General features: G+C 42.9%; 2 protein-coding genes across 5 annotated transcripts; one reads left to right on the forward strand and one right to left on the reverse strand.

The window, feature by feature from the left end:
- The first annotated feature begins 2,641 nt into the window (after nt 1–2,641).
- Nucleotides 2,642–18,542, forward strand: DEXI (Dexi homolog). 4 transcript variants are annotated; one of them, XM_074965462.1, is made up of 2 exons: nt 2,642–3,804; nt 17,188–18,542. In XM_074965462.1, the coding sequence occupies exon 1, from the start codon at nt 3,188–3,190 to the stop codon at nt 3,467–3,469; it is 282 nt and encodes a 93-aa protein (XP_074821563.1). In that variant the 5' UTR covers nt 2,642–3,187; the 3' UTR covers nt 3,470–3,804; nt 17,188–18,542. The 4 variants fall into 4 exon arrangements, with proteins under 4 accessions (XP_074821563.1, XP_074821562.1, XP_074821564.1 ...); XM_074965461.1 differs by having other exon boundaries at nt 2,642–3,986; nt 17,188–18,541; XM_074965463.1 differs by having other exon boundaries at nt 17,876–18,541.
- Nucleotides 18,543–23,131: 4,589 nt separating this feature from the next.
- Nucleotides 23,132–91,282, reverse strand: CIITA (class II major histocompatibility complex transactivator). The gene is made up of 22 exons (XM_074964640.1): nt 90,982–91,282; nt 55,796–55,942; nt 53,208–53,333; nt 50,105–50,164; nt 48,934–49,014; nt 47,889–47,948; nt 46,263–46,346; nt 44,568–44,714; nt 43,301–43,441; nt 43,104–43,163; nt 38,036–38,143; nt 37,339–37,410; nt 35,301–37,011; nt 35,023–35,196; nt 33,492–33,563; nt 31,750–31,830; nt 30,242–30,334; nt 29,491–29,574; nt 28,551–28,634; nt 27,234–27,317; nt 24,727–24,822; nt 23,132–23,145 (listed from the first exon to the last, which is right to left on the reverse strand). Exons 1-21 carry the CDS (start codon nt 91,280–91,282, stop codon nt 24,747–24,749), a joined length of 3,846 nt encoding a protein of 1,281 aa, XP_074820741.1. The 3' UTR covers nt 23,132–23,145; nt 24,727–24,746.
- Nucleotides 91,283–124,978: the final 33,696 nt, after the last annotated feature.

A 124,978-nucleotide genomic window follows, 5' to 3' on the forward strand; every position in this document is an offset into this window, starting at 1 on the left:
GTCCACCTTATAGTCCATTAGTCCAATCCATACTTTTTTAACTTGTTGGCAAGAATACTGTGGGAGACTGTATCAAAAGCTTTGCTAAAGTCAAGATATATCACATCCACTGCTTTCCCCATATCCACAGAGCCAGTTATCTCATCATAGAAGGCAATCAGGTTGGTCAGGCATATTTGCCCTTGCCATTTATTTTGATTTATTAGAAAACAAAAAATTTTTAACAGAAAGTTCTTCCTAAGGAACAACATTGTAATCTTTAATTCGTGCAACTTCTTTATGTACCAAGATCTTATCTGACAGTTTGGCCTGTTGCCATTACACCTCAGTGTGTTAGCCTTTCAAATGAAGCAGTGTCGGCCTCATTTTCGCTTGTCTTCAGGTGTCCATCTTATTGGTACTCTGGTGATGAAATCAGTTTCCATCCGAATTACATGACCAATCCATCTCCAACGCCTCCTGGCAATGATGGTGCTCATAGATCTTGGTTTGAGATTGTTCTGGGCCAAAAGATACAGAGGATTTTTCTGAGGCAGGTTGTATGGAATGAAGACAGTTTGGTCATGTCATACTTTCTCATTCCCCAGCATTCTGCACTATAAAGTAGTGCTGCAAGAACGCAGATCTGATAAATCTTCAGTTTGGTTTTGGTGTTGTATTTTGATGATTTCCAGACTGTATTTAAGCGCCTGAAGGTGTTCCTGACTTTATTGATTTTGTTCCAGATGTCCTGGCTTGTTCCACCATCCTGGCTGATGGTGCTGCTCCAGTTTGTGAATGTTTCTGCATTGGTGAGAACATAATCCTCTATCCATACTGGTGATGGTGAGGCAATTTTAAAGGTCATGATATCTGTCTTATTGCTGTTGATTTTCAGTCCAATTTGCTGGCTGAATGCATTGAGTTGTTTTTTCTTGTATATGGTGTTGGGTATGTGATAGGAGAGCGACATCATCTGCAAAGTCCAGGTCTTCAAAGGATGAGAATAATGTCCATTTAATGCCTCTTGGCATGTCTTCTGTTGTATGCCACACTACCCGGTCAATGACCATGTTGAAGAGGATTGCAGACATGACATACCCCTGACGTACTCCTGTTTTGACTTCAAAACTGAGCTCACTGTAATCAACACTGCATGTAAAGTTGAAATAGAAGCTTTTGATGACATTGATTATACGGAAAGAAATTCCATATGCCCGCAGAATGCGCCATAGGCTGGTCCTGTGAATGCTATCAAAAGCCTTCTCAAAGTCTATGAAATGTATGTAGAGTTACCGTTGCCATTCTAAGCACTGTCCTATTATGTTTCGTAGAGTGAAGATCTGGTCTGTGTATCCACGCCCTTCCAAAAACCAGCTTGCTCTTTTCTGAGAATACTATCAAAAAACAGAGTGGACACTCTTAATTCAGTTTAAACCTGTTTCATATTGATGTAGCTTAACTCAATAAGGAACTGAACTGAGTTAAATCAAAATAACCAGGTTTAAATTAAGCTAAGAGTTTCCACATAGGGGTTGGCATCGGTTTCACTAAATCAGTTTAAAATCACATCCTTAATTATGTTTTGAATATAGACAAGGACTTGGTCAGTATTATATAAATGCCCAGCATAATGTTAAGGGGCCTCTACTGCTATAGGTGCCATTGTCAGACATAATGTTAAAATAGAATTATTGACCACTACTGGTAATAAGATACCATAGCACTTTTCGCAAGTGTATGGGCCCTGGTTTACTGGCCAAATTCCAACTCAAGTAATTACATTTTACTTACCCAGTTGTTTCAGCCCTAAGCTGTTGTGCATTGTTGTGCGCTGTTAAACAGAAGCCAAATTCCTTCCCAGAGTGGCTGCTTTAGTCATGGGTATTTAATTCCTAAATATTCTTTACCTACCTCACAGTGAAATGTGCTATAAAAGTGCACCACAGTATTTTATTATTAAGGTCTTTGACATCAGGGGAACCAGCAGTTCTGATAATCACATAGCATTTAAATGACTCTCAGATTCCGATGCCAAGAGGTGATCAGATAAAGTAGAAGGAATTGGAATAACTCACTATAAATTAGCAATATAATATAAAAGCTCCTAACAATTTCTAATCTCTCTCTTTCTCCCCATCTCATCCTATTGACTAGTACTAGAGAAGAAGTGCTTGTGATAACTAGGAGCACAGAATGGCCTCAAGAACCAAATGTGTATATATATGTTCTTAAGGACAACGTTATAGTAAAGTTGCTGGAAAGGGAATCGTGTGGTTATTCCAAACAGGGAAGCAACATCTAAACAAATAAATATTGTTGCAACTTGCTGAGCCTTTACTGATGAAGCCGCCACCGGGTCAGAAAGCCAGCGAGACCGCAATCAGTACCCACCCCCCAGGTGAAACGGGATATGACTGTCAACAAACCAGCCCCCTGCTGTCAATCAGTGCCTCATTCAAGCCAATCAGCAAGACGGGGAGGCTGACTTGGGTGGGCGGTCTGCGCTGGAGACAGCAGTGCTGAAAGTGATGCTGGGGGACACACAGTGCACAAACAGCTGAGACGCAGCAGCATGCAGCGGAGACAGGAGGTGGGGGGGAAGGAGGAGGAGGAGGGGTAAGGGACGGGGGAGGGGGGTTCCTGCTGCGGAGGCTGGCGGCGGGTGGGATCGCTGACTACAGGCAAGTCCTAACAACAACAAGAGCGAGCCTGCACCTTTATTCCCCCAAAGTTTGCAGCCGGGAGGACGAGAGAGCAAGCGGCAGGACTGCAGCAGCCGCGGGGAAATGCCTCTGAAGAAGCTTCCTCCAAAGGCTGGGCTGCGGCAGTGCTTCTGAAGCCAAATCTGGCTACATTCTTGCACGGGAATTAGGTGGGAGTGGATCAAGCGGATCTCTTCGGGGATTTGCCGTTCCAGCTCCCCTTGCGGGCCGTGGAAGGACCCCCCCCCCTCTCGGTCTGGGGTTATTAGCACTCATTCCGTGTTTCTTATTTTTACCCTCTGTTTGAAGCTGCGTTGTGTACTGGCCCCCTGCACAGCTGGGCGCCCGCCGTCACGCAGCGCTTTCCGCTAATCTGCGCGACCACCCTCTGCTTGCTGGTTCTGCACAGCTGGGCGCCCGCGCCAGCTGTTTCTGCACCTCTGCACACCAGCAGCCAGCCCCGGCCTCTGGAGAGCCGAGGCAGTTCTACTCAGCACAGCTGTATGCCCGCCGCAGTTTCTGCACATCTGGATTCGCTGGAGTCTTGGGCCTTCCATGCGCTGCTGGTGCTGCCCTATATGTTTTACGTGGGCTTGTTCTTTGTCAATGTGCTGATTCTCTACTATGCCTTCCTGATGGAGTATATCGTCCTCAATGTAGGGATCGTGTTCCTGCCTGAAGACATGGACCAGGCTCTGGTGGATTTGGGGGTGCTCTCAGACCCTGGCTCGGTGCTCTATGACACGGACAGTGAGCTGGATGTGTTTGATGGGTATTTGGAATAACAAGCAAAAAGAGTGCAGAAAGTGACTATGGAATAACCCACACACACACACACACACACACACCCGGCAAGAATTGGAGGGCTTCTGTTGCTCTTGGTAGCCATGGCTAAGGGATCACCAGACCCCTGTGCTGTCCTTACATCTGATTTCACTCAGCGCGGCATCGTGTGCTCAAAATGGCCCCACCAGTGCAAGTGTCAGTGGGGGGCTGCTGCCTCTCGCTGAGGTGCCCAGGACCTGCCGCTGCTCATGGGATGGGAAGTGGAGGCTGCGGCGGAGGCCCCGGTGGGGAGCTGGAGACAGACACAGGGGGCACTGCCGGGCTCCAAAGCGCTGTAAGTCATTTCTTCCAGCTTGGTCAGTATCATCATCATCATCAGAACTTGCAGAACCGGAAGTTTAGGGGATCTGTCCCCAGCCCCCGTCACCCAGCGTACCATTCTGTTTAGAAGGAGGCTTAACCGAGTTCCGGAAACAGCCCCCTCCCCATAACCGCTGGCCTGGCACGTGTGGATAGGTATTGGCTAATTTTTTGCTCACGTTCATGTAAATACGCATTGGGCTGGGAGGAGGGCGCGATTTCGGGAGCGCAGTGTATATCTACTACTCAAGCACAGGTCTCCATTTGTTCCTGGTGCAAAGTCTGGCGTACACTGCAGCCTGCAGGGAGTCCGAAAGGAAGGACGAGTTGGCTCTGCGAGGAGTTTACACTCCGATTCGACTGGGAGCTGGACGTAGATCAGAAAACAGGGAGAGCGTTTTAAAATTAAATTCTGCATCCCATGTGTGAGCTGGTGGCCTTTCCACACTACATCGATATGGTAGAGTCTGTAACTGTGCACCACGCGTGGGGATGAGATACTGCCCTCATCTGCAAGCGTGTGCAACCAACCCTAATGACTTGAACTGAGGACAGAATTTGGCTCTGTCTAGATGGGTGATCTCTGTGTTGCTTCAAAACAGATCGTTTGACGCTAAACTCGGGGTAGTGGTTCACACTGAGCCGTCTGGCGTTCGTTTGGCAGCATGTCTTGTAATTGACATAATTCAAATACATATACACTCCTCTAATCAGATATCAGAATGCAGCATTTAATTGTTTGGTTCCTGGCTCTAGCCTCTTCCAGTTTAACAGAGCAGTTCCTTTAGTTCACTGGCAAGGGAATACAGAATTGCAAAAGCTGGTTCTAGTCTCAGTACTACTGTCCCCCACTGACTGGTATATATAGTATTGTCCTTAAAGGACTTATTTTTAGGTGCTGAACCCCTGAAGGGCCTATTGACTCAATTAGACTCAACAACTGTGATGATCAGGCCCCTAAAACTTCCTGGGCTCTGACCACAACTCTGGCCTAGAAAGGCCACAGCAGTCAGTTAAAAACTCAGAAATTCTAGTTGGGGTAGCACAAATATTTTGAATCAGTACCCTTCTTTTAAAAAGCCTATTTGTATTCATCCTGGATAAATGTGAAACCTACACAATTAACTGTTATTTGCAACTAATACATGATTTCATATTAGTCAGCCATGAAGCATTTTAGGGGAGGGAAATCATTTAGCCAACTTAATTTATTCTAGTACTTGTGATTTATTCTAAACAATTGAAAATTGTAAGGAGTAAAGACAATTATGAAAGGTGCAGCATTTTAAAAAATATTGAAAAGTGATTCATTAAGAAACTCCATCTTTTTAATCAGGAGTCCATGTGTGTAGTCAAATTAGCCAAACTTCTTATGTTAAAGAAAACAAACTTTAAAATGGAAACTTATTACCAAACGTACTAGCAGGATTTTGATCTAAACAATAGCATATGTAAATATATATATAAAAATGAGCATCTTTGCAGAAATATCAGTTGAGTTTCTTTAGCATTTACAAAGATGAAAAGGGGAAACTGCAACAGAATTTTTGAGGGGGAAAAGTTACATTCATAATAGCAGCCATGAAGGAATACTATACAAAATTCCCTATAAAACTAGTTTCAGAGTAGCAGCCATGTTAGTCTGTATTCGCAAAAAAAAAAAAAAGGGAGGACTTGTGACACCTTGGAGACTAACCAATTTATTTGAGCATAAGCTTTCGTGAGCTACAGCTCACTTCATCGGATGCAGCTCATGAAAGCTTATGCTCAAATAAATTGGTTAGTCTCTAAGGTGCCACTAGTACTCCTTTTCTTTCTATAAAACTAGGTGTCTCTAAACAATTTACAAATATTAAAAACTATCTTTCATTTTGTCTTTGTCTCTTACCAAAGAAGAAATTAATTTTGACTGGTGCAAGACTGAGCAATGAGTTCTGTATCATCTTCAGCAGTAATCTGATTACATTATGGAAGCAGAATTGGGCCTGATCAGGAGACTTACATGGAAAAGTGCAGGAAGTATTGTTAGTGGTTCAGTGGATAGCATGTTTTTTGCTGAGTCAGCACAGAACAAATCGTGCTAGTGGCCATCCATAATAATTAAGGGCTCAGTCCTGGTAAGTGCTCAGCTCTCTCTCCAACTTCCACAGATGTCAATAGGAGGCGATCCTAAAAAGATCCCACACATTTTATTTTTGCTAGTTGTATACTGACCCAGGCCCAGCTTGTGTAATTATATTTTGCCATTCTATATTCCCCCTGAAGTTTAAGGTGCAGAAATTGTTCTTCATTTCCTTTCCAAGAAGCTGTGCAGTGTTACAGGAGCTGACTTTCAGTCCCCATCATTGGCAGCATTTAAGTGATGGATGAGTAACCCTTTTGTACACAGGGTAAAATTATGTCCCCAGGTATTTGTACATAACTCCCACCAAAGCTAACAGTCTAGGAGGTGCGTTGGGATCTTCCAGGAGGATGGATACTATGTAAAATGAAAAATGGTGTTATATAATCATAGTGTACCCCTCTGGTTCCATAAACAGGGGTTTGCAAAACCTGGCTGAATGCACTATGGGGCATAAAAGGAAGAAAAGGTAACAAGCTCACTGTTGCTCCTGCAGAAACCCCTCTGCATGTACTCAGAGCATCACCTATGGGAATTCTGTACAAGATAGTGCTGCTCACCTTATCAGCATTATCTCTTACCATGCTGTGAAACAAAAACACGCATGCATGAGGCTGAAGGGTGATTTCCTAGGAGGGATGACACTGGGAATTCTAGCTCTACCTGGATCTTGAGTTACCTTGGGAGATCCATAGGTGTAGGGAGCCAGTCCTCCTGCCTTGCCCCAGAAGCATGTGGCACTGAACAATTCACAGAAAACTCAGCAAGGTGAGGCACAGAGTTGCTATCAGAATTGACTAGTACATAGGCATTACTTTTTCCATTAAACATAAAATTATAACATGGTCCCAATCCCAATCTCATTGATGTGCATGGGAGTTTAATCAAGGTTTTCTGTGGGGCCAGGAACAGGCCCCATTGTGATTAACATATTATATTCTGGTTTTACGTTTTCATCCTTCTGCATCTTGCAAAACCACCTTTAAGGATTTCCCCTATTTTCTTTTCAATCCAGTTCCACTGCTCAAGCCCTCAGGTCAGCAGCACCATCTTCCTATGCAAGGAAGACTTTGTCAGATTGCTGCTAAAGCCTATCACAATCATTGCTTAATTGTTCTTTGAGTTCAGCATGGAGGCACATGAAGAACACTGCTCTTCCTCACAGTTTAAACTCATTGCCTCTGTCGCAAATGTTCCAGTCCAGAGATTTTTCTTTTAATTAATGGGCTTTTTTTTTTAAACAGTTTGTCATCTTGCTTTTTTTCCTGCATTTTCCATATTATTATGTTTATAGAGAGGAAAAAGTAAGAGCTGTATTAGACGGACTAGTGGTAACAAAGTGCAGTGTATATATAAAGCTTGGCAGCCTTCCTTTCTTTCCATCATCATTCTGTTCTTGTACAGATAAAAAGGAACCAGTTAGTGGCCAGTACTCATTTAAAATGAGGTCTTACAGAAAGTCTAGTTTTCCGATTGTGTGTCCTTGTCTAGACAGGAGAAAAATCTCTGTATACAGCACTTGGTCAGGACACCTGCTTTCTAGGGATGTTTTAAGCTGAATTGCAGAGGATGATAAAGTGCTGCTTAATCAGAACATTGTTAGTATAAATCCTACTTAATGGAGATGAATTTAGCCTGTGCCAAGTGGTTAAATGGTGTTTAACATGGTGTGACATTCTAAATTCGGGTCATTTAATACAGAAGTATAAAATAGAGATATAAAATGAAGTAATTTAGCATTCTTTTAAAATCTGTAATATTTTATTTAATTTTAAGTGTTTCCAGATTTTGTTCTCCCTTGGGACAGTAGTCTTAGGGCTTCCCAGTTAAAGGCCTAATGCTGCAGCCAATATTCATGAAAAACTCCCATTAGCTTCAGAGGGAGTGTGATGGGATTCCGTCATCGCTCACGGTGCCTCTCCCTGGCCATTCTGGGGGTCAGCTCTGCCAAGTGCTTCACCCTCCTCAGCAGTCTCTACTCACCTTCTTCTCTGGAGCCTGTCTCTCCCTCTTGGAGTGGCAGCTTCCTGTTTGTGGCTTGGCCCTCCAGCCAGGTCACTAAGTTCCTCCCCTTCGGGTAAAGTCATAGTGCTTGGGGATCAGCTGTCCAGCTGACATCTCCAACTCTCTGTGTCAGGGGAACCCAAGCCCACCTTCTGCCCTGGGTTCTGGCCAAGGGACCCTATAACATGCAGCCAAGGCCTGTACTGTGCTAGCCTTTGCTGCTGTTTCCCTGGTCTTCTTCCTACATAACTGGCTCCCCTCTCTCTTTGGGTTTGCCAGCCCATTCGCCTTCCCCTCAGAGGGGCAACTATGGTCTCCTTGCTACTTGCGGCTCCTGGGCTTTTTACAGGCTCCTCTTGTTCCAGCTCAGCTGCGACTGCCTCTAATTAGTGGCCTCCTTGTAGCCTATAGCTCTCCCCTACTGGACACTTAATTGGTCAGTTAGGCTTCCCTGGCCTAATTTACCCTCTCAGGGGCTGATGTGGCAAATACACCCTATCACAGGAGTTACAGACTTTTATGGACTGCAGAAGTGGGGCCTTAGAGGAGTCTACTACACTTGATTTATTTGGAGAACTCTGACTTTTCTATATCCTCTCATGTAGGTGGCAGGGCTTGGGAGTTACAGCACTAAACACCTTGAAAAAGCTTCCTGTCCTATTTAAATAGAATGCGTATTTTAAGAATCCTGTCTACGTAAACTGAATTGCAACTGCAATTGCTCGGTGTCATCTGTTATTTTAGGTTGAGTGTTCTGAGCTCTGTGATGTACTTGAGGTCTACTGGAATGTGATTGTGTAACTGCTCTTCTCTTTGTACATCCCTGAAAATTAAATGTGACTCATCATGAGGTTATCAAAGTCAGCAAAAATATTTAATAGAAAAATAATGTATTTAATACTTTATATACAATAACAGCATAATAAAATTTTTTTAGTATCACTGGATTATTATTAATTCCTTTTTATGAGCAAAGTCTTGCATTCAAAAATCTGAAATGCAACATTTTAGTTGCATGCCAGTTTTTAAATCCCAAATCAGGGTCAAAGGAATAGCTCAGTTCGCTCGTACTTCAATTTAGGATTACAAATGTTAGCTCTCTTTAATCATTAGCACTAAATGTTACATTTATGAAAGCCAAGATATTTCTTATTATTTGTACACAGCTGTGTAAATTGAAAGCTTGTTATAATGTCATTAGTTTAATGTGAAGGATAAGACCTCTGGGTTCTGTTCCACATTCTCCCATGGACTCTGCCCTGTCTGTAAATGGGACTGCCTATGCAATTATTTTAAGATCCTTTAAATAGCAGTGCTATACACACACAAAGTGCCTACTAAAAATAAGTGCCCTGTTTATATGAGGCAATGTGGTTCAGTGGACAAGGCATTGGATAGGGAATTAGAAGAGCTAGGCTCTTGTCTCTGCCCCGACCTACTGTGTGAACACGGTCACTTCACTTACTTGGGCCTGAGTTTCCCCTAACTGTAAAACAGGCACAATAGGTGAGAAGGTGGGCAGGAGGGTGTAACCATTCCCACTGACAGCATCAAAACTCTTCTCTCTTTGGTTCCCGTCGATCAGCTCAGCAGCGCCAGTGGGGCCGAAGGAAGCCCTTCCTCTGCTTTCTGGCTTGTATCAGCTTCAGAGATTCCTTCATCTTTACACGTTTTAGCTTTATGTCATTCTACACCACGTCTGTCCAGTGGATTCTTGATCTTCCTCTCTTTCTAGTTCCTCACTCACTCTGGTATGTATAGCTGCGTGTGATATCCTTTCCAGGTCCATTCTTGACACGGGTCTGATCCATCACAGTCGTCTTTCCTGAAGCTCCCGTAACAGCATTATTTCTTGCCCTAGCCATTTTTTTGTCACTTCATTTTTTATTTTCTGCTGTCTTGAATCTCTCAATATTCCTATTAGCTAATTCACTTGTGCAGTCAATATCTTTAGTTCCTCGGCTTTCCTCATATGCCAGCATTCCAACCTGTATAGCTTTATCAGCATGGCAGTTCTCTCAAATATGCTGATTTTCATTTTAAGCAAAATGTCTTTAGCCTTCCAGAGCTTGCAGTTTTCTGAATGCTGCAGCACCTAATCTGAGTCTTCTTTTTATGTGATCTTCACAATTCTCATTCTTCCATACTAGTTCTCCAAGGTGCATGCATCTGCAGACACGGTGAATAGGTAACCAGCCAGACAATGGTCTCCTCTCAGGGCGAAGCTTCAAAAGGTTGGGTCTTTTTATGACCGGAGGTGGTAATTTGCATTCCCCTCCCCACAGGTATTTCCTAGGCATTCCACTTAACTTTGTTTGTCTGACACATTGTTTAAAAGAGTCCTGTGAAGATCATAACACTTCCCAAGGTTTACCTTTGCCCCCAGAGATTACATACAACCCCACACTTACACATAAACTTTGCATTTTTAATACAAAATGGACACCAAAGATACTTAAACTTAATTCAACAAGGTTTGTGCAGGATATTACAGAAAATTGCCATATCTGTCACACTCTAGTCTAATTGGCATTTCCTACCATCAGTGGTAACAGCAGGCTTTAAGAGCAATAGTTGAGAATTTTAGAGCCGTGTAAGTGATTTGGAGGCCCAATTCCCATTATAATTTATTATAATGAAAGGGAATTAGTGTTCAGATCCCTTAGCTTTGAAAATCTTAGCCAAAATATAGCCCATATAGAGATACTATTCAATTTCAGCTCAAGCTACTAGGAATTCTGCCCTAGGTAGAACCTGAAGACAAAGTCTTGGCTAACTGAACTGGATTGACCCCTCAAGGACAGTAGCTACAGCCCGTCAAACATCTCCATGCACTGGTTTGACACCTGGTCCCAAGACATTTTTTAGAACGAGCACATTCAGTTGCATATTGCAGGAATGGAGGCAAATGTTTTATGAGCTTTCCAAAAGTTACTGTTAATGTGAGTCAAAGGTAAATGAGGCAGAGGAAATAAATGAAGATTGAGTTTAGGATCAAAAATGCTTGAGCCCGGAGCGTTTTCATCTATTAAAAAGCACCAGAGCACAAGTGATTTTAAAAGCAAACTTATTTAAGGAATTTTCATATTTATTGTGTTAGAGTCCTTTGCTAAGCAAATACACTCTAAGTCACCAGCTCACTTTAATGAGAGGGGACAAGTGCCATTTAGCATGGTATAATAGCCATATTGTCAAAGGAATAAAGGAATGAATCCAATCTAATCCTTCACAGAAAAAGGCATCATTTCTTTAGGAGAAAGGACTATATTAATATTCCCTTTCAGATGGCAATCAGTAGTTCTAAACTTGAAGAAACAAGTCATGTGTTTACAGACGCTTAGCCTGTTGATTTGGGCAGCTTAGATCTCTTGCCTCTATTGCCACACACGCGTGTTGAAACTTCATAGCAATGGAGGGTTTATTTGGGAAACCCAGAGTCCCAGTCAAGCAAGCACTGCCCAGAGATGGCTACATTTTTCTGTTAATCTATGCTAATTATAAGCTCCCTTTCTCCTCACAGGCAAGGAAGTTTAGGTATGTTGCCTGCCACCTCCTCTAAAGAAAGTAGGTGAGAGTTTCCACTGTCTCCTTTGAGGCTATCCAGCTGTGTGCAATGGACAGTCTATTTCTCCTTTTCATTCTTACTGTTACGTAGAGTACTGTGTTAAACACTAAACAAGCAGTTTAAACAAACTAGCAGTTGTGTTAAGTCTGTAGAGAAACACAATTCAAGTTTTGGAAATCTGTGGAGAGCCTAATCTGGGAAGATCAATTTCTTTTTTCTCTGTCAGTATCAGCTAAAAACTGGTCAGAATTTAGCCTTTCAAATTTACAAACCATGCTCTTTTCATGTGGCCAGTTAAGTGCATTTTTCTCCTAAGGTTTTGTTAAGAGATTAACCATTCTGTCAAAGATCCCAAATAGATCTTAACAAATAAAAATCCTACCATCTGGTGGATGTTGAGAGGTTTAAAAATCTGACCTTACCAAACTGAAACTGCCAAACTGACAGGAAGAGGCTGCATGGTGGTCTGAACAGACAGGAAGAGGCTGCATGGTGGTATGCCCAATTCTAAGCTCTCCCTTTCTTTCAGGATTATATCAGGAATTAGAAGGAATACAGTGCTGGATACAAAATAAAGACACATCATTTCCTCTGCATTGTTATGACCTGGAAGGAACAGCAACTTCAAAGACAGAATTAGCAAAAAGAGCATGACTTATTTATTTTTAATATATTGGTGTTATGCTTTCGCAGCTGAACCATTATATGCTTGCTGGTGTTTTTATAGCAAGTAGGATGACTGCATTTATAACATCTCGACAAGATTTGCCCACTTTTGTTTTCCATCACTAAAGTTTAAGTTCAAATTACATTTGAAGGATAGATTATTTTTTAAACAATTGAATAGAGAGGCAAGACTCAAATATGCTGGTCAATTCTATCATTCACACACCATTTAATATCTGCTTCTATAAATTACTAACTTGGTCTAGCGGCCTATAGCTATATTTGAAACATTCGTTAGACAGCCCTCTTGTGTGCTTTGGTAGTCTAACTGCACAGGCTCAAATAAATTTTGCTCTGTTATGTCTAGGCCAACTCACTGGAATTGCACAAGAGTAAAAAAGAAGAGTTTGCTCCATATATAGCATGCTAAAAAAAAAAAATCCCTATATTCTCTATAAAAAGAAAAATGAGTACTTGTGGCACCTTAGAGACCAACAAATTTATTTGAGCATAAGCTTTCATGAGCTACAGCTCACTTCATCGGATGCATTCAGTGGAAGTGAGCTGTAGCTCAAGAAAGCTTATGCTCAAATAAATTGGTTAGTCTCTAAGGTGCCACAAGTCCTCCTTTTCTTTTTGCGAATACAGACTAACACGGCTGCTACTCTGAAACCTATATTCTCTATAGTGCAGCAAAAATGTTCAGTTCAGCCTGGAAAATATCACTAAACAGATAAACATTGACGAATTAAACACTTTATTAAAACTTATTCCATCTGTTCTTTGTCCTTGGTTTAAATAGCAAGGTTATAAAGAGTATTTGATGACTGTAATAGGACTTTATAGATCTCTTCAGTAAGGCTACGATTTTGTCACGTAGGTTGTGGAAATCACGGAATCCGTGACTTCCAGAGACCTCCATGACTTCAGCCCTGAAGCACTGCAGGCAGTGGGGGGACCCTGCAGCTCCCGGCCACTGTGGGCAGCGGGGGGGACACACTCTGATTGCAGCTCCTGGCTGCCGCGGGCAGTGTGCTCTGCAGGCAGCGGGCAGCCTGGGGACCCCTCAGCTGCCCGACTGCTGCAGGCAGTGGGGGACTTCAGAGCCCCAGCAGTGGTAGGTGCTGGAGCCTTCTCCCTCCCCATTTTGTCACGGACATTTTTAGTCATGGGCTTCTGTGAATTTTTCTTTATTACCTGTGACCTGTCCATGACTTTTACTAAAAATATCAGTGACAAAATCTTAGCCTTACTCTTCAGTAGTGTTTCTCTTTAACTCATTCCTATGGCAGACAAACTCAGTAGAGAAATACCACATTAGACAAAAGACATGCTTCCTAGTACTGCTTTTCCATCTCCTGTGAGTGTGAAATATAATTCCTTTTAATTGATGATCAGGTGGGTTAAGATTCCCTCACAAGGAAATCCTCTCTCCCAAACTCATCTGGCGATCTCCATGAAAGGAGAAGACTTGTCCCCTAGCAGGTTGCTCTACAGAGTCTATTCCAGCCTAATGGCTGACGTAGCTTCCAGAGTCCTAAAATCCCCCTCTCTGTTGGCAGAGGATCTGCCTAGCAGTGGATCCTTTAGCCCCATGCCTGACCTTCTATGCATCCATACACCTTGGCACACAGCCATACAAAGACTCCAATCCCCTATAGAGCTGGGCTCCATGCTATACCACCCCATACAGTTGGTTTTTTTAAAAAATCCTTCATCCATTACTATAGTATCAACTATAGTAGACCGACTCCTTGTATCACTTCCCAAAATCCTGCCTCCAACGGAATCATACCAGGTGAGGGCAGGATTAACCTCTAGCTATGGTACTGAATCCCCTTTGATAGTTTTCTCACACATTAGCCTAAAAAAGGCAGGTTAGGTCAGGTGGAATAAATTAGGAGAAGGTGAAGCAAGGTTGGTGCATGACTTACTGATGTATTTATTTTTGTCACCAAAACCAGGCAGCTTGTCCTGCAATATTACTGATCCCCATAACAGTTTCTTGGCAGGTCCAGCGATTCTAAAAAAAGAGAAAGACAAACTGAAGTTAGAGGTTATGTGAAATATAGGTAAATTGTAATTAAATCATTATAATACAGTCAATGATAATGATCAAATTAATTGTGTCTGTTTAATAACATTTACCCTAGACAGGAGATCAACATAAGTTCCTAAATAAAGAAAAGGAAGGTAATGAGATCATGCCTAATATGAGATGAACTGCCTTGTGTACCTCCTGGCTGGATCACCAGGCCCTTAGGGTCACTCCTTTGTAATGATGATCCATACTCCGTTCCAAATCACTTTTTAAACGTCCTTTGTCCCAAGTCCCTTCCCAGGCATTTTATTGTGGGGAGGAAGGCAGATGGAAGGGAACAAACAGGCTCTAGGTTTGGGTATGGTAACTGCTATGTTGGGTTTACCACTTTTGGGCATCTTGGAGAGATGGGACCTGTACTCTGACTGTCTAGAAGACAGAATCAGGAGCTGAGGTAACTGTGAGCACCCAGTTGCAGGCAGAGATATTCTGATTCCTTTCCCAAGCTTTTCTGGAAAGTTGTATGTAGAGGCCACTTGTGGGCACAGGGAAAGCCAAACACCAGAAGTACCAGGTTTGGTTACAGCCCCACTTACCAGAGCAGAGCTATTATCTCTGGGGACTCTTACTCCCTCAGTCTTGATCAAAGTTAAGCAAATGCATAGCAGCCAGAGAGAAAAATGAAAAGATGGGATTTTCAAAGAGTCATGCTTGAAAAGAGCTGCTCTCTGACAAAACCAACCTGCTCTTGCAAGGTAGACTTAATGGCCCATAAAAGAAAGGTACACACATGAATAGGTTTTTGCATGCAGTTGTGAGCAGGGACTTTTCCTAACGCACTGTACAAATAAAGTCCATATGTTATATGAAGTCCAGAATCATCCCCCACCCACCTCAGGAGGTTTGGTTTTATTAACAAAGAAACAGCAATAAGATAATAAATATTAGATCAAAGCCCCTCCATCCGCTTGGTGATCCTCTCTCAGTATTGTTTTTTCCACACTAGAGGCCCTCCCTTCCTAGCAAGCTACTTACCACCTCACTTATATCCAGATGATGGAAGTCACCTGCTTCGGTGAGTCAACAGAACTCATATAACGCTTTCCCATCAGGATCAACACCTGCTAACGGAATAGGGTTGTTTTAGATAAACATTGCCAGCCTGTTACAGCAATGCTACCAGTTACCAGTCTTGAGAGGTGAACATGAGGACAATATGTGTTTAGGTAACAGTCACTTATATACTAGTGAAACTACCAGTATGAGAAGTGGATATATTGTGTCAGATAAATGCTGGATTATCTCAATTTGATAATCTGCTTGCTTTCTCTATCTCATTGACATCACAAAATCAATACATTCTGCTAACGGAGCTTATGTTTGCAAATTGTGGAGCAATATCAAAGTCACTATAAATATATATAAAAGCTATAAATCCTATATAAAATCCTATATAAAAATATATAAAAGCTATAAATCCTTCTCTCAAGCTTTGAAAAATTGCCTTTCCAATCACAGTCTGAAGAGTTCAGGACAGCCATTCATGCATTTTGAATGGCTAATTCCTACATACATTACGATGTACAATATGTTGTATTAGAAACAGGGTTTGTGAATGTACGCTGTCATTTTCTTACACTCATGGACCCTGGAGTTTAAAACATGAGATTTTGAAGATGACAAAGGTAAGTTCATTTCTTTACCCACATCAGAAAAAAAAAAAATCCCAAATGTCTAGAAAAGAATGGTAAGCGTCCAGTTTCATTGTCCCTGTGCTCTTTCTCCAAAATGAGAAAAATACTAAGCAATTGCATCTTTTCACTTTCAGGTTCTTCCCACTGCACCTTTGGAGCTCTGAAAACAATTTATTGTAGCAGTTCTATTAGTCTGAAGTTTTATAGACGCTTGTTTTCATTTAATTTAAATTTTATTTGGGGGCCAAATTCAAGTTGATAGTGTTCATGAGGGCCTGACCCTGAAATCCCTTATTGCATGTGAGTAGCTCCTTGACGTCCATGGCATTATTTTGGTGTTGTAGGCTTAGGCCCTGAATTAGCATTGGTATGTAAAGTTATACAGCACCTCAATTTTGTTCTCCTCTGTTTACAATGAAAAGGGCATTTTCCTGTTATTATTACTATATTTTAAGGAGGCAGATATGTTTTGAGATCACTTAAAAATCATAGCTAAAGACAGTAGTTTATACATCTGCATTTCTAATGTACAGAATGCCTCATTTAGCATATTAGGAGAAAAGCTGCCACAAAAGTGCTGCAGTCATAGTTGTTAGGGTCAGGACAGTGTGTCGCCGCAGGATTACACAGCAATTCTCTGGAAAGAGATCCCGATAGCCTGCCAAATGTAGGGATTTCTTTTTAAAAAGGAAATCTGCTATGGAGGTCTGCAGTACTTAGCCATCCATTATGATGTGCTAATCTAAAAACAATCTGTTAGACACCCAGGATGAGACCTATGTGGGGAGTAGTTACCCCACATCTGCCGAATTTGGGGTTCTTTCGCTTTCCTCTGAAGCATCTGGCATAGGCTATTGTGAGACAGGATACTAGACTAGATGGATCTAGGGTCTAATCCATTCTGGCAATTCCTGGGTTCCTAATGTCTAGGACATTCCCAATCCCAGGACTTTACACATTTGGAGTCCTCTTCCAAATTAGGCAGAACAGGGATCCAAACCATATCAGCACTCTATCACCAGGTTATTGGCTATTCTGGGTAGTGTATGTGTGTCTCCCTTCCCCTCCCCCCTTGTTTTGATCAGAAATTCCATCCTGGATCTGAGAAACCTTCCCAACAAAAGGTAGGACAAATCTCACCTTTTCCCGTGAAATGTTTCGGTTTTGATGCATCAGCATTTTCCAGTGAAAAACCATTTAATCCAAAAATTCCCACCCCACTCTACTCCCTAACCCCTACTCCTTTGTAATCTTTCTGTGTCCAGGTATTACTGCTAAAGAATGATGGCTATTGAAGACGCAGGACAACTGTTAGCTATGATCAAACCCCAGCAACAATGAATTTTAATGCATAAAGGAAGTTTGATTACATGCATGTAACAAACACTTATGAAAGTTGTCAAAGAAAACTCTGGCTGCTTCAAACAGCAGTGAAAACTATGAACAGCACACAGATTTGGCCCACTTTTGCTCAAGCACTTTGGGGCAAGGACAGTCTGAACTTTGTGTATTATACTGTGGTGACCACATTGGCAGCAGCAAACTATTTTTGTCTAAAGAAAACTTTTGTTTGTGAATTTACATTGCGTCTCAGGAGAGATTTCCAAGTCAGTTTAAAATGAGAATAGCACTGTGCTTCTTTTCCGATGAATTTTGGACATGCATAAGTGTTAGATTTATCTGCAGGGCTAATCCAGCCCACTGTTGCATTGACTTCAGTGAAAGAGTGATTTCACACCTTTACTTGTCTTGGAATTTAACTGGCCTAGGCGTCACTACGAACAGTCTCAACCTTAAACACATATAAGTAGCATTGTCCTCAAAACTGTCTAGTTTGAAATTTTTGCATGCATTCTTCACCACTTAGTGCCTCTTTGGTTAAACAAAAACCACTGGGGAGTCAAGGACTAATGAGCTAGTGTTATTGTAATAATCTGGTTTTCTTTCAAATAGGTTTGTTGCACACTTGAAAATGTGCCAGGACTGGAATCGTGGAACACGAAACTGTGGCCTTGAATGTTCAAAACTAAAAGGAATGTACAGGAGACAAAACGGGTGAGACAATGTGAAGTGGCAGCATCAGAATGTTTCAGCTGTGACTTTTCCCCAGGATTGTTGGATCAGGGTTGTTACACTAATTGCAGTGATTCATATGCATCACCGGGCCTCCTTAGGACATGGCCTTCATGGACATTTTAGAAAGTGGTCTCTCCATACTTTAAACAAAGCTTTTACTCAGATTTGATAAACTTTTGAATAAATATGTTACCCAAATGGGCAATCTGTATTACTGTTTATGAAGTTCAAATCAGGTCATATGTTGAAAACTTTCCTGGCTGTTAGTTCAGAAGGTCAGTTCTGCTGTTGGAATAGAGCCTAAAATCACTGCAAATTAAATTTGGTTCAGAGCAGTATTACAGAAAGGGATTGTTTTGTAAGGTGTGGGTATTTTTTGTTTGTTTTGTTTTTAATTTTGTGAGTCTTGTATTAGGGCAGCAAGAGAGAATCCAGTATAAATCTGGAGGATTAATTAGCTAACAGGATACTTTGCACATTGTTTAAATTCAAGTTCTTATGTACACATGTAAAAGCAATACATTGAAGACTGACTTTGTTCAATTAAAAAGTATGCAAATCAGTTTGTCGGGGAGTCATTCTGGTTTCATTTACACAAAGGAATTTAGTGTACTTTCTAGAAATCAAATTTTCCTAAGCCACTTCCATGTTCTATATAGTCTTTAGCTACTAAAACCTAGATTTTATGGAAGAGAAAGGTACCTGAAATACAAATAGCATTTAGAGCTTTTGCATTAACAACTACTTTAAAAAACATACTTCCTGAACTGAAATCGCAGGAATGATGCAGATCCTGACTGAAATGCATTAGCAAAGCTGTGAGAGGAAGACTCTTTAGCAAAGGCATGTGTTATTCCTACATGGCCCTGCAGTTCGGACTACAGGGATGTGAACTGCAGTGTACACTAGCATGCTGTGCTGTAACTCCCCCATTTGGACACCGCTTGTGCAAACTAAAAGGGACATAGTTTGGGTTAATTTAGGGCTTGTCTACATGACCCTGCAGTGTGGACTACAGGGGCATGAGTTGCAGCGCACACCAAACTGTTGCATCGTAACTGCCCCATGCAAATCCTGCTAGTGCGAACTACAAGGTACCTAGTTCACGTTAACGTAATCCCCTTTCCAACAGGACCACCTTAATGTGAGCTAGCTAGCGCATGCTGCAGTTCACACCCCTGTAGTCCGAACTGCCGGGCCATGCAAACAAGCCCTTTTATTCTAATGAGGGCTGAAAGCTGAACAGTTTCATTTCCCCAAAATAAAACTGTGAGTAATAGCAAAATCAGCCCCTAAACCAGGTTGATGTACTGCAAGAGCATTGCTACTATAACAGAATTGACCTCTTTTTTTCAGACTTCCTATGTGCTATTGCTATTAGAAGTGATAATATTTCTTTCCTCAGCAGGCAGCCAAGTGTGCATTTTCTTTGCACCCATCTCAGCTTTTCAAAGCCAGTCAGGACCATGTAGGCTGGTACTACGGTTCCCCATGAACCAATCAGCATGCTTGTTGAAGGCCGGTTTTCCCCTGCCCTGGGCGCGCTTGCACTTCCATCACATATTTCAACTCTCCAGCAAAGTGAAGCAATAGGTCACTCCCAGTTCCCAATCTTCTGTGCTGTAAACAAAGCTTTCAAGGCTAGTGACTGAACCTGCAAGAGGCAGAGTAAGTCAGCCAAGCTGCTCAGCACTTCACAGGCGTGGGTCCTTGCTGGGGACAGGGTGACTGAGCGCTGAGAGCTGTGTTCTTTGCTAGACAGTCCCTGACTTGTCAGATCTCAGGCAAATCACTTCGGCCAAAATGTTCAACAGTGGAGACCTCGATTTAGGCAACTACTCCGTATGTAGGCACTGATATAAAGGGGGCCACATTTTAGAATTGCTGAGCTCTAGCTCAAATGTTCATTCAATGGCAGTCTAAACACAGAAAGTATTGAATCAGTTCAGTCTTTGGTCAGGTTTGAGAATGAGGTATCTGCTGCTTATGTACCTCCTACTTACCACAAAGAGGTTCCAGCAGTCACTAAAAGCCGATGGCCATACATCTAAGAAATGTATTTTCATGGAACACCCAAGACGGGTCCATGGTTCTTGACCCCATTCTTGGCAGATAACCCTGACACCACTTTAAGATGCAGTCTCTGGGTGAGTGTTTCATTGACGGTAAAGCCAGGGGAAAACCTATTAGCTTATCTCGTCCAGCCTTTTGCCAGTTCATGATTGTTCCCTACAGTGGATTTAGGCCCAGATCTTTAAAGGACTTTGCCATTGCTCAGCTTTCCATTGGCTGAGGCGATGGAAGTCCTGAGCCTGACATTACAACTGGGAATCAACAGATAATTGAGTAACTTTTAAACAGAACATCAAAACTATTTAGCAAATGAAAGAGTTACTGGAAAAAGAATGTGTAATTTTATTACATTTTAAAAAGTTTACAAACAAATCCTGAGTTTATACAAACTATACATTATCTTTACATGACTCAGACTCGTTAAAGGAACATACCAGTGCAGCTAAGAAACGTTTTATACAATCCAGTGTAAAAGCTCCATAACATTCAGTTATCTCACTAACTGTTGAGTAAGATCTTGCCATAACTTTCTGTGAGGAACAGTTGCAAAATATGGCCCTAAAATAGCATCCATTGTCCCATGCCACAACTTAGTTAAGAAAAGACAACTCATAGGGCTGCCACCAATGTGCAGTCCAGAACTTCTGTGTGTTAAATTCCCACCAATATACGCAGGAGTTGGCCCAAGACTATAAAACCATTCATGAAGATGAAATGGGGAAGGGCAGCAGGGATGGGTTTTGTTTTTTTCCCCCCCACAGAGAGTTTTTCCCCTGTCCTACCAGGTATTAAAAAGCCTGGCACAAAATGAAGAAATTGGCTCCTTTTCCAATCGCCTGGATTCCATCTCCCGCCAGTCCTGTCTCCCTCTCACCATTACCTCCATTTAGCTGGTCTTATCCCACCCTCCATCCCTTTTTTTTTTTAGGCTGGTTCAATCATCCCTTACCCCTTTTCTTTATTTGGTCCTCTCTTCATCCCCTCTGAAGAGATTCTGGAAGCAGAGAAATGTCAGCAGAAAGATATAAGTTGTTTGAAAGAACATGAAGGCTCATCTCAAGGTGGGCTGCCTTTAGGCAAAGGAATGAGAACATATGAGTGTGTTTCAGAAGTTGGCAGAGACCAGGGTTCTGTGGTTGCTCATGACCAGATGACCGTCTCACTAACCTTTCAAGTTCAACAGGAAGATGCATTGCCTCAAGTGTTTTGCACGTGGCTGGTATCAGCCAACCAACGTGTGACAGTGTGGGAAAGCTATTCCAATGAGAAACATTAGCCCCGATGGGTAACTATGTGCAGTCACCAGGACCTGTCCTAGAATTTAGGGTCTGCAAAGGGCTGGCCATCAGATTAAACTAGAGTAGGCTACCCCAGGCTGCCTTTGACCTCCAAGGGCTGTTCCAGCAGCCAGGAATAGCTGGAATGCAGCTGTACTTTGGTCCTTATACCCGAGGGAGATGGTGGAGTCTCTATGCCATTCTGGGTTTCCTCTTACCAAGGGGAAATTTTCAAGTAGTTGATGAAGCTAGTTTTCAGCAGCTGGTTGAGCTAGCTTTGAGCTACTTTGCAACACCAGAATGAGGTGCAAGAATCTAGCCTTACAATTTTTGGAGTATGTAAAGGCATCTCCAGCTTCTCCCATTTAATCTAATTTTTCCCATTTCCAGTCCCTCTTTGCGCAGGAAATCATTATGATTATTATCAACGGGAAATCAACATCTCGCCACTCAATTCAGTAGGATCAGAATTTTGATAACTAAATACAGAGGCTAGCAGCTAAACATGTGCTGATACACTGAAATTGACTTGTCTAGCACGCCTTGTTCTTTGAGACTCTGTAAATGTGGTCCATGAAACAATGTGAAGTTGTGATTTCATACTGAAGTTGTGATTGTTGAACAGTCTGTTTCTACTATCATGTTGGGAAGGGTAAGTGAGAGATCTCAGAACTCTGAATCCAATTCCTGAACATGAATAGGACAGAGAATACATATTTGTTTTCAAAATCAAAACTTTCAATTCCAAATCTTTTGCTTCACAAAAGCATTGTGTGTAGTTTGACCTGTATTTTGTGTTAATAATTTGGGCCCTCAGGTTTTTCTATAGCTTCCCCATAGTCAGTTCCATTCATTCAGATATGTCAGTTTTCAGATCTCATTCAAGACCAGTTAAAAATCTGTTTGCATATTTCCACAAGTCATTTTTCAGGATTTCTGTGCAGCAGATTGAACCTATTTAAATGTATGTGGATTTTTGTGAAGCTGTTTTGTTAAAAGTCATTCACATTTTCTACCTGTAATTTCACCTTTCCCTGTAATTTTTTTCCCTTCTGTCATCTTATTTAAAGGGCTCTTCATCAACAATAAGTGAACAACAGATTTGGGCGAAACACCATAAGAAAGCAACATTATCACTCCAGATGTGATTAGTGTAACAGCTGACAAAAACGCTGCCACCTGTAAATTCATAGGATTGGGTAAATATGCCGGGATTTTCATGCCCCTATGTCAGTATGCTTCCATCTGTAGGCTGAGCTATCTTGCTAATGTTCTAAACCCTAGTGTTTACGAGGTGAAAAACTCCAACACTGGACTTTGGTAGTTCAAACTCAGCATGCCAGCTGCAGTTTCAGATACAGTGGGCATCACAAAAAGAATCACCTTATCCACAGCTATAGTTCACCATTCCCATAGACTTAATTTCTTCACGCTGTGTGGGAAGTGTGGTTATTATACAGTTTTATATGATGGAAGCACCCCCTGTTTATTTTTTAAGGGTGATGGCTGTAGCGTGATCTTCTTTACACCCGTGAAGCTTCATCCTACATAACTCTTAATGGCTTGTTTAACGGGAGCAGAATCAGTCCATTTGAACAGCATTTGAATGGACCTGCTTAACTACAAGCATTTGGACCTCATTGTCTACTGTTTTCAATGGTCCTCAGAAGCTCCAATATAATTTTCCATTCTGTAGCTCTGAGGAAAGCTAGTGTAGTTGCTAGTTTTTTTCCTCATTCATAAAGCAGCAAATAAGATGGGAAAATTCAGTAATGCTTTTCCTCTTCTTAACATTACCTGTGAAAATAATGAAAGCACAATATTAGTTCTGTGCCCTTTAGCTTCATCACCAATTATCATCACCATGAAATCAAAGCTATCTTGCTCACACTGGTGTTAGTGACACTGCCGTCAGTAGGGTTATAATTCTGATTTAATTCAGTGTATGCGAGATTGGAATCAGGCTCACACAGTTTTAAAATGGCTTGCAAATTTATTGCCAGGGAACTGGGCAAACAAACTGTGGAATCAGAGTCTGCAAACTGCTTTACACTTCAGAGCCAGAGTCTTGATTTACAGTCTCTGAAAAAACTAAAAGACCCAGTATCTAATAATAAAATGCAGTGGAGAGAAAAGAGGGCCATTCAATGACCAGAATGCATAAAGATTTTGTGCTCTGAGCAGGTCTGGTAACTCAGGAGGGTGAGTGGAAGATGCTGAATATATCATGCTTGGCTAACAGTATATATGCTTCCTGCAGCATGATGTCGAGTAAAGCGTTAACTGTATGGAATAGTAGCACAGTATCAGAGATGCCCGCTGGATACTTTCATAGAAACCACCTAGGATTAAGATTTACAGCCTGAATCCATATTGCCTCCCAGCCACAAACTAAATGGAGAAGGGAAAAAGGGACTAGATATGATCTAACTAGATATGATCTAACTAGATATGATCAAGTCGTCTCTTGTCAAATCACTCCCCCGCCTCACTTTCCAAACTACTGTGCCTTCCCACTGTAGATCCTCTGCGTTTTTTACTAAGCATGAAAGGAAACAGTAGAAAATACTGTGAACATTTTTTCTAAACATGTTTGTAGAACTGGAAAATTTAGGCTGTCAATCTGTGGCGAAGCTCCCACTTTGTAAGGCAACATTTGAAAGAATACACTACACAGTGGGCTTAATCCTGAAATTCTCACCTCAAACCAAATGGAAGGAATCAGTGACGACTTTGCCTAAGAAGCAACTTTGCCTGTGTAAGGATTTGGGGAATACCCATTGTGTTTTTGGAGCAAATCCTGGGAGCGTGTGGGTTGGTGAAAACCTCTTGGTGGAGCAGAGCAGCAGGACAGTGCATGTGTTGCATGGTGTTCAGAAGATCTTCCAGAATCGCTAACTAGACCCCATCATGGAGGTGGGGCTTGGCGACCATGTGAGTGCTGATTTCAAATGTAGTCAATTTTTTCCCAAGGCATAACAGGAGATAGCTCAAATCTTTACATGTTGACAGACTCTTCTCTCAAACTTTGTAAGATCCATAGTGACTACCGGCCACTTACTGGCTTTCCTATCATTTGGTTTTTGTTTTTTTCCCCCCCACAGCAGGGCTTCCCTTGGGTTCACTGGAGAGAACAAGGATCTTGGCATTAAAGCTGATCCCTTTCCCCATGTCTCTAGGACTCCATGAAAACCAACAGTACTCCCTTAAAACATTGCCTTTTCCCACCCTCATCAAAAAGGACTCTTGCCCCTCAGGGCCCAAATTGTTGCAACCCAGCAATGTCCCTGTCCCCACACGAAGAGCCTCTTAATAACCAACTCCCCAGACAGAGTGTCCAGATCACAGGGTTTAAAAAAAATAAAATAGTTCAGCTACCTTCTCAGGATCAGCTGATTCTACAGCAAACTGATTCTAGAATCTAGCTGTTGAAGATGCTCAAGAACTCCATAGGGAATAGTAGGATTCCACATCCTAAGAGACAGTGAATTGAAAAGGAAAACAAAAGATTAGCAGAATTTTTAACTTGCAAACTTCCATTGCTATTTCTCTGCAACAGCTGCCTTTCATTTTCAAATATATTTGAAGTTGTTACATTTCATCCCTCCCTCCTTTTGTTTTAATGACCACAAATGGACTTACTGTATTCTTTTCGGTGGAAGAAAGAGAGGAAGGGAAAACCATGCACTTAGAGAGTCCTTTGTGGCTCAGGTCATAGAATGGGTTACATTCACCTCTTTGGGAGCAGTATTGAGTTCCCACCAAAAACCCTGACCCTGAGGGTTTGTCAGAAGTGACAGCTCCGCTCCCCCAGAGCATTGGTCAGCCACCAAAAGGGGTTGCCCATCTGCCTGCCTTTCAGAACTGGCAGCCTCACACGCCACAAAAAGTTGATGTCATGTGAAGTATTAACATATGCAAAGTTAGCTAGAACACAATGCAATGGGCAAGCCACAACCGGCTTACTTTCTAATTCTACCCCTTAGTTAACAGCTCCCCCCCACCATTGTTAGGGGAGAGGCGGGAGACTGCAGCCACTGAGAAGGAGCATACAGCGTGCCATAAAAGCACAGAAGAAGGTGAAAGGAAAAGGCTAGAGTACATCTGAAAATGGTAACTTTTCAACTGTTTGCTTCGAGTTCCTGGTTATAGAATTGACCAGACAACTACATCCCTGCTACAGAATTCTACCAAATGGTTTAGCGGAAAGTGCTTTCTATATTTGTACAGGAGTTTAGTACAATTTCTATAGAATCTGATTTCATCCCAAGTAAGAATTTTATAAATCCCCATTACATTCAAAAGCACTAGTCCAGAGGAGTTAATTGCTCCCTGTTCTGGTGAGCCTGTGGGGATCCTGAGCGGAGATAGGACATAGGGAGGAGGGCTCTAGAAATCCATCATAAAAAGGGCAGTGACAAGGCTATTGGGTCTCATAACTGTCTTGAGAGTTGTCCTATACTGTAGATCTTACATTAGAAAGCATGTATTTTTACTGTGAACAAACCTTAGCTTGAATGCTGTTATCAGAAATGGACCTGAGCCACAAAGTTCAGTTCCAGACATGGATTTCCCCAGATAGGAGTGTTTGGATCCAGGTTAATATCCCTTCTCTAGCTATTATAAGGGCAGATTTGTTTAAGATTAAATTAACGGTAAGTCCATTTGTTAGTGCTGTAGCAAAGGCCAGTTTAAAGTTAGTTATGTGACTACAATCCCTGATGCATCCGATGAAGTGAGCTGTAGCTCAAGAAAGCTTATGCTCAAATAAATTGGTTAGTCTCTAAGGTGCCACAAGTACTCCTTTTCTTTTTGTGGATACAGACTAAGACGACTGCTACTCTGAAACCTGATGTAGGATAGGTGCCCAAGTAAGTTAATTCCATAGCCCAACACCCTCGGCAGTGCCTTTTAAAATGCAGGCTTCGACTAGACATTTCAGCATCAGACACTGCACTTTTAAAAAAAGTTTCATTGCTTTGTTTTGTTTGCAGCCCCTAGAAGATGAAGGCTGTGTCAGACTGGCATTAGCACAGTTTTCTTGGGGCCTGTGAACTAAATGCTATTTGCAATGTTTTTTAAGCCTGGTATTTGAGCTCTGGAAGTGAGTACAGAAATGTAAATCCAGTCAGTGCCACACAAAGGAAAACGAAACTAAATGCCATTGTTTGACTTGATAGCAGAGTTCAAATAAAACATTTTAATAGTGAGGATTTCATATGAAGTGTAACAGGCTGTCGAGGGGAAGTGTGTGAGGACAGTAAACCTTTACTTTCCAACACCAGTGGCATGCAATTCCCAAATGGAAGAGTAAAGGTTTACTGTCCTCACACACTTCTCCTGACAGTTACACTTCATATGAAATCACCACTATCAAAATGTTTTAATTGACTATGCTGTCATTACCAAACAATGGTATTTAGCCTCTCAGATTATAGTGCTAATGCTCGCTGTTGGCTTTTTAAGGTACGTTCCCACGTACAGACACTGGGGGCCAGACTGTGACTGTGGAACATCAGCTTCCCCTTGCGTCCTTTTGGTTGGGAAGAACCCTAGAATGCAGAGTGGCCCCATTAGGCAGGAGGTGGGTCACATCTCCCCCCTCCCAGCCCACACAGCAGGCCAGGTACATTGTGGGGAGCAAGCTGCATGGTGGAAAGCTCTATGCAGGCTGTGTAAATGGCACAGCCTAGCCCTTGTTGTCACAGAAGGGGTTAGAACCAACCGAGTGCAGTGAAGACATTTCTGTCCAGTCAGTTGCTACTTTTGGATTAGTGATATTTTTGGTTCCTGTTGCAAATATGGTGAATCCACTGACCAGCATCAGAACAAATCACAACCCAGTTTATATATCTAAGCGACAACGACACAGTCCAGAGACTTACGCCACACTCTTGATGTGGGGGCATTTTCTGAGGCTATCAGTCAGCTTCTGGGCTCCGGCATCAGTTATCTTGTTACACTGAACACTGAAGGCAAAAACACATTTTCTGGCTGTTAGTCTAGGACACACTAACCATCACAGTAATCAAACATCATCCTTGAGATAAAAGGAGATATGGGGATTAATTAAAAAAAATACAATTAGTCCTCAAAGGAAAACTCAGGTTGCCATCTGGTCCTTGATTAAGACAGTTGATCTCCTGAGCAATCATCCCTTCGGCCCACCCAAGTTCTCCATACTCCTAATATTCCACCTTCCTCTACCACTTTTCTCCCATCCCAAACTCAATCTTCTACTCTGATAAATGTTCTCCCGTCCAAAGTTGAGTTGTGGGGCCTGGAAAATCCCACTCCCACCCCCACCTCCATTCCACCTCCACCCCACCAGCTTCCTTTCCTCCTGATTTTAGGAATCTAGTACTGGCAAGACTAACTGTGACACGCTGCACAGTTAATTATAAAGCATCTGAAGTGCTATAAAGTGCTAGAAGTTACCACAAATCCCTTCAGACTCTGTGTGGTTTAGTGGCTCCCAGACATACAGTTATATCTGGAACTGTCCCTAAAATCTTTCTAATTGCTGGTAACTACACCTGGACCCAGCACACACACATTTCTCCTGTCTGAGGAAACTGGGGAAGGAAACTGCTCTTTTTTTTTTTTTTAAATAAAACAAATGAGTCAGATAAGCCTGTAAGTGCCCTTAAGAATCTCACTGGTAGGGTGATCAGACAGCAAATGTGAAAAATCAGGACGGGGGTGGGGGTAATAGGAGCCTATATAAGAAAAAGACCCCAAAATGGGGACTGTTCCTATAAAATCGGGACATCTGGTCGCCCTACTCACTGGCCCTCTCAAAATCATGTGGCTATCACTGTTTGTAGTGGGTAAGAATTGTTTATGTTCTGAAAGGGGGAGCAGAATTGTCTTTCAGGCTTAACTATAAATACTAATGTTTTATTAGGCTCCATCTTGTAACCATCCCTCCAAGCTTATGTCGTATTCATTGCCCCCTGTGTTTCCTCTTCCTATCCCAACCTGTCACCACAAAGCTTTCCCCAGTTATTCCCCTCAAATTCTCTCCTTCCCCATTCTTCCCATTCCTATGAACACAGCGGTGCAAATTCCCAGTTTTCAAGCATTTGAAACTCCTCAGCTGAAGGTAACAGCAATAAAATATTAATCTTCAAGATAAGATTTTATAGTATCTAAGCAAGCTTTTGTCCCCCCTTTATCCTCTTTGAAGATTTCCTACTTACTGTAACACCCTTAAAGATGCCATTGCAGGAAGTATTCTTGCTATATTTTCCGCTCCAGCATCACAAATGTAGTTATTGTACAAACTGCAGAAAACACAGACAGCAGGATCACCATTAAATAAAGCAAAATGTTCACTAGTAGTTAAAGAAAAGAATTCCAGACATTAGGGTATGATTAATTCTTATTAATTTGCAACCATTCTGTAGATTGTGGTTTCAAGATATTTTAAATATCAAATTACAGTCCTATTGAGAGTCAGGTATTCCCCTTGTTCAGTTTACAAACACAAATCAAAAATAGGATTAGATATTAAATGGATAATGAGAACAACTTTGGCTATACTAGATATGATTTAAAAACCTGCAGAGGCTAAATCTTTATGCTTCAGGGCACAAGGGTTAGGAAGAAGCTTCCCTTAGAAGCAAGTTATTCCATAATTGAACTGTAGGGTTTATTGTGCTTTCCTCTGAAGCACTTAATTCTGGCCCATGTCAGGCAGGATACTGGGCTAAATGAACCATATACCCTGTGTCAAGTCCCAGCCTGTTGGGTGTAGTCTAGGCCTTGATTCTGCCGAGTAGACCCCTGCAAAGCTTGTCACAGGATTGGGGTCCTGGATAGCAGTTCCATGTGCGGAACTATTGTATCTCCATATCAGATTAAATTTTACATTTATCTTCTCCCAAATAAATAAGATCCGGTGCTGCTGGTGTATAGGAACTATCAAGACAGAGGCCTCAGTCCTGGAGCCCTTACTCAAAGGAGCAGTCCCACCACTTTCAGTGGGACTAATCATATGAATAAGGCCTGAAGCACCAAGCCCATAGTGAACTCATTACAGTATGCGGGCATTATTCATTCCAAGTATAGTCATTATCTTCCGAACTAAGGCACAGGGACACTTTATACAAAACAATAAAATAGAATACAAACACTCACCTAAGTGTCTTTAACGAGGATAAGGAAGGAAGAGCAGTAGCTAGTTGCTCTGCCCCCAGATCTGTTATCTTGTTCTGTGATAAGCTATTACAAATAAGATGTTCTTGTTAATAGAGTTTAATACAACCAGGACATCACAATGTTGGGTAATTTTTTTCCATGTTGCTCTATAAATTTGACACTGAGATGCAACATGAGAATGTGACCCTATAACCACCATTTTCCCATCCCAGAATCATTTAAGATAATGTTGTCCTTCCAGATTATCCCAGAGAAGACTGGGTCAATGTGGAGCAGTCCTGAGGGAAGTAACCAATATTTCTTTTGAAAGCAGATAAACCAGATAGAGGATTTAACCCTATTTGAAAAACAAAAGCCTGAAATCTCCTCTTGGTGACTTTCAGTGTCTAATGTATCTAAACGAACAAAATATATATATATTGCTCATTAGGCTAAACCCTGCCATCCATCCACACTCAAAGTCACCACTGACTCCAATGGGTATTTCACATCTGGAGCAATGGCAGGATCAGACATTAAGAAATTTCTCTTACTATTTACTTAACATTTTATATATTTCTCTGTAGTTCTTGTAAAAAAATTGATAAGGCAACCTTGGGAAAAATTAACTGCTTGCCTTGAAGCGGAATTAGGAAGCCCCAAAGCACAATCCCAACTCTGAGTGCCATAGGATTAAACTATTTCTCCTTCCTGGCTCCCAGAAGTTGGCACTGTTAACCTTGCAACTTACTTCAATGTTTCCAGTGATGTCAGCTCAGACAATACTTCACAGAGGCTTTTTGTTCCTTCATCTCCTATTTCATTTTCACTCAGAGCATCCAAGCTGCAGGACCACAAAGCAAGACATTACTAGGTTTCCTTTTAACTATTTTCTGTCCATTGACCATCTAAGATATCTGCTCATAAATTTGAGAGGCTATTTCTTTATAATGGACCCAGGCAATCAGGTAAGTGCAGGACTTAAATTCAGCCAGAGCTGTCTGGAGTGGAGGCCTGGTAAATATTTTCAAACCCTCTGGAGTTTTTATAGCATGTTGGGGGGAGGAGCACACTGCGGGAAATACTCTATAAGAATTTAAGCCCTGGGTAAGAGCAATCTTGCGTATTGGAGCTCTTCAAATAAGCAGCTCTCGTTGCTTTTCAAACTCTGAGCCTAAGAAGATTTTAAAGAGTAGAACTGCATGACCCACTTCCTTTGATATGCAAACAGCAGCACTTAATGCCCCACTTACACTACAAAATGAACGTTGTTAAACCAGTTATGAAATAGTTGCATCCCAACTGCATTTCCTCCCTACATGTACAGAAAAAAAAAGATGCGATAACAATCATCTCCACTGCTTCCCCTCCTGGATTAGGGAGGAGAAAAACTGAACATCTTCTCACTGCACTTCCCTCGGGTGGAAGGGATTTTAGGTAGGGTGACCATATGTCCCATTTTGGCCGTGACAGTCCCTTTTTTAAGTCCTGTCCCGGCCGTCCTGACCTTTTTGGCAAACGGGACAAATGCAGAGTTTTGCCAAAAAAGTGGTGGTGCGACCCCTAGCAGGAGGTGGAAGAACTTGCAGGGGGGGCACGTGGCAATGTCAGGCCAGCCCTATGCAGGAGGGAGGGCTCAAGAGCAACTCTGTCCTGGCCGGTCCCACATGGGTGGGCGGCAGGGGGTATTGGGTTGGCCCCATGCACCAGGGGTGGAGAAGGGGGCCTTGGGAGGGCCCCATGTGGGTGGGTGGCAGGGTAGGTTCAGGCTGGCCCCAGGTGCTGGGGGATGAGGGGACCTTGGGCTGGTCCTCGTGGGTGGGAAGCTCAGGGAAGGCTCAGGCTGACCCCATGAGTGGAGGGGAGTGGGAGGCCTTGGGCTGGCCCCGCACAGGCAGACAGCAGGGGGGCTCGGGCTGCCCCATATGCAGGGAGGAGAGAGTGGCTTTTGGCGGGCCCTGTGGGGTGTCCCATTTTCCCTTTGGGAAAATATGGCCACCCTAATTTTAGGAATCTGGATTTGAGGCCAATCTTAATCTCCTCCTAATCTTATAGGCCACACTGGGAGCCATGGAGCAGGAGCCCCTTTGAATTGTGCTGGCCTTTCCCTGAAGCATCAGAGATTGACCACTGATAAGGCAGGATCTGGGACATAATGGGATAATGAGCTGAGCCAGTAAGGCAGGATCCTGGAAGCTGTTTACTGTTAAGTTCCACCCACCACTTTCCATGGACAGTTGGGGAAAAAATATTACTCACTCTAAATGCTGAAGAGATGGGAATGCTGCAAGAATTTCAACAAGCTTTAAGAATCCCTGAAGGCCGCTGGCTGGACCCAGCCTGCAAGGAAAAAACTATGGTCATTTCACAGTACATAAACAGCACAACATGTGATTTTGGTTTTGTTACCAGCATCCATTTTTCCATACCACAGACAAGATTCTGCAATTGTATTTAAGCAAAACTCTTTACTGCCTCTTTAGCTCTGCTTTGGCAGCTGCATAATATGGCCCTACAACATTAGATCAAATATAGCAGAGGTTCACACAGGGGAAGTTTTGCACACATGTTCCTCTCCCTCATTTTTCTTTGCAACATGCTTTTCATTCATATCTGATCTCACCTTGCTGTGTATTTCCTGCTATTTCAGATTTCTCTCATTTTAAGTATTTAAAACCTGATCAAGGTTATTTTTGTCTCCCCTCTTCTTAAAAGAAAATTCTACCACTGGCTGCACTTAACTCCCATTTCAATCAACAGGTCACATGCCAGTTCATCTTACACCAGTGTAAACTGAGTAAATCCATTGACTTTAAATGTTCTTACTCCAGATTTACACCAACTTAACAACAGAATTGACCCTTGGTTTTTAATCAGTCCTTGTTCACACCAAACTCATTGATTTCAGTGGGAATTCAGTTGAGTAAGGACATCTAGATTTGGACCCAGAATACAGACAAGTTTGGGGAAAGAAAAGAAGAGGAAATGGGGAGAGAAAATACTGAGAATTCAGAGGTGGGGCCAAGCAAAGAGAAAGCTGCTAGACTTAACTTTAAATTCTATGTAGGCAGCAGGGAGTGGAGGATGTGGTCACATGTTCTCCATTATACTGGTACAATCCCCACTGAAGTAGTTTTTCTGCACTGGAGGCTATATTATCTACTACAGTAGTGTCACACTGGTGCAACTGAGAGGAGAAATCGGCCCCCAATTACATTAAAAACAAATATTTGGATGTAAGCGCCATGGAGCGAATGCCATAAGAGTGATTCACACTGGATGTTTAAGTGTGCATAAGTTAATCCTTCCTTCCAATTCAACATTATTTCTTCCTATTCCTTTCTCAGAAAGAGGGAAGCAAATAGTTTTTAGTCAGCAGATATACACTGACACCCAGTATTTGCTGTCACCTACATGACATAATCAGCTAGAACAGATGGCTTAGCACAGGCACTCATTCATGTCAAGAGACTTAGATGGGAAAGTAGAGCAGTTTCGTGCAGGAATCTTTTCCCAAGTGGTTGGATCATGGCCAAAACATGGTACAACACTAACATAGACACTGAGTAATGATGCAGCTCAGCTGGCTTAATGTGAATGGAAAGGGACCTCATTTGTTTGTCAGCCATTGGATTACATCATCGAAATTTAGCGTGAATGAGAAATGGAAAGTGACATTGCTAATAATGAGGGAAATATCTTCAGTGTATTTTACAGCTGAAGGAACAAGATCCTCAACTGCTGTATAACAGCATAGCTCTGTTAAAGTCAATGGAGATATGTTGATTTACAACAGTTGAGGGTATGGCACTAGGAGTTTCTGGGTTTTGCCCATAAATTAATAATTCTAGTTTAGATCAGCAAAATACAGATAAAATGGGGTTTACTTCATATTTTTACCATAAACTTACTGTAACAAACTTTAGATAACATAAATGATTATTTTTAGAGTCTTATAAACTTCAGAAGTATTTCAGCAAATGGGGAGGGGTGTTACTTACGCAAATTCTAGTTTTCTGAGGTTTTTGATAGCAGGAATTTCATTAATATTGCAGCCAAATGCATCTTCCATGCTAAATAAACCATAATGGAATAATTGTATCTATTAGAAACAGTTTTTAATAACTAAAAAAACCCCATTGTTTCACAAAGAATACTTTGTGCAGAGCCAGGTTATTTGCTGTAAGGGTTTATTAGAAATAGCATTTTCAAAACAAAGTATTGTTTGATCTTAACAGGAGGAAGAAAATAAAATATAGCAGAAAAAGTATTTTTAAAACTACAGTATAGATCAGGGATCGGCAACCTTTGGCACGTGGCCCGTCAGGAAAATCCGCTGGTGGGCTGGGCTGGTTTGTTTACCTGCACTGTCTGCAGGTTCAGCCGATTGCAGCTTCCACTGGCCGCAGTTCGCTGTTCTGGGCTAATGGGAGCTGCGGGAAGTGGCGTGGGCCGAGGGATGTGCTGGCTGCCGCTTCCAGCGGCCACCATTGGCCTGGAACAGTGGACCACAGCCAGTGGGAGCTGCAATCGGCCGAACCTGCGGATGCTGCAGGTAAACAAACAGTCCCGGCCTGCCAGCGATTTCCCTGACGGTCTGTGTGCCAAAGGTTGCCGATCCCTGGTATAGACAGTCTGTGTGCATAAAGGCTTAGATAGGCCTATCTTTCCCCTGACTGCTTTGCCTCAGGGGACTCGGGGTCCAGTGTGCTCTGCAGCAGTGTCTGCCTAAAGGTCTTAGTTCCAGTTTTTCTCACTTGGATCACTCTGGGGTTACAAAGTAGGACACCAAACCACCCACTCCTCCAGGGCCAAGCTAGGTGGTTGAGTTCAGCATAGCCAGAGGTAAAACTTCAAAGTGAGTAACATCTGCAGTGTCAGGAAGTTGGGACTATCTGGAGCTAATGTCCTCTCTCCTGCCTACGTGCAGCTAATCTCTGCTTGAATGAACCCCTGTAATCATATAACAAACAACAAACAGATGGAACACACAACATTCACAAAATACAAGATCAGAACAGTGACTTCCAGTAACTGCTTTGATTGTGCATGCTTGAAATTGTAATTAGCCCTCCGGCTGGATCATCTGAAGGGACTGAACCCAGGACCTCTGCTTCTGAAAGTACAAGCCTTTGCTGTCGGAGATAAAAGACTGGCTCTCTTAGCTGACAGCCAATAGCAGACTCTAGCCACTACAGGGCAGAGCCACACTGACAACGTGGGATATATAATTAAAAGGGATTAGAAGATAAGGGATTTAAAAATTATAGGTAAAAGGCCTGAACTAAAATAATCAAATTGCCAACCGTCTTCTTTGTGGGCATTTCAGTACAGAGATTGAGTGGGACCCTCACCCCCCACCTCCAAACTTTCACGATGTATTACAGCAGAAAAACATGGGTGGGGCAACAGAGCATTTCCTGCATTTCCAAATGGAGGACTTCACTCTCTTGGACTGTTACTAAACCAGGGCCTTTCATAATTTATAAGCACTGAAGTGTAAATACGTCATTAATTCTGATAGGATCTTACCAGTGGATCATTTTCTCTTGTACTCGTACAAGGTCAGAAAGGTCACTGATGTCCTTCATAGTTTCTGCCTTAAAGGGATCAATACCAAATTTCTCAACTGAAATCTTCAGCAGCTCATATTCCTTTGTTTGCTCTAAGGACTCCCACAGCCTGACTGTATCACTAAGGGAGGCCCTGTAAAGTGTCAAAACACAAGTTTATTGAGTCGCTGCCCTTGCATGAAAAGGTGTGTCCCACTATAATGCTCATGACACAATTACCAACAAGAAATAACTAACCTAAATGATGTCACACTCTTTAGGCCAACCAGGTGTTTCAGCCCTTGTAGGTTAATGCCGCTGTTCCTCAAATCCAAGGAAAACTCCTTTGGGGATCTTTTTAAAATAAAATGCAGCACATAGACATCAGGGGGTGTAAGAAGAGTGCCCAGAAAAGAAAGTTCAGCCTTGAGCCTTAAAGCCACATGCTGCAAAAGATAGCTGTCCTGTGTTTCATAAACACAGTGGAGCAGCTCAAGTAGTTTTTCTGGATAGAGATCACTTATCTGTATTTTTTTAATATATTTTAAGAGTGTCTTCTGCTTCTTGGTTATGATTTTCATTACATGCTCATCTGAAAGAGAACAGAGGTATGGATCATGCTGGAGATACAATAACCCAGGCAAGAATCGAGGCACCAAATCTAACCAATTATGAGGCTTTTTCTTCCTGGCTGGTAGTGAGAGGTACTTTGTGAGGCTTTTATCCTTGATCTCTTCTGTGAGCACCAGATGAAGCGCACTCAAAAAATTTTGGATAACAAAATCTGAGAACACACTCCCAAATTCTTCCTCCCTGTTTCCCGAATGTTTTGGGAACGTAAATGGCAGTACTAAGCCATATTTCAGAGCAAACTCCTTAACTTCTTTAGAGGGAAAAAGACTGCTCTTCAGGGCATTTTGATTCTTTTCTCCAAGATACCAGGCTAACTGAGCTAGCCTGGTAATGTGCTGTTGATTTCCTATGGCTGTCACATCTGTTTGTGTAGGTATCAGCTTTTGCTGAAGGTATTTTACAAAGAGGCTGGTAAGTGTTGAAGGCAGGTCTTTGTCTCCCATTTCAAACATCATTTCGCAGAGAAAACAAATGAATCTACACATGACAGGGCTGTAGCAGTGACTGAACAGATATTGACAATCTGTGATTAATTTCACTGCATCATCACTGTATGGTAGCCCTTCAAAATATCTGGCTATATATGATTCTACCTGTTGTGGAGAGAACCCTATCATTTCGATAATCTTGTCCACTTTGGATAAATACTGATTAAATTTGTCTTTGGGTCTTGCTGTTAGCAATAAAGTACAGCCACTGAGTATCTTCTTCTGGAAGAGCCCTGCAAATAGCTCTCTGATGCTGTACAGCTCCTTGTAAGACTGGCAGTCTGAGTAATGTGTAAAGCCATCATGATCCTGCAACTCTTCGAAACCATCAAAGATGAGGAGGACTTTATCGGGATTTTGCAGTATGTACTCGAAGACTTCGTCGCTTCCCTCTCGAGGTTTGACAAAGAGCTCAAGAAGCAGGTCCTTCAAGCTGTATTGCTTTTCAGGCAGGCTCAGCCGTCTACACTCAAACCAAAAGACAAATTCAAACTGAGAAAACTTTCCATTGGACCAGTCTTGGCAGATCTTTTGAACAAGAATGCTTTTACCCATTCCTGCCTTTCCCAACACCACAACGACTTTCGTCTCTAGTTCTTTCCCTCCCAGGACTTGAAATATTTGGCTTCTTTCTATAGCTGCTTTTTCCTTCTCTTCTAAATTGTATATTACCAGCTCCTTCTCCATCACCTTGATGATATTTTTCCCACTCTTTGTTTCAGTTTGACCTTGCATGAGAGCCCCATCAATGTAAAGGTGATCAAGGGTTACTTCACGGTCCATGGCCATGAACTTGCACACATCTTGGAAATAATCCTTAAGTGACGTGCAGAAAGCTTCTACTGGCTCTAGAAAAACAAAAGCACAAGTGAGCTGAAGAATCAAGTATTTGAAAGGAAATATGGACTCAACATAACATTTAGATGTTTTAAATATGTAAGTTATAATGCTCTTTAAATGCACCAACATTCTGGCCCCTGGCAGTTTTCAGAAAACATTTAGTTCCTAAAATATAGCAATGATTGAATTCCACTCAGAAAGTTTTGAACAGCTCCACAACTGTTGTACAAAACATTTTCCCCACAACAGACAACTTATTCTAGAGCAAAAACTGATCTTTTGGTTTTCCACAAAATTTGCAAAGCAATTTAAGGTTAAAGGGGATTGAAACTCACTTGGTCTTTTGAGAATTTGTTCAGAAGGAACAACAGGAATCTGTGATCTCTCATTGGACATTTCTTCTTCATCTGGAGGAAAACAAGTAATCAATTTGAGAAACAGACTCTTAAACATTCACTGATTGAACTTTTCCAATTTCAGCAATGTGACTAGTTAAATGGGGTAGAACCTTGCTACATAACAATTGATGTCCTAACTTAAGGTGGAAATATTTGTCTATTTCAGTGATAAAAATGCACACAAATCATGTTAACTTATGACAGACAAAAGGCAAGAAAACCCTGCAGATAAAGCAGACGCTTCAGTCAGTATTCATCATTTCGCAAGGTTAATTATTGTAGCTATTACAATGTTACAGAAGAACATGACTGTTCTGATACCCTACATGGAGCAATGCCATGGAGAAACATTACAGCTCTATTCATGAGACCCACTGTCCCTTTCAAATATTAGCATTTTGGCTTGATTCATGTTCACATTTAAGACTTATTTATGTAATCAAAAGGAATAGCTTCAGCGTAACCACACAATTTTAGTTAGAGCTGAGTAGCTAGGTACGTAGGGTGAGCATTATATAAGGTAACATCCCTGGGAAAACTCAGTTGGGGGATTCACTCTGCATTATGTCATACATACAAAGTATTATAATTGTAAAGTCGGCATATAGGGGTTTTTAAATAGGGTAGTATCTACCTGTATGATCAGTCACAGCTGCAGTCTCTGGCATATAATCAAATGGGCCCATGGAGGGGTTTTTGTCAGGAGACCCCAAAATGCTTTGGACAGCCAAGTCCACTTGAGCTGAAATAATGCATTTGACAAGTTATTTATACAGTTAATGAAATTGTTATCAGTATTATCTCTTAATGACAGCAAAGAGTTAGCAGGCAAAATACTAAGGAGGACTCTGTCCACAGCATAATTTTAGTTAAGTCAAAAATTCTGAGAAACTCTTTCAACATGATTAAACAAACTATCCATTCAGGGAGTCAAATGCTGCCTCTAAAGGCACACTGTAGCCTCCATTAAAACAGATGGAAATTCCAGGAGTACATCCAAGGACTGCAATACTTTCTTACAGTGTTTTCTGAGTTGTGATGTCACATTGAACACAGCTGAGTGGGACAGAAATTCCTCTCAAAAGAGTCAGTGTCTAGAAATAGCTTACATTTGGGAAAAGACAATCCCTAATAAAGACATGTAAAGGTTACATTTTAAAAGGATTTAAGAATATTCAGTAATTTCCTGTTCGATGGGACAGCTCAAGGGACCTTTTCCCACGGATCCCTTTTCAGTAGAGGTGTTATACAATATTGTAAGAAACATCTTCTCTGGAATACACATTAACCATGGGCTTTGGTAAAGGCTCAGAAGACCTTTTCATCTCAGTGTCAGAAGTTCTGCCCAGAGGTCATAAATAGACATCTAGGACAAACTCAGACCCAACGGGAAGTGGTGTCTTCCTACAGGAGCTAACGGAGTTGAACCCCGATATCAGTCTGAGTTGCCACAGTTACCAACTCATCTGCCAGACTCTTTTCTTTGACATCACCCTTAGGGCTTGTCTACACAAACATGTAATTTGTGGCATGCTGGGATATGACTCTAACCCGCAGAAGCCTGATGTGCACTAACTATCTGCATGGGCCCTGCTGACGCGCACAAACAGTTCATTAATGTGAGTCATGTGAGAGTGAGTCCTACCATCGCTTCTGAGGAGTAACCTCAATCTAATTACCTTAACAAAGAGACAGGGAAGGGGTTATTTGATCATAGTCTATAAGTACCTTCATGGAGAGCAGACATTTCATAACAGAGGGCTCTTCAATTTGGCAGACAAAGGTGTAACAAGATCCAATGGCTGACAATTGAAGCTAAACAAATTCAGACTGGAAATAAGGCACAAATTAACAATGAAGGTAATTAACCATTGGAACCACTTCTCCGTCACTGGCCATTTTAAAATCAAAACTGGATGGTTTTTTTTAAAAGATCTGCCCCAGTTCAAACAGGAATTAATTTAGGGAAGTCCTCTGGCCTGTGTTATACAGGATGTCAGACTAAATGACGACAATGGTCACTTCTGGTCTTATCATCTATGAGTCTTTGGAAAACTATACGAGGCTGCAGATCTTCTATTGGGAGTCAGGAACTCTAGCTGCATCATCTGGACAGTGGGGTAAACTAGCGGCTGCTCCTTTGGACTTTACAGAGTAGAAACCCTACCAGCACCTCCTGCAGTAGCCTATTAATGGGCTTTGCTTTCCAGGAGACAAGGAAGTATGGCAGCCGCACAAGGAAACACCTTCACTGCCTCCAGACAACTTCACTTAGCTCAATTTTCTGCAGGGGAATGGAGTTCACTGTTGAAGGGAGATGTGGTGGCTGACTAGGAAAGGGTAAAGCAGAAGATTGTAATCTTCTAATGTAGTGCCCATCTTTAAAAAAGGGAAGAAGGAGGATCCTGGGAACTACAGGCCAGTCAGCCTCACCAAGGTCCCTGGAGAAATCATGGAGCAGGTCCTCAAGGAATCAATTCTGAAGCACTTAGAGGAGAAGAAAGTGATCAGGAACAGTCAGCATGGATTCACCAAGGGCAAGTCATGCCTGACTAATCTAATTGCCTTCTATGATGAGATAACTGGCTCTGTGGATGAAGGGAAAGCAGTGGACGTGTTGTTCCTTGACTTTAGCAAAGCTTTTGACACGGTCTCCCACAGTATTCTTGCCAGCAAGTTAAAGAAGTATGGGCTGGATTAATGGACTAGAAGGTGGATAGAAAGCTGGCTAGATTGTTGGGCTCAATGGGTAGTGATCAATGGCTCCATGTCTAGTTGGCAGCTGGTATCAAGTGGAGTGCCCCAAGGGTCGGTCCTGGGGTTGGTTTTGTTCAATATCTTCATAAATGATCTGGAGGATGGTGTAGATTGCACCCTCAGCAAGTTTGCAGATGACACTAAACTGGGAGGAGAGGTAAATACGCTGGAGGGTAGGGATAGGATACAGAGGGACCTAGACAAATTGGAGGATTGGGCCAAAAGAAATCTGATGAAGTTCAACAAGGACAAGTGCAGAGTCCTGCACTTAGGACAGAAGAATCCAATGCACCGCTACAGACTAGGGACCGAATGGCTCAGCAGCAGTTCTGCAGAAAAGGACCTAGGGGTTACAGTGGACGAGAAGCTGGATATGAGTCAACAGTGTGCCCTTGTTGCCAAGAAGGCCAATGGCATTTTGGGATGTATAAGTAGGGGCATTGCCAGCAGATCGAGGGACGTGATCGTTCCCCTCTATTCGACACTGGTGAGGCCTCATCTGGAGTACTGTGTCCAGTTTTGGGCCCCACACTACAAGAAGGATGTGGAAAAATTGGAAAGAGTCCAGCGGGGGGTAACAAAAGTGATTAGGGGACTGGAACACATGAGTTATGAGGAGAGGCTGAGGGAACTGGGGATGTTTAGTCTACGGAAGAGAAAAATGAGGGGGGATTTGATAGCTGCTTTCAACTACCTGAAAGGGGGTTCCAAAGAGGATGGATCTAGACTGTTCTCAGTGGTAGCACATGACAGAACAAGGAGTAATGGTCTCAAGTTGCAGTGGGGGAGATTTAGGTTGGATATTAGGAAAAACTTTTTCACTAGGAGGGTGGTGAAACACTGGAATGCGTTACCTAGGGAGGTGGTGGAATCTCCTTCCTTAGAAGCTTTTAAGGTCAGGCTTGACAAAGCCCTGGCTGGGATGATTTAATTGGGCATCGGTCCTGCTTTGAGCAAGGGGTTGGACTAGATGACCTCCTGAGGTCCCTTCCAACCCTGATATTCTATGATTCTATGAAGATTAGGTGGTAAGTAGGGACTGAATGCAGGAATGGATTAAACACAATTATGGGAAAGGTTGGAAGGAGGCAGTGAGTGAATGGGAGGGGTTAGAGGACTGATCAGGAGTTAATAAATAAAAATGAGAGAATGGAAAATCAAAGGGAGTCTATAGCCAGGCAGATAGAGAAGGATTAAGTGGTAATAAGGCAAATAAGGCAAAAGTTAATAGCAAAATGGAAAATTGAGGGAAAGCAAATAAATAGTTGTCATGCTGCCTCCTTCTCTGCTCCTGGGTCTGCCTGTTTTCCAGTTGGACTGTAAGCTCAAGGCAAGGACTCATTTTAGGATGGAAAATGCCCGATGTATTTTGATGTGCTGTGTAAATTAACAAAAATGAGTGAGTGCAATTGGTGAGCCCGCAAAAATTTGTGTGTAACCTTTGCAATTACTCCTACAGAAACCTGAGGGTATTTAGGGATCCATCCACTGGGTCACCTTCAAAAATTTCACCTTTCTCTTCGGTGCTTTTAGCTGTATAAATAGCCACTAGGGGGCAACCACACCTACTGTAACTAAGCAGCAATAGCAGCAGTCAACAATGGAGATACCCTGTAGGCACCAAAGCCTGGAAGTAAACACACAACCCAAAACTTACAGCAGAGCTCCCTGCACTAGTAACTAACAATGAGGGCAGACTGCTACTGCAGCTGGGAACTGTTTGTAGCCTGAACAAGACTTTCTTTTGTTTATTATGAACCGATTTCTGTATGTGTTTGACTTTTACAATCAGACTTTGGAGAAGACTTTGGAGAAAACTTTTTAGTAAACGTTTAGGTTGGCTTTTCTGTGTTGTTGCTGTTGTTTCTGTTGGACCATGTTAACTGCCAGTTAAAAGCCCAGTAAAGCAGTTAGTATATAAAGCACCAACACAGTTCCTTATCTTGATGGTAATGGGATAAGCGTTAAAGCATGATTCTATAACTATTTTGGAAAGGTTAAAGTGCCAGACTCTGGGGGGTAATGCAAAGGATATGGCCACTTCTGGACACACATGACTCTGTAGCTCTAATGCTGCACTAAACAGACAGTTCTGCCTAGTGCCCTGGACTAGACTGAGCTGTTAGGGAAAGGACTGTCAGCAACATTAACAAGCTGATCGCCATATTTGGGGTCGGGAAGGAATTTTCCTCCAGGGCAGATTGGAAGAGGCCCTGGAGGTTTTTCGCCTTTCTCTGTAGCATGGGGCACAGGTCACTTGCTGGAGGATTCTCTGCTCCTTGAAGTCTTTAAACCATGACTTGAGGACTTCAATAGCTCAGACATAGGTGAGGTTTTTCGCAGGAGTGGGTGGGTGAGATTCGGTGGCCTGCGTTGTGCAGGAGGTCAGACTAGATGATCATAATGGTCCCTTCTGACCTTAGTATCTATGAATCTATGAACTGCAGGTAATTTGTTATAAGAAAAACATGAGCAAAATGTGCATCCTATGAAGTGAGCTGTAGCTCACGAAAGCTTATGCTCTAATAAATTTGTTAGTCTCTAAGGTGCCACAAGAACTCCTTTTCTTTTTGAGGATACAGACTAACACGGCTGCTACTCTGAAACAGGAAAAACTGGTGTCTGTGTACAGAGAAACAATCTACTGTCTATGTTCGCAAAAAGAAAAGGAGTACTTGTGGCACCTTAGAGACTAACCAATTTATTTGAGCATAAGCTTTCGTGAGCTACAGCTCACTTCATCGGATGCATACTGTGGATGCATCCGATGAAGTGAGCTGTAGCTCACGAAAGCTTATGCTCAAATAAATTGGTTAGTCTCTAAGATGCCACAAGTACTCCTTTTTTTTTTGCGAATACAGACTAACACGGCTGTTACTCTGAAACGGTCTATGCTGTTACCCTTTCAGAGATACTGGACAGAAGAAAAGCCATCCTGCACTTACCAGCCAGGGTTGTGGGGTAAACTGGTGATATCTGTAATGTTTCAGTGGGGGAGGAGGACACTAGAAATAAAACAAGCATGTTAATAGCTTTCTCTGTACATCTACAAACAAATGTGATGAAGATCTATGGTACTTTATTGATAGAAATTATTTTACTTTCTGTCTCTGAAAAATTGAAACACTACTGAATAACTCACCTGGATATATTATAATATTGGATGCACCATTCCCTACAGGCAAATTAATTATCTGCTGAGGATGAACTGCAAAGCCGGATATCACCTGGATCCCTTTAGCACCAACAAGCAGACAGTCTGGGTTGGAATTTCCAGAAGACACTGGAATTAAGAGTAATAGAGTTACTCAATTTTTAAGCACCTCGATTCCTAACCGTGGGCTACAGCCCTTCCTGCTCTCAGTGATGTTCTTTATGAACATTCTCAGCTGGAGCATTCAGAATGGCAAAAACCTATTGAAAATTCATAGGGTACTGTAAAGATTAAAGAGTTCATTGCCAAAGGCATCCCATAGAGAGACATACTATTTACAGTGTATATAAAATATTAAGGCTGATGCCGCTCTTGATGTGGCTTGTGACAGTGAAGGTTAATTTGCATAAGGCGACTGTAGGTAAATGAACGCATTGCGGAGTCTGAGGTGCTATGTTGCCCTCAAAGCGATTAGGAGACTCACGCATTATCACAGCCTTTCCATGTGATTATGCTCACACTGCACCGGCAGCAAGGAAGCATTACTCCTCTGGACAGAATCAGCCCAAGAATGTGTTCTGATGATGCACTGCTTGTAACTTGATCACCTGTCACAGCTCTGCAGCAGGTAGAGCTTCTGTAGAGCTGGTGCTGTGTTGACTAATATCAGCTACCTAAAGTCAGTTTCTCAGTTGCCTCCAGACTCAAAGCTGTAACTCCAAACACTCCCTGGCTCATTATATTTTGACAAATACAGCAGTTGTATAAATCATAGCAAAACTAACTGAGTCTACAAAGCCTTTCCCAGGGACGCTGCCAGAAAAACCAAAGTCAAAATGAATTATAAAAACATGTTGAAGCACTGCTCTTACAGTGACCTTTAATTTTACTAACCACCATGGAATGAATTAACCAACCAGTTTCTGAGTGCTGCATTCAAAGTGCTGCATTCACTTTCCCTTTGACTGAGCAGAGGAAGAGTAGTTTCTAATTAAGGAGGAGGGTAAGGAGAAATCCCTGCCTCTCCATCTTGTGGCACCTGCTATTAGCAAGGAATGAAGGGGAGCCAGTTTTACTGCCCCAAGCTGAGAGGAAACAGCAGCCCCTTGCAACTGTATGGGGTAGAGAGAAGCCCCACCACCATGTCCTGATGTGAAGGAGATGGATGCATGCTACAGTGAAGGGTTTGGGTGAAGAGTTTCACATGTTCTCTCTGTTGTGTAGGGGGAGAAAGCTGCAGTTATACCGTACATACCGGGCATCACGACATTTTTTCCAGTTGGATGTATACTGGTAACAGAAAACTGCATGTGCAGGTGAGACAAAGAGCTGGAGTTAGCTGGAGAGCTGTTCAGAGGCACCGCTACAAAAGTTCCATTCACTGTAGACCCAGGGGACTCCACTTTAGAAAGCAAACAGGGTTAAAGTATGTTAGTTTCTTACAAAAGTCAGACAGACCACAGAAAGAAAAGGAGTACTTGTGGCACCTTAGAGACTAACCAATTTATTTGAGCATAAGCTTTCGTGAGCTACAGCTCACTTCATCGGATGCATGCATGCATCCGATGAAGTGAGCTGTAGCTCACGAAAGCTTATGCTCAAATAAATTGGTTAGTCTCTAAGGTGCCACAAGTACTCCTTTTCTTTTTGCGAATATAGACTCACACGGCTGTTACTCTGAAACCTCTCCTTACAGTGTGCATGGTAACAGCCATTGTTTCATGTTCTCTGTGTATATAAATCTCCCCACTGTATTTTCCACTGAATGCATCTGATGAAGTGAGCTGTAGCTCACGAAAGCTTATGCTCAAATAAATTGGTTAGTCTCTAAGGTGCCACAAGTACTCCTTTTCTTTTTGCGAATACAGACTAACACGGCTGTTACTCTGAAACAGACCACAGAAGATCTCACAGCATAAGACATAAGTCACCTGATAGTCATCAAATCATTAAAGTGTTTAGAGCCGCCCAAAAATTGGTATCCAAACTCTGAAGTGACCTGACGTGTTTAGCAGAACTTCATGACGCAGCCAGCTAACATGGCCATAGGACTACAGTGTGTATGTCGAAAATTCTGCAGTGTCTTCACTAGTTTAAAAGAACACATTCAGTGTTCCTGGCCCGTCCTCCTCCTAAATAGCTTCAGGCACATAAATATTCAGACTCAGTGTAAATTATTACCAAGTATGAGGTAATGAGCTAATATGATAGCTTGTTGTGCTCAGTTTCCCAGACATTGTCCACTGCCTTATACAATGCAGTACAAGACCGAGGAAGCAGCATAAAGTAAGGACCCTCATCTTGGCTCTCTGCCTAGGTCTTACTGGGGAAGTAAGGATGGCCAGGCTTCCTTAGAAAAGTTTCACATAAACAATGACAAACTTTTTCTAGACAAATGAAACCACCTCTTATGCCTGCCTGATTATACAAACTTGATAACTTATAAGGGTTTGAAAAGGTGCATCCAGTATTTGGATCAGGACCTTTCTGTACATGGTACATAGTAAACAGTTTGATAGTCTGTATTGCTATGTGCACCACTGACTCATTAAAGCAATCAGAGAAATAGTTTTGAATGTAAGAAATATTTGTCCTTGTTTATTTTGAAATAACCTGCTCGTGATACAGATACAATACTGTACATTTTGGTTTTGCTGATCCCAACACTTCAATATGTTTGGGCAAGTCTCTAGTTCATGGTGAGGGTACCAATACAGTAGGATTTCCTTGGAGTAATCTCAGCTGTAAATAATAAATATATAAATAATAAGTAATAACAACAGGTGTTCCTATTTTATTTAGAACTTGGGTAAATATAACCCCCTCGTTCTTTGCTGGCATATTTATTGAATTTTCAAAGGACTGGTATGTTTGGCTTTACAGAGTTACACAGTTGTTCTCACTTTATCAAATGCAAAATGAAGTTACGAGGCATTTTCAAAGTGCTCACCTCTTTTCTGGCAACTAGTTCTTACATCCCCAACAGCTCTGCTGCCTTCTGTACATACTCCTTCCTTCACCCTCTTTGCTGCATCTGTGAAGATGGAGACAGTGACACTGTCTGAGCAACCTCCATAAATGCCACAAAACTATGTCCTACTTTGCAAAATTTAAGTCTTAGCTCTACAACTGTGCCTTAGCTTGCACATTCCTTCACAGGCTGTGAGCTCTCTGGACCCAGGGCCATCTTTTCATTCCGTGCATCTACAGCGTTTAGCACCCCAATCCTCAACGGAGATTGTGAGCATTACTGAAATACAAATACATCCTCAGAAATGCATGATATAAAAAAGAAATTGTGTGGGTGGTTTAAAGTCAATACTGTGGGTTAATCCGCACCAATCTTGGAGCTTCAGTACAAATAAGGAATGTGCTACCTGAATAAACCACAAATAGCAGGTAGGAATTCACCAAGGACTTTATTTAGTTTTTCAAGTCTACCAAGTGTATTTTCCACATTAGGGGTGGCACAATTCCCTTGCTTTGTTCACAAAACTCCAATTGACACTGTGATGGGCTACCTTATGTGTGGTTGGCCGTCCTGAGACCCTTTCCCAGTCTGAGTGCACCCTTTTCAAGTGACAGGCCCATGCCTCCTGCTGTGGGGATCCTGCAATCCTACCACTCTCTGACTGGGCTTCTGTGATATTTAGCAGGCCCTGGAGGCTTGGTACCTGCAAGAGTTTCCATTTGGGAGTCTGTGAGCATTGACAGTTTGCAGTGACACAGAAGCAAAACAATGTATGATTCTTCAAAACAACGTACAATTTATTTGCAAAAAGGCTCACAGCACTCAGAGCAATGAATTTTAAACCAAGTGACTTATCTACACCTGGCCATCCACACAAGCTTCTAGATAGACAGGCCTTAGCCTTTGTGTCTCCCATTCTCTTGTGGACCAAGTTATAGCCTGCTTACTGCAGATCCTGCCTTGGATCAGTCTGTGTTAGCCTAAAGCAACCAGTAACTCCCCCCACCTCTCCACAGCTGCAGGGCAGATCTTTTAAGTGATCTGTGTCTTCTGACCTCCAGGTTCTCTGCCTTGGCAGAAGAGCTGAGTAACCAGGATCGAGTGAGGAGTTGCCTCTTTGCAGGTAGTAACCTGGCTATTTTTGTGTTTGTTAGGATGTTCCTTATCTGGGCTATTGTTTTGGCCCTTTCTGCTTGGTTCCTCCCCTTCTCATTGGCGTTCTATTGCTAATTGCTAATGGAGTTCTCCTTTCACTCAAACAGTGGAGGCCTGTGCTTTTGGAACAGCAGGATCCAAGTTTTGCCCTGCCATGAGGCATTTCCAAGGTGTGCAGTATTATGACCACTGATATATCTAGGTGGTCATAGGTTTGTTACAATAACAATTAGATGTGGGTGTATGGATTAAGGGCAGAATAACCCAACCTGTGCTATTCTTTAGCATTAAGCCAGAGAAACCCACTGTCATGATACGTCACCATATTAGTGCATCCAACCTTTCTCAAGCATGCAGGAGCTACAGTCCTTCTGTTTAATACCTCGACAGTGGTATGAACATCAGAACAACAGACAAGGTACACTCAAAATCCTTCAGCCAATAACTCACCCGTTCTCCTGCATTTGAGCTTGGAAGCATCAGGGTAACTCTCTGCAGTGCTCACGAACGCTAAAAGTAAGAAAGTTTATAATCCTTGATGTAGGTTGAATCTAGTTTGATATTTTAAGGTTTCTGTTAGTGAAGTCTAATTTATGCATGTTAAATAAGATGAGGAGTTAGCAGAGGCATAACCAGAGTTCTGTGCACTGTATAGCCAACCAGATCTGCTTTCTGGGGCATAGTCTCCTAAAAGCTGCACCATTTCATTGTGGCAGACTAGAAATTCTGGTCCCTTAGAATATGTGCTAACTACTTATGCTTAATCTGTTCCACCTTGCATTTAGCGGTGATGCTCTGAGTACCTTTCCCAGACCTGAAGAGGAGCTCCGTGTGGCTCGAACGCTTGTCTCTCTCACCAACAAAAGTTGATCCAATAAAAGATATTACCTCACTTGCCTTGTCTCTAGAAATTCTGAGGCAGCTTCAATTACCTCAGAAGTAGAGGTTTTCAGCATATTAAATATGAAAGTGAGTAGGGTTATTTTACTCTGACCCTATATTTTTGAATAGGTGGCAGATTTTTGTAACGATAACCCTGAGTGTTTGGTTGATTGGTTTGGTTTTTTTTTTTTTAATAAAAAAGGAATAATACTTACTAAGCCAGAATTAATCAAAAACAAAATTAAAACATTGCCACATTGGTGCAAAGCAAAGCTAGGGGTTATAACAGCTAAAAACATGCTCACCGTGCCATGTTACATGCCAACAAATCATTGAAAATATAAGGAGCATTTTTTTCATTGATTCAAATGCACATCAGAGGAAGAGTGGACAAGTCACCACTGGTTTAACTGGGCACGGCTCCACTGAATTCAGAAGAGTTGCAGCTACTTATGCTAATGAAGAATTTAGCATGAGAGGAGCAACAATGTTCCTTTAAAAACAAATGTCCCTGCCATGCAGGTAGTTTATGATTGCATGGGAGGAGCTTTAAAAGACTCCAGCCTCCTAGGTGAATTGTTTCTGGCGATGCCACAAATGCTGTTTCACTTACATCGTTTCTGACATTTCTGCTTCTTCATCTCTGTAAAACCCTCTGTGGTTTCATTGGACATTTCATCCAAAATGAGTTTTCCTGTTAAACAAAAACAACTTACTGTCAAATCTGAATCAATTGGATCCCAAAGGTTACTGTTAAAAACGAATTTCAAGCACCAAATGCATAGTGTCTTGAAATCAGGATAAATTCTGTAAATAAAAGATGGGGAGTGTATGTGTACAGTAAAGCGTACATCCAAATCTGCAAAGGATGCAACATCCACAGAAATCGGATTTGGCCACCTTGGTGAACTTCCACAGTGCAGAAGATCATCACACACGTTAAATTTAAGTGGTTCCGAATGGTCTAGTGACTAGCAGAGGGGACTAGAAATCACAACTATAGGGTTCTCCCTTCATCTGAATCACAGACTTGCCATGTGACCATAGGCCAGTCATTTAATCTGTGCCTCAGTTTTATATCCCAAAGGATTAGTTCTCTTTTAAAACACATCACAGAGTCATACAGATTTTTTCAGTGAAATCATTTGTGTTATCAGAACTGACATGTTACCAGGTTCATTCTTTAATTTAAACAACAAATACTTCAGTCCAACCATTGGGCCCAATCTTGTTTCCACTGACGTCAACAGGAAGTTTGCCATTAACTAATAAAAGCAAAATCCAAGCCAAAAATGCACCAAAGCAGGATAAAAATAAGTCATGCAACTTTTTAAAGGTGTTAATAGGAAGCAAGTAAATATTGTCCCAATCATTTGGCTGCTGCTCCACACTGCCATGGATGGATAACCAGGATTCTACTCTTGGCTCTGCCACTGATTTAGACTCATAGACTTAACGGCCAGAAGGGGCTATCATAATCATCTAGTCTGAGCTCATCATACCTCCCCCCTCCATAAACATATCAAGCTCAATCTTGAAGCCAGATAGGCTTTTTGCCCCCACTGTTCCACTTGGAAGGCTGTTCTATAACTTCACTCCTCTGATGGTTAGAAACCTTTGTCTAATTTCAAGCCTAAACTTATTGATGGCCTCTTTATATCAATTTGTTCTGTGTCAACACTGGCACTTGACTTAAATAACTCTCCCTCCCTGGTATTTATTTCTCTGATGTATTTATAGAGAGCAGTCATATCTAAACTTTGCCCCATGTGTTAAAACCTTACCAAAAATGTCTTCCATCTGTCTCTCCTGCTGATCTTTGAGCACATATTCTGCTAATCCAGCTAACAAGAAGGGGGAAAAAAGAGCACAATGGTATGTTAAATGACACAATTAAGAACAAATTATTGTAGATTATTCTCATGTACAAAAGTCCAAGGTCTGAAAGGAGAGTAAGAAATGTCCATTAGTTTTACTTATTAAATAAATGTAGTGTTCAGGAAGTGCAGGGCACTAGAAATAGGAAGTTAACACAGCAAGTGTTGATCAGGAAAGTATAATTAATGGAGATTTTTTTCTCCGTGCCAACCAAAACATATCCAGCAGTCAAGGGTGACCATTTCGCTCATGAGATGTACAAACTGATTAAAATAACACTAGCTGGTATATTGTGTGTGTGAGGGGTGGGGTGGAGGGGGGAGTACAGACACCTCTTTTATTTCATAGAAGGACTGTTATTTAGTGTTGTTTAAAGCAACTTTCACTCCTGTGATTGGGAAGAAGTCACCTAAGAGCCAAGCAAAAGGATTTCACATGTACTTGTTAATAAAACTCAAACTGGAAAGACCCATTACTACTTTAGAAAAGCAGTAAGTTAGGGTTCCCAGCCATACACTCTGTGGGTCTGGTACCTACAGCTCTTATTCATACCAGCAAGCTTCACTCATATGAGTGACTACTCACTTCAGTGGTTTAGGTCCTGTGGGATCATTCTGCTCTTAGCAAGTCAATCGAAAACTCTTATTGCTTTCATTGAGAGCAGGAAATGGCCCTACTTACTTATATTTATCAAGACAGTTAATAATCATACATATATTCACATTACAATATATGTATCTAGCATCATTAATTCTAAAAGCGTGGGACACAGAATTGCCACTTTGATGTGGTACATCTTATGAAAGTGACTGTTAAACTAATTTATATTTTTTATATTTAAGAAATATAGCAATTTTGGGTGACCTAGGTGTTTTGAATATTTTTAAGGGAGTTATCAGGGTGGGCTTTATTGAAAAACATTAGCTCTTAATCATGTAATTGTTAAAATACTAACTATATTAGACAAAATGAGACTAAAGTTAGGCATTACTAATTTACTGTGATCAAATTATAACTTGTAAGGAACCAGTATACAGAGGAAGGAAAAAGTAACAATATTCATAGCTGATGTGCCACTTCCCCCCTATGATAATCAGGGTCCAGACACCCCAAACACAGAACAGGAAGTTTAAACCCCCCAAAAGAGAGGTTAAACCAACAGATTACATGCTGTATTATTGTACTCTCTCTCTCTCTTTCTATATATATATATATTGAGTAAAATCTTTTGTGAAAGCTTGTAATGTTCTGAATTTGATGGTCAAGATATGTATACAGACTGTGGTTATGAATCTGCTCAACCTCACCTCACAGCAGGGTGGTGAAGCAGCCAAGCAGGGAGGGTCACCTTCAAAGCCAGTTGTTTACAATGAAACCAGCTTCAAGTACTCACCCCATTTTCCAGCCCAAGAAAAGACTATGGTGGACCATTACAGTTAGGGTGACCAAATAGCAAGTGTGAAAAATTAGGACAGGAGGTGGGGGTAAGCGGCGGCTATATAAGAAAAAGCCCCAAAAAGCCCCTATAAAATTGGGACATCTGGTCACCCTAATTAAAGTTAATGGGAAGACAATGAGACTTTCCAGCTATCAAGTTAAGAGGGAATTGCTCCCTTTCAGAATGACCATTACTCACCATGACGGGGGGAGGGATAGCTCAGTGGTTTGAGCATTGGCCTGCTAAACCCAGGGTTGTGAGTGCAATCCTTGAGGGGGCCATTTAGGGATCTGGGGCAAAAATTGGGGAATTGGCCCCCCTTTTAACAGGGGTTGGACTAGATGACCTCCTGAGGTCCCTTAAAACTCTGATATTCTAGGATCCTATGGGGGAGGGGAGGAAAAGGAGGCTTGAAAGTGAGTTTTTCACCTGGAATCTCAGGGGGAGCCTCGAAGCAGGAAGCTGTCTGTGAAACACTGGACCCCTGCTTAGCTAGGGGGGTCGCTAGGAAACTGTTCAAAGTTGGGGTGGCTTATCAGCATAGGCAAGTGAGGCACAGCCAATCAAGAATTCCCACAAGCTACAGAATACATTTTGTATAGTCTTTTTTATTTATTTGATAAATATATACAAATTTAAGGATAAATTGTGATTTGATTTAAATATCACAACTCCCTCTATCCAGTAGTGAAGCCAGAGAGTTTGCAGAACATAGTGCTGTGTGAGGCTCAAACCCTGGTATAGCTAATTGTGCCTCATTAAGCTGACTTGTTGCCGTGGCAATATACCATTCTCAGATGTCACTTTATAAGGGTGTTGCTGTGGAAACTACTGCTTGGTGAAGCCACAGCAATATTCTAGCTGTTAAATCCCGGCTGCAGGGGTTTTGCAGGGGACAAAGATGCACCCTGTGCCTCCCCAGTCCTCTCCCACATGGGGCAGGCCCTATGCATGGGCACAAGGAGCCAACAGGGACAGCCCCAGCTCCATCTGCTTTTCCTTCACTGTAAATAAGATAAGCTGGTTTAATGGCAATAGGTAACTTATATTAGAAAAGGGATTTTATCTAATATGGAAGTGTAAAGCCTGAGGTTGCGTCTTTGTGTTTATTTTCTGTGACCTGTATGCGTTCGCTCCCCCTTACTAGTTCATCTTTGACTCTATGGTTTTTCTATTAAATAAACTGCCTGTTTATTTCTACCCCAAGCAGATCTCTGTTGCTCAACCTGTGTGGAGCTTGGGTGCCAGAATGAGCTGATCACTGGGGGGCTGGTTTCACGCATTCGGGGGTAATGAACTAGAGGGGAATGATCCATGTTTCTGGTAGGTAAGAACACCGAAAGGATAGATTTGGGGTGACTTTGGACCGGAAGGACTGTGGTGTTACCCTGCAAGGAGTAACTAGGCTGATGGAAGCCAAGGTAAGATTTTGTGCTTATGGCCATGCTACTGGTGTCAAGGGTCGGAAACAAAGTGGCACAGCATAAATGCATTCAGGGTTATACAGGGAAGAACCCCTTACTGGTCTAGTTATCTCCAAAACATCGCACACACCCCAAAAAATCTCATACCTATTCTAGAATAAGCTTCCCCTGTATTTGAAAAGAGAGATTCTTCCACACTTCCATTGCTTTCCATTGTATAAAAGACATCCAAATTGCTGAACTGATCATGGTTGATGGTATCAATTTCAGGGTCTAGAATAAAAAAAGAATAAAAAAAAGTTATAATTAGGTCAGTGAATGCCATGGCCAGGGTAAAGAAACCCAGGAGGCAGGACAAGTCAAAAAGGCAGAATTATTCATTCTCTCTCAAGCATTCATTCTGTGGTGGTTTTGTGATAGATGTTGGTTCACTAGGAACTGACTCAAGGCCAACTCATTGCACAGGAACGGAAATCACATTGGGCTAAGAAATCTAAGTAAACTGCTTAAAATTCTGGACCTGATTTTTCTGCTCACACTGGTGACAATCAGGAGTAAAGTAACTGATCAAATCAGTGATGCTTCACTGCTGTAACGAAGAGGACAACCAGATCTTTGCTCCTTAACTCATCCTGCTTTCCGACTTTGCTGCATAAGCAAGGCCCCATCTGCACAGACGAATTCCTGCAGGTGTCAATCGTAGTTGCCAGTTCAGAGGGCAAACGTGGGCCCCGATCTCAGACCAGCAATAATTAAGCATGAGATGACTCCAGATTCTGAAGTCTGATTCTCGACTGCTTTATACCATTCTGATTTGGTAACTGTCATAAATATAAAGGGAAGGGTAACCACCTTTCTGTATACAGTGCTATGAAATCCCTCCTGGCCAGAGGCAAAACCCTTTCACCTGTAAAGGGTTAAGAAGCTAAGATAACCTTGCTGGCACCTGACTCAAAATGACCAATGAGGGAACAAGATACTTTCAAAGCTAGAGGTGGGGAACAAAGGGTTTGTCTGTCTGTGTGATGCTTTTGCCGGGAACAGATCAGGAATGCAGCCTTACAACTCCTATAAAGTTAGTAAGTAATCTAGCTAGAAATGCATTAGATTTCCTTTTGTTTAATGGCTGGTAAAATAAGCTGTGCTGAATGGAATGTATATTCCTGTTTTTGTGTCTTTTTGTAACTTAAGGCTTTGCCTAGAGGGATTCTCTGTGTTTTGAATCTGATTACCCTGTAAGGTATTTACCATCCTGATTTTACAGAGGTGATTCTTTTACCTTTTCTTTAATTAAAATTCTTCTTTTAAGAACCTGATTGATTTTTCATTGTTCTTAAGATCCAAGGGTTTGGGTCTGTTTTCACCTGTACCAGTTGGTGAGGATTATTATCAAGCCTTCCCCAGGAAAGGGGGTGTAGGGCTTGGAGGGATATTTTGGGGGAAGACGTCTCCAAGTGGGCTCTTTTCCTGTTCTTTGTTTAAAACGTTTGGTGGTGGCAGCGTATGGTTCAAGGACAAGGCAAAGTTTGTACCTTGGGGAAGTTTCTAACCTAAGCTGGTAAGAATAAGCTTAGGGGGTCTTTCATGCAGGTCCCCACATCTGTACCATAGAGTTCAGAGTGGGGAAGGAACCTTGACAGTAACATTCTACACTCACTTGGCGCAGACATAAAGTGACTAGAAAGGTGAAGGCAAGGGAGAATCATGCTTCCCTCTGTTAAGAGCTGGGACTTTCTGTCCGTTTTAAAAAAGCTATTTAGCTACTGTCTAAGTACAAGGTACTGAATCAATTGATAGTAAATAGTGTTTAAAAGAACACCCGCCAGGCCTGAAGGCCTTTCTCCGGTGTCAACATTCAATATACCTTGAGTCTGGTGGAAATACTAAGACACCAAATTAACAGAGCTACATATGACCCCCTTCTGCCTGCCCCCAGAGAAACCCAGAGGAGGAGTACAGTGAGGGCAGGAAACTGCATGAGGTCAACAATTATGTAGCCCACTAGCCTACTACTGCAGATTTACCACTGCAATCACAATGACATCCTCAGGTAGGATTGGGTTTGAGGGTCAGGGAATGGACAGGAATCAGCCTCCAACCCAGCTGGTCCTGGGAATTGGGAAGGAAACCCCCAGATGCATAGAGAGACGGCCTCCTCCCAACCTTGTTTAAGAAATGATGCTGCAACTGGCCAAATTCCCCGCAGCTGCTAGTACACTGGTCATCTACCTCAAGATTTAAGGTCAAATCCTGGATCTTTGATCACCAGAGGAAATTAATTTGCTGTTTTTGTTTGTGGAGGTCTGTCCTCACTCAGTCTGGCTCAGCTAAAGTCTCTGTTTAGTAAAGGCACCAGCCTGAAATTGCAGAGGGGTTGCCAGTTGCTAGCCTGACCAGGACAGCAGAGGGAAGCTTTTACATAGCATTTAGTTATGCTGTATGAGATGCATGCCAAAGATATTAGCCTCTCATTATGCGCAACATGTAAAGAAGTGTGTTATAAACTACAAGCTGAACAGACAGAGTTGTAACTCAGGTTCACAAATTTAACACAGGATGGTATCTGGAACCAACTACTGTATCTGGATGTGGATTAGAGTCATCACATCAGAATTCCATGTCTACATTTAGATCAGCTCCACCATCGCAACAAAGTGCGCTTGTTAAGTAATGGCATCTTCTACTTTCATCCAATGTCCTGGCTAACCAGCAGGACAATTCACTGCATTACTAACCTGTTGAAAGTTCACTTTCTTCATCTTCATCAGATAACCTTGTGTCCAAGAGGCTGTATAGATGCAGTGGATCAATATTGCTGTGCAGCAAATCAAGAAAGCTATTTTCAGTCAAAACTGCCGAATCCATGGTTTGTCTTTTACTAGCTGAAATCAAAGCACAAAATGATGAACAGAATAAAGTAAAGGATGTTTATCAATAGTTTATAACTTTTATAATTTGTCATGGCATCTACCATCAAATCTACTCTAAAGCAGGCAGTGCTGAAATCTCAAACAGAATGCTGATTATTCAAACAAGGATGTTGTAGCGGTCTGTTTATATTTCACTTTCAAAAGCCAAATCCTAAAGGTATTGAACAGCTGCTACTTCTTCTGACTTCAAGCATGGAGTATTAAGATGGAAGGTACTATAGAACTGCCGCCCTACTCCAGCCATGTGGGTGTTGTGGGACCACAGGTTAACTCCTCAAGAGCATACGATAGGTGTAACACATAAAACACACAGAGATAGATTTTGCACAGGGTTCTAAAACACCATTGCTTTTTCTTTAAAAGAAAAAGAAATGTAGAGACCTGTGCAAAAACAATAGACCACGCACACATTTCCCTGCCTCAGATTACCACCACTCTGAAGCATTCTTTGGGCTGGGGTCTGTCCTCTGGGGGTGTTGTCTGGGATGCTTCTGCTGTAGCTCATGACTTGACTTCTGAAACATGGAGCATCTCCTCCTCCTTCTCTAAGTCAGCTTCTTTTCTCTGACCCTGGATGGTCTTCTAGCTAAATCCCTGCTACAAAACTATGCCCAACTGTTCCCCCTTCTCCTTCTATCCAAAGCTTCTTGAATTGCAACGTGAGGCCCTGGAGTTCATACATCCTGTCTCCACAACCGCCACCTAGTTCCTTTGTGCTGCTGCTGCTGCTGCTAATTTTCCCACTCTCCAAACCCAAGAAGCTAGAAATGGCTTCTCCCAGCTCCAGCCAACCTCCTATTGACTGGTTAGCATACCTATTGACTGGTCAGAGGACAATGGTTAAGGTTAACTATTCTCCATGGCAGCTAGTCAGACAGAGACCAGCTTACAGGCTTGTCAGCAATAATGGATACACAGAGGCATTCCATGACACAGCAGTTTTCCTAAAAACAACTTCCCAAATACCAACAAGAATTCATAAGCAGTACAGACATAGTCCCCAAATTGTCATAGTAGGATGTCCACCACCATTGTGCCCTTCCATCCTCCTATGGACTGAAAGTGCTGTGCAGGCTGCTGTGTCTTCAGGTCTGCCATGTTGCCCTCTGTGCATATGTTACAGGCAGCAGGTGCAGAGCACTGACCAGAGGAAACAGGTGTATAAGTTTTATTAGCAGTGCTCGCACACCTTTGATTTAAATGACTGCATGGTGGGACAGACCACGCTGCAGCTGAGAAGGGAGGAGTTTGGATGAGAGGAAAGAACAGAGGTCATGAGTAAGAAGGGAACAGACCAGGGAATACACAGAAAAGACCTAGAGGTTCAGTGAGGAGGAACAAAGTTGTGGAAGGATGTTAACTTCAGATGACAGGGTCACATTTCAGAGAACCTGTGTTTCTCCAATGCAGCAGGAGGGGGCTGAGACAATGATGAGAGATCTGGTGTTTGAGTATTGGGGAGGTTGGAGGGAGGAGTAGGGACTTCTCTAAGCACAGGATCTGCCCGGGTGGCTGGTTTTCAAGTAGGAGGTTTGAAGTGTGGGGAGGTAGGGGCGGAGAGAAATTCTGTGCAGCCTCCTGTCTCACTAAAACCTATGCACAGGCCAATCACAAGTGTTAAGTATAAACATTTCTTTGCAAAACTGCTCTAAAATGTAGGATTTGCTGTTCAGCAACTTTAAATCTGAACATTAAGTGCTAGTTTCATCACTACATTTTTTCTTTGAAAAAGAATCAACTGGAAACCTTAATTGCCGTAAAAAAAGCAATCCTAATTTACTTCACAGGCTAGCGTAAAATAGAGCAATTGGGTAGTATCCCTTTAAATCATTTGGGAGCCCACTAGTGAGCCTGCCTGCCTTGTATTGCAGAAGTCAACAAAACCTAACAGAGCAGCAGTGTATATATAGCTAGGCTTTGTGTGTTTGTACATACATGGTTAGCAAATGTGATCATCTGGGACCCAACTGTGTCTGCAAAGTTCTTGCATTCTTAATGTTGTCTAGAGATCAAACACAGATAGTGATGAATGTGGCTCTTTAGACCCTGTACAAACCTTTGAAACTAGTGCCTGACCTAACAAAGTGAAAGCAGAGTAGTTAACTCAGCTTTCATTGGAAACAAGAATGAAGTTAAGAAAATAAAATGTAGATTATAGTTTGTTGTGACAGTAAAACAAAAAAAACGAAAAAAAAAAAAGAGAGAGAGAGAGAGAGAAAAGAAAAAGCTGCATGCTATACAATTTCCTTTACTGAATTCATCTAGTGCTAAACACAATCTCCTGGAACCTCGTGAGGGGATATGGTTTTATAAACACAAACACGAGGCACTATTTCTTGAGTTTCACATGTAGAACAGGTTGAGTCAAAGAAAGGTGAAACATTCTCCTCTGCATTAGAGAGAGTGGATTGCACCCAAGAAAAAGGATATAAAGAGTGCATGTTTGGTCCCCAGGATCACATGGCCAGACTGTGATTCTACACAGAGACACACATCAAGGGGCCAGGAAACCTTTTTGAGAAGGAGGTTGCCTCATGGAAGAGACCAGGACTCTAGCCTACAAAAGGCAGCTTCCCCTTCCTTCAGATCCATGTGGATTCACAGAGTGTGAAGAACATGGGAGATAGCTGCATTTTGTTTTATGACTATTGCGTACCTCTGTTTGAGTGTTATGCTGTTTGCTAGACGGTTCAAAGGATTAATTCTTGCACAAGATTACTGCAGGTCTGCAGGAAGGCAGACAGTGGCTTTATATAACCCAGTCACTGGAACTTATCTGACGATACAGGTGTCAATGCTTTTGAACTATTCTCTTTGACCAATCTGCCTCAAACACCCTGACTGGGGTAGGAGGGACCTGAACACCTGACACAAAGAACTCTACATAAAAATCCAGAGTCTGGGGAAGAGACTGGGTTGTTAGGAAACTGCTCAAGGAGAGCTGACGGACACATGGAGACAGACTCTGCAGAATGGGTCTTAAAGAGCTGGGCCTCCCAAGGCTCTGAGGGAAATGCTAAGCTGTAGGTAAGCCATTTGCATGTAGGCCTTTTGTTGTTCCAACTCTATTCTCTGAATTCTATAAATAAATAATAAATACCTTGTTTTGAAGAAGCTGCTCTGGGTCACTGCATTTATCTACTGGTGACAGCTTCTGAAAGGAAGTTTCTTAACCGGTGTCAAACCCAGCTGGGGCTGCTGAGGAATCACGGTTGATGAACAAGGATGTTTATAGCTCAGGGACCTGGGTCTGTGAGGGGGAGAATCGAGGGCTTCCTCACTGGGAAGAGTGAAGGCATAGGCCCCAGCACTTAAAGGGGCACACTTGAGAGAGACCAGAAGAGGGGTCACAGGTGCAGTTAACACTGTAACCATGACGCAGAGCAATTAATGTGAGGCCGCGTGCCTTTACAACTCTGGGGCCATCTGCATCTCTACCTCTGCTTGCTGACAGTGCAGTCCTAATGGGACAGCATTGCAAAGAATGCTACAGCTGGCACCTATCTGTCCTATGTGGTTTCCCAACATGGAGAGGACTCTCCAGCAAAGATAATGCAGCCTCTCTTAACTTTCCGTGGGTATAACTGCTGGTATGGAGGGGAAGTGTGTTGGGTGTAGGGGAAACAAATGCTTATTCAGTTTAGACCCACACCTGCTTGTGTTTACACATCACCTCTGAATTTAGCTCCAAGTTGAAGGTAGTATAACACACTGAGGGTCCAGAAAAAGAAAGGCAGCAAGGCACTCAGGAGGGGTAGGTTACACCTTGTCAGGTAGCTGAAAATGTGAGGTAATGTAGCACATGTTGGGGGGCTGGAATAAGGTGTTTATGTCTTATTGTGACCCAAGGACCTGTTGGTGCCAACTGGCAGAGGGCATGGGGTGCATAATGGTTACAGGGTTCAGGCCTTGCTGGAGTCCTCGGCATAACTAACAGTGTGAACCACAGTAGGCCTGGCCTTGGTAAAATAACACAGCAGGTATTGGCTAACCAACCAAGCACATTCCTGACAGGAGAGGATGGTACAAAAACATCAAGAGTTCTCAAGTAACTGCGTAAACCAATTCTTAGGAGATGACACAGGAGCACACTGACCCCTGGTAAAATAAGCTGGTTTGACAGAATAATGAATAGGGATGTTTTGTTCGAGACATCAGGAGCAGGATACAAGGGGAGGCAACAAATAGATGTCAGGAACACATAATGTGGAACGTAAGTTGTTTATCTCAGTTGCTTGTCTCAGTCTATAAATGGTGGGTACCTCGCCTTAACCCTCTGTATGGCTGAGGGACAGCAAAGATTCCCGCTGCTGACTGAACTGCTCCTTGCCCCGGGGCAATTGTGTTAATGTAATTGTGCAAGCTGTGCGAGTCATTAGGACTGTGTCTTGAGGGCATTAAACCTGGCCAAGTGCCTTTGTCACTGAACTATACATGTGGCCTTTCCTTAGGAGTAACATCGAGTTTGCTGAATTAGCAGTCTGCTCTCTCTGCTTGTGCAACTAACATCGGAGCTCCAAGAACGGAATCACTGAGCAGCTGCAATAGCTTAGCAGCCTTGACAGAGCTGCTGCAGCGACAAGATTCCTCAGCACTTAACAACACAGGGATCCCTTCAGTCTGGTATTTACATTCTAATTCACCAAAGAGTGTCATGGAAGATTTTTTCTGAAAGCCTGTGTCACACTGGGCATCACAATCTTTGCAAATGTATGAGCGGATAACATATAAGAAGATGTGTGTGTATCTATCTATTGGAAAAATATGTTCTGAAGGCCTTGTAGTTAAAAGGTAGGTCATTCAGAGGTAGCGAGCGTGCCTTGAGAGAAACTTTTCCAGACAGACGATGGGAGACACTTATCTCCCTAGCTGACCACTATGTAGTCTACTAGCGCACTGAGTCAAATGTTAATGAAGAGCTTGCAAGGACTTCAGAAGGAAATTAATAGGAAGAGGTAAACAGGGGAGTGGGAGAGGACCCTGTTTTCAGATCAGGGTGGATAAAAATCAATGATAAAAACATCCATACAATTGTGGGTTTTTTTATTTAAATCGGATTTTTTTTTTTGGATGAAATGCTTTTTGAGGAAAATATCTATCTAAAAGTTTTAGTTTTAGTTTTAATTGAGATACATTATAACTCAAAGATATCTCATCATGGAATAGGGATTATAACTTCTAATTCTGTAGTATGAGACAATATATTAATGTAATGTTTAGGAAAAGTTGTAAATGAGTTCCAATAGTTCATGGATTAGGGATCCAATCTTATGGGTTTCCACAGACTTCTGTATAGATTATTTAGGTTAATCTTTCTATCTACCCAATGGAACTTAGTGCTCAGTCAAGAAGATACCATCAGAGATGCTTAGTTTTGCAGTTCTCAAACTGTGGATTTGTGTCTCCAGAGATAACATGCTTGTTAACAGCAAAAATGTTTTTAAATAAATAATATTGAGGTGAGAAATAACAGACCTCAACCCTATTGTCCCTCTGCAAATTTGTGTACACAGAGTCAACCCCTTACCTCTTTCTAAAAGTGCAAAGTTTCCAAAAGTTCAATGAATAGCTGATTGTTGGGGCCGGAATAGATCTGGACAAGGAGAAGAAGTCTGGAGATAAATGTGAGAAAGGAGGGACAGGCACTAGAAACAAAAGTGAAACTGTTTGAGCAGCATATTCCGGAAGTCTTGAGGTCTTTCTGAGTGTAGCCTTCATTGATTTGAGATCTACTGCACCATTCTCTCACTAGAAGGCAACACCTATAATGGCAGCAAGCTGTAAAAGAGACCCAGTTTGGGAATAAGAACCATTCAAGAAATATGTGTTTGCTGATGATGTTTTAAAGAAAGTCACACCAGTGAACTGGTGGAAGTCACTTAAGCACTTGGATTCGGAAACCGTTGGAGTGATAATCTCACTTTTAACAGCAGTAGCTTCTTCTGCCAGTGTAGAAAGAATGTTTTCGTCCTTTGGACTAATTCCAAACTGAGAAATCGTTCGGGACCTGAAAAAGCAGGAAAGCTTGTTTTTCTTTTCCAGATTATGAACAAACAGGAAAATGAAGGTGAAGACGACTGAGTTAGCTACAGAAGCCAATATTTTAAGTTTCTCATGTTGACCTGGCTGATTGATTTTTTTTTTTAATATTTCATTTAACTATTTTAGTTAAAAACAATTTTAATAAAACCAAACCTGATTTAAAAAAACTTGAATGTTTTTAGCTAAATTCAAAAATTCATATGCTTGTTTTGTTAAAATATTATATATTTGCTGTTGAGGAAAAAAAAATCCAGAATACATAATGTTGTTGTTTTAGTTTAAATAAAACAATTTAAATGTCTGTCCTCCTAATAAAGCACGGCAAGAAAATCCTCCAAATATTAATGATTAACCTATTGAATTGGAGATAGTTCACCTCCCATTGACTTCATAAATAGCTGCTTAAATTACCTTTGGTAAACGAAATAACCAATCATTCATTTTCTGATATAGCTGTAAAACTAATCTGAAAAGTTTTCAAAATAAATCACTTAACAATGTATAGTGTGTACCTTCTAAAAATGAAACCTACATCTATCTCTGAGTTGTGAAGAATATGTATTAAGGTTATAACAACCAACAAGAATGCACTTTTATGTAGAAATCCATGATTAAATCGAGTCTGCCTGATGAGTGATTTAAATCACGATTTAAATCAAATTGATTTAAATCAAATCCACCCTGTTTCAGATGAAGATCAAAGGTCTGAGCTGATGTATCTGGGGGTACAGAAAGACACCCTGCCATCCTTCATCAAGGGGAGACAAGTTGCCAGTGGGTTGGGGCTCATGAAAGAAGGGTCTCACCCAGCCTGGTTGAAAAATGCTGTAAGAAGGACTTTGGATAAGCAGTAAGGTTAGGATTCTGTCACGGGTATTTTTAGTAAAAGTCAAGACATGGGCAATAAAAATTCACAGAAGCCCACAACCTGTCCCTAACTTTTACTAAAAATACCCAGGGGGTGGGGAGAGGGAATGAACAGTGGGAGCACTGCCGACGGAGGGGGCATTGCTCCAGCCCCCGGGCTTGTTGCCGGCCGCTGTTCCAGCAGCCCAGGGACTACTGCTCCGGTGGCCCCGGGGCCAACCACCAGTCAGCTGCTGTGGCAGCACTGATGGGACGCTGCTCTGGCAGCCCTAGGGCTGACAGCTACTCCAGCCCTGCCACTGCAGAAGTCATGGAGGTCCCAGAAAGTCACGGACTCCATGACCTGTGTGACAGAATCGCACCCTTACTTATCAGACCAGAAGGCATTTTGTGAGTTGAGTTCAGACTCTAGAATGTGTGGCAGGATTTATTTTATATGTAGCCCTTTGTTTCCAGTATTTCTGTTTGTCGTCCTATGAATCTCTATTCTTTGTTAAATAAACTTATACTTGCTTTCTCTATAAACAAATCTACATGCTGGGTTAAGTGGAGCAGTGTTCTGAGGTGTAACTAGTAAGCTGTGGTGCACTACTCCTTTGAGAACAGCAGGCCTGGTAATGCTGTAAGGGTCCAGTGGCAAAGGGGCTAGACACTGCAGGGGGACACTTAGAGGACTCAGGTTTGGAATGTGTCTATCCCTAACCTGCACGAGGGACAGCAGAGCCTATGTGGGCTGAGGGGAGTGTTTGTGGTGCCTGTGGCTGGAGAGTCAGGGAGCTGACCCCTGGCCGGTGCAGACAAGGCTCCACTAAAGGAAGGTGGTAGTAAGGTGCCTCTGGGTACCCTTGGAGAGGGTAGAGGGGACTGTGACGTTGCCCTCTGGTGTTATCTGGACTGGTGATTTGCTAGGTTACTCCAATCCTCGACTCTGGGAGCCAGCCTTACCCTGCTCTGCCGTGAGAACCCCCACACCTGGGCTGTTCACACACAGCCTTTGGCATGTAAGCTCCTCCTTGGACTGTGCAACCGAATGACACTAGCCAAAATCTCCGGTCCCAGACACAACCCTAGGAACCTCCATCTTGAGGTGTCCAGTTATGCCTGCTGGATGCTGCAAGCTTATATAGGTTTATCAATTTAACAAATAAATTGATATGTACCAGTCTTGTTATCCCAAGGGGAGTTTCTGACACGCTTCAAACCAAACTCACTGCTTCAGGTAGAATAAGGAAACAGATTTATTAACTACGAAGGTACATTTTAAGTGATTATAAGTCAAAGCATAACAAGTTGGGTTTGGTCAAATGAAATAAAAACAAAATGCTTTCTAAGCTGATCTTAACACTTTCAGTGCCCTTACAAACGTAGATGCTTCTCACCACAGGCTGGCTAGTTGCTCTTCAGCCAGGCTCTCCCCTTTGATTAGCGCTTCAGTTGCATGGTGTGGTGTCTGTAGATGTAGGTGGAAGAGAGAGGAAGAGCATGGCAAACGTCTCTTCCTTTTATCATGTCCTTTCCTCCCTTTTGGCTGTACCCCCCCCCTTCAGAGTCAGGTGAGCATTACTAAGTCTCTCCAAGCAAGGTTGAGCAATTCCCCTTGTGTGGCCTCATGTAGGTGAGTCATTGCATTGTAACTCCCTTGCTAGACAATGGCTGTTGATGGGTTGTTTGACACCCCCACCCGGGCGTTGGTTACTTTCCTTGCTGTTGCCTCTGGGGAGCTAAAATCTGGCTGATTCCCCCAATTTACAACGTGTTTAGTGACAACCATACTACACAATTCTCATAACTTCATATGCATTAATGATATACATATATGAATAGAGAAATGACTTTCAGCAGATCATGACCTTTCCCCTGATACCTTACAAGGCATGCTTTATACGTAAGATCATGATTACATGAAAATGAGGAATATGGGGGTTATAGCTCGCTCCCCCAAGATATAGAATGTCACAGGGACTATCAGATTCATCTAATCTGACCTCCTGCATATTGCAGGCTACAGAACCTCACCCACCCACTACCCTGGCTGAGTTACTGAAATCCGCAAATCAAGTTACAGAGAATCCACCCTTTACACTAGTTTAAAGCTTCAAGTGACCCATGCTCCATGCTGCAGGTGAAGGCGAAAAAGCCCCCAGCATCTCTGCCAATCTTACCAGGAGGAAAATTCCTTCCTGATCCCATGTATGGTGATCAGTTAGCCCCTGATCAAATGGGCAAGACACACCAGCCAGACACCTGGGAAAGAATTCTCGGTAGTAACTCAGAGCCCTCCCCATCTAAGTGTCCCATCACCGGCCACTGGAGATATTTGCTGCTATAAGTTGCAGATTGCTTATGTGCCATTGTGGGCAACATGATCATATCATCCCCCCCATAAACTTATCAAAATCAGCCTTGAAGCCAGTTTTTGCCCCCACTGCTTCCCTTGGAAGGCTGTTCCAGAACTTCACTCCTCTGATGGTTAGAAACCTTTGCCTAATTTCAAGCCTAAACTTGTTGATGGCCAGTTTATAGCCATTTGTTCTTGTGTCCACATTGGCACATAACTTAAATAACTCCTCTCCCTCCCTGGTATTTATCCTTTTGATGCATTTATAGAGAGGAATCATATCTCCCCTCAACCTTCTTTTGTTAGGCTAAACAAGCCAAGCTCTTTTAGTCTCCTCTCATAAGGTAGGCTTTGCATTCCTTGGATCATTCTAATAGCCCTTCTCTGCACCTGTTGCAGTTTGAATTAATCTTTCTTAAACATGGAAGACCAGAATTGCACACAGTATTCTAGCTGAGGTCTCACCAGTGCTTTGTATAATGGTATTTTCACTTCCCTGTCTCTACTAGAAACACCTCACCTGATGCATCCTAGGACTGGATTAGCCTTTTTCACGGCTGCATCACATTGGCAGCTCATAGTCATCCTGTGATCTACCAATACACCCAGGTCTTTCTCCTCCTCTGTCTCTTCCAACTGATAAATCCACAGTTTACAGCAAAAATTCTTGTTGTTAGTCTGTAAGGTCATCCCATTCATAGGCGCCGACGCCGTGGGTGCTCCAGTAGCCAGCTCTCCCCATCCCCAGCTCTTCCCACCTGTCACGGATCAGCTGTTCCACGGCATGCAGGAGGCGCTGTGGGAGGGAGAGGGAGGAGTGGGGACAGGGCATGCTCGGGGGAGGGGCGGAACTGGGTGGCAAGAGGCGGGGTGGGGGTGGAGCAGGGGCTGGAAGAGGCGGGGCATGGGATTGGGGGAAGAGGTCAGGGCCTGGGGCAGAGCAATGGGTTGAGCACCTCTGGGGCCCAGAGGAAGCCAGTGTCTGTGCTCCCATTTCTATTACTCCAGTTTTCAAGGTCATCCAGATCTTCTTGTATGATAGTCCAGTCCTTCTCTGTATTGGCAATACCTCCCAACTTTATCTCATCTGCAAATTTTACTAGCACACTCCCACTTTTTGTGCCAAGGTCATTAATTAAATGTTAAATAAGACTTTCCCAAGATGGATCCCTGAGGAACTCCACTAGTAACTTTACTCCAGTCTTTCAGCATGACCCATTGTAGTCTCCCCTTTAACCAGCTCCTAAACACCTTTCAATTCTCATAATAATCCCCATCTTCTCCAACTGAACTAATAATTTCCCGTGTGGAACTGTATCCAATGCCTTACTGAAATCCAAGTAGATTGGATCTACTGCATTTCCTTTGTCTAAAAAATCAGTTATCTTCTCAAAGAAGATCAGGTGGGTCTGGCACAGTATACCTTTTGTGAAACCATGTTGTATTTTATCCCAATTACAATTCACCTCTTTGTCCTTAACTATTTTCTCTTTCAAAATTTGTTCCAAGACCTTGCATACAATTGAGGTCAAACTACCAGGCCTGTAGTTTCCTGGATTACTTCCCCCCACCTTTCTTAAAAATAGGTCCTATATTAGCAATTCTACAGTCATAGGGTATGACCCCTGAGTTTACAGATTCATTAAAAATCCTTGCTATTGATCTTGCAATTTCATGTGCCAGTTCCATTGATATTCTTGGATGGAGATTACCCAGGGCCCCCCGATTTAATCCCATTAAACTTTTTGAGTTTGACTTCCACCTTGGATGTGGTAATGTCTACTTCCATATCCTCATTCCGGTTAGCCACCTTGCCACTACCCCTAAGCTCTTCATTAGTCTTAGTAGAAACTGAGGAAAAGTATTTGTTAAGGTGATGGGCCATGCCAACATTATCTTTAATCTCCACTGCAAAAGACTGCAAAAAAAGTAAGTGTAAAGCCTAATGCACTAGTTTTCATTGATTACATTCCTAAAGCTCATGCTTCAGGGCTTCAGACAGTCTCCTGGAAAGGTCAGGAAGGGATTTTACTCCCACCCCCTCAAAAGTATTTTGGGATATTTTTAGTCTCCTTCCTCTGTAGCATCAGTGATGGATAGGGCTGGAGATGGGTAGGAGATGAAATATACCCCAGGAAGGGGTAGACCCAGTGTTGGGTCTCCAACATAAAATTCACAATGTTGCCTGCATATATAATATTGGAATCATCCCTTTAAAGCTGCTGTTAATTAGTAAAGCCAAGTATTTGCAAGACATAAGTAATAAGGTTATTGATTAACAGATCAGAATACCTGGCTGGTGATAGAACAATAATGCCACAGGTAAGGATGAGCTTATGGAATATGTCCTATCCAAAATGCTGAATATATTTGATTACTTCCAGAAATAAACTGACATGCTAGAAGTCTTATAGATGTTAACATTTAAAATGAATGAACTCTCACTAAACTAAAAGTCTGCAAAAAAGTAAATGTAAAGGCTAGTGCACTAGTTTTCATTGACAGGTTTCAGAGTAGCAGCTGTGTTAGTCTGTATCTGCAAAAAGAAAAGGAGTACTTGTGGCACCTTAGAGACTAACAAATTTATTTGAGCATAAGCTTTTGTGAGCTACAGCTCACTTCATCGGATGCATTCAGTGGAAAATACAGTGGGGAGATTTTATATATAGAGAACATGAAACAATGGGTGTTACCATACACACTGTAACAAGAGTGATCAGGTAAGGTGAGCTATTACCAGCAGGAGAGAAAAAAAAACATTTTGTAGTGATAATCAAGGTGGCCCATTTCCAGCAGTTGACAAGAACGTGTGAGGAACAGTAGGGAGGGAAAATAAACACGGGGAAATAGTTTTACTTTGTGTACACTTTACTTTACACATCCACTCCCAGTCTTTATTGAAGCCTAATGTAATGGTGTCCAGTTTGCAAATTAATTCCAATTCAGCAGTCTCTCGTTGGAGTCTGTTTTTGAAGTTTTCTTGTTGAAGAATTGCCACCTTTAGGTCTGTAATCGAGTGACCAGAGAGACTGAAGTGTTCTCCGACTGGCTTTTGAATGTTATAATTCTTGACGTCTGATTTGTGTCCATTTATTCTTTTATGTAGAGACTGTCTGGTTTGGCCAATGTACATGGCAGAAGGGCATTGCTGGCACATGATGGTATATATCACATTGGTAGATGTGCAGGTGAATGAGCCTCTGATAGTGTGGCTTATGTGATTAGGCCCTATGATGGTGTCCCCTGAATAGATATGTGGACACAGTTGGCAACGGGCTTTGTTGCAAGGATAGGTTCCTGGGTTAGTGTTTTTGTTGTGTGGTTTCTGGTGAGTATTTGCTTCAGGTTGGGGGGCTGTCTGTAAGCAAGGACTGGCCTGTCTCCCAAGATCTGTGAGAGTGATGGGTCATCCTTCAGGATAGGTTGTAGATCCTTGATGATGTGCTGGAGAGGTTTTAGTTGGGGGCTGAAGGTGATGGCTAGTGGCGTTCTGTTATTTTCTTTGTTGGGCCTGTCCTGTAGTAGGTAACTTCTGGGTACTCTTCTGGCTCTGTCAATCTGTTTCTTCACTTCAGCAGGTGGGTATTGTAGTTGTAAGAATGCTTGATAGAGATGTTGTAGGGGTTTGTCTCTGTTTGAGGGGTTGGAGCAAATGCCATTGTATTGTAGAGCTTGGCTGTAGACAATGGATCGTGTGGTGTGGTCTGGATGAAAGCTGGAGGCATAGTTTTCATTAAGTTAAAAATCTGAGGTTTAAGTTTGGACAATGATCAGTTTTTCTAGATAGTATATTTTCAAAAGTATGTGATTACCATATGGTCATGCCAGAGAGTTATACTCAAATGGCACTATGGTGTGCCATGTTAATTTCCATATCAAATCATTTTATATTTTTTTCCCCTATCAGCCCAGCAAACTTGCCATGAAATCTGAAAACTAAGCTTTTCTGGTTCATTAATGCGCACCAGTCAAACACCTGCAGTTAATAATTGTTTATGATGTGCTAGCCAGAATAGAATACTTCATTCCTCCAGAATCAACTGGCAATGCAGTGTTCTCAGAAGAGGTAAATTCACTTTATTTAAAAAAAGCAAGAATGATTCAGAGAACAAATCCAAGTAAACAGATGAGTTGATATTTAATCACTCTTCTGTTCGTACCCACACTAACCTCAAACTTTCCAAAAACCATCCTCTGGTTTACAACTAAGCATATGAAATTTTAGATGAAAGCTTTTTATTTCTTCCTCTCAGCAGCTTCTGTGCAAAAAGACAGGATTATATTGGAAATTGTCAAAACTGGGAGTATTAAGTTGCTATTGCAGATTTGTAATGTGTGTCAACTTCATCCAGTAGGGATAATGAGGAATGTATGTTTCACACTTTCTGATTTTAACAGCAATTCAATATGAGGAAATGTAGGGCGTTTGAGCTATACAGTCATTGCCAGGATGTCTGGGAAGACCTATGACATTAATTAAATAGGCAGGAAAGGCAAGTGACTGTTACTCTCTGCTGTGGTAAGTAGCAAGGAGAGGTCTGTGGTAAGTAGCAAGCAGGGCCTCTCATAAAAGGTGCATTGTGCTGATAAAGATTAGTGATGGAGCAAAACCAGGCAGACAAGTGGTCGGTAACAGCTGCCAGAATAGACCAGTGGCTGAAATGTATTAGCTGTACTAATGTTGAGGGACACTAGGGTGTTAATAGTGCTACCAGGACTTAGAGATGTTCTGATCCCAGACTTGGATAAGTATTCACTGGAAGAAGCATCCGTTGAAGCAGCAGGGATGACCACAGCTGGAGATGGGACAGGGCTCTGAGGTGACACCGAACATTCTCTCTCAGGTGCTTGTCTGCCTGGTTCTTGCTCACATGCTCAGAGTCTAACTGATCCCCCATGTGGGATTGGGAAGGAATTTTCCCACAGGTCAGACTGGCAGTGACCTTGGGGGATTTTTGCCTTGCTCTGCAGCCTCTGGGTGCGGGTTACTTGCCAGGATTAGCTGGGTATATCTCACAATCATTCCCCTGCCACTGTGGAGGCCTCGAGCAGTGGGGCACTTAGCAAGAGAGCATTTTAACAGAATGTTCCCAAGCGGATAAGAGTTATCTAAGAGTTCCTTCTGACCTGCGACTCTATGCCCTGGTCTACACTAGGACTTTAGGTCGAATTTAGCAGCGTTAAATTGATGTAAACCTGCACCCGTCCACACGATGAAGCCCTTCTTTTCGATTTAAAGGGCTCTTAAAATCGATTTCCTTACTCCACCCCTGACAAGTGGATTAGCGCTTAAATTGGCCTTGCCGGGTCGAATTTGGGGTACTGTGGACACAATTCGATGGTATTGGCCTCCGGGAGCTATCCCAGTGTGCTCCATTGTGACCGCTCTGGACAGCACTCTCAACTCAGATGCACTGGCCAGGTAGACAGGAAAAGAACCGCGAACTTTTGAATCTCATTTCCTGTTTGGCCAGTGTGGCAAGCTGCAGGTGACCATGCAGAGCTCATCAGCAGAGGTGACCATGATGAAGTCCCAGAATCGCAAAAGAGCTCCAGCATGGACTGAACAGGAGGTACGGGATCTGATCGCTGTATGGGGAGAGGAATCCGTGCTATCAGAACGCCGTTCCAGTTTTCGAAATGCCAAAACTTTTGTCAAAATCTCCCAGGGCATGAAGGACAGAGGCCATAACAGGGACCCAAAGCAGTGCCGCATGAAACTTAAGGAGCTGTGGCAAGCCTACCAGAAAACCAGAGAGGCGAACGGCCGCTCCGGGTCAGAGCCCCAAACATGCCGCTTCTATGATGAGCTGCATGCCATTTTAGGGGGTTCAGCCACCACTACCCCAGCCGTGTTGTTTGACTCCTTCAATGGAGATGGAGGCAACACGGAAGCAGGTTTTGGGGACGAAGAAGATCATGATAAGGTTGTAGATAGCTCACAGCAAGCAAGTGGAGAAACCGGTTTTCCCGACAGCCAGGAACTGTTTCTCACCCTGGACCTGGAGCCAGTACCCCCCGAACCCACCCAAGGCTGCCTCCTGGACCTGGCAGGCGGAGAAGGGACCTCCGGTGAGTGTACCTTTTAAAATACTATACATGGTTTAAAAGCAAGCATGTGAAAGGATTAATTTGCCCTGGCATTCGCGGCTCTCCTGGATGTACTCCCAAAGCCTTTGCAAAAGGTTTCTGGGGAGGGCAGCCTTATTGCGTCCTCCATGGTAGGACACTTTACCACTCCAGGCCAGTAGCAAGTACTCAGGAATCATTGTACAACAAAGCATTGCAGTGTATGTTTGCTGGTGTTCAAACAACATCCGTTCTTTATCTCTCTGTGTTATCCTCAGGAGAGTGAGATATCATTCATGGTCACCTGGTTGAAATAGGGTGCTTTTCTTCAGGGGACACTCAGAGGTGCCCGTTCCTGCTGGGCTGTTTGCCTGTGGCTGAACAGAAATGTTCCCCGCTGTTAGCCACGGGGTGGGGGGAGGATTGAGGGGGTAGCCACACGGTGGGGGATGCAAAATGCGATCTTGTAATGAAAGCACATGTGCTATGTATGTAATGTTAACAGCAAGGTTTACCCTGAAAGAGTGTAGCCATTGTTTTATAAAATGTGTCTTTTTAAATACCGCTGTCCCTTTTTTTTTCTCCACCAGCTGCATGTGTTTCAATGATCACAGGATCTTCTTCCCAGAGGCTAGTGAAGATTAGAAAGAAAAAAAAACGCACTCGTGATGAAATGTTCTCTGAGCTCATGCTGTCCTCCCACACTGACAGAGCACAGACTAATGCGTGGAGGCAAATAATGTCAGAGTGCAGGAAAGCACAAAATGACCGGGAGGAGAGGTGGCGGGCTGAAGAGAGTAAGTGGCGGGCTGAAGAGAGTAAGTGACGGGCTGAAGACAGGGCTGAAACTCAAATGTGGTGGCAGCATGATGAGAGGAGGCAGGATTCAATGCTGAGGCTGCTGGAGGATCAAACCAATATGCTCCAGCGCATGGTTGAGCTGCAGGAAAGGCAGCAGGAGCACAGACTGCCACTACAGCCCCTGTGTAACCAGCTGCCCTCCTCCCCAAGTTCCATAGCCTCCACACCCAGACGCCCAAGAACGCAGTGGGGGTCCTCCGGCCAACCAGCCACTCCACCACAGAGGATTGCCCAAAAAACAAAAGGCTGGCATTCAATAAATTTTAAAGTTGTAAAGTTTTAAAGTGCTGTGTGGCATTTTCCTTCCCTCCTCCACCACCCCTCCTGGGCTACCTTGGTAGTCATCCCCCTATTTGTGTGATGAATAAATAAAGAATGCATGAATGTGAAGCAACAATGACTTTATTGCCTCTGCAAGCGGTGATCGAAGGCAGGAGGGGAGGGTGGTTAGCTTACAGGGAAGTAGAGTGAACCAAGGGGAGGGGAGTTTCATCAAGGAGAAACAAACAGAACTTTCACACCGTAGCCTGTCCAGTCATGAAACTGGTTTTCAAAGCTTCTGTGATGCATATCGCGCCCTCCTGTGCTCTTCTAACTGCCCTGGTGTCTGGCTGCGCATAACCAGCAACCAGGCGATTTGCCTCAACCTCCCACCCCGCCATAAACGTCTCCCCCTTACTCTCACAGATATTGTGGAGCACACAGCAAGCAGTAATAACAGTGGGAATATTGGTTTCGCTGATTCTAAGCAAGTCAGTAAACTGCGCCAGCGCGCCTTTAAACGTCCATATGCACATTCTACCACCATTCTGCACTTGCTCAGCCTGTAGTTGAACAGCTCCTGACTACTGTCCAGGCTGCCTGTGTACGGCTTCATGAGCCATGGCATTAAGGGGTAGGCTGGGTCCCCAAGGATAACTATAGGCATTTCAACATCCCCAACAGTTATTTTCTGGTCTGGGAATAAAGTCCCTTCCTGCAGCTTTTGAAACAGACCAGAGTTCTCCTGAAGATGCGAGCGTCATGTACCTTTCCTGGCCATCCCACGTTGATGTTGGTGAAACATCCCTTGTGATCCACCAGAGCTTGCAGCACTATTGAAAAGTACCCCTTGCGGTTTATGTACTCGCCGGCTTGGTGCTCCGGTGCCAAGAGAGGGATATGGGTTCCGTCTATGGCCCCACCACAGTTAGGGAATCCCATTGCAGCAAAGCCATCCACTATGACCTGCACATTTCCAGGGTCACTACCCTTGATATCAGCAGATCTTTGATTGCGTGGGCTACTTGCATCACAGCAGCCCCCACAGTAGATTTGCCCACTCCAAATTGATTCCCAACTGACCGGTAGCTGTCTGGCGTTGCAAGCTTCCACAGGGCTATCGCCACTCGCTTCTCAACTGTGAGGACTGCTCTCATCTTGGTATTCATGCGCCTCAGGGCAGAGGAAAGCAAGTCACAAAGTTCCATGAGAGTGCCCTTACGCATGCGAAAGTTTCGCAGCCACTGGGAATCGTCCCAGACCTGCAACACTATGCGGTCCCACCAGTCTGTGCTTGTTTCCCGAGCCCAGAATCGGCGTTACACCACATGAACCTGCCCCATTAGCACCATGATGCATGCATTGGCAGGGCCCATGCTTTCAGAGAAATCTGTGTCCATGTCCTGATCACTCACGTGACCGCGCTGACATCGCCTCCTCGCCCGGCATCGCTCTGCCAGGTTCTGGTGCTGCATATACTGCTGGATAATGCGTGTGGTGTTTAATGTGCTCCTAATTGCCAAAGTGATCTGAGCGGCCTCCATGCTTGCCTTGGTATGGCGTCCACACAGAAAAAAGGCGCGGCACGATTGTCTCCCGTTGCTCTGACAGAGGGAGGGGCGACTGATGACATGGCTTACAGGGTTGGCTTACAGGGAATTAAAATCAACAAAGGGGGTGGCTTTACATCAAGGAGTATTTCAGGCAGGACTTCACAGAGGGTTCCAATAAGAAATGGTGCACCTAAGTAATTGTTCTTATTGGAACAAGCAGGTTGGTCTGGCCTCTGATTGATACATGGCTAGATTTACCTTGCTGCACCTTCTCTGTGAGTGACTGCAGTGTGACCTAGAGGAATGAGTCCCCTAGACGGGGGAGGGGGGGAAGCAAATGAGTACAAAACAAAGCTGGTCTATTTCTTGTTTTGATCCATTCCATCTATCTTTTACGTCTTTTACATGTGCAGCAGACGGTGCAGAAGGACTGCAAGCCATCCACATCTCATGGCTGCTCGGCAGAAGATGGTACAATAGGACTGCTAGCCCTCCTCATCTCTTGCCTGCCCGGCAGAAGATGGTACAATAGGACTGCTAGCAATCCGTATCACCTGCATGCTCACCATAAGATGGTTCAATAGGACTGACTGCAGGACTAAAGAGAATGACCTGGTCAAGTCACTTCTAATGTAGTCCCTGCACCCATGTCTGCCTAGGCGCTCCTGGCCAACGTGGCCAGGAGCACCTCGGACACGACGATGACAGCTACCAGTCCTATTGTACCGTCTGCTGCCACAAGGCAATGGGTTGCTGCTGCTGTGTAGCAACGCAGTACCACGTCTGCCAGCACCCAGGAGACATACGGTGACGGTTACCTGAGCGGGCTCCATGCTTGCCGTGGTATGGCGTCTGCACAGGTAACTCAAGAAAAAAGGCGTGAAACGATTGTCTGCTGCTGCTTTCACGGAGGGAGGGAGGGAACAGGGGCCTGACGATATGTACCCAGAACCACCCGCGACAATGTTTTAGCCCCATCAAGCATTGGGATCTCAACCCAGAATTCCAATGGGCAGCGGAGAGTGTGGGAACTGTGGGATAGCTACCCACAGTGCAACACTCCGGAAGTCAACGCTTGCCTCGGTACTGTGGAAGCACTCCGCCGAGTTAATGCACTTAATGCACTTAGAGCGTTTTCCATGGGGACACACACACTCGAATATATAAAAACGATTTCTAAAAAAACGACTTCTATAAATTCGACCTATTTTCGTAGTGTAGACATACCCTATGACTCTATCCTGACTCATGCCCCTTGCCTTAATCCCTTTGACCACAATCCCTTCTTGTCCACAATTTAGAACATCTACAGGAGTTATAAAACAATTTTTTGGTTGAAGAGAGCAACACTGGACCCCAGTAATGCCACCTGACTGCCCCTTTTGTCTACTTCTCCCACTGTCTTTGCACTTTCTTCCATGCCATTCTGCACACATGTACTCCCCATCCTGAGCTGAGCAACAAGGCTGCTACCCTCAACCTCATAACACTTTTCAAAGTCTTCCAGAGTTAGCTACATAAATGATAGCATTTTAAAAAAAGAAACAACAGCTTCTCCACACCAGACTGTGATATGATGGGTTAGGGCACTAGCTTATTGACATTATCGGGTCCTCACCCTGTCTCGTTAGGTCAAGTCTGACACTAGCTGGGGGGCCCCGCAAGGGAACGATTGTGTGTTACCTGTATTGGAAAGTGCCTTGCATCAGCAGAAAAGAATAATACAGCTAATGGATGATTTGTTCAGATATTCAGTCCAAAAAGAGGACCACAGTTTCAGGAATTCAAAAATCTGACCACCATCCTTTTCACTTCACCAATCTGAAATGCCCTCACCCTGCTTTACTACATAGGGCAGGATACAAAACCCACTGATGGCCGCCTTTCCATTGACTTCATTGGGCATTGGATTAAGCATATCATTTCTTTTATAACTGAACCAAGAACTTGTCTGCAGGACCCCTGTTCTGTGGGACATTATGGACAGCACTCCATATACCTTGTCAGGGTATATGGTAAAGGAAAGGGTTTTTAAAAAAGGGCATTTAGTTTCAAAAAGGAAAATCAGCAAAAAACCACAGGTAAAAGCTTTCCACACCACAAGCAGAGATTATTATTATTATTATCTGAAGGTTGGGGCTGGAGTTGGGTTTTGCTGAGTGGATTTATGTGACAGTCTGAAAATGAAAACAGAAGCTGCTAATTAAAGATATTCCCAGAACATCACAGGCCAAGTGTATTTAGAGGAACAGGCTGGCTTCTCTCCACCTGCTCCCATAGTTTTAGCTAATTTGGGTGCCTAATTCAATCAAGCAGACTCAGCGGGAATTACATGCAGTCACACAAAGCCAGCAGTTACAGATGTGCTCAGTGTTGGCGCTGTGCTCCCCTGGGGTTTCATGCAACATTTTGCTTTGGTTGATCCAATCCCCATGCCTCGGGGTGCTCATTGCAGACTGCTAAAAGATGCCAGTGGAAGTTACACAATGGCTCAAAATGCTACAGCTCACAAGCCTAGGCAAGTGGTCTGGGTGAGGTGGATGGACTGCACATGGCACTTGGAATGCCAAGGGTTAAAGTCCCCTTAGGCAGCCAGAGGGGCACTGCTGCCAGCTAATGTGGTGGTCAGCACTCCTCCTAGACCCACTTCTGCCGCCTAATTTGCCAGGAGTAGGTGCCTGAGCACAATAAAGCCAGAGTGCAGCATAAACACAGCTGGGAGTTAGTGTGTTGGGAGACCGAGGCAGATGCCCTTCCTTGTGTGCTCCCATAAATTGCAGGAAGTTCAATTATTCAATATTTTGACACTGTCCAAGGCAGACTTACAAAAGGTGTTTTCTGCTGCCTCCTCCCACATAACTGCAGCCAGGGTTTACACACTCAGGGTATGGCTACACTGTGGGCGGGGGTGGGGTGGGGGTGGAGGGGCAGGGTAATTTCTGGCTCGGGTAGATGTACCTGCACGAACTGTCAGCCTACACTGCTATTTTTAGCTCTCTAACTCAATCAAAGCTAGAGAAGGCATGTCTTCCTGAGCCAGATATTACATCCCTGACTGCAGTGTAGACATAATCTCAGAAGGAAATCTTTTTAACAACACTGGAGACAAAGGCAGTTTGCACAATTCCTATTTCCTCCCACACAAACCACCTAGGCAACCACAACCGCTGAGCCAAGATTGCCTCCGAGTAGTCAAACAATGGCTAGTAAGAAACTGGAAAATTGGCTTATTTCTGATTTAAAAGATTTGCATAACGTTAAATTAAAGAAGGCTCAAGGGGATTTGCTTGCTGCTGCAGTGTGTCTTACCGCACAGCAGAAAACTTGGGGTTGGGGGGAGGAAAGCTTGATACTTCATCCTAGTAGCACTAGGATAGCATGGCAGCAAACCCCCCCCCCCACAAATATGTACTCTGCTTGGGTGATGGTGGGGGGCTCCCCCAGAGCAGAGGATTCAAAGTTAAGATGAAGGGGGAAAGTTAATGTTTGACTGAATCTGCAGACAGTCTGTTTGGGACACTGATTACCACATCATCAATATCAATATCAAGCTTTTTCTAGTCCTCACAGCTTCAAAAAGAGTTCACTCAAAGGAAAGCTGGGATTCTGATCTCTTTGTGCTCCAGAAGCTGGGTCCCTAGGCAGGTGCTGTAGACCCACATCCCCATCTATGACCTAGGGTTTCCTTGCACACAATCCTTCATGACCTGCCTCCAAACACCCGCTCCATTTGCCTCCCCGTGAGCCCAACTTCATGCCCCCCATCTGTGTCCTGCCCCTCACAATGCTATACCCCCCCCCAAGAATACACCATTTTAGACCCCTGTTCTGCAACATTTCCCTTCAGTTTCCTGCCTCCCAATACCTGCCCTCAATGTATGGCGCAGTCTAGCACCTGCTGCAGCAAAGCCTCAAGTCAGAATGAGATCGTTTTTATTTTACATATAAGCTTCTTATTTCAATTACACAGAGCAATACTGACAACTGAACAGGCCTGACAGAGTGCTGGGTAACAGCAACCCTACCAGCACCCCAAGAAGAACTGGATAATGATCCCTGCAACTGATTTTAATCATAATGCTAGAGACACATTAACAGGACTAGTGCTAAAAAAAGAGCTACCAGAAAAGGACAATAAAGCCACCTAAAGAACCACTGGCAAGACTGGGGAAAAAAGATAAATTCATTAATTGAACAAGTTAAAAGTTTTAAGAGTCTGAGTGAACCCATTTAATATATTGTTAGACTAATCAAGAAGATTGGACCTTCACAAATTTTAAGGTCAGAAGGGGGCATTATGATGATCTAGTGTTACCTCCTGGATAACACAGGCCATCGGAATTTCAACCAGTGCATTGAACCCAATAACTTGGGGCTGAATGATAGCCTATGTTTTAGAAAGACATTCGGTCCTGATTCAAAGACTCCAAGTGATGGAGGATTTACCACGTCCCTTACTAATCTGTCATTTGATGTTAATAAAATGAGAGGGCATGATTACATAGAGGTGACAAGGCAGTGTTCTCTTCAAAAAGTAAGTTGACGCTTCTCAGAAGACCTAGAGTTTGCTTTCCCCATGCACTGCTCTGTGGATGTAAGCAGACTGGAGTCAGTAGGTGAAGGAAAGTGCTTCCATGGCAGATGAGACAAGTTAGTAAAATGAAAGAAAAGGGTGAAGCCATTTTGAGGACAGAGAAAAAGACCTGGACTTTCAGCTGTCACAGACTAGTTTATGAAATGTGATGACCATGTAACAATTCATAGCAAACAAGTACTGATGCAATGAACGAAACACCTCTCCTAGAACTCGAGGGTAATACCCACTATCCTTCCCTGTGCTTGTTACAGACATGCTGCTGCCTGTCATGAACATCTATGTTAAACAGAAGAGACATTGCACACCATTTAGAGGATTAGGACTGCTGCCAGCATGAAACTTAAAAAAACCATAGAGACTGCTAATGAGTAATTGTGCTATCTTATGCCATTAATCGGCAAACAAGAACCTTAGGCCCTCCGTGCAGGACAGGATCAAAAAACGGATATGAAAACATGAAAAAAGCAGAAAAGGAAATTGTCTGAAAAAAAGAGACTGGCACAAATTCAAACTAAAACTTCAATTAGTTAGCTATACAGATTAACCCCTTCACTGCTGATACTTTAAGTGTTGCCTTGTCATAAGCCATTAACATTTAGTGGAAGTCAACGCTAAAGCTGGGTAAGCTATTTGTTAACAGTTTATCTAATGCACTGATTTCTTTCTAAACAAATTTTGGGCAATCAGATCATGATTTTTACCTTTGCTATTGAAAACCTAATAGTTTAATATATTTGAGCCACAGATTATTTGCACATTGTTCAGGGAAATTATTAATCATTTGGAATTTGCCATTCAAACTTTGACTGATCACTTCAATTGTATGAATTGTGCTTTTAGCTGATGCTTGCATGAAGGCAAGAAGGCCAATGGCATTTTGGGATGTATAAGTAGGGGCATTGCCAGAAGACCGAGGGACGTGATCGTTCCCCTCTATTCGACATTGGTGAGGCCTCATCTGGAGTACTGTGTCCAGTTTGGGGCCGCACACTACAAAAAGGATGTGGAAATATTGGAAAGAGTCCAGCAGAGGGCAACAAAAATGATGAGGGGAAAACATGACTTATGAGGAGAGGCTGAGGGAACTGGGATTGTTTAGTCTGCGGAAGAGAAGAATGAGGGGGGATTTGATAGCTGCTTTCAACTACCTGAAAGGGGGTTCCAAAGAGGATGGAACTAGACTGTTCTCAGTGGTACCAGATGACAGAACGAGGAGTAATGGTCTCAAGTTGCAGTGGGGGAGGTTTAGGTTGGATGTTAGGAAAAACTTTTTCACTAGGAGGGTGGTGAAGCACTGGAATGCGTTACCTAAGGAGGTGGTGGAATCTCCTTCCTTAGAATTTTTTAAGGTCAGGCTTGACAAAGCCCTGGCTGGGATGATTTAGTTGGGGATTGGTCCTGCTTTGAGCAGGCGGTTTGACTAGATGACCTCCTGAGGTCCCTTCCAACCCTGCTATTATATGATTCTATGAAGCAAGCTTTGCTTGTAGAAATGTTTGATACTCAAACAATGCAGGGTGAGAAGGTGATCCAAGTCAAAGCAAGATTCATAGACATGTGTAGGCACCCCATACACAATACTGACCAGGCTCCAGTACAGATGTTAACTGCACTTGCTGATCCTCAGTCTGGCTGCACTGTACCTAGAATGTTTCTGAGCCATCAACACTCACAAGTTATATACTGAACACTTAAGACATCAAGAAGTCTCTTTCTGTCATCTCCTTTCCATTGTAGGTCATGTAGGTTTTGAGATGAGATTGCTTAGCTAGCAACCCATAACAAAGGGAGCACTGGAAGGAGGCATATTGCCATCCCATTCTGATGGCCTGCTGCAACCTATGCATTATTAGATGGCTTTTGTAACTCCAGAGGAAGCGGACTCGGTGTGGCTGAGGTTGAGGACTGCTCTGTATCCTGTCACATTCTCCCTTAGGAGGATGTCCATGGGGATGTAATTTACACTTCATCCTTCTTTAGGAACCTCCATGCAAGGAACTTTGTGCTTTACGACGAGGCTAGTATCACCACCACCAATACTGTGAGGTAGGAATTGCTACTAGCTTCATCTTGGTTAAACTCAGGCAGAGACATGAAGTTATTCCTCCCCCCACCCCTGCAATGTGTTACTTAGAGTCACTGTGTCATCTGGGAATAGAATTCTGGCTCCTCTACATTCTTATTGTTCGAAGTTTTCTTGTTGCCAGGAGATTAATACAGCAACACTGTGAAAGTTTTAGCAGGCGCAGTAAAAGACACCTTATACCACCGAGAAAGCCCAGCCTCTTGGCAGCAGCCTGCATTGGCCCTTGAAGACAGAACCTGGCAGAACCGCAGTCCTCCAGTCACACCTACTAAAAACACAAGGTTTAATTCCCACAAGCCACATCCTTAGAAATTGCCTGTAAAGAAGCCTTCCTGGAACTGCTACTTTTACTTTCAAAATTAATTTTTCCCAAAAATTCTGTAACATTTCCTAGTGCCCTCTTATCCGCACCCCCCAAAATTTACAAGAAACGTTCTAGCAAGTTTTTCATCTGGCAAAAATCACTAACCACAAAGCTAGAGGCATGATTAAATCCAGGAGCTCCCCATAGGCAAATGCAGCTTCACCTGCTATTCTCTACCAACTTTTCAAGCAGTATCCACAAGGATACATACAGCGAAGAGTCTAGCCTTTCCGCAAAACCTAGATGCACCACCCTCTGTCAGGGCAACAGCATTGATCTAAGGAGTCAAGGAGAAACTGACCTGCAGAAACTGTCCAGTTCCTGTTTGCTCACTCTGTGCTTCTTTCCCACGGGCAGAATCCAGAGTTGCTGCCATTAGCTGGTGCTTGTGCAGAATGAAAGTAAGTGGAAGAGAAGAATCTTTGTGGGCAAATAAATAATAGCAGAAGGAAGGAGGCTGGAGTTAAATCAATGTGGGGAATCCCAGAGAGAAAAGCAAGAGGAAGTCCCCTTCTAGCACAGATCACAGCATGAAAACCTCTGACCAACACCCGCAATATATTCTCTCCTCCCTTATTCTCTTCCATTCCTCTCCAAAAAAAGAACATGGGACGGGGAAAGCCTGTAACATATCAATCCTACAAACACAGATTTATAAGTTACAGTAGGCGGAAGTGACCCCTGATGGGCCAAATAAACTTTTCTTAACCAGTTTCCCAAGAAGTCAGAGCCCAGTTACAATCCTATTCAATTCAACTCTGTCCCAAAGTTGCATTGTTTCAAACAGTGAATCAATAAGAATAAATTAAGCAGCACGGGGAGCCTCCTTACCTTGCATCTCACCAAATGGTGACAACGTCAAACAAAAGTGAAAGTATTTTAAAAACCAGGCATGCTGCCAGTCTGTTTAGATTCACTCCCCAGCACAAGCGTCTCCTGCTAACAGCCCAGAAACATGTACAAGTATTATATTATGTATGAATCATGCATGCTATATGATAGCTGTAGTATTTAGAATTTGTATTATCTAAACAGTCACCTGTTGGAATATGATGTAATTACATCAAGGGATATTAAGAGGAAAGAAAACGAAGTAAGAGAGGATACAGCTGTGGGTAGGAGGAAGGGCAGTGTAGATACCAATCTAATTGGTTATACTGGCTGTAAAATGACCGTGCCTAATAGGGTACAGAATGTGAGTGAGGCCAAACAGCAAAAATTAAGATGTTTGTACACCAATGCAAGGAGCCTACGTAACAAAATGGAGGAACTAGAGCTACTGGTGCAGGAAGTGAAACCAGATATTATAGGGATAACAGAAACATGGTGGAATAGTAGTCATGACTGGACTACAGGTATTGAAGGGTATGTGCTGTTTTGGAAAGACCGAAATAAAGGTAAAGGTGGTGGAGTAGCATTGTATATCAATGATGAGGTAGAATGTAAAGAAATAAGAAGCGATGAAATGGATAAGACAGAGTCCGTCTGGGCAAAAATTACATTGGGGAAGAAAACTATTAGAGCCTCCCCTGGGATAGTGCTTGGGGTGTGCTATAGACCGCCGGGAACTAATTTGGATATGGATAGAGCCCTTTTTAATGTTTTTAATAAAGTAAATACTAATGGAAACTGTGTGATCATGGGAGACTTTAACTTCTCAGATATAGACTGGAGGACGAGTGCTAGTAATAATATAGGGCTCAGATTTTCCTAGATGCGATAGCTGATGGATTCCTTCATCAAGTAGCTGCTGAACAGACTAGAGGGGATGCCATTTTAGATTTGGTTTTGGTGAGTAGTGAGGACCTCATAGAAGAAATGGTTGTAGGGGATAATCTTGGCTCAAGTGATCATGAGCTAATTCAGTTTAAACTGAACGGAAGGATTAACAAAAATAAATCTGCAACTGGGTTTTTGATTTCAAAAGGGCTGACTTTCAAAAATTAAGGAAATTAGTTAGGGAAGTGGATTGGACTGAAGAATTTATGGATCTAAAGGTAGAGGAGGCCTGGGATTATTTTAAATCAAAGCTGCAGAAGCTATCGGAAGCCTGCATCCCAAGAAAGGTGGAAAAGTTCATAGGCAGGAGTTGTAGACCAAGCTGGATGAGCAAGTATCTCAGAGAGGTGATTAAGAAAAAGCAGAAAGCATACAGGGAGTGGAAGAAGGGAGGAATCAGCAAGGAAAGCTACCTTATTGAGGTCAGAATATGTAGGGATAAAGTGAGACAGGCTAAAAGTCAAGTAGAGTTGGACCTTGCAAAGGGAATTAAAACCAATAGTAAAAGGTTCTATAGCCATATAACTAAGAAGAAAACAAAGAAACTAGAAGTGGGACCGCTAAGCACTGAGGATTGAGTGGAGGTCAAGGATAATCTAGGCATGGCCCAATATCTAAACAAATACTTTGCCTCAGTCTTTAATAAGACTAAAGAGGATCTTAGGATAATGGTAGCATGACAAATGGGAATGAGGATATGGAGGTAGACAGTACCATATTTGAGGTAGAAGCGAAACTCAAACAGCTTAATGGGACTAAATCGGGGGGCCCAGATAATCTTCATCCAAGAATATTAAAGGAATTGGCACATGAAATTGCAAGCCCATTAGCAAGAATTTTTAATGAATCTGTAAACTCAGGGGTTGTACCGTATGATTGGAGAATTGCTAACATAGTTCCTATTTTTAAGAAAGGGAAAAAAAGTGATCCGGGTAATTATAGGCCTGTTATTTTGACATCTGTAGTATGCAAGGTCTTGGAAAAATTTTTGAAGGAGAAGGTAGTTAAGGACATTGAAGTCATTGGTAAATGGGACAAAATACAACATGGTTTTACAAAAGGTAGATCGTGCCAAACCAACCTGATCTCCTTCTTTGAGAAAGTAACAGATTTTTTAGACAAAGGGAACGCAGTGGATCTAATTTACCTAGATTTCAGTAAGGCATTTGATATCGTGCCACATGGGGAATTATTAGTTAAATTGGATAAGATGGGGATCAATAGGAAAATTGAAAGGTGGATAAGGAATTGGTTAAAGGGGAGACTACAGCAGGTCCTACTGAAAGGTGAAATGTCAGGCTGGAGGGAGATTACCAGTGGAGTTCCTCAAGGATCGGTTTTGGGACCAATCTTATTTAATCTTTTTATTACTGAGCTCGGCACAAAAAGTGGGAGTGTGCTAATAAAGTTTGCAGATGATACAAAGCTGGGAGGTATTGCCAATTTAGAGAAGGACTGGGATATCCTACAGGAGGATCTGGATGACCTTGTAAACTGGAGTAATAGTAATAGGATGAAATTTAATAGTGAGAAGTGTAATGTCATGCATTTAGGGATTAATAACAAGAATTTTAGTTATAAGCTAGGGACGCATCAATTAGAAGTAACGGAGGAGGAGAAGGACCTTGGAGTATTGGTTGATCATAGGATGACTATGAGCCGCCAATGTGATATGGCCGTGAAAAAAGCTAATGCGGTCTTGGGATGCATCAGGAGAGGTATTTCCAGTAGGGATAAGGAGGTTTTAGTACCGTTATACAAGGCACTGGTGAGACCTCACCTGGAATATTGTGTGCAGTTCTGGTCTCCCATGTTTAAGAAGGATGAATTCAAACTGGAACAGGTACAGAGAAGGGCTACTAGGATGATCCGAGGAATGGAAAACTTGTCTTATGAAAGGAGACTCAAGGAGCTTGGCTTGTTTAGCCTAACTAAAAGAAGGTTGAGGGGAGATGTGATTGCTCTCTATAAATATATCAGAGGGATAAATACCGGAGAGGGAGAGGAATTATTTAAGCTCAGTACCAATGTGGACACAAGAACAAATGGATATAAACTGGCCACCAGGAAATGTAGACTAGAAATTAGACAAAGGTTTCTAACCATCAGAGGAGTGAAGTTTTGGAATAACCTTCCAAGAGAAGTAGTGGGGGCAAAAGATCTATCTGGCTTTAAGATTAAACTTGATAAGTTTATGGAGGAGATGGTATGATGGGATAACATGGTTTTGGTAATTAAATATTCATGGTAAATAGCCCCAATGGCCTGTGATGGGATATTAGATGGGGTGGGATCCGAGTTACCCAGAAAAAAATTTTCTGTAGTATCTGGCTGGTGAATCTTGCCCATATGCTCAGGGTTTAGCTGATTGCCATATTTGGGGTCGGGAAGGAATTTTCCTCCAGGGCAGATTGGAAGAGGCCCTGGAGGTTTTTCGCCTTCCTCTGTAGCATGGGGCATGGGTCACTTGCTGGAGGATTCTCTGCTCCTTGAAGTCTTTAAACTACGATTTGAGGACTTCAATAGCACAGATATAGGTGTGAGGTTTTTTGCAGGAGTGGTGGGTGAAATTCTGTGGACTGCGTTGTGCAAGAGGTCAGACTAGATGATCATAATGGTCCCTTCTGACCTAAATATCTATGAATCTATGAAACTACTTGTATCTACTGGATTTCAGGCTCATCACAGCCACTGGAAGGCAAAAATACACAACAATCAGGTTTGAGGGACACAGTCTTGAAATCTAGTTAAAGGTGGTTTCAGGACCTACAACAGCCCCATGGTACCTCTGTGGTGCTGCGTGATTTTTGCAATTGTGTTTTCCTATTTCCTTAATTGTTTTGTTTCCTGTTCTGTGTGAAAGACCCACCCAGATGGGAAACTGACAATCCTTAAAAGTACCAGTGCATAATTTTTTTCTCCATCTAATGTTACAATACTAGAATAGAATCTGGAACATGTAAATTTTCAGGGAGTAATGTCATTTTTAAGATGACTATATTCCTTTATTGATTTGAATTTATGCTCCCAAACTGGTAAGTACAGTAAATTTTAGATTCCCAGGGCAGGCCAACTAGATACATCAGGGAGGAAGGCTTACCGCACCACACAGAATATTAAAAGCAGAGAGATGGGGCCAGCCTTGGATTTGCAGCACCAGTTCCCCTGCCCTCAGCATCTCCTTTACCATCCATGCAGCTGCGGGGTCTGACAGCCTTTCCTTCACTTGACCAGTCAGCTGCCCCTTTCAGGCACCCAACCCTAGCAGCTCCCCCACTTGAAACTAAAGCCAACCCAGAGCAGCTTTCAGGGTAACCAGGACTCCTACTTCCAGTGAGTCCCAGCCCCAGGGCAGTTTGGTGAGCCCATATCGTATTGCCCTGTAACAGTTGTGTCAGCTGCTGTGGATCTCAACCAGATGCCTAGAAGTATCTCCCACTTTCCAATCAAACTAAGCCTTTTTTTCCGGCTCTCTGAGCACAGATGTGTTAGACACAGACGTAACAGGATGATCTGCCCCTTTAAGGGCCTGGGGCAGCCATGTTTGAGTATCAGATTTGCCCCTTCTCAGCAGGGTGTTTTCTATACAGGACTGAGATACCGCAGTTGTAGAGAAGCCACAGGAAGCAAGTGGACTCCTGCAGAAGTCCCTGGAGCAGAGGGAAAGGCTGCTGGGGGTCCCTGCAGCCTACTTTGGTTGCCAGTTTTGTATTCGAATTAATAAACCAGGCCCTTAGGCAAGGGCTTGAAAAACTCTGGGCGCAGTGTGACAAGCTAGGGATAGGGGACAGGCCAGCAGCTTCCTACATGCTTCTGCTCTACCCAGCTTTGGAAGGAGATAAACATCCCAGTGCAACCATACTCTGCTGCTGCTACAACTTCCCCAAATACAGCTATTTTATATTTTATAGCTATGCCTGTGTGGATGGGAGATAAAGAGAGAAGTCCCTTACACAGGAAACCACAGAAAAGGGAACTGCTGGGCAGACACTAGAAATTGAGAGAAAAACATTATTACAAGGGCTAACTGAGAACAAAAGCGCATAATAATCAAACAGCATGGCAATGAACTGCTCAAGCTAATGGTAATTGATTGCTGTTTGCAGGCCCTATGCCCTATTTTGATACAAAGCAGTATGCACTCAGAAATGCAGAAGGGAGTTGCTGAGATCAGATTAATGGTCTACCAGTCTGGGGATGGTTTTATGATTAAGGCACTGAGCTGGTAATCAGGAGATTGTGACAGAGCTGGGAACTGAATTCCAAACTTCCGAAGTAACCTTAGGCAAGTTGCTCATCATCTGTGCCTCAATTCTTCCATTTGTAAAATGGGGATAATGCAACCATACCTCACAGATGTGGAAGAGGATAAATCTGTTAGCACTAGAGGCGCTTGGATTCAATGGTGATGGGTATTCCCAAGATCTAGAAAGATCCTATGTCCAACAGTGGCCAGCACCAGGCACTTCAGAGGAAGGAGTCAGACCTCCATAGTGGTCAGTTACATGATGACATGTCCATGGGGAAGTCTGTTCCACAAACAGTGTTTGTGCGGGGCAGGGGGGCAAGGGTTGACTTACATCCTGAAAAAGAAAGGGTGCTCCCCCTTATAAGTTTATCCTGACAAGTGTAAATGCAGATATTTTTCTCCTTAAGAAATGATCTTTTCTTTAAATCCTACTAAGCTCTTTCCCCTAATGTCTGGTCAGTGAATTCCACAGGGTAATTTATATTAAAAAAAATTCCTTTTATCACTCTGAAATTTGTTACCTTTCAGTTTCAATAAGTGTCCCCTTTTACTTTCATTATGAAATAAACAGGGAACGCTCAATAGAAAAATGTCAAAAACAATATAGTGTCAGTTAGGTCAACTCCTATTCATCTCCTGTTTAACAGTCCTAATCTTTTAAATCTGGCAGGGAATTCCTTCCATGTCTAATAATTTTTTCCCCTTCTCTTCTGTGCCCTTATCCTCTTTTAATCAATGTGTAAACTCAGGGATTGTACCGTATGACCGGAGAATTGCTAACATAGTTCCTATTTTTAAGAAAGGTAAAAAAAACAATCCGGGTAACTACAGGCCTGTTAGTTTGACATCTGTTTTATGCAAGGTCTTGGAAAAAATTTTGGAGTGAAGTTCTGGAACAGCCTTCCAAGGGAAGCAGTGGGGGCAAAAGACATATCTGGCTTCAAGACAAAGTTTGATAAGTTTATGGAGGAGATGATATGATGGGATAGCCTAATTTTGGCAATTAATTGATCTTAGACTACTAGCAGTAGATATGCCCAATGGCCTATGATGGGATGTTAGATGGGGTGGGATCTGAGTTACTACAGAGAATTCTTTCCTGGGTGTCTGGCTGGTGAGTCTTGCCCACATGCTCAGGGTTTAGCTGATTGCCATATTTGGGGTCGGGAAGGAATTTTCCCCCAGGGCAGATTGGCAGAGGCCCTGGGGGTTTTTCGCTTTCCTCTGCAGCGTGGGGCACAGATCACTTGCTGGAGGATTCTCTGCACCTTGAAGTCTTTAAACCATGATTTGAGGACTTCGATAGCTCAGACATAAGTTAGGGGTTTGTTACAGGTGGGTGAGATTCCGTGGCCTGCGTTGTGCAGGAGGTCAGACTAGACGATCATAATGGTCCCTTCTGACCTTAAAGTCTATGATTCTTTGATTGATCCTTTTACTCCCCTGGTAAATTAGTGGGCCCATAACTTTCTATTTCAGACATGCTCCTAAAACACTTCTCTAACTAGGTTTTGTGAATTCTGTTCTTAACTCTCCTAGTCTATCTTACATCTGACCTGCCATTGTTTCCGCACGTATTCTATTGGCTTCGCTTGTGCTGGCTGCCCACTTTGGAAATTATTATTATTTTGGCTTAAATAGACTAGGATTTTGTTTTTTTAACCAAAACTAGGATGCAGATCTGCACCCCAATTTTGGTAAAACAGTGACAGTAATGAATGGTGTAGCTGTACCTCACGGGTTAAATTAGAGCTCTGGAAGGCAGAGCTAAGGCTACAAAGAAGACCACCCAGCTATCAAAAGATTATTTTTTCAGCCCCAAAGGACTGGATGTCAAGATTCAGATCCCCCATGAGAACTACTGTAGGTGCTGCTGCCTCTGGCTGGAAGACAGAACTCCTTAATTTGGAAGATGTGGAGTTTAGATTTAGTGCATAAAAGCTGAGCTTTATTTAAAATACTAGCTAATGCATCTAGAGGTTTACTTGGTCCTGCCTCAGCAAAGGGGGCTGGACATGAGGATTTCTTGAGGTCCCTTCCAACCCTACATTTCTATAATTCTATACAGAAAATTGAAACTTTTTCTCAGGAGGCCATATGGGACAGACATTAAGCTATTTGTTCTAGAATATATATGCACCGGCTATGATAGTACACTCATTCAGGAAAAAGAAAGTTGTGAAATGCTATCAATGAGGTTGTCAATAAAGCAAGAGTCAGAACAAACATGGGGAGATTGCCTGACATTTTCAGAAGTCGAGAAGCTGCAAAGTTTTCTTGTCCAGCAGCTTCAAGTGCCATTATTTCGGCAGGAGAATTGGGGGCCAGTTATAGGATCTTTGCTAGAAAATTGTTTGGGGAATGAAGTGTGCAGACCCATTAATTAAAGTGCTAAAAAACAGAAACCCAAATGGCTAACCTTCATATACCTTTTCCTTTCATTTAGTGTAGGCACTTTACATTTCAAGTGTGAATCCTCTGCATTCAGTCTGATTGTGTGTATAAGTACATATTTAAGAATTTCCTATTAGGAACCTAATATTTCCTTTCTCATGAACAATCTGTAAAATAATAATTCTGTCAGAGTAAAGGGATTGGCTCTTTCTTCTTGAGGACTGCAGCTCCTCCGGGTAATTTGTTCTCAGCTGGTACTTTTATCCCATCCTCAGAAATGGTATCCAAAATGATGCCCTGCTGAGGCAATGATTTACCCAGCTATACTCCGCATGGATGAAGGTGCTTTCAGCAGTGGTAGCACTGATTCCATCAAATACTTTGTTTGTTCCTTTTATGTTCTCTCATAGTTGATATTTCTACTACAAACTGAATTTGTCTTTCCCCTTTGTATACATTTGAAGTTTGCCAGGATGCTATTATTCTTTATTCCTTACACCAGGCTTATCTAGTTTTAGTACAGTAGGGACCACTGGTGAGGAGAATGAGCACCTGAGCAACTTCTATCTACCATCTTACAGCACACCACCCCTGTGATGGGTCAACCTTGAAAGTCACATTAGTTAACTTTCCCAAATCCACTGGGTCTCTTTGTTTTGTCTCCCCCTGCTGCTCACTGACGATGGCTTTGTCTACACTACCGCTTTTGTCAGTAAAGCATTTGTCAGTCAGGGGTGTGGAAAAAAAACACACCCCGACCGACATAAGTTTCTCCAGCAAAAGTGCTGGTGTGGAAAGTGCTATGTCACTCCCCTGGTGACATAGCTAACGCCACTCGTTTCGGGTGGCTTAATTACGCTGTCAGGAGAGCTCTCTCCCACCGGCAAAGAGCAGTTACATAGGAAACCTAACAGAGGCTCAGCTGTGGCAGTACAGCTGTGCCGCTGTAAGGTCCATAGTGTAGACATAGCCGAATTGATGAAGTTTTTGACTCTAGCCCCATGGGTGCTTATGCACTCCTCTCCTCCCCCAGTTGTGGTCGCATCAGTCCCTGGAGAAGGTTATTAGGTTTGCCCCTAACAGGCATCCTGGTTCTGCAGTAAAGAACCTAGAAACTTACAGGAGATGGAGCTTGCACCATGTGCCCAAGGCACCATGGACCACCACAGCAAATGCTCCTGAATCTGTGTACCAGTTTGACAAGTATGGCCCTAATCATAGTCTCCAATATCTTCTTTCTATTCCCATTGCACACTTTCTCTGATCCTGCAAAGGAGCACAAATGAGAAGTTTTCAATAGGTCTGATTATAAAAATTGTTATCTGCTTAGCTACCCTAGGGAGTGTTTATTTTAAAAACTCAAATTATTGTCACATGGCATTTTGGTCTCTCTCCCACGTCCTACATCTATTATGTTACTATGCACATCTACATCACTGTACCAAATCAAACAGCCATACAGTAAATATTTTAAAGGGAAGAAATATTGAAAATTATTGTTTAATAAATGTAAAATAAAAAGCAAACTTACCAGTTATACCCCTGTTCAGAGATGACTCATTATCTGTGATGTCTTGTGGCATCTTACGGTACAGTTTTAAACAACGGAGAGGAACTAAGGTGTTCAAACACAAGTCCCATTTTTCCACAAGCGTTAGAGATATCTTCCTTGCTAGGTCTTCTCTGTCTTTTTCCTGGAGTAAGGTCTGATGGTATTCCTTGGATATAACATCTTTCTCCAGCATGCAGCTGAGCAATGCATGGACATCAGACGTTGTGGCACTGGAGAGAATTTCCCTGACTTCAGGCAGGATCTCTTTGAAAAGATTCATAACAGCAGCCTAAAGAGTTTTAAAGAGATTTCAGCCAAAATCTCAACTGGTTAAATAAAAAAAATCCACTCAGTCAGCATCAAAAAAAGATGAAGTGAAATTTTTTTTAACACAATAGTTTGGTTTGTGTCATTGTTGAGGTGTTTCCTCATTCAATGAAAGTTATGATTCAAGTTTCCAACAAACAACTTCTTGATGTGGTCACACAAAACTCACTGCAACCATTGTTTCCAAAACACATTCCAAAATAGGCAGTTTTAAAGGCCACATTATGTTCAGTAGTTAAGGAGAGGTATTAACATGGGACTACCTGACCATAAGGGAGTTGGATCCTTTGCCCAACTAGAAATTGTGCGACAGCTGGCTATAGGCATATGTTGTGCCCATTAGTGATGCACTCCAAGACTGTTTCTCAGCCTAACCTTCCTTTCAAAGCAGAACAAATGTAGAGCTTTGGGAGAGTTGGCTCCACCTAGGAGAGGTCTGAAATTTGGGCATATGCTGACTCCAGTGTAACTCACTGCAGTCTCATGCTCAGCCAGGGTGACTGGGAATTTGGGACAGCATTCAGGAGCACTGAAGAGTTATAAAGTTACAGAGAGTTATAAAGAGTTTTAAAGCATTCATTTTTACTTCCATAACAATATGCTCACCTTACCACACACCACACACAGAGTTACCAGACACCAAAGCTTGAGAGATCATACAGAAATCTAAGGATGTTGGAAGCCATTACCCTCCTATCAGTAGCCTCTTTAGCACAGCCCCATCTTCTAACTTACCCATAGGTACAAGTAGGAGCATTTTGATATGTGGTCTGTTCTTAGGCAATTATATCTAATAGGAGAAATCACCTAGAGGAAATCCTGACCCTATTAAAGTCAGTGACAAAACTCCCATCAACTTCAATGGGGACAGGATTTCACTCTGTGTTGCTTCAAGAAAACATGTTGGCAAATTAGCACAGATAGGCATCTAGATGGATTAAGGTATTGCGCAGGCTACGTCTCTAATACATGGAGGGGAAAGTAAGGTAATTACTCAGCTTAAGTAAGGGGGTAGAATCAGGCCCTGTATTTGCCAGGAGAATACAAAAATAAAAACCATGCTCCCAGTCAGACATAAAAAAGTTACCTATAAATTCAAGAGGAGCCAAAATCATAACTTAAAACCAAACTCCTTTCCCTCCCTACCAAAGTTAAAGGAGCTGATTTGGACCCTCCAATCCAAAACATTCTCCAGCAGTGTCAATTCTTTTAGATACTCCGGTTCAAACAGGAATTATTTCAAGGCAGTTCTATGGTCTGTGTTATACAGATGGTCAGACTAGATGATCTTGGAATCTACAGATGAAATATTCCCAGATGGTAGCCCCATCAAATTTGAACCTGAGATCTAGCTCCAGATGAGACTAAAACCTGAGCCCTAGAAACTTCAGCCTAATAAGGATTCATTTTTAGTACTGCCATCTTGGCTTAGCTCCAGTAAATTACAGCATGGAATGATCTGCAGAAATTATATGGTATTTTCTTCAAAAGTTTAGAATTTCTCATGTATACTGGAAAGCATCACTGTAAGCAGGCATTTATGTGCCTGAGGCAAACAAGCATATTTGCGCCCCCTACCTGTTCCCCCCTCATTTTTCCATGCCTCAGGGCTTTGCTCCCACGACTTTGTGCCGTGGGCGGCTTCCCCGCTTGCCCCACCCTAGTAATGGCCCTGGTGGAAAGGAATAGACTGGCAACACTTAAAGACACATGTAAACACAATCAACAAAGTTTTACCTTTGTCCTTACAAATGTCTAGTACGTTGTAAACAATATCTATGAAAAAATTACACGTGTACTTTCACCCTGGATATCTAAAAAAGGTCCATAAAATCTTTTGTCCTACCAATTGTCTTGTAACTAACGTCTATGGATAAAAAAAACCAAACATGTACTTTCAGCTTGGACACCTTTAATTTCAGAAAGAAGGAGCAAGTCTGCATGAGAGCATACCACTAGTATAGCAAGAGGAATTTCCACCACATCTTATAAGTGGATTTGATATGCTGATGGCAATTTTCCATTAATCACGTACTTTGTATTTTGAAGGAATGATGAACATTTATTGTTAGGGTGTTGGCAGAACACATAATTTACCAGAAATGAATTCATAATATCGGAAAGATACATAATCAAGAGATTACTAGCTAGCAGCATTCATTCCAACTGCATTGGCATTAGATAATATGTTTCAGTGAAGGTATTTAACTTGGCAACTGGGGAAAGTATGCAGTTAATTGGTTTTACTTTTCCTTACAAACATTCAGGGGTTTTCCCACTGGATCTCTCATTGATTCCCTGTTGTATACAGCCAGTAGTATAAAATTAAGTGCAGATATAGCTGGGCTCAAAGCACGGGAGGAGGTAAGAGGTCAGTACAGTTTGGTACTTGTTCTGTGAAACTTCTGTGTCACACTCTCAACTTGTAGTTCGGAGGGGAGCAAGGAGGCAAATGTGTACCCAGGGCCGGCCCTAGACCAAATAGCACCCCAGGCAAGGAGCATCTTCAGTGCTCCCCACCTCCATTTATTAAACTTTTGAATACCTTGTTTTTTATTGCATTTGTAACCCATTTCACAACTTTGATGCATGATTTAGCTTTGTCATATAAGATGATAAATTTGTACTCTAGGATCTGTAAATCTGTATTCATGCCATATATAAGCAAATAAAAATAATTAGTTTCCTCTAAGCTTTATAGAAATTTTTATTGTTAAGAATAACTGAAATGTACTAACATTAAGAAATTGAACTGTGCACCAATACGGGGTGGAACAGAATTAAATACCTTTGCACAAGTGGGCTTCCCTAACTGCGGAGGGGCAATAGATGGTTAGAATGTTAACCCTAGTCCTTTAGTTCAAAAGATCGCTTTTCTCACTTTTGCTGGGCTCTCACTTCACTTCAGTTCGTTCTTATATCTCACAGACTGACTGGCGATGCCCTGCCCCTTATATACTGACGAGGTCATGGCTGACAACATTCTAGGAGGTTCAAGGAAATGTAGTTCTCAGAAAGTCTGGAAGGTTTCACAAGATTCTACGAAGGTTCAGAACATTCTAGGAGGTTAGTGAAAAATGAATCCAAACACAGAATACCTGAAACATGTTAATTCAAACAGTCTATTTTCCCTTTTGTCGCTAACAACAAATACTGCACCTCGAGTGCCCCCCGACCCTGGCAGGTGGTCACCTAGGTCTCCTGCTCCTAAATCTGGCCCTGTGTGTACCTATGGAGTATAGGTTTCATCTGACGTAGAAAGGGTGACGTGTTCCAAGCTTATTTGGTCTCAGTGGGTATGTCTGCCCAGCACAAACAAACAAAAGAACCCTGTTGCAGCAAGTCTGAGAGCCCGGGTCAACTAACTTGAGTTTGCACTACAGGGCGAAAAATAGCAGTGTAGACATTCCTGCTCAGTCTGGAGCCTGGGCTCTGAAGCCCGACAAGGGGGGAGGGCCTCAGAGCTTGGGCTCCAGCCCAAATCTACACTGCTACTTTTAGCCCCCTAGTGAAAGCCCCGCAAGCCCAAGTCAGTTGACCCAGGCTCTGAGATTCACTGCTGCAGGATTTCTTTGCGGTGTAGACATACCCAGCAACACCAGATCAAGCCTGCTCATCTTCCAAGCTGGTTTGTTCTAAACTGCCAGCCCTGCAAACTCAAGAGCCTGAAGGCTGCTTCTTTATTTCTCAAACATCATTCACCACTAAAAATTTGCAGGCCAAGTTTGGCTTAATTACATGTATGCAATCCCACTGTCTTCAATGTGGCTGTTGAGAGTTAAGTGAGGACAGAATTTGGCCCATTTGAAGTTTGCGTGGCAATCCTGCTGATGCATGAGCAGGAATAGACTTCAACTCATTCTCTCATGGCCACACCAGCTCTGCAGTGTTAAGGAGAGTAAAAACTTTTCCCTGCTTTTGTCATGGAAGTAAGCAGATGACGCTGAATGTACACAAGGAACAGGTCTATTGAGTAAGCTGAGCCCACTTTTACGTCGTCACATTTCAGAATAAGCCATGCAGTAAGGTCAGTCATGGGTTTCCTCCAAATTCTTCCAACAAAGGGACTGGCAGGGAGGGAAACAGAGTGAGGGACTGCCATGCCAGAAGCTTTGCTTCGGAAAACGACATCTTCAGGCTGCATTACATTCTGAATAGATTCACCCCAGGTTTGGGAGAGGGCTTAACACTTCATCTCAAGTTCTTCTCTGCTGAATTTGTGTCCTTGTACGGTATCATACATACCATGTGGAGTCCCTGCCCACTTCTGCTAGGGAGCCCTTCAGAAACCCCTTATTTAAAGAGAATGAAGTGAAAGTCAGGACACAGCTGGGCAGCAGCTCAGAGAACTCCTCCTGACTAACTGACAGTCTTTCCTGGGGGGAGAGGGAGGTGTCCTCAGTCTTCCAGTCTGTTGAGACTGTTAAACTGAGATGCCTTTTCTAAAGCTGTCATCTCAGTCTCTACCCTTAAGATGTAGTTCATTGATCAGTGAACATCGCTTCCTTTACACTGGGATCTAGAGAGCCCGGTCTGGTGGAGATACAGTTCTGTGGTGGTGGCTAGCCACACAGGCAGAGAACAATGCCCAAGTGGATAGTCCCCTCCATATGCAGAAGGGCAGGTGAACGAGTGGTTCCAGAATACTTAGTTATGTACTATTCAGGCACAAAAAGAGCTCACTTTTTGGTAGGTGTCTCATCAGCCAACACCTTGAGCAGTTTCTAAATGCAATGTGCCCAGGGGAAATCCAACACCCAGAGAGACTTTTGAGTGGTTTACCAGAAGGCTTTGAACAGCAAAAATAGTTTTGCTTCCTTTGTCAGACCAAGATCTGAGAACCTTAGATTAAAAGCAAGTCTTGCTATTAAAGTAAGCACTGTACACTGTAAATGCATATAGATAAAATATTAAGGTTAACTTTTGAATCACAACCTTTCCAAGGTTGTTTTCAAGGCTACTTTTACAAGGCTTTTCCAGAAAGCTTTGCAGGGCAGTCTGTCTATCTTGAACATAAAACATAGTATTCACTATAGTGAAAACATGGAATTGCAGGGGGGTGGGGGAGAGGGAAGAGTATGGTCCAGTGGGTAGGGCACTGAACTGAGACTCTGGAGACTACGGTCCATTCCCAGCTCTACCACAGTCTTCCTATGTGACCTGGAAAAAGTTACCTCATCTACCCTGTGCCTCAGTTCCCCATCGGTGAAATGCAGATAACAGCTTCCTTACAACCATGATGTTTGAGAATAAACTCCATGATTGTGATGTGCAGACAAAATGGGAATTAGTGACATATAATACCTAGATGGACATAATCTCGCATGCATCATTTTCCTCTGAAGAATAAAATGGACTGCTTTGTCTTTAACAAGATTATCTAAAGTCCAGCTCTAATTTCAAGACTATTTTTAAAATGTTAATATCAGATTTACTTAGAACCGGCACTTCCTCTGAATACAGAGAATTCAAAAACACAAGTTCTCCTTTTCCAATGGCTGCAATTTTTTTTAACAAGCACGGCAAAAACAAAGCGTGTGAAAAAGGGAACTAAGGCCTTGTCTACATAGTGCAGGTAAAGCACACAAGCGGGGTGTGATTTGTAAGCGCTTTAATGAGCTGTACTCTAACTGCCCCATGTAGACCCTGCTATGCTCTAAAAGGTATCAAATTTGTGTTAACATAGTCCTGTTTCAACACGCTAATGTGAAGTAGGTATCTTTTAGACTGGGCTAGTACGGTCTATGGGGGCAGTTAGAGAGCAGTATATAGGTGACTTTTACAAATCACACCCCTCCAGCTCGCTTTGCCATGCCATGTAGACAAGTCCTAAATCCGATTTTTGCTTCTCATTACTCATTGCATTCCTCTCATCTAAATCAGTGCATTTTTAAAAGGGTTTATTCTGTGCCTGAGGTGGAGCGCTATGTCCCTCAGTTTCTGACTTTGAGATCAAAAATAGTGCAGGCTATGGGAACTAGGGAACTAGGCAAATGCAACCTAGATGGAGCTACTATAAGGTGGGTGCAAAACTGGTTGGAAAATTGTTCCCCAGAGAGTATTTATCAGTGGTTCACAATCATGCTGGAAGGGCATAATGAGCGGGGTACCACAGGGATCAGTTCTGGGTCTGGTTCTGTTCAATATCTTCATCAATGATTTAGATAATGGCATAGAGAGTACACTTATAAAGTTTGTGGATGATACCAAGCTGGGAGGGGTTGCAAGTGATTTGGAGAACAGGATTAAAATTCAAGATGATCTGGACAAACTGGAGAAATGGTCTGAAGTAAACAAGATGAAATTCAATAAGGACAAATGCAAAGTACTCTACTTAGGAAGGAACAATCCGTTGCACATACAAAATGGGAAATGACTGCCTAGGAAGGAGTACTGCGGAACGGGATCTGGGGGTCATAGCGGACCATAAGCTAAATATGAGTCAACAGTGTAACTGTTGCAAAAAAAACGAACATCCTTCTGGGATGTATTAGCAGGAATGTTGTAAGCAAGACACGAGAAGTAATTTTGCCGCTCTACTCCGTGCTGAGTAGGCCTCAAGTGGAGTATTGTGTCCAGTTCTGGGTGCCACATTTCAAGAAAGATGTAGACAAATTGGAGAAAGTCCAGAGAAGAGCAACAAAAATTATTAAAGATCTAGAAAACATGACCTATGAGGGAAGATAGAAAAAATTGGATTTGTTTAGTCTGGAAAAGAGAAGACTGAGGGGGACATGATAATAGTTTTCAAGTACATAAAAGGTTGTTACAAGAAGGAGGGAGAAAAATTGTTCTTCTTAACCTCTGAGGATAGGACAAGAAGCAATGGGGTTAAATTGCAGCAAGGGAGGTTTAGGTTGGACATTAGGAAAAATTTGCTAGCTCTCAGGGTGGTTAGGCACAAGAATAAATTTCCTAGGGAGGTTGTGGAATCTCCATCATTAGAGATTTTTCAGAGCAGCTTAGACAAACACCTGTCAGGAATGGTCTAGATAATACTTAGTCCTGTCATGAGTGAAGGGGACTGGACTAGATGACCGCTCAAGGTCCCTTCTAGTCCTATGATTCTATGCATCACACAAAAGGTATCAAGTTGTGCAGTAGCTTACATTAACACACAAAGGTCATTCTCAAGGAATGAGTGCCTGAACCAATGTCCACTGAAGACAATAGAGAAAAAAATCCCACTGATTTCCCTGGGCACTGGAAGATGCCTTTGCAGTAATCCTAATCACAGGTCTAGTTAAGGCTCTATTAGTACTACCACTGAAAATTTGATATGAATTTACTGTGGATGAAACTTGGCATATTTACCATGACCACTGCCACCACCCTGCCAGCTGATTACAGCAATAAGCCACAGCAGGGAAAGCATTAGTGTTTGATATATGCTTCTGGGGGCATTGCAAAGCACATGGCCAAGCAGTATTTCCAGCACCACTGCACTATGATTTGCTACTGTTAGTGAATGGCTCCTTAATTAAAAACCTCATGGGGATGGACAGTGATACACCAGCACAATCCACTATGAAATATAGTTTCCAGTTGAAGGGCAAGATACAATGGTAGGGAAAGTATCTGAAACCTAGTGAACCTACTGTTTAGAATATATTTATTTTTCCCCCCTCAACTCTTCTCTTCATGGCTCCCTGGACTATTACTTCTCTCCACTTCCTTCCCTCGGATGCCCAGATGCCTTTCCAGCAACAGATTGTAGCACAGTCATTTTTGTCTCATCCCCCCCCCCCCAACCCCCCACATTGCCAGTGTTGCTTCTGGTGGCATCTAGAATACAACAAGTAAAATGAAAGCACTGACCACATAGGGTCAATTCAACATCCCATGGAACATCCTGAAAAAGCAGGGGAGTTTTCATGACCAGCCCCCAAGCGGTTGACAGAGACAGTTTCAACAGGCAGCCTTAAGATAAACTGATGATTAACCAGAGCCAGAGTTCCCCCAGTCAGAGGCACTGCTGTGATTCTGAGCCCTAAGACATTTGCTTTGTATGCAACATAAAGAATATTAATAAAATCACTGACGTTAAGCATCTGTCTGGGTTTGCAAACCAAGACCTCCCAGCAGGGTTTGCATGGGCGAAATGACAAGTCAGGTGACTAAGAGAGTAATAAGAGAGCTGAGAGAGTAATAATAGAACTAATTTGTAATCAGGAAGTTCTTATCTCTTGTGACTTCTACTTCAGAATAATACCCACGGGCGTGGGCTGCGTTTGGGATAAGCTTGGGACCCAAAGGGATAGGCATGAGTAAAAAGGGGGCAATATTACCACATATGCAGGGTTTTATTTCCAACATGTATTTAAATTGTACCTCTAACTGAAAATCAAACCTGAGAATAAGAAATAGAGCTGAAGAGGGCACTGCCAATCTTTAATTATTGTCTTTCATTCTCCCTTTTCGGGTGGCAAGCTTCCCTTCGTCACTCATCCCCCAGAGCTACAGCATGGGTTATTTAGTAGCAGCTTCTGGTTTTAGTTTTGTAGATGCTACAGAACGAAAACGAAAACCCTCCTATGTAAGTAGTTACCATCCGAAAAAAGGCTAGCGTCAAATTCTGCCCTTGGATGGCTGTGCATACAGCTCTCGGTTGAAAGCAATGGGAGGTCAACATGCCTCAGGAGGCTGAATTTGGCCCTTTCATCCATCAGCTTATAAAACAGGTCACATATCGGGGCATTGCAAAATGATGACAGTGTTTAAGTTTTAAGGTGATCTGGCAAAGCTTGGGTTTTTTTGTGTGTGTTAGGTAGGGGTTTTCAAAGGAGTTTAAGGAAGCTAGGTGCCTAACTCATTGAAGTTCTGTGGGATTTAGGCATCCAACTTTCGTGTGCCTTTCAAAATCCCAGCCTTCCTGCAAGTTGAATAACTCAGAGAAAGGGAAGTGCACACATGCTGGCCTGCTCTGCACTTTGTGGACTCAGCACCATGCTGTGATGTTACAGCTACCAGAAGTCCTCTGTGGAGAATGGATCCAATTTCGGAGGGCACAGATAAACAGCCATTTTAAAGCTGGCAAGGTATACAGTGTTTTTCTTAAAATATCCTGCTAGTGGAATACGCACACTTCAAAGAGCATAAAGTCATCCAGCCTGCCACTTACCCAAACACCTGGAATCCATTCTTTTCGCTAGCATCAGCATCCTGGTAGCTCTATGGTATACACTGGGGTGTCACAGTAACGTGGGAGCTGCCTAGAATAACTGAAGGGGATCTAAACAGAAAATAGAACAGTGCTTGTATGCCAAATGCTCCTTAGTCTCACACTTTTGGGGCTGGTGTCCCAAAGAGCAAGAGTAACTCACTTATAAATGGTTTCAGAGTAACAGCCGTGTTAGTCTGTATTCGTAAAAAGAAAAAAGAAGAAAAGGAGTACTTGTGGCACCTTAGAGACTAACCAGTGGCTAAGTCATTATGCAAGGTAGCCTATCTCCCCTTGTTTTTTTCCTACAAACCCCCCCCCCCCCAAGACGTTCTGGTTAAACTTGGATTATTGCTGTGCACATTGTAAGATGAGCTATTGCCAGCAGGAGAGTGAGTTTGTGTGTGTGGTTTTTGGAGGGGGTGTGTGGGGGGGGGGGTGAGAAAACCTGGATTAGTGCTGGAAATGACCCACCTTGATTATCATGCGCATTATAAAGAGAGGTTTCAAAGAGGGATGGGCTATTACCAGCAGGAGAGTGAGTTTGTAGGTGTGTCTGTGTGTGTGTGTGTGGGGGGGGAAGAGTGAGAAAACCTTGATTTGTGCTGGAAATGGCCTTCCTTGATGATCACTTGATGATCACTTTAGATAAGCTGTTAGCAGCAGGACAGTGGGGTGGGAGGAAGTTTTGTTTCATGGTCTCTGTGTGTATATAATGTCTTCTGCAGTTTCCACGATATACTATGCATCCGATGAAGTGAGCTGTAGCTCACGAAAGCTCATGCTCAAATAAACTGGTTAGTCTCTAAGGTGCCACAAGTACTCCTTTTCTTCTTTTTTCTTTTCACTTATAAATATTCAATACTTTTATTTATGCCGGGTCCCCCTCATCTAACTTCCAACGGATTCTCTCCACACCCCCAGTGGATCTGTGCTATGTGGCAGGAGTAAGGGAAGGACAACCCACTAAACAATCTGCACAGTAGCCCTGTAATTTCTCATTGCCTTCCCCAGCCCAGTCCTCTCACACTTCTGGGCAACATAGCCCTTTGCTTTCCCTAGAAAAGTGGCTGGGGAAGGTGGAGCAGGGGCAGTGGAGGCAATAATCCTGCCATAAAGAGTCTCCAGACCCGTCTAACTCCATCTGCAATCTGCTCTCAACTTACTGGCAGAGTGCTCAGAAGTTCTGTATAGGAAGGGGATATAATGCCCTGGAGACATACCCTTTCTAAATCCCCCTTCTGCTTCTGAGAGTGGAAAATGCTTTATGACCTCCAGTTTTTAACACTTACACGCAGAGGCTAGTTCTTTTTTATAGCACCAGCAGCAAACACATTTGATTAGAGCCATCCAGATATGGCCTCACTAGAAAGAAGAATCAAGACCCGTGGGAGCTCAAACAGTATAAAGGAGATTTTAGCCTCTCTTCTAGTTCCTGGAGAAAGTGACGGTCTTTCATTGCATCACATACTTTCTGGTCAGTGACAGTGGACTGGGCCAGACTGCAATCCTGAATGAAGGCCATCCCTAGCTAACACATTTCTAGAGTGACTTTAGTTCTTGTGAAAGCCACCTGACAGTCATCTCTGGAGGAGATGACTCCATCTCATTCACAAGATGGGCAGGAACAACAAGAGCTTCTTGACTCTGACGGGCCAATCTGCCCATGCTCTGAGAAGTCTGGTGTAAACTCAGGTGTTTTTACTGAAGATGATATAAGCCAAGAGTTGCTTTTTTTCTAGGAGGTAACTTCTAGGACTACATGCCTCTGCCCCAGCTCTCCACCCCAGACCCCACCCTTTGTGGGTTTCATTGCATTGGGTTAAGGGAAGGACTATGGTAAGCCCCAGTAGCAGAGGGGATGGTGGCACTCACTGAGGGGAGGGAAAGCCCCAGCTGGTGGGTGAAGTCGGAAAGAGGAATGGTAGGTTTGGAAGGAAGGAGTTGAGGCGGTTCCTCCTGGTGTGAAAGGCATTAGGCAGGAAGATGGGAAGATATCAATGCATATGTAGGTGAGGATGCTCCCGGTGTGTTCCCCAACGGCTCGGAAACTAGAAGGCCGATAAAATGAACCCAAAATGTTTGTTTGGAGTTTTTTGGTCTCATGATTTTGGGGGCCTAATCATAATTTTCCAGTGCTGGGGTTGGCCCTACTAGGGAAACAAGTGAAAGCCATAAGAAGTGACACATTAGACAGGTGGGCTGTTCTCATGAGATGGTGAGTTAAGATCTCATAGAAGTCAATATCTTTACTTCTTTACTAAGACACCAATAAGGGTGGTATCTGATGTAGCAACTTCTGCACACATTCATTTCATGTAAATCATCTCACTACAGATCTAGGCTGTACATAAATCAATAGCAAGTGGCAAAAGTCTCTTACCACCATACTCGGAGTGAACCAATGCTTGAAGATCATCTTGTTAACAAGACAAACAGACTCATTTATCTGACATATGAGTTACCTAACTTAAGACAAAATGCTTTAAAATAGATACTTGAATAACTGCTGATAGTAGGAAAAAGGTCAGAGAAATTAATAAGATTCTGTGACCAATAGAGTATAAATAGTGTAAGTACAGTCAATTGCAAATTGTCACGTAAGCTGGAGATTACTATCATACTGATGTCTGACAAAATCAGAAAGGGAAATGCAGTAAAAAGGCCAAACTCAAATAGCCAAAGAAAGGGACATGCACAACCACAGTGCCGTGTTGAGTTTCAGAATGACACAGACTAAGCAGAAGCTCTGAAAGAGGCACAAATTGTGTAAAGGACAACAAAAATGAGAAACATGCTTGGAAACCCCCTGAAATATGTACTAGACACAAAAGAGACTGGGGCTTTCAGACTTGTACTATTTTAGAGGTGTAAATATTTCACATAACGTACTGTACTTTGGCTTAGCATAGCTCCATTCACTGTAGTAGAAAAGATGCAGCCCTTGCTGCTTTCATTCTAGATTGGAAAGTGCCTGAGAGCATGGTTTCATTATGGTTTGTAAAAAAGCATGCACCATTCTCGTCATACTTTGTATTGAGCTGGAGGGATATTTCCAAATAAGTTTTTGAACATTTGCTGTAATAAGAAAAGGGAATTTCCTTCACCTGTGTTTGGCACAACAGATTTTGAACGCCAGCGTGAATTAGCTGATTCTAAGGGTATGTCTACCTTGCAGCTGGGAGATGTAATTCCCAGCAGGGGCAGACATATACATGCTAGCTCTGCTCGAGCTAGTGCCTAAAAATGGAAGTGTGGCTGTAGTGGCAGCAGCGGATCAGGCTAGTTGTCCATGTACAAACCCAGCAGACCTTCCGGATATGTACCCAGGTGGCTATCTAGAGCTGCTGAGCCCACATTGCTATTTTTAGCACACTAGTTGAAGCAGAGCTAGGGCTTGTATGCGGAGAAGTACACCTCCCAGCTGCTGCGTAGACATAGCCTAAGGCAGGGATCTCAAACTTGAATCACCAGGAGGGCCACATGAGGACTAGTACATTGGCCTGAAGGCCACATCACTGACCACCCCTCCCCTGCCCTGCCCCCACTCCACCCCTTCCATGAGGCCCTGCCCCTGCCTCACCTCTTCTCACCCCTTCCCCAAAGTCACCACCCCAACTCCGCCCCCTCCCTGCCCCTTTTCCAACCCCTTCCCCAAATCCACGCCCCAGCCCCGCCTCTTCTTCGCCTCCTCCCCTGAGCGCGCGCGGCTCCACGCTTCTCCCCCCTCCCTCCTGGAAAGTGCTAAGTGCCGCCAAACAGCTGTTTGGCGGCGCGAAGCACCTGGAGGTAGGCAGAGGAGCGGGGACGCAGCGTGCTGGGAGGAGGGGAGCTTGGCGGCCCGCAGAAAATAACTCCGGGGGGCGGGGGCAGGGGGCAGGTGCGAGAAGCTTGGCAGGCCACAGGAAATAACCCCGCGGGCTGCGTGTTTGAGATCCCTGACCTAAGGGACACTTTCGTAGAAGCATGTCAAATGATGGGTGTGCCCACTCAAAACTACCAAACAGCTCAGATTTCTATGTAAATGAAAACATTTACAACAAACTGCTTATGAACTATCTACAGAACAAGAATCATATGAAGAACCTACTGAGCAAACAGCTTTGGACATTTCCACTGGGAAAATCTTAAGCAGATCACAAAAAACAGACAATCTCTTTGTTTGCACAAGTTATTCTTCCAGCTCCAGTACTGACACAACTCATAATGCAAACGGTTTAGTTAGAAATGGACCAACACAGACATTGTTTACCCAAACCCTGCTCATACAGAGAACTTTGGTGGTTCACAAGATGGACTCCAGATCCAAACCAGCCCTAACTCTGGTTTTATTTCTACAAAAAAGGAACCTGTACATACATGAAAGCCAAATCTCTTCACCTTCAGACCACTTCCAGTTTAAATACAGAATTTAGGAGATTTAAACATCAGGAAGGTGTTGTTCTCTAGTTTCCCACATACATTTAAATAAAAAAAATATTCTAATACATTAAGAGTCTCTCCCCTTATGAGGAAGTTTTCCCTCATAGACATCTCTTTGGTCAGAAAGGCTAGACACAAGCTGTTAAATCTAGTAAGAACAATCTTGACTGAAAGCAACATGAGGTTCCCTCTCCCTTCCTTCAGTTGAGATCATTTCTTCTGCAGCACTCCCAGAGATTGCCATCTGGAACTAGAGACCAAAACCTACCGCCCCTCATGGTATCTCCTGTTGTTGTACTGCGAAATAACCTTCCTCTACTAACACATTTTGCAGCTTACAGTTTCTTAGCTTTAGTATTTTTAGCCTTAAAACTACCCTCTAAAATCTAATAACTAAAATTTCTATATGAAAGTATCTTTCCTCTAGAAGTCACTGTGACCCTCAGAGCTCCCCAGTGCCAGCTGGCACACTGTTGTCATGATAAATGCCCAAATGTTGGCATGTAATATATCACTGCAAAAATAATAACTCACTAATCATTAATGTTTTTGTGTGATGTATGTATGGTAAACTCACAAAGGACTTCATAGACATGTACTGCAAATGTGTTCTTAACATTTAGGAAGCAATACCTAAGCCATGCCTGTTCCAGACAAAGGAACTTGGTTCCACAATATTGAATGTGTCTCTCATGTAAATTGGGCAAGGTGTGACCAAAGACAAAGAAAAGCACATTTAATGCATGTAAACAAAGCCATCAGGAGTGCAAGTGTGGAAAAATGAATACGTAATAATCTTGACCAGGAATGGAGACTGTACCGCCAGAAAGCCTCATGCCTCTTGAAGCAGAGTCAATGAACTTTGGGAAGACAGCATGGCATCTACAGGAGAGACACAGAAGCTTTGGCTGACTTACTTTTCAAAGAATACATTTCAACGGTTTACTGGACTCTAAAAAGAGAGGGGAGAGAACCCCATAGTTATTCACTACTGGGCACATACAAGAGGCTCGAGTGGAGGTTGAAATTTCTAGAAAATGAATATAAGTGAGAAACCTGCTCAGGCAAAAATGATAACTTGCTGAAGGGTAGTTTTAGTCTTAGAAGCATATTTTTATGTTTGTTTGTTCATAACCCTTTCTATCTTTACTCCTTGTACTTGGTATCACTTAAACCTCTGACACTTTGTTTACTTGATTGATTTGTACCATAAACCAGTTCAGTGCACTGATAGAAAGGAAGGGTTATTAACTCCAACTAAGCTAACAAGCTGCAGTGTATTGTGTCAGGGCTCACTATCTGTTACCTGCAAGGCAAGGTTTGGACTGGCAGAGTCCTGAAGAGTTTTCTGGCAGGGCAGACAAGCTGGTGTGTCAGGGAGTTGTCACATAGCTTAGCAGTATCAAAACTCTCACTTACTAAGGCTGAGAGGGGTAACCCAGTAACTCACAATTCTGGAAACCCCAGAAGATTGTCACAGCCATCTAATGTGTTTTATTATTTGTCCATAGTGGGGCGATTCATTCATCACTAAAATGCAGCCATCTCTGGACACAGAAACAGTCTGTACCAACACCCCAGACAAAAGTTTTCGAAGGATGTGGCAGGAGCAAGCGTGGGCCTGAATGGTGAGAGGAGTCTAAACAAGAGCATCAGAGTGTCATACAAATAGCCTCTCTGAGGCTTTGGATTCATTTCAGCAGTTCTAGTTTAAGCAAACAAGGCAAAAAGTCATTGGCATTGCATTATGTCAATGGAATGTCACAGCCAGAAAGCTTCAAAACCAAAACTCAAGCAGAACAGGTATTTGGTTCCCCGGGCTTCTAACTCAGTAGATATCTTTCTACTTCTATAGAAGCAACCCAGCCAGGGCCAGATTAAGGTTATGAGGGGCCTAAGGCTAATGGGAGGGAAGGGCCTAAGTATGAATTACAGATTGCAAAAAAATTATGAAGTCATCAATCATTTATCTACATACATATTTACATATTATTTATGTGTTTATTCTATTCTCTTTACACTCAATTCTTCAAACAATTTTTTCCTCTAGCTTTAGTGGTGGCAAAGTCATGAATGATGTCATCCTAATTGAAAGACCTGACAATTTCATTCTCAGTGCTCAAGAGGGACAAAGCCCTGAAATGCTCGAGTCCTGGTGGATCGGAGGATATTTTTGACCCTTGTTAGAAGAGAGAAGGAACGTTTTCCACTATAGGTAATGATCATTAGTGACAAATACAGCCGCAAGGCAGTTACAATATTTGGGAAACATTCTATCACACTGGATTCAGTGATAACTCGGTACATCCAAATACATTTGCTTTTGTCATCTTTTCTCACTATATTTGAGAGTGATGTGAATTCAACAAATTGAAGACATTCTTTAGTGAAATCTACTAGGATATCGTCTGGCTACTTCTGACACAGATATTTGGTACCTTCACTGACTTTGGAACTTGAAATGTTAGGCGAAAAATTTGTCAGTACACTAAAGGTTTTGTCAATATTTTTGTAAGCCTCGATCCGATGTTCTAATGAACTCTTCAGTTTGTCAATGTTTGTGGTGGAGGTATTAACTCTGAAGGCCTCCTTGTCACTGAATGAGTGGGCAGTTGCACTGTCTCATGTCTTCTGTCTTTTGCGGCATTTGGCTGACTTATACTCATGGTTAGAAGTCCTTGCAGCCCCCTGAATTTCATACTCATCAAAACTATTCCGCATTTTTTGAAGAACAGTTCCAAGACTCCTCATTAGGTTTAAAGCAGTGCAAAGGTCCATCTGAGCAATTTGCAAGCTTAGACTGCACCTGCCAAATGGCTAATGTATATCATTCCAGACGTTACACAAAATACCATTTTCCAAAGTGTGCATTGCATCACTCAGGATCTTTGCATCTTTTCTTGTTGCTGATTTTTGAGATTCATCATCCTTGAAGCTCTCTAGTGCTTCAAGGATGTTGGGGTATCCCAGAACAACTGCATTCACAGCATCAGCATTGGCACTCCACCATGCCCCTGAGAGTGATTTGGGCACTGGGCATCCCTTTGGTAGTAAATGTCTAAGAATCATCTGATGGCTGGTTGATGCAGAGAAAAAAATTGTACAATTGTTGGACAAATCCAAAGAAAGAAACTACTTCAACACAACTATCCATGGCAGACTGGCCAACCAGGTTGAGTGAGTGTGCAGCACATGGTATGTAATCAACCAAAGCATTGTGCTCTTTTATCTTTGCCGGTATCCCTGAATATTTGCCACTCCTATTAATTGCATTGTTATAGCTTTGGCCATGACAAAGGCTGATGCCAATCCCATTTTTGGTTAGGAAATTGAGAAGGTACGAGGCAAGTTTCTCCCCTGTGTGGCTGGTGATCTTTATGAAGATGTTTATGAAGATCATGATCGTGGTGTTCTCGTCCATCCTCCCTGTGGAAGGAAAAGGCCCAGGTAGAGACCATTGAATCGTGGAAGTCAACGAATGGCTACCCAGGTGGGGTTGGACAGAAGGCTTTGGATTCTTTGACCATGGGGTGCTGTTCCAAGAAGAAGGATTGCTAGGAATAGATGGGCTCCACCTAACGAGGAGAGGGAAGAGCATCTTCTCAAGCAGGCTAATCTAGTGAGGAGGGCTTTAAACTAGGTTCACCGGGGCAAGGAGATAAAAGCCCTGAGGTAAGTGGGGAAGTGGGATACCAGGAGGAAGCACAAGCAGGAGAGTGCAAGAGGGGAGGACTCCTGCCTCATACTGAGAAAGCAGGACAATCAGTGAGTTATCTTAAGTGCCTACACACAAATGAAAGAAGCCTGGGAAACAAGCAGGGAGAACTGGAAGTCCTGGCACACGCAATTATGATGTGCAACTAACCCATTCCAGTGCTTCACCACCCTCCTAGAGAAAATGTTTTTCCTAATATCCAACCTAAACCTTCCCCACTGCAACTTGAGACCATTACTCCTTGTTCTGTCATCTGCTACCACTGAGAACAGTCTAGATCCATCCTCTTTGGAACCCCCTTTCAGGTAGTTGAAAGTAGCTATCAAATCCCCCCTCATTCTTCTCTTCTGCAGACTAAATAATCCCAGTCCCTTCAGTCTCTCCTCATAAATCATGTGCTCCAGCCCCCTAATCATTTTCGTCCACCGCATCCCCCTGGTCTTTTGGTCTATAACAGACTCCCACCACGACATCACCCTTGTTGCTCACACTTCTAAACTCAATCCAGAGACTCTCAGGGACTTTTCAGTCCCTGGAAAAATCATGGAGCAGGTCCTCAAGGAATCAATGTTGAAGCACTTAGAGGAGAGGAAAGTGATCAGGAACAGTCAGCATGGATTCACCAAGGACAAGTCATGCCTGACTAACCTAATTGCCTTCTATGACGAGATAACTGGCTCTGTGGATGAGGGGAAAGCAGTGGACATGTTATTCCTTGACTTTAGCAAAGCTTTTGATACCGTCTCCCACAGTATTCTTGCCAGCAAGTTAAAGAAGCATGGGCTGGATGAATGGACTATAAGGTGGTTAGAAAGCTGGCTAGATCATCAGGCTCGATGGGTAGTGATCGATGGTTCTATGTCTTGTTGGCAGCCGGTATCAAATGGAGTGCCCCAAGGGTTGGTCCTGGGGACAGTTTTGTTCAATATCTTCATTAATGATCTGGAGGATGGCGTAGGTTGCACCCTTAGCAAGTTTGCAGATGACACTAAACTGGGAGGAGTGGTCGATATGCTGGAGGGTAGGGATAGGATACAGAGGGACCTAGACAAATTAGAGGATTGGGCCAAAAGAAATCTGATGAGGTTCAACAAGGACAAGTGCAGAGTCCTGCACTTAGGATGGAAGAATCCCATGCACCATTAAAGACTAGAGACCGAGTGGCTAGGCAGCAGTTCTGCAGAAAAGGACCTAGGGGTTACAGTGGACGAGAAGCTGGATATGAGTCAACAGTGTGCCCTTGTCCCCAAGAAGGCGAATGGCATTTTGGGCTGTATAAGTAGGAGCATTGCCAGCAGATGGAGGGACATGATAATTCCCCTCTATTCGGCATTGGTGAGGCCTCATCTGGAGTACTGTGTCCAGTTTTGAGCTCCACACTACAAGAAGGAAGTGGAAAAATTGGAAAGAGTACAGCAGAGGGCAACAAAAATGATTAGGGGGCTGGAGCACATGATTTATGAGGAGAGACTGAAGGGACTGGGATTATTTAGTCTGCAGAAGAGAAGAATGAGGGGGGATTTGATAGCTACTTTCAACTACCTGAAAGGGGGTTCCAAAGAGGATGGATCTAGACTGTTCTCAGTGGTAGCAGATGACAGAACAAGGAGTAATGGTCTCAAGTTGCAGTGGGGAAGGTTTAGGTTGGATATTAGGAAAAACATTTTCTCTAGGAGGGTGGTGAAGCACTGGAATGGGTTACCTAGGGTGGTGGTGGAATCTCCTTCCTTCAGGGTTTTTAAGGTCAGGCTTGACAAAGTCCTGGCTGGGATGATTTAGTTGGGGATTGGTCCTGCTTTGAGCAGGGAGTTGGACTAGATGACCTCCTGAAGTCCCTTCCAACCCTGATATTCTATGATTCTATGAAATGCTCAACTAGGCCGCTGGGTAGCACATAACACAAGATGACCAGTCAGCTGATATACATGTGACACATCTGGTGTTGAGTCAACGGACCCTGAAAAAGATCCCACATCTTTGATCTCCTCTATAATGGCTGATAGCATCTTCTTTGCCAGCAGTGCAATGAATTCATCACAAATAATCTTTGATAGATATGATGTATGGCCTTTTCCAAGATTTGCATGTTCATTGATGTGCTGAGCTAAGAAAGGGTCCAACTTAGTGATTAGCTCTAGAACACCAAGGTAATTGCCACTGAGTTTCGATCCAACAGTCTCATCTGAGTCACGGAATGGCAGACCGTGCTCAGCAAGAAAAACTATGGTATCAACTATGTGTCTGAGAACGTTCTTCGAATAAGCACAAGCTTCCAAATATTTGCTACACTAACACCAGAACAAATCAACATACCCTTAGAGTCCCGACCAGGGTTATTCTATCTACTACCCAAGATCCACAAACCCGGAAACCCTGGAAGCCCCATCATCTCGGGTATTGGTACTCTCACTGAAGGACTGTCCAGATATTTGGACTCTCTACTCAGACCCTACGCCGCCAGCACTCCCAGCTATCTCTGTGACACCACTGATTTCCTGAGAAAACTACAATGCATTGGTGATCTTCCAGAAAACACCATCCTAGCCACCATGGATGTAGAGGCTCTCTACACGAACATCCCACACACGGAATACAAGCTGTCTGGAACAGTGTCCTTGATGATGCCACAGCACAACTGGTTGCTGAGCTCTGTAACTTTATCCTCACACACAATTATTTCAAATTTGGTGACAATATGTACCTCCAGACCAGTGGCACCGCTATGGGCACCCGCATGGCCCCACAATATGCCAACATTTTTATGGCTGACCTGGAACAACGCTTCCTCAGCTCTCGTCCACTCACACCCCTTCTCCACCTACGTTACACTGATGACATTTTCATCATCTGGACCCATGGTAAGGAAACCCTGGAAGAATTCCACCACGATTTCAAGAGCTTCCACCCCACCATCAACCTCAGCCTGGAACAATCTACACGGGAGGTCCACTTCCTAGACACCACGGTGTAAATAAGTGACGGTCACGTTAACACTACCCTATACCGAAAACCCACCGACCGCTATGCCTACCTTCATGCCTCCAGCTTCCATCCCGGACACAGCACACGATCCATTGTCTACAGCCAAGCGCTGAGGTACAACAGCATTTGCTCCAACCCCTCAGACAGAGACTAACACCTACAAGATCTTCACCAAGCATTCTCAAAACTACGATACCCACATAAGGAAATAAGGAAACAGATCAACAGAGCCAGAGGTGTACCCAGAAGCCTCCTGCTACAAGACAAGCCCAAGAAAGAAACCAACAGAACTCCCCTGGCCATCACATACAGTCCTCAGCTAAAACCTTTCCAACACATCATCACTGATCTACAACCCATCCTGGACAACAATCCCTCACTTTCACAGGCCTTGGGAGGCAGGCCAATCCTCGCCCACAGACAACCTGCCAATCTGAAGCATATTCTCACCAGCAACTACACACCGCACCATAACAGATTTCAGAGTAGCAGCCGTGTTAGTCTGTATCCGCAAAAAGAAAAGGAGTACTTGTGGCACCTTAGAGACTAACAAATTTATTTGAGCATAAGCTTTTGTGAGCTACAGCTCACTTCACTGCCCCATAGTAACTCTAACTCAGGAACCAATCCATGCAACAAACCTCGATGCCAACTCTGCCCACATATCTACAACAGCGACACCATCACAGGACCTAACCAGATCAGCCACACCATCACCAGTTCATTCACCTGCACGTCCACCAATATAATATACGCCATCATGTGCCAGCAATGCCCCTCTGCTATGTACATCGGCCAGACTGGACAGTCCCTACGTAAAAGGATAAATGGACACAAATCAGATATTAGGAATGGCAATATACAAAAACCTGTAGGAGAACACTTCAATCTCGCTGGACACACAATAGCAGATTTAAAGGTAGCCATCCTGCAGCAAAAAAGCTTCAGGACCAGACTTCAAAGAGAAACTGCTGAGCTTCAGTTCATTTGCAAATTTGACACCATCAGCTCAGGATTAAACAAAGACTGTGAATGGCTAGCCAACTACAAAAGCAGTTTCTCATCCCTTGGTGTTCACACCTCAACTGCTAGAAGAGGGCCTCATCCTCCCTGATTGAACTAACCTCGTTATCCCTAGCCTGATTCTTGCTTGCATATTTATACCTGCCTCTGGAAATTTCCACTACATGCATCCGACGAAGTGGGTATTCACCCACGAAAGCGCATGCTCCAATACGTCTGTTAGTCTATAAGGTGCCACAGGACTCTCTGCCGCTTTTCCAAAAACTGGTTTTCCATTTGGGTATCAATTCTGCCACTAAGTTTCTTTTGGGCATGGTAGATGCTTACTGACAATACATGCTGCTCACTCATTGCATGATTGGTAATGTATGCAGTACTCTTCCAATCACTGAAGCCTTCGCAGAACATTCCCCACTTTTTTGGTATCAGAAAACAGGCGGCAATAAAAACAGTGCACTTTCTTCTTAGAAGGTGAATAGATGAGCCATTCTCGCTTGCCAATCTGTTTGTTAGGCTTCACATATTCAAAAATTGATTTGGTCAGATAACAATTCTGATTGGTGTACTCTCGCTTTGTCAGTGAAAAGTCAGCATCTAGATTCTGGCATTTCTGTGGACCCTTCTTGGTCCAATATGCCATGAGATCTTGAGAAGTCATGTCCCACTCGCCTGGGTCATTGGAGAAGGACATTTTTATATTACTATCACTGGGAAAGTCTTCAGAGGGGTGGGGCGAGACTGCAGCTAGAGAAATCACAGGAGGCTGTTCCTTTTCATCAGGCGCAGGTGCAGCAGGTTCACTTGGGCTGGTATTCGCCTGGACTTCCTCACCACTGGACTTAGTGGGAGGAAAAAACGTTAGGAGAAAAGGAGTACCTTTCAGCACTATATCTTGTCTTTGCCGTCTTTGGCCTCCTTCAATTTCTGCCATCCTCCTTTCTTCGATATGGTTTCTATTGTCCAGTGTAGGCCTTCTGTGTACAGAGTTCAATATTGCTTGGGCCCACAAACACTTACTTAGCCAACAAATTGAAAATCACAACCACCATAAATTGAATTCACAATCTTGATGGATTCATTTGTGCAAAGACAAAAAAATTCCAATGGCCCCGCTACCGTCGCTCAGCTGTTACTTCAATATGGAATGGAGGGCCTACAGCTAAAAATAGGAGGTCCTAAGACTATAGCCTTATTAGCCTATGGGTTAATCTGGCCTGACCCCAGCCTCTCTTTACAGAGAGAAGTTTAAGTGGTTTCTACAGCTTGTAATTAGCTCTCAGATGGGCTGTGCCTCCCTGAGCTGACTAAATCTTGGCTGGTTTTTAACCCAAAAAATGCCTGCTCACTGTGTTGTTCAGCAGGGCCTCCTCCTGAAGGATTCAACTGGGGTGCAGCCAGGGAACTGGGTCTCCACCTACGGCAGCAGTAGACCTGTGCATGCTATCCCAGGGTGCAATGACAATTAGCTTTCACAACTTAAACTATGAGGAAATGTACAACTTATATTTAAAGGGTTAACCACCAAGTAATTAGTGTTAGTAGGCTGTGTTATTGGTGGAGGAGTCAGCATTGTTTGAACCGGTTAGTTAAGTTAGCACATCTTTTACAAGAGATGATACTCCCCAGTTACCATGTTTTATGGTGTGCAGAAAGGGCTAATCTTTCCTTGACTTCACACTAGAATGAGGACTTGGCCTTCACTATACTTGGTTAGTTACTCAAGTGCAGACTAGACACAATGCCCATGTTATTATACAGATAAACTGCCCTGTTCTATAGGCATCCTTACCCTCACTTACACAACACAAAGCTTTTTTCCTGAAGTTACATAATTACCCAGCGGTCCCTGAAATTTTAGGATTAAGTCTTCATTTTGTTAGCAAATAACAGTCACCCTGACCTTTCAGCCCCATTTTTTCTACCTCACATTAAAACTTTAGTCAGTGAGACAAGTCAGGCAAGAGGCTGGGTGAAAGAAATGACCCTAACGTTTTGTGTTCAGAGGTCTCGTCCAAATGGCAGATAAGGTTTTGCACTTCTACAGGGCCTTTAATGACTGAAAGTCTTGCAGCAACACACCCTTGTGCAGTTGTAAGGGGTATACAGGCAATGGTGAGCTGGAGCTGGTTCGCACCAGTTCATGCAAACTGGTTGTTAAATTTTGAAGCAGTTTTAGAACCGGTTTTTAAAAATTGTTATGGCTCCCTTAGCTCCCGGCCAGGGAGGCTCCCCAGGCCCCTATCCCGCCTTCTCCGCTCTCGCAGAGCCTCAGCGTGCTGTGCCGCTGGTGCCAGCGCTCTGGACCGCTCCTGGGCAGCTCTGCAGCTCCTGCCACTTTGAGCGGCATGGTAAGGGGGTGGGGCTGCGAGCTCCAGCGGGCCACATGGCATCCATACACGCTGCCTTGAGCAGCATGGTAAGGGGGCTGGGCCAGGGCTGGGAGGAGGCATTGGAGAAGGGGCAGGGAGTAATTGGAGGGGGCAGAGGTTCTGGGGGGGCGGTCAGGGACGGGGAACGGGGTGGGGTAGGCATGGGAGTTCCGGGGGTCAGTGTGGTGGTGGATGGGGTCAGGGCAGCCAGGGAGCCGGGCAAGTTGGGTAGGGGGTGGGATCCTGGGGGGGAGTTAGGGTGGGGGGTCTCAGAAGGGGGTGGTCAGGGGACAAGGAGCGGGGGGGGTTGATGGGTTGCGAGTTCTGAGGAGGGCAGTCGGGGGCAGGAAGTGGGTGGGAGTCGGATTGGGGCAGGAAAGGCTGTTTGGGGGGCAGAGCCTTCCCTACCCGGCCTCCGATACAATTTTGCAACCCCAATGTGGCCCTTGGGCCAAAATGTTTGTCCACCCCGGACTTGTTTATTATTTTATTAATAGGGGTTGCACTTGCCTCGTTCATTTTGTTGATATACGTTTAATAAAGCAATACTTTGTTTCTATTGTAATAAACATGTAAAAATGTTTTTTTTATTTTTTTTATTGTTAAGTATGATTCCCAATGACTCAATGCATTGCCACTTCTTATGGAGAAAGGTACAAAAAAATACACACTGTGGCACATCCCTTAAATCAGAACTTTTTATAGGGAACCGGTTGTTAAGATTTTGGCAGCTCATCACTGTATGTAGGCATCACTTTGTCTACTACTACCCCCTTTTACAGCATGGAATCCCCCTCTGTGGTTTAACAGCTCATAGCAACATTAACAGTTACAGGGAAGGAAATGAACAATACCGGATTAGACTGAAAGTGCACGAGGATTTTAGGGAGACAGAATGTAAGTTACCCGAGTTGGAGTTTGGCTGGGAGACCGAAATGAAATGACGCTGTTTGTTACCACTGAACATACCACTGTTATAAAAACTGCAGTAGGATCTTGAACAATCGCAAGCACTAGAGAAAACAAAGAAATGAGAACTCGGGCCCCTTTAGTGGAGAAAGAGTTGGCAGATATGTTTGCATTGCAATCACAAGGTATGGACATACCTGAGTTAACTTTAATCTAGTTAGTTCAGGTACTGGTCTGGTAGCTGTGAAGCTGCATCAGTGCATGCAGCATTCCTAGGTGGGCTTGTTTAGCCTGCTCTGAAGTGCATCCTGCCAAGGCTTCACTGCTGTAGTATCCACATTAGCTAGATCAAAGCTAAATTGGGCAAATATACACAAACTGACGTCACACCCAATGAGAGCAGTGCAGAGATACCCTTTCCGAGAAGGTACCAATAGGGCACTTGGGACACTGGGCAGAAATACACAGAGAGACAAAGAAAAAGGAACACCCTGGAAACCAAAAAATGCGTTTTAACCAGTCGTACGGTCAGAAGTTGTGGCAATGAAGAGGCAGGAACATGCTCTCATGGAACCACAACTGGTCTAGAAATACAAAGGTTGCGTGTGTGTGCACACACCAACCCACCCAGACACAGTTAACTTCATGTTAATCTATTGCTACATCATTTGAACTGGATGTAGAACACGAGTTCTCAAACTGGGGGTCTGGACCCCTCAGGGTGTCGTGGGGTTATTATACGGGGGGTCGCGAGCTGTCAGCCTCCACCCCAAACCCCGATTTGCCTCCAGCATTTATAATGGTGTTAAATATATTTAAAAAGTGTTATACATTTATAAGGGGGTGGGGGGTCTCACTCAGAGGCTTGCTGTGTGAAAGGGGTCACCAGTACAAAAGTTTGAGAACCACTGATGTAGAGAGAATACCCCTGTATGGGAAGTGCTGTGATCTTTTGAATACCATAAAGAGCAAACAGTGATCTCAACTGTTAATTAACAGATACTCCAAGAACAAAGGATTTTTGGATTTTGACTCCATGATTAAGCTAGTGAAAATTAGAAATGTGATTTAAAAAGACTAGTGAATGAAGAAGGTGTGTCTTCACATAAATATTGTAAATTGCTTCTAAACTAAGGCTCCATTCCTGTGACAAGTTATACATGTGAATAATTTGATTAAAGTTAAGCACATGCATAACTATATGCTGGACCAGGGCCTGTGCTCTGACCAGCATGCTATACAACACCAATACAAAAGTTTAAAAAATTACACCCCCTCCCAATTTAAGTTGTCTTTGGCTGAATACCACGAATCACTGGACTTGTCGAGAACTACACTGGTAATATCAACAGAATAGCATACCTATTTGTCCAGGCATGGGTATAGGACCAGATACCACAGTCTTTAGGCACACAAGAATGTTGCTTACATAGGACTACAAGATGAATTTTCTCATTTCATGACATCACCAATTTACCAACACCAGCTTATTTCTCTTTCCTGTTTTTTCTTTACATCATATTTTTAACTTAGAAAATCATCTACCATGAGCCTTTTACCACAGGAGGGAGGGAATGTGGGCTAGTGGATAAAGCACTGGACCGGGACTCAGAAGACTGGGCTCTGCCACTGGCCTGCTGGGTGACCTTGGGCAAGTCACTTTCCCTTTCCTGGGCTTGTTTTCCCGCATCTGTAAAATGGGGATAACAATACTGACCTGCTTTGTAAAGTGCTTTGAGAGCTACTGATGGAAAGTGCTATGTAAGCAGTGTTGGAGTCCTGAAAAAGGAAGTGCTGGAACCTGGGAGGTGGTGGAAGCTTGCTCTGAATGTGGGAAACGTGGGGGGCAAGGGAAGGCCCCAGGAAGGAACAGAAGGGAGTTGGGAGGTTGTAAAGGATGCTGGGGGAGACCTAGGGGAGCAGTGGGGTGGCTCCCCCCAGAGCTTGTCCCATCCCCACCACCCCCTACCTGTGCCTGGAAGGGGGCTACACAGTCCAGGGAGCCTGCTACCTAGCTTCTGCTCTGCCCTAGGCTCCCAGCACCTCTGTCCATGTGTCCCTTTTCCTGGTCCCAGCTGCAGCTTCCCTGGCTCCCTCCACACTGACCTGCTGCCAAGATAGCCTGACGGAGCCCCAAACCAGTACTTTCTGGTTCAGAGGACATAGTCTCAGAGAATATCCCTTCCTCACGCCATACACAATTGAGTAAGATTTCCTTAAGTTGTAGTGGTCTTTTAAGGAAATTTAGCAGCTGGGAAAAGGAGAGACTATGTCATGTACCAAGCCAGATATGTAAACATTAGCAATTGGTGTATGGACTATAGTCTGAGAATGGCTTACAAGTGGAGAACCAGTGTTAACAAGGCCAATTCAGTCAGGGTGCTAAATTGGCCTTGTTAACACTGGTTCTCCACTTACAAGGTAAGAACATAAGAATGGCCATACTGGGTCAGACCAAAGGTCCATCCAGCCCAGTATCCTGTCTACCGACAGTGGCCAATGCCAGGTGCCCCAAAGGGAGTGAACCTAACAGGTAATGATCTAGTGATCTCTCTCCTGCCATCGATCTCCACCCTCTGACAAACAGAGGCTAGGGACACTATTCCTTACCCATCCTGGCTAATAGCCATTAATGGACTTAACCTCCATGAATTTATCCAGTTCTCTTTTAAACCCTGTTATAGTCCTAGCCTTCACAACCTCCTCAGGCAAGGAGTTCCACAGGTTGACTCTGCGCTGAGTGAAGAAGAACTTCCTTTTATTTGTTTTAAACCTGCTACCCATTAATTTCATTTGGTGGCCCCTCGTTCTTATATTATGGGAACAAGTAAATAACGTTTCCTTCTTCACTTTCTCCACACCACTCATGATTTGTATACCTCTATCATATCCTCCCTTAGTCTCCTCTTTTCCAAGCTGAAAAGTCCTAGCCTCTTTAATCTCTCCTCATATGGGACCCGTTCCAAACCCCTAATCATTTTAGTTGCCCTTTTCTGAACCTTTTCTAATGCCAGTATATCTTTTCTGAGATGAGGGGACCACATCTGTACGCAGTATTCAAGATGTGGGAGTACCATGGATTTATATAAGGACAATATATATATATATATATATATATAAGGACAATATTCTCTGTCTTATTCTCTATCCCTTTTAAAATGATTCCTAACATCCCGTTTGCTTTTTTGACTGCCACTGCACACTGCGTGGATGTCTTCAGAGAACTATCCACGATGACTCCAAGATCTTTCTTCTGATTAGTTGTCGCTAAATTAGCCCCCATCATATTGTATGTATAGTTGGGGTTATTTTTTCCAGTGTGCATCACTTTACATTTATCTACATTAAACTTAATTTGCCATTTAGTTGCCCAATCACTTAGTTTTGTGAGTTTTTTTTTGAAGTTCTTCACAGTCTGCTTTGGTCTTAACTATCTTGAGCGGTTTAGTATAATCTGCAAACTTTGTAACTCCCTTCTCTTCATGTGTCAGTATATTTATGCCTTCACCTGTAATTTTCACTCCATGCATCTAAAGAAGTGGGGTTTTTTATCCACAAAAACTTATGCCCAAATACATCTGTTTGTCATTAAGGTGACACCTGACTCCTCGTTGTTTTAATTTTTAGCTAAGTCATATTGCATCCGCTATTTTAGAGATTTGTTACATGGTACTGTATGATCTCCATTACCCTATGCTACACAGGAGAAAAACAGTCTTACTATGGCATTGTGTTTCCTGTATTCTACACGGTTATCCATATCAAGCATAACAGATCTCATAGTAACACTACCAACTTATATATCCTGCTACAGTAGATAGGCTGTCAGATTTTAAAAAGGCAGGCAGGCATTTTATTCACATAAATTACTTAAAGCCAACTGATACTTCATTTTCTTTGGAGCATAGTACAGTAAGTTGTACTGGAATAGTTTCTAAGGCTTAGCATTCTTTTATGCTGCATGGGTGACATTTCAAATGAGTGCTCATGAATTTTGGAAAGAAAGAAGTGGAATGTGACGCAACACATAGGACTGAAATATGACAGTCATTCTGAGAATTTACTCTGAAGACAATGAGAAGTAAGTGTTCCTTGAGTGGTATTTTTCCCTAATTAAGCACCAGCGTGCAACCAGTTTCTACCCTCACAGGACTAAGTATAGGCAGAATTTGTCACCAATGCATCAGTGCATTTTCTATAATCCACTCATGGAGAAATAATGGAGGAAGGATGATATAGGGCTGGAAAGACTGTAGGGCAGGGGACAACCTTCCAAAAGTGTTAATTGCCTTTGATAACGAAGTACCACCTCATCAGTATTGTATAGATATTCTTATAGCAAGTATTAGAAGATATTGCTATCACTCCAATAGCTTCTACCTCTTATAAGACAAACTGATACCGTTTTAAGGGTACTTGTGGCACCTTAGAGACTAACCAATTTATTTGAGCATGAGCTTTCGTGAGCTACAGCTCACTTCATCGGATGCATCCGATGAAGTGAGCTGTAGCTCACGAAAGCTCATGCTCAAATAAATTGGTTAGTCTCTAAGGTGCCACAAGTACTCCTTTTCTTTTTGCGAATAAAGACTAACACGGCTGTTACTCTGAAACCGTTTTAAGGGTGTTAGCTCTAAAAGTGTGCCAACATTAAGGAGCCTGGCCAAATTAGGGCAACTATTTTTGATAAATTAGATGTCTAGCACTGACTAGGGTGACTATGGAGAACTGCCAAGTCCAACAATTCACATGCACATAACTGGGAAATCCCATATACTGTATAAAGTCTTTGGACAAAAGCAGGAGAGTTACAAGGTAAAGTAGCTGAACTAAAAAACACTTGTTTGTAGAGTATCAAAAGCTAAAACTGGGTACAGCTGACACTTCAAAGCCATTGTCAAAAAAACACATGCTAACTGAGATAAGGTATTTGTTCTGATAATGCTAAATTACAAACCAGAAAACTCTGCTACTGGAAATTGGCTGCTAATCCAGCAACTATTACCCACACAAGTAGCTCTCTTGACTTCAAAGGAAAAATGCCCCTATTTGCAGTAGGGTAGAGTTTCAACAATAGCTGCTGCGTTTCATGTTTTAGGATCTCTACAGTAACTCTGTGTTGGCCAGTTTCTTTTTTATTACAGTGAAAGTCCAGTATTTTGGAATACTTTAGCCTGTAGACAATGTTAGTGAGAGAAGACTCAACATTTTTAATTATAATGATTTTATAGAATAACTTTTTTGAACCTTTGGATGCTGTATACAAATACATGTTATGAAATCATAAAGTCCCATCTCATTTCCAGCCCCTCCCACCAGCTACAGCTCTTCCTACTGGTGTTTATCTGGAGGCAGGAAAGGAATCTAGAGTATTGGACATACTGGGCCTGTAAAAAAATCCTTGGATGTGGGAGGGTCTGAAATGTATATCAAGTTGAAGCAGATTTAATTCTGGACCTCAGAAAGCACAATGTGGCCCTAAATACACAAGGGTATTTTTGTTATTGTTGCTTTTATGTCTTTAAGGTCCAATGGGTGTTTGTGCCATTGATGCCAACTGGCAAAGGGATCGCTGTTCTTTACAAGCAACTCCTCTCTAAAACCTGACAAACTCACTACATACATTTAATCTTAAAGCAAAAATCATCAGAGAGAACATATAAAAAACAATAAAGGGTCCTATATACTTAATAAACCTACTGTAAGTCAACTATCAGACCTATGGGGCCCTGGTAGGCTAGAGTCCTTTCACCTTTTCCCTCCAGGATTGGGGTCCCCTAGCATCAAAAAGTCCTGTCCATTTGCTGAATCAAAAGGAAGATCTGTTTCAGTTCAAGGTCAACTTCTTACACAAGCCCTTTTGAATCTCTGGAAAAACCCAGTTTCAATCAGTATATGTAGCTTCTCTATTGGGTGGTACCTCTCAGGCATTGTTTACAGTCTCAGTGACTCACAATCACCAGCCACTACTTTTAGTTCCTGGAGGACTAAAATACTGTCTAGGGTAGCAATATTTGTCACATATAACACCAGATTTTTCATTGGACTTAGAATTTTATAACACAGTTTTGAGTGCTTAGAACTACTATAAATGAGATCCTTGCTTTCCCAAGTTGGGCACCCCGAAAGTGAGGAACTGCCCTTAGTGGCCAAGTGTAAACATTTATTTTAATTTAAGTTTAGCCTTACCTAAGAACTCTGTGGCAGAAGCAGGGATAAGAATCCCTCTCTCTAGTGTGGCAGAGAACTGGTCTTAACCATGAGACTCTCCTTTCCCTTCTAGGAAAGTCTCCCAGGCTCATGACAGGTACACAACTTCTGATATACATGAAGCGGGGTCCCACAGACAACAGCCTCCTTCACTACACAACCCTCTTTCATCCCCACAGAGGGTCCAGTCTACACATTAAATAAAGGAGTGGCTCTGTTGTAAAAATAGTATGTGATCATATAATCCTATACTGTGTCATAATACATAGGCACAGAGGAGCCAGATTATGGTTGCATAGGAAATATTAATTTGGACATTTCCTAATATTTTGAGTACTTCACTTTACAGCATTGTTTTCTTTTGAAAGTTTTTTTAAAAGCAAAATGAAAAAGAAAATAATCCAATACATGGAAACCCCCCCTTTCCCCCAGGCCATCAGAGTTGAAACCTGGGATACAGCACTCAGCTCCAAGGCTGGTTCCCCAACATACCATTCTCAGCCCCTGTTAGGCTCTGTTTCTGGCATCCTTCCCTGCTCTAGTACAGAGCCCCAGGCTGGTTCCTATAGAGTACCCAGCCACCTGCCAACCCCAGCTCAGCTCCATCTACAGCAACCTACTACCTGTGATTCCAACTGCCAGACTGATATCACTCAGTCCTTTTATAAGGACTAAGTCTGCATTAAGATATCACCTCATCATCTTTAGTCCTGCAACTTCAGGGTGGGAAGCAGCTAATTGATTATGAGGTGTATTGCTGGCCCCATCCCTCCTTAAAGAGGCCAGTCACCCTATAACACACAGTATGAAAACTTTGATAATCCCTGCAGTATTGGAGGGGTGTGTGTGTGTGGAGAATCAAAAACATTCATTCTTTTAATTGTAAAGATTGAAATTGACAAGTAAAATACAGGGTTCTGATTCCCTTCCAGTTATATCAGACCAACTCCAGTTAAATCAATTGACAGCCCAGGGTGTAAGTGAATTACAGAACTAGAAAATTCAGAAAATGCTGTTACAGCCAAATTCCCATCTCTCCCACAGAAGGGAGCAGAAGACAGAATGGTTTCGGAGTAGCAGCCGTGTTAGTCTGTATTCGCAAAAAGAAAAGGAGTACTTGTGGCACCTTAGAGACTAACCAATTTATTTGAGCATAAGCTTTCGTGAGCTGCAGCTCACTTCATCGGGTGCATAATTAAAGTGGAAAATACAGTGAGGATGTTTTTATACACACAGACCATGAAAAAATGGGTGTTTATCACTTCAAAAGGTTTTCTTCCCCCACCCCACTCTCCTGCTGGTAATCAGGAGGCTCCTGATTACCAGCAGGAGAGTGGGGTGGGGGGAGAAAACCTTTTGAAGTGATAAACACCCATTTTTTCATGGTCTGTGGGTATAAAAACATCCTCACTGTATTTTCCACTTTAATTATGCACCCGATGAAGTGAGCTGTAGCTCACGAAAGCTTATGCTCAAATAAATTGGTTAGTCTCTAAGGTGCCACAAGTACTCCTTTTCTTTTTGCAGAAGACCGAATGTAGCTACAGCCAGCTTTTTTCTGTCATATCATCCATCTGAGAACCAGCTCAGCTCAGACAGTGTTGCAACATGAGAAGGATATCAAGTTCAAACTCTCAGAACCAGAGTTGACTCCAGCTTTGCACTAGTGTACATGGGATGAGAGTATAAACCATAAATGAAATGGAGAATATATGAGGATAAAAGGAATTAGGCTTCTAAACGTAATCTTTCTGTCAATGGGAACTTCACACAAGTCATCTTCAGCTAAGCAGGAGCATCTTCAACTTCAGAAGTCTGCTCTACCTCAGTTACTGTTAATTGACATTAATGCTAGTTCATAGATCATCAGTTAGATGACAACTACTGTGTGTGTATCTGCATAATATTTGCTAAGTGCTGGAGGTCACAATGAACCTGAAAAGAGATTTATTATACAGTATTTGAACTGGGAGGGGAAACTCAGTTCCTTGTTTAAAAATATTGGAGATTAGAGAACTGATGTCTTGCTGGTGGATTTTGAAATAACTGTTTAAGTTGTTTGGATATGGTTGGGAGTTGGGTGGTTTATTCTATTAGAGAAATTCTCTTAGAGAAAAACAAATTATGGGCTCAGTTTTGTCTACACCACTTAGTGTGCCAGGTAGTGTGCAGATCTGCCAAACCTTGGCCATTTTGGATTAGACATAAAAAAAGTATCTTGCTTTTATGATGAAAGGATTTGCAATCTTACAATGAAGTTTTCAGTTTTAAAATTTGGAAACAGCACAAGCCCAACAAATAAATGTGACATTGTATGTTCAAAAGGAACAATCACTAAAAATGAGGGTAGAAGTAACTCCAACTAAATTCACTTAAATATAGGCTACATAGAATAGAATCTTGCTAACCAGTGGTTCTCAAACTTTTTTACTGGTGACCCCTTTCACATAGCAAGCCTCAGAGTGCGACTGCCCCCTTATAAATTAAAAACGCTTTTAAATATATTTAACATCATTATAAATGCTGGAGGCAAAGCGGGGTTGGGGTGGAGGTCGACAGCTCGTGACCCACCATGTAATAACCTTGCGACCCCTGAGGTGTCCCGACCCCCAGTTTGAGAATCCCTGTGCTAAACCATGCTCTTCAGTTTGCACAGAAAATTGACTATCTTTCCCTAATTCTCAGCAATAATTTAAAAGGTGATACAGTAATGTGCTTAATATGACTAAGAATTATTTTCACTTCACATTGGCCCAGTCTGAAAACACAATCAAAAGTAATCCTTGGTACCATGAGCACTCACACTGAAGTAAATTGGACTGTCTATAAGTAATAGCTACTAAGCTTTTAGCATCCAGG

The sequence above is a fragment of the Natator depressus genome, chromosome 10 (assembly GCF_965152275.1).
Source record: "Natator depressus isolate rNatDep1 chromosome 10, rNatDep2.hap1, whole genome shotgun sequence".
NCBI lineage: Eukaryota > Metazoa > Chordata > Testudines > Cheloniidae > Natator > Natator depressus.

Bases quoted from the DNA above. Each gene is read 5' to 3' on its own strand.
- DEXI (XM_074965462.1), top strand. From the start codon at position 3,188: ATGCCCGCCGCAGTTTCTGCACATCTGGATTCGCTGGAGTCTTGGGCC.
- CIITA (XM_074964640.1), bottom strand. From the start codon at position 91,282: ATGAATCTTTTCAAAGAGATCCTGCCTGAAGTCAGGGAAATTCTCTCC. The intron at 53,334-55,795 runs GTTAGTAATGCA...TTTTTATTCTAG, and splicing joins AGAAAGTGAACTTTCAACAG to ACCCTGAAATTGATACCATC. The intron at 43,164-43,300 runs GTGAGTTATTCA...TTTTATTTCTAG, and splicing joins CAATATTATAATATATCCAG to TGTCCTCCTCCCCCACTGAA.